Genomic DNA, 144,179 nt, shown 5'->3' with positions numbered 1-144,179 from the left:
TCCGTTTTCTGTGTCGCGGAAAATTTATTGTTTAAATATAAAACTGCTTAAGGAGCGGCCGAGTCTCGAACAATGGACCTCGTATCGGTAAAGCGAGGAGAGGCCGCTACGCTAACCTGTTCCAAGTTATGCTGTCGAATTCGGAAAGGCAAAAAGCATAGAAACGATAGCAATCGATGCTGTGGATAAACATGATCAAAATAAAGACATAGTTGGAATGATTTTCTTTCTCTCTTTTATTCTATCTACAGCAATATGGCGAGACCAGCCTATACAAGCAGAACAACGGACTTGGAATTGGGGAATTACGGTAAGTTATAATTAAAGACAGAGATAAAAAGAATTGATCTCTGAGCACGGTTTGTTTGCAAATGTCGTGATGATGACTTGCGGCGGTATAACACGGCGGTATAACCGGTCGCCTTATTGTTAATTTTGCACTTACAAACATGTAAACCATCTCAAAAGTTAGGTCTTTATATAGTAGGAAGCTTTCTTTGGCGAAGGCACCATGTCAACAATGCCTAAAAAAGCTGCTTTTTGCCTTGTAAAAGTACGTAATTTTTCGCCATTTGCTGCTGTTCCGTTTCTCCGATCAGCACCAGATAGATTGGTCTTCCTTTTACGCGCTATTAACCTGTGTTAACCAATCAAGGATCGTAATTGACAGTGACATCAGACGCGATAAATTCTTTTTATCTCTGTCTTTAATTATAGAAGACCTGTGTGGTATAGGCGGAGTTAGTATAGTAAACATCTCATCTGAGTACAAACACTCTGGTAACAATGAAGGGATAAGTGGCACAATTAGCATACATTTATGTTTATCTACATTAATATCTAATACACATTAACAGAAATATTGTTTTTAATGCTTTCATAACCCTATCATCCGGCATAAAAAAAATAGGCATATTTACGCCCAAACGACTTAAGCTAATCGTAGATCCACCCTTTGCGCTCATTTTAGTGATATAAAGTTCCAGCCCAGCACCCGGGAGAGGGCCGCTCATGAAAAAATGATCATATAGCCGGGGATACGTTTACAGTAAGATCCACAATTTTCATTTTGCTCTTGTAAAATTATTCCAAGAGATATCAACTTTTGATTTGGTTGTACATATTTGACCTTCTACCACGAAATGAGCGTAGTCGCAGTTGGTAGATTCGAAAGGCACTACTCCGTTGGTGGTCTTTGTTTCCTTCGTGAATGGTCCATTGTGGCCCAATTCACAAAGAACATACAGAAATACTTCTGACTTGTACGAACTCTTAAGCATGCTAAGTGTGCAGCAAACAAAAAAAATCAACTCAGTCAGCCAGGATGTCTCGAACCGAAACTACCTACGTGCGATCGCGAGCGCGACTTTATACTCATTTCGTTGTGGCAGGTCACATTTGGCCAACATGTGTCACTCTGTCATTTCCAATGTACAACACAAAATTGTCTAGGCCCTAAAATTGACCCCAATTTCTTTTACCGAACCCCGGCCGTACGTCGTACAACGACAACTATTCCGCTTATTTGATTTTTTTTTATTCGCTTCCTTTTCCTTTTCATTCTTCCTTTTGCTTTCTCAATAAACTCTTCTTGCTTTCTTTTTTTCCAAATTAGGTGTGGTATCAGAATGGGTAAGCTCGGGCAAAAAGCTTTCACCGGTTTATGGAGATCGCATTGAGATGAATCGTTGGCTAGGTGTCTACCAACACTGGGCGTTGTACATTGGAAATGATATTGTCGTCAATTTCACCGATGTTGAGAACCCCAGCGGCAAAAAGAAAGCGGATAAAGTGAAGATAATCCAGAGCGACATGTACAAAACAATCGCCACCTCATCAGCAAGAATCAACAACTCGGATGACGCGAAATACTTCAAGCCAGCAAATAGAGATGAGGTCAACAAACGAATCCAGAAATTCATGGATACCCGACCAGGTTACAACGTTAAAACCAATAATTGTGAGCATTTCGTGAACTACTGTCGGTATGAAGTGGCATTCAGCAAACAGGCCGATCCAACTACCTTCTATAATCCTAACAGCGGTGGTGGTACAATAAAACTTGAATACGCCGTAGTCTAAATGAGTTTCCTTTATTGCTGATAGTATAAATTTATTAAGCGATAGTATAAATTTATTAATCTCATAGTGTGCCTTGTAATAACATGAAATTACTCAGTAGAAAATGTTACAAATTTAATTATAAAATTATAATTATGCGTCAATTTTCACCTGAACTTGTTCAGAAAAGGACTACGTAGTAACTTTTTGTCCGTTTGTATGAGTATGTGCTAACTTTGGTTTACATTTCGTAAAACAGATGCCATTCCAAGAATCACTAGCCTACTCAAACCTGGTAGCATTGATTATTGGGTGGGCGAATACGGGTGACCTAAAGGATGTTTGGTCAAATAAGGTTTAAATATGTGAAAAAATAAATCATTTCCAAGGTTGGTCAAAATGCTTCTTTTGGGAAGGGTCAAGTGTGGTGTGTCAAATGATCATATTTTTATTTCAGAAGTTGGCTCGATTGGGCAAATACTTGCTGGAAATCAATTTGGAGGCGTAGGATATATGTTAGAAAAACATCAAAAAAGGTCATCCGAAGTCACTGGTCATCTGAGTTCAAATTGTTGCTCCAATTTAACTGGGAACTAAATATCATCGTGTATTGTTTTTGTTGATATTGTCAAAGATACTGTTAGAAAGAAAGGCATTGCTATTTTACAAGTTCATGGAAATTTGCTTTGGTTGTTTTTCTAACATATATCCTACGCTTCCAGCAAGTGAAGACCTGAGCGCAAGAAGACCGTAAGTCCACTTGGCCCCTCAACATGTATACACTAAAGTTACGTATATTTTCTTTGGGTTTTATAATGTTTAATACATGTTCCAGGGTGAAAACATCATGAAAGGTTGTGAAAGATTTGTTTTGGCCCCTGAACATGTATAAAACATTACCAAACTATACGAAACTATACGCAACTTTAGTGTATACATGTTGAGTGACCAGGTGGACTTACGGTCTTCTTGCGCTCAGGTATTCAAGTCATCATGGTACTATAATTTTGAATATTGTCAAAGATGTTTCAAGAAAGACTTGTATAGTAGGGGACCTACTAAAAGGGCTCTAAGAAGTTAGAACCAGACTCTGCAAATGTCCAGTAATGTTTGCTAGGCTTTTGTACCATTGGTGCTCTCTTGTTAATGATACCACTCTATATATTTTCTTACTCACCCTGTATACTCAGAGTTCGTATTCTTGAATGGTTTAGACATAGAAAATAGCAATAAGCTACCTACGAAAAAGATCTGGTTTGACACTCTTTGGCGAAATGATGTTGCAATATTATGTCGAATACTGCCATCCCAGACACAAAATATGATGAAAACGTTATAAAACATTTTACCCAAAAAGTTATACATTAAGTGTTTTAATTATATAAATGTTGAATTAGCAAATAATAGGAAAACATTGTAAAATAACCATTATCAAAAATTGTTAAAATAATGTTGTCAAAATGTTCTTATAATTTTTTCTGAAACCTTTTTGAAAACATTGTAAAATCTTGTTTGATAAGCTTTACTAGAGTCTAGTAAAAAACTAAAAAAGGGATGCTATGTACAATTTTTTCTTTTTTTTTTCTTTTTTAAAATAAAATGAAATGGTATATCATACTCACTTTTATAGTTATAATGATAATTAAAGTTTAAAACTTTTGATCTAAACCCAAGAAATTATTCCTGCCTCGTAATTTTCAGATGGCTCTCCATCATGTCAATCTTTCATCAGCGAGAGTGAGACTCTGATGTGTATCATAAGGTCGTGACCTTTTTGACCTTAGACTTGAGCACAGTCTCGTAGACTCCTGGAAGTTTGTACCTGCCCGAGACAGAACTCTCCTTAAAAACGGGATTTCTAGAACATAAAAGACCAAGTCCTTCGAAATTAGAAATTTCAAACCACATCCAAACAATGGGTCACCTGGGCATTTTGTGAACTTTGACCAGGTAATGATCGCGCGGAAAATAAGTTTGAAAGCCTCAGAAAGAATATTTTTGATATTTAGTCTGTTTGTCATTTAGCCTGAGAACCTAGGCATTTGTTGGATAACCTGTCAAATAACCTGGGTAAAACTGACAAATTTGTACCAAGTTTGGCGTTAACTCGTTACTGTGGAAAATGTACAAAATATGCCTCTCATGAATCTTCAAAATTGGTATAATTGTATTACCATAATCGAATACGAACATGTAGGATAGCATCTCTAGAAGTCTTTTCGCCTAAAAATTCCAATTTTGTTTCATTTAGAGTGACAAAATAACATGTGCGAAATAGTAGTCTGCGAGATCGTAAAATCAGGTAGAATTTTCTGTATTGATTCGAAAAGGAGTTGAAATAAGGTTTATAGTGTGGTGCATAATTCATTCGTTAGCAAGAAGAGATATAAAACTCACTTGTAGATAGTAAACAACTGAAACAGTTTCAAATATCTAGAGCAACTGTTCTCTTGGATAAAGGGGTACAGGTCAAAGAAGAAATTGCCATTGGTTGAATTTAAGAGGTTGCATGTCAGCAGCCAGCCAATCACTTGTGACAGTGGCCACATCATGACAGTTAACGACTTTATCCAAGAAAGCCATCACTTAAGGGAAGGGGTATGAACGTTTGGACAGTATTTATTGTGGGACATTAGAGCACATCAGACATATCGAATTGCATTCTGAATACGAAGAATGTCCTTCTGATATCAAATAATTTGGATTTTTTGAAATTCGCAATGTAATACACATTTTATGGCAAATCATTAAAATTTATATTTTTGATATTTAACAGTATTTATACTTAAAGTGTATGTAAGTGGGATGAAAAGTCGACGATCAATTGAAAATTTTGACCTTTCGTATTGAAGATATGGATTTTTTTCCCCAAAACACCAAAAACAAATAGGTCTTTTGGGAAAAAAATCCATATCTTCAATATAAAAGGTCAAAATTTTCAATTGATCGTCGGCTTTTCCTCCCAGCTGCATACACTTTAAGAATATATCATTAGATTTATAAAATTTATTTCGAGGATTTTTATATATCAAAAATTTGAAAAATATCAAATTTTAATAATTTGTCATAAAATTTGTATTATATCGTGAATTTCAAAAATTAAAAATTATTTGATATCAGAAAGACATGCTTCGTACTCAGAATGCAATTCGATACGTCTGATGTGCTCTCATGTCCCACAAAAAATACTGTCGAAACGCCATAAACGCTCATTCTAGATCCCTTAAGATCAAGATGCGTGATGCTTCAACCTACCTATTACGGGTGAATGGTAACCTTTGGGCATCATTTTGAAACAACTGCTGATTAAAACCTTAAAAGAAAACCTCATTTAATGTCAAAATTAATTTCAACGAATCATTGTCTTGCAATTAACGATGGTTGCACGGGTGACGCAGGGATCAGAAACAGAAAGGTGAAGGGCAAAAACTCCAATTAAATAAATCATGGTATAAAACATGTTGAAAAGTGCAACATTTTTGGTGCACCATTTAAAAAAAAATGATTATCTTTTACCAAGGCAATTGTGTTTGTAAATGGGAGGGATGAAAAACGATTCTTCTATGCCCAGATATTTTACATTTTCAATTCAACAACTCTTCCTATACCTTTGTACAGGAGCCAACCGTTGTTAATCCGTGATGAATCCACAGTTCAGTAGCGTATACGCGACCGTACGGTTACGCGTACGCGTTACGCATAAGCGCGTACAATTCGTCATGCCTGGAACATGCGTAAACATGAACTCTCTAATATGTTGGCGGTAGCAGCTAAATATTACCGCTTTATTCTATAGTTTTATTGCTGATATCAACAGAGAAATGCCGCGATATTTTTGTAAGGTTGAGTGGCAATGGCAAACGGACATTCCGAATGAATGAATCATGTGAATTAGACATCTTTACGCTTGTTTCGTTGTTGAAAGGGATTCAATCATGTTTCACCGATGTTCATTCTCTAAATCAACAACATGTACGTCAAGTTATACAAAGAAATATCATCTTGTGATAACATGTAATAAAATATTATTTATTTCTGATTCATTCAAAGAATTTCTTCTCATTCTCTCTGGTTCGTTGTAGGGGTCATGTTGTGAAATAGGTATACACCAATTTATGTTGGTCAGGGCTGCTAATAATTGGGACATCAGGAAGCTTCTTAAATATAACCAGAAAAAAAAACACACACTCACACAAACTTTCAGTAACACTAAAAAGAAAACAAACACATAACTTTCCTTATTTTATTTTATAATTCTTTTTCTTTTATGGTTTTCAGAAACAAATTCAAAGTAGATGTGAGTGTTATTATGTGACAGGAAAATCGTTTTGTGGGTGACTTTCCCCCTGCACATTATTTCTTGTAAACTTGTTTAAAAAATATCATTATATTTGCCCATCCACCACAAACTGGTCGTAAAGTCGGCATTTTCCATTTTGAGATACAATCAAAAACAGTATATGGATTTCTATGTAAAATATAGTAGGAATTTGACATTTGATGAACCAAAACTTCACTTCCAGATGTCCGATGAAGCTGGTTGAGGTGTCATTTTAAAGCTGAAAGTGCATTCTTTTAAAATCTGCAATAAACAGAAAATGATCTAGAGCCGACTTTACTACCACTTCGTGGTGGATGGTCACATATATGTACATATTTAAAAAACTAAGTACACTGTAAGAAGACGTCTAAGTATTTATCTTGGAGATGCCATAGACTGATAACTATTATTATTATTTATTATTATTATTATTATTATTATTATTATTATTATTATTATTATTATTATTATTATTATTAACACTACAAAATATTAACTACATAACAATTTTCGGTCATTTTTTGCAAAACAAAAATATGAACATGAAAGAGTTGTACAGATGAATCATATCCATGATCTCACACCCACAACGCATACATGTTGTCATCTACCGCATTTTTTATTTACATTTGCCGACATCCGCCTCATTCCGTCGCGTTGAGTCACATATCTAGTCCTTTTTACATCCTAATATTTCGAATCTCACTGCGCAATGGGTTCTAAATATGGTCAGACAAATAATGCGTACAATACGGGCAAATACTGGTTCCGGTAAAGTTGTGGTCACCTCGGTAGAGGAGTCAACGTTGCCAGGAAATTCCTGTAGGACAGAGAATGTAATTTCAGTGAAAATGTACATGGATGATCTGCATGTCCACGAGCATGATATTATACTCTGATCAGCTCTTAATAGGCGGGACTCATAACATCTTGGATTGATACAGAATGGCGTACACACAGCTAGGCGCAGCACCTACGCGAACTGCGCTTTGCGTTTTGCGTGAATGACGTGTGCTTTTGAGAATGTACGCGTGCGTAAAGTGGAACTTTATTGACTCGCGCAGTAACAAAAACCGAATAATTCCCGCCTATTAAGAGCTGATCATAGTATAGTTAATGTTTACTAAGGGTCGTTTTATCTTTTCAGTTTCCGTAAGTATATTGTTCAGATACGAAAACGCAAGGGATTCAGTAAGTTTACTGTAATCTGACTTCATTGTTAACGTTGAAGTACCAATCAGCTTATTTCAATAGGGGCGGATGCCTATGTCAATAAAAGCAGGAGAGACATGATTATGAAACACCGGTGTTAACATCGGTGTTTTTAATGGTCTAGCGCCCTCTCGTCTTTGACATTTTTAAATTGATCTACATTAGTTTGACAAAATGCATGCCAATCCGAATGACAAAGTCCACTTTTTTCTATAAAAACGTTGAAAATAAGCCCTTAAATCACAAAAGGTCCGCTTATGAGCCTGTCGCACCCCAATGCACTTGTGCAGGGCCACAGTGTCGCCCTTCCCTTGTATCAATGTCTATCTCCCTATTTTGCTTCCTCCTGCCCCCCCCCCATGATCAGTTTCCCCACTCCATCCGGGCCCTACTCTCTCCTCTCGAGTTCTTCTCTTTCTAGTCTTTCCGTCTCTCCCTCTCCTCTCTTTCTTCCTCACCCCCTCCCACTCTCACTTGTTCAGTCTCAAGTATCCCCCCCCCCCTCCCCCTCCCTTGCGAAATTTATCAGTATGATCTATGACTGAAAATAAGCTCTGCAAAAATAAACATTTAAAATAAACCCAAGTCTTGTATAGGCCCAACCAATTATCAGATTAGCTTGCCATTGCAACGAATGAATAGAATAAATTATCTTTGCTCCAATGCAATTCTTTTGTATTGCATTTCAATATAGAACGTGATTACCAAATCGTCACTTGTACGCGCCTCATTGGGAGATATTTGGCTATTTCAGACGCTCGTTTCATCGCCAATATGAAAGACGCCTAGGCGTAAGTGCATATACACCCAACACAAGTCAATTGAAGCCGTACAATTTACCGCGAATTTAGGACCGTAACATTTAGACTCTTCTTTTGTCTAGATTATCACCCAACCTCTCATCTCAAGGTTTTATGTCAAAAATTAACATAACTTACTGAAACGAAAACTGAAATTCACGAGCTTCAAATTATTAGTAACTAACAAAAGGCTAGAATAAAAGATTGGTCACACCTGGGAGGCTACCACTTCAGAATAACAATGACGTACAAAAACGGATACGGATACGGAAACAGAAACTGAAAAGATAAAACGACGGTATCTAAAGTCATTACTTACAATGGCAGTTCCATTTTGATCTTCAAGAAACACCTCGTTGGCACCAGTCATGCCAGTAGTCAGGAATGTTGACACTTTGAATGACGTCACAAAGTCACGGCCTATTCCAAGTACTCCATCTCCCTGCGTTATAACACCAGATACATAGGTCTGGTAACCTATTATTGATACAAGAAATTGAGAAAGTGTTTTAAGCTTTTGAGTACCTTTCTTTTCCTTTTTGCTTGTAGCTCAAGAACAGTACATCACAGCTAGGTCAAACTATACCTCCTTATTCTTGATGACAAGAGCTGTGCATTTGAGCATTTTTTTTAACCAGACTCCATGGCAAATGTTGTTGTTGTTGTTGGGGGTTTTTTTTTGGGGGGGGGGCATGGTGAACACCATGAATGTATTTTGAGCAAGATTGGTTTAGCACTAGTTACGTGCTCAGTACTGTACAATGCACCATTGGGGACATACTTTATAATGCATGTTTGGTTTTTTGAATTACTATTTTCAGTCCACGCTGAAACAAAGTGCTTCTTTTGTTGGGATTCTGGAGACAAGAAAGACTTTAGAAAATCTTCTTTTTTGGCACAAGCGGTCAAGATTCTGTGAAGGGATATTCTGGATGAAAAAACAGATGTTTTCCTTCATATGCTGTTAAGTGGAACTTGCATCGATGTCGCTATACGTCCCACAGTGTCGACGTCCTATACGATAAATATAAATTTAATACTCCGTTGGTGAGCGACGGGCGAGTGGTATTTCACCGAACGCAAGAAAAGGAGTTCTATCTGATTGGCTAGCAATCGATCGCTTAGGTCGCTTAGTAGTCAACTACAAACTCAAAACTGAGCAACGTATTCAATTCGATTGAAATCGATATTCTATTATTGGCGTAGATAAAGAGAGTGATAGTGTGTCAATAATGTACATTGTATTGCAGCTGGATTTTACATACATTCCTTTATATTATTATTTTCTCAAAGAGTTGAATATGATCACAATTTTTACCCAGGATTTCAAATTTTTTACCCGCAAATTGCAGTTAACCCTTTCACGCACCGTGTCCTCATATGAGGACGGATAATAAATGCACAATGAAAAATATATTAATACCCCCTCAACAATGTGCAATGTTGCATTACAATGTCAAGAGAGGGCAGTATACACTTTGAGCTTTTATAAATGCCTACAGGCTCTATTTACCCCCAGGCACATTTCTACAATTGGGATTTCACAGCCATGCGCTATTCTTTATGATCCCTAGATTCGGCCAAATTTTTTACCTGTTTTATGACGTAGGAAAGTGACTATAATTTTTTATTAGTATTTATAGATGTTATAGAACATAATGGAAACAACTATATTGTGACATATATTTTAGAATACTTGAAAATAGTGAAAAAACATGTGTCCTCAAATGAGGACACTGCGCCATTGCGGTGTCTTACTATAGCGCCCTCCCGTCCTCATAAGAGGACACTGTGCATTTACAGATGTAACATTTACCATTATGGTATAGGAAAGTACATACATATAGAATGAAATAGGCCTACTACAGAGTGGATGTAATAATGATTGTATTTCAACTTGAGGTGTTGAACTCTAATTAGGCTAGGAATAACATCTAGTTGAATTAAAATTCTAATTTACAAGTTGTAATTCATGAAATCTAATTCACAAGTTGTAATTCGTGAACTTCAATTCATTTGTATGCATGTACATGGTTGCAGACATGTCACTTGTTTCTGTTTTTTTGCCTGAATTCCTTATTTTGTAAAGTCCAATAATATTTCTACATCATTTTCAGCCCAAGTTGTTTACATTTTACCCCAATTTATCTATTATTTCAGAAAATGACTTAAGTCTTAAGTTTTTCTATGTAGATGTAGCATGTAAATATTTGTAAATATTGACGTCCTTGTTGCGCAGTGTCCTCAAATGAGGACATGTGCATAATTAATTAATGGAACACCGCCCAAAAAAAATTGACACTGGGTATGTTCTTGTAATCCCATTAGATGTAAAATAACACAATATAAAAATTTTTGTGAATTTAAAACTTAATTCGTGCATGAAAGGGTTAAACATATCCACAGCAAAATACCGGTCCTCACTAATTAGTGTATTTAATTTCCAGTTAGTGTATTTAAGATAAAACCTGACATCAAATAAAATTTTCCTGCAATAGAAATATCATATGGGATACTGATATGGTAGGCCGCAACCTCCACAACGTGGAGCTGCTACGCGTAGCTGACTTTTTGCTCCGTGGAGCCAAATTGACCAATCATGATCATGTTAGAGTTTTTCATTACTCGGAGGTAAAACTGACCAATTAAGTACGACTTACTCATTACGTGAAGCGAATTTATTCATTAAGAATTTGCCAGACGAGCGTCACGTAGTTGCAAGATATCCTCGGTCACGAAAGTTATGATTCAAAAAGTAGTTTATGAAAAGTACGAACTGACTTATTATTAAGATGGACATGCACTCATAAGAAACTCATACAGTATTGTACATAACTATATAGCTAGGCAGAGTGGTGGTAAACTATGCACACAGTTCTACGATCTGCAGTGTATCGCCGGGAGCTAATTTGTATAACTTGCGCGGTGTCCCTGGGGAATTCGACCTTCAGCAAACTGCAAACCAGTTCGGATTTACTTTATATACTAGTAGTAGGCCATACATACTGTAGTTACTGTCCGTTTTCCTATACACAATACTCAGTGCGCTCACCATTGACGCGTGACCTCTACAAATAGTGTATGTTAGAAGTATAGGCCATTGCCTAGTTGACGTCACTGTGTAAAAAATAACCGGCCAATATTTAAAGTATTCTCTGAAATTCTAGAAAATATAGTTTTGTAACATGTCCTAAATTTTTAGCTAATTTAGGTGTTTGGAAATATTGGTACTTTAGTGTTTTAGGAAGGATATGTAAACGACAGATAACACCAAAAAATATGAAGAAATTATTTCTAAACCGTGTTAAGTCATTAAGCTTCTCATTTTCAAGAACGCTGGTTAACAATAAGCAGACTATTGTCTCATTTCGTAAACAAAAGCCCACAGTATTGTTACCTTGCGTTCGCTTTATAATCGTTCACCCAACTGAAACTATAATACCAGCTCATTGCTCATTGCACAGGTAAAACAGACACAAGTGCAGTGTGTATTTAACCAGAGAAGATCTGATGTAACATAGTTGAGCTGTTTTCATTGAGTGTTATCTTGGTTTAATAGCTTTTAATGGGGTTTAAGTCCTTCAAAGGTCGTGGTGAATTCTACTGTAGACATGACTGCATCATGATTATTTTAAAGTCAACAACATTCAACAATATGATCACCGTGATAGTATGACAGTATCAGTACCGTGGGTGTCAGTGATCCTGGCCTGACAAACAAACAAACAAACACGCCACACATGACACATGCATGCAAGGTAACATTGACTATACACTAATCAAACAATGGTATTGATCCTGTACAACTGGTCGTGGTTTATTTACAATCGATTCATTTACAATCCCCATAGTAAACATTAATTTTGGCAAGAGTTTTCTCTCTCTGAAACGAGGATGCATCCACTGGCTCCGTGTAATGAAAAGATCTAACATGATTGGTCAATTTAGCTCCGCGAAGCGAAAAGTAAGCTACGCGTAGCAGCTCCACGTTGTGGCGGTTACGGCCAGCCATATACTGATCATGCGAAAATCGTAAAAACATAGAATAGAAACAGTGTGGCAGGCTCTCAAAATCTCAAATTGTATGCTTAGCCTAAGTCGCTCGGCCTATCTCGAATAAAATCACCATGCGTAGCTGTTGAAAAACGTGAGGATTCATCGTACTATCACGGCAATTTTTGACACGAAGATATAGGGTTGATGACGGTGTGCGTCCTGCTTCTTCACAGAAGATTGTTTTATCGCTGGCAGAAACCAATATGTACACCTCTGTATGCCAAAAAAATCAGCGAATCCCAGAGTGTGCCATGTCATCTGCGCACGGTTGTTTGATGTGACCATTTATTGTTTTTTTTCAAACAAAACATCATGTACAACCCAATTCTTAGGCTTAAACAGCTTGAAGCGGTATCATACTAATGTATACAGATGCTTTTGAGTCATTTTCAACTTTCATTTCCCCTGATTTACAACATTATTCACTTTTATAGCATTTTTTAAAGCTTTTTCGGATATAAAATGTATCTATTTATGACAAGATTGGTGGCGCTATTTAGATACTGAAAATTACTCTTTCAGGCTTTTAATAAAAATAATTCCTTTTATTTTTTGATGAAATATGTTTATAAAATTTCTTTGTTGCTTGTTTCACCTATTCCATCTGTTTAAATGGCAGTATTGATTACCTATCCCTTGCAAATTAGGAAATATGATTTATGATAAATAGCGCCATCTATAGTTTGCATTTTCTTAATAATTCTTAGCCAATTCTATATACATCAAACAACCGTGTGCGTCACCGACAGGCTCCATTATCTCTTATAATGGCTATGAAGGTGCATATGATATCAGGTAAGGAGAATTTTGTTGACATGCTGGCAGAACGAAGACTTAAACCAGAAGTCTGCTTTGTAATGGGTAAGGTTTGGCCCCACTCTTGTAAGGGCTGAAGAGCGGCAGCAACTGGCAAGTCAGGAGCAAAGCCAGTAGTAGTTTGCCTCAACTCAACATATTGGGTATAGGTTTTCTTCGTCAGAATGAACAGCTGTGCCTGATACTTGGTGCACATATCTAGTCCAGCAAATGTGAGATGCACTAATGAAGGACTATACTCTCCTATTGTTTATTCATAGCTGTGGTCCACCCACTGCATTCCAACCTTTCACCTAAAACTGACCACAACATCTTTTATGAGTGCATGGCCCCAAGCAAGACAAGGTACTTAACTTCAATAATGTCTGTATCTGGATACTTCCACTGCACACGCTTTACAAGTGTACACAGTAGCTGATCAGCTACCACGACGGGTGGCTGTCCTGAATTGAGTTACTCAATGGCGCGTTTGATGGGTCATTAATCATTATTTAGTGAAGCATATTGTAGTAAGTGGGAGCATGTAGGGCTTCGAAATTAATGAGGGAGGACCTGCATGAACACTGTACGTGGTAGGCAGCCCAAGAATTCCAGTCGTCACTAGTCAGCAGCGTTTCCAAATGATCATCTACATAATTCAACCACTGACAGCCATCTTGGAGGACCTGCTGCAGTGATCTAGATGCAGGTATTGGATGGCTGTAAATGTCATGCAGTGATGGAACATGAGTAATTTCATCCTTAGGCAAAGATACATCCACTGGGAGTGGTCGCACAGTCTTTTGGCACATGCTGATGCCAGTCCAATGCAAAACAGACTGCCATGACGCAGTTGTTGATGAGGGATTATTATCCATGCTGTCACTTCCGCCAGTCGTGAAAACTCCTTCAACACCTTCCCATTCCCAATGAGTAATGAGTTGGCAATGTCAAGGCTCAGTCTCGTTCTCCCGGCATACCAACAAGAGTCTCCTTTATACCCGTCATCATAATGTACCTTTATTGCCATCATAATGTACCTTTATTGCCATCATAAGAGATAATGTGGCCTCTATTTCACGCAGATAATGTGACACGCTATGGGGATTGCTGAGAGTATTCTTCTGAGGTATTTGAGAAAGAGTCTGAAAACATATGCTTTTTATCCAGCATAACCCTTCACAGAATCTTTATGCCAAAATTCGCATGTTAGGTGAGAGGTGAGATGATATCTTTCATCTCCTGACCACTTGAATGAGATCTTCATTAAACACCAGATCCCAACAACCAGATGGCCTTTGTATTTCCTGGATGTCAGGGATCAAATTGACCGTATCATGTGGAAGAGAGATACAAGATGCTTATCATAGAGATACAAGACGCTTATCATAGAGATACAAGACGCTTATCATAGAGTGTTGTTAATTTAGTTGTGGTCTTCAATGTATACATCCTTGAAATATGCCTTTCTATAAAGACTGCTAAATGCATGCAATGTGGGATTCATAAACCATGATTACCTATATCAGCTTGTATCCAAGTTTTTCCTCTCTGAAATCCAGCTGAATGCCATGAAGGGAGTCCAACATTCAGCCTTCCTTTTCTGGCTGCGTGATGAGAGTTATACTCTGATGATGCCTGAATATTCCCATCAGGTATGTCACCATTCTTCATTCCCAGATAATCAATGCAAACTGAATATTGAAACAGAAGCATTTTTACCAGAATGATTTAAAAAGCTTGGGTGAATACTCTAATGGACCTGGAGTTAAATACAATACCGTATTATATATTAACATTATATTGAAATTATCATACATTTGTAATTTAAATTTGACATGGAAATTCAGTTTTGATATCAGTCTTTAATAATTCAATAACAGAAAAGGGGGAACGATTGTTCCCTACAAAAGGAATATTATGTTCTTGTGCAGGATAGCCCCATTTGCGGGCGGGATTTGTGTTTATTTGTTGTCTCGTTTAATTGTAACACTTTGGGTTTGTAAACTGTTCTTTCTTTCTTATTAAGGCAATAGAAACAAATTACTTCGATCTTTCGATCGACCATCGATGCATGGTAGATCCTTATTATTTATAAAATCAATTAATTTACTATTGTTGTGATAAAATAAGTCATTTGTACTTGTAGTGATATTGGCCAATATAAATATTGCATTAATTCTGATTAATAAGCTGATAGTTCATTAATAACAAGCATCGAAGCAGCATCGACGGTCGATCCAAAGATCGAACAAATTTGTTTCTGGTGTCTCTATAGAGGATTCCAAATTCACGCATTCCTACACCTGATTAGCAGTCTTTAGTTGGGTAGCCGTCGGCTACAATGCACTCAAAATGTGAAATGATTCGGCCTTGATGGAAATTTTCAACTGCATTCAATCACCCGTTTTACACCTTCCGCGAAAACTCAGGTAGACAAAAGAAAGATTAAAGTTTACAACACAATACAGTTCCCTTCGACAAATCACACAGCTTGTCTATTCGCTGTTGAAATGACATAATAATCGGATTAACTACACGCGGTATCTATGCATTGATGTACTTGCAAACAAAAGGACTATGTATGAATAGATGCGACGGGATTACCTGCGGAATGATCTCCATTATATATATTATTAGCTATTATTCTAATAACCCTCCTCGTCCTTGCATCTTCTCTAGGTGTTAGGCGGATTTTATTTGCACAATTGGACGCTCAAAACACCAGGTTGGTGCTAGCGGCTACCCAAATATGTCCGACCAAATCCTGACCATGACTTGGCTTGTTGGATTCGTCTGTATTCAGTTTCCTCTTGTAGCGAGCAATCGTTCTCCATTGTATTTATATGTTCTTGTGCAGAATGCGTAGCCCTATTACATACTTAACTTTTATTATGCGGGGGAAACGATTAAGCATCAGTAATGATCTCCTATACTTGTGTATTTGCGTAATAGCTGTTTGTGTGTATTGTATACCTCGACTGCCTGTATATTCGTACCCAATTTTAACCACCGTTTATCAGTGAGAGCTGGTGGCCTAATGGATAAGGCGTCTGTCTAGTGATCGGAAGGTCGTGGGTTTGAATCCCATGCCGGCACATTCCCTTGCTTTTTTTTTCAAGTTGGGTTGTGTGCCGGTTGGGATTTGTGTTTATTTGTTGTCTTGTTTAATTGTAACACTTTGTGTTGGTAAACTGTTCTTTCTTTCTTATTAATTATATTCAGTTTCCTCTTGTAGCGAGCAATCGTTCCCCATTGTGTTTATATGTTCTTGTGCAGGATGCGTAGCCCCATTACCAAAGTAAATCAGATTGTTGGTGTATGAAAAGTGATATATTACATAACAAATTATATTGATAGTTTATAAGGTTTTGGAAACATTTTCAGTATTACGTTTAATATTACCGTTTATATTATTAGGTTAAAGGGCATATCTATTGCAAAAACAAGTTTAACTCCATTCGAAGAGAATAATTATTACATTACAAGTTGACACTCGTTGCAATTTTTTTATTCGTATTTCTCCTGAAACAAGACAAAATAAGTTGGCTCGTTTTCAGCGTTTGAAGGGAAATTGATTTCCAATGCTGTAGACTGATGACGTACATTATATGAAGATGCTCAGTGATGTATGCCTAATGCGCGACCTTGTACACGAGAAATTGGGAAGGGACAACAAAAGCCATGGAAATTGGTTATTTGCATAATAAATACAATAGTGATGTGTCATGCTCCAATTCTAAGCTCGTAAAATGATTGATCTATTTTTAGTCCAAGTATTTCTCATCAAGTTTATATACATATGAATAATGTAATATCACAATTTATTATAATAAAGGAGTGACCTGATTTTATCAATTATGTGTAGTTAGGTCAAAAACCTCAATTTGGCTAGTAACATTACGTTTGGGTTTTGGAAAGAACCTTCTGTTAAATCATGCATGACTCAATTACAAATCTCTACATCCCTTTCTTCTTGTCTATTGATATTTTGAATAGTGTTTATCTTTCCCTAATAGATAGCACCCTGGTCGATTCTTCCTGCATATCAATATGCTTCATTTACATTACATTACAGAGATCGGACACTAATCCCTACCATAACAAACCATGTAAAGGTGATATAACAGGTCTATATTACAGGATTAGATTAGTAAACTATGATCTATTTGCAAGTATTATAATATATTGATTGAGCAGGAAAGATGTGATACTATTTTTTTGTATAGTAGTCTAGTTGCCGGCGTGCGATATTTTTTTCCTAGTCAACATTTGCATCACATAATACATTTACATGATATAGGCCTATGAGGCTGGATTGAGCTGTGTTCAGTTTTATACGGCGGATTTATTGCCATAATTATTACCTCTTACTTAACAAAAGAAACAGAAAGATTCGAGCCAGGTATACCAACTTGGTGTGGGGAACAAAGACAAAGACAAGATAAAAACTAATGCAGTATGTAAACCAGAATGGTGTACATGCACTGTTACGTCTGCATTAGAAAAAATCCAAAACCACAGGGATGGTAGACAAAGTTAACAAAAATACAACCGACGTTTCGAGCAGAAAAACTGCTCTTCTTCAGGGACAGACAACAAAATATAAAAGCAAACAACGAAAACTACATACTGTAACTGTAGTTAAAAAACAATTTTGTAAAAATAAAATTCAAGTCAAAAACTGAAGGCAAGTTCAAATAGAACTCAGTAGCAAACAAAGCTCAGAGCAAAATAAGCACGTCTTACCTCTATGAAAGACGGTTCACTACCTAACAAAAGAAAAACAAATTTATTCCAATTAAAATTCTACCAGGGTTCGAACCCACAACCTTTTGATTAACAGTCGAGATCGAATACCACTACGCTGTGAGTGCTTCTGCCAGAAATGCGTTTGTTCATCATACTTATTGATTACGGAATAAATCGCAAACACACGATATATATATATATTACTTGTCTATTACTAATAAATACGTATATAATCTCCAATCTATGCGGTTCCTATGCAAATGTTGACTAGTAAATTAATATAGGCTGCCGGCGGCGTCAGGTATACCATGGAAGAAAGAGATGAGATACATAGAATGTTTTTTTTTTTATGATGATGACATGTATGATGCAAAGGTTTTGTGCGTTTGACAATTTGGGAGGGGTGGGGATGGGGGTTCAAAATGACCCCATAGGATTATAAAATCAAAATTTCAATTGCTCAAATACCTCTTTCAAATATATCAAATTATTTACATAAATAAACAAAAATAAATAAATAAATAAATAAATAAATAAATAAATAAATAAATAAATAAATAAATAAATAAATAAACGAAAAAAATTGAACAAATTGTAGCGTAGTATTAAAATCATAAATATAACCATTGCTGGCATGAGGACTCGAACCAACGATATTGACATTAGCAGTCTGATGCTCTACCATTGAGCTATGACAGGATCTAGTGATAAGGGTCGAATTTTTAGCTTATACAGTGTTGGTCAGTGTTTGTCCGCCTCGTGAAAGAAAGAAATATAAAATCTCAATTTTTAATTTAAATTTATTTGATAATTTTCTAACCTATATTTTCTTTAGAGCAGGGACAAATATTTCCCTTTTATCTAATTTGACCGCTATATAAGAATCTACTTCTTTTATTACTGATTTAATTCCACGATTTGTTCCATTAAGCAATATCAAAGATTAATGTCACACATCTCACAACAGATATTTAGTTGGCTTAGTGGTCTTCCACAGTGTTGTTTAACCTGGAGGTACCGAGATCGATTCCCACCTCTGCCTGCAATTTTTTTTAAAGACTGGGAAATAATAACCTGACATTCGCCGCTGACATTCGTACTTCAGAAGCGGAGTTATAACTTGTTAAACTTTGCTCCTTCCGTAAAAGGGTACATTATTTTGGCACTACATTATTTCTTTTTTTTTTCACATTGCTGGTATTAAATATCAAATGGTCATAATTGGCGGTCACTTCAAATCATCCCCAACTGAACTAGGTTCAGGAATTTCCTCTCATTGTTAATTGTTGGTTAACCCAAGGCGCGGTATTGGTTATTATCGCAATTAGCGCAATTTTGCTATTACTGTTATTAGCGTTATGTTAGTGTATAAGGCTATGGGAATTAGCGCTAATTACAGTGCTAATAGGAAAATGCGTTAATTGCGATAATAGCCAGAACATTTTTATCAGTAGCAAAGAATTAGCAAATCTTGCTATTAGCGCTATTATCGCTAATAACGAATAGTTAGCAGTATTTTGCTAGTTATGCTAATAAGAAAATACTAAGGAGACGCGCTATTAGCGCTAATAGCGCTAATAACGAATAGGTAGCAGTGTTTTTGCTAGTTATGCTAATAAGAAAATACTAAGGGGACGCGCTATTAGCGCTAATAGCGCTAATAACGAATAGTTAGCAGTGTTTTGCTAGTTATGCTAATAAGAAAATACTAAGGGACGCGCTATTAGCGCTAATAGCGCTAATAGCGCTAATAACGAATAGTTAGCAGTGTTTTGCTAGTTATGCTAATAAGAAAATACTAAGAACACGCGCTATTAGCGCTAATAGCGCTAATAACGAATAGTTAGCAGTATTGTGCTAGTTATGCTAATAAGAAAATACTAAGGAGACGCGCTATTAGCGCTAATAGCGCTAATAACGAATAGTTAGCAGTATTGTGCTAGTTATGCTAATAAGAAAATACTAAGGAGACGCGCTATTAGCGCTAATATCGCTAATAGCGCTAATAACGAATAGTTAGCAGTGTTTTGCTAGTTATGCTAATAAGAAAATACTAAGGGGACGCGCTATTAGCGCTAATAGCGCTAATAACGAATAGTTAGCAGTGTTTTGTTAGTTATGCTAATAAGAAAATACTAAGGGGTCGTGCTAATAGCGCTAATAACGAATAGGTAGCAGTGTTTTGCTAGTTATGCTAATAATAAAATACTAAGGGGACGCGCTATTAGCGCTAATAGCGCTAATAACGAATAGTTAGCAGTGTTTTGCTAGTTATGCTAATAAGGAAATACTAAGGTGACGCGCTATTAGCGCTAATAGCGCTAATAGCGCTAATAACGAATAGTTAGCAGTGTTTTTGCTAGTTATGCTAATAAGAAAATACTAAGGGGACGTGCTATTAGCGCTAATAGCGCTAATAGCGCTAATAACGAATAGTTAGCAGTGTTTTGCTAGTTATGCTAATAAGAAAATACTAAGGTGACGCGCTATAAGCTCTAATAGCGCTAATAACGAATAGGTAGCAGTGTTTTTGCTAGTTATGCTAATAAGAAAATACTAAGGTGACGCGCTATAAGCTCTAATAGCGCTAATAACGAATAGGTAGCAGTGTTTTTGCTAGTTATGCTAATAAGAAAATACTAAGGTGACGCGCTATAAGCTCTAATAGCGCTAATAGTGCGAATAACGAATAGTTAGCAGTGTTTTTGCTAGTTATGCTAATAAGAAAATACTAAGGAGACGCGCTATTAGCGCTAATAGCGATTAATGACACGTCATATGCAATTGTGCTAAATTTGAAAATATTCTAACTTTTGGGAAAGCGCGCTATTAGCGCTAATAGCGAGTAATAGCACGTCATATACAATTATGCTAAATATAAAAAAGATTCTAAGTCTACGGAAAGCGCGCTATAATAGCGAGTAATAGCACGTCATATGTAATTGTGCTAAATTTTACAAAAAATCAACTCTAGGGAAAGCGCGCTATTAGCGCTAATAGCGCTATTAGCGCTAATAGCCAGTAATAGCACGTCATATGCAATTGTGCTAAATTTATATTGGAACTCACTTGGAGTGTTTAGTTGTCGTATGGGAGTTTCCGGCCTCAGGCCTGTCGGCCCTACGGCCTTGGTGTTTTTTGTTGGTGGTGCGGACAGCGGTCACCATAACTTTCTTGCCCTGCGGTTCCCTTTTATATTGGAACTCACTTGGTGTGATTACTTGTCGTATGGGAGTCTCCGGCCTCGGGCCTGCCGGTCCCGCGGCTTTGATGTTTTTTGTTGATGGTGGGGACAGTGGTCACACTGGCTTTGTTGCCCTGCGGGCCCCTTTATATTGGAAGTCACTTGGAGTGTTTAGTTGTCGTATGGGAGTCTCCGGCATCAGGCCTGCCGGCCCTGCGGCCTTAATATTTTTGTTGATGGTGGGGACAGCGGTCACACTAGCTTTCTTGCCCTGCGGGGCCCTTTTTTATTGGAACTCACTTGTTGTGTTTAGTTGTCGTATGGGAGTCACCGGCCTCAGGCCTGCCGGCCCTGCGGCCTTGATGTTTTTGTTGATGTTGGGGACAGGGGTCACACTAAGTTTCTTGCCCTGCGGGGCCCATTTATTTTGGAACTCACTTGGAGTATTTAGTTGTCGTATGGGAGTCACCGGCCTCGGGCCTGCCGGCCCTGTGGCCTTGATGTTTTCTGCTGATGGTGGGGACAGCGGTCACACAAAATTTATTGCCCTGCGGGGCCCTTTTATATTGGAACTCACTTGGAGTGTTTAGTTGTCGTATGGGAGTCACCGGCCTCGGGCCTGCCGGCCCTGCGGCCTTGATGTTTTTGGCTGATGGTGGGGACAGCGGTCACACAAAATTTATTGCCCTGCGGGGCCCTTTTTATATTGGAACTCACTTGGAGTGTTTAGTTGTCGTATGGGAGTCACCGGCCTCAGGCCTGCCGGCCCTGCAGCCTTGATGTTTTTTGCTGATGGTGGGGACAGCGGTCACACTAGCGTTGTTGCCCTGCGGGCCCTTTTATATTGGAACTCACTTGGAGTGTTTAGTTGTCGTATGGGACTCACCGGCCTCGGGCCTGCCGGCCCTGCGGCATTGATGTTTTTTGCTGATGGTGGGGACAGCGGTCACACAAAATTTCTTTGCGGGGCCCTTTTATATTGGAACTCACTTGGAGTGTTAAGTTGTCGTATGGGAGTCACCGGCCTCAGGCCTGCCGGCCCTGCGGCCTTGATGTTTTTGTTGATGTTGGAGACAGGGGTCACACTAAGTTTCTTGCCCTGCGGGGCCCATTTATTTTGGAACTCACTTGGAGTGTTTAGTTGTCGTATGGGAGTCACCGGCCTCAGGCCTGCCGGCCCTGCGGCCTTGATGTTTTTGCTGATGGTGGGGACAGCGGTCACACAAAATGTATTGCCCTGCGGGGCCCTTTTATATTGGAACTCACCTGGAGTGTTTAGTTGTCGTATATTGGGGTCCAACTTGGAGTGTTTAGTCGTTGTATGGAAGTCTCCGGCCTCGACAGCCCGTCATCCAGTAGAGACAGCACGTCAACCTCAAGGTTACTCATTGCAGTGACGGACTGTCTCTACTGGATGACATTATTGGTACACCACACGCTAATAGCGCTAATAGCGCCCCTATGTAGAGAAAGTGTTAATTTTTAACAATTTTAATTACTTGCGCTACTACTTGCTATTAGCGCTAATAGCATATTCTGTGCTAATTCACGCTAACAGTGCTATTAGCGCTGGTAGCGCCATTTACTATGACTTTTAATATTTTGTTACTATAGCACAATTGCAAATGACACGCTATTCGGTGCTAATAACGCTATTAGCATTACTTGCGCTAGTACTTGCCATTAGCGCTAATAGCACATTGTGTGTTAATACACGTTATTAGCGCTATTAACGCTGATAGCGTACTTTTAATATTTTGTTACTATAGCACAATTGCAAATAACACGCTATTCGGTGTTAAAAACGCCATTGGCATTACTTGCACTAGTACTTGATATTAGCGCTAATAGCGCACATCACGCTAATGATCGCTATTAGCACTATTAGCGCTAATAGCGCTAATAGCGCCCTTATGTAGAGAAAGTGTTAATTTTTAACAATTTTGATTACTTGCGCTACTACTTGCTATTAGCGCTAATAGCATACTGTGTGCTAATTCACGCTAACAGTGCTATTAGCGCTGGTAGCGCCATTTACTAGTGACTTTTAAAATTTTGTTACTATAGCACAATTGCAAATGACACGCTATTCGGTGCTAATAACGCTATTAGCATTACTTGCGCTAGTACTTGCCATTAGCGCTAATAGCACATTGTGTGTTAATACACGTTATTAGCGTTATTAGCGCTATTAACGCTGATAGCGTACTTTTAATATTTTGTTACTATAGCACAATTGCAAATAACGCGCTATTCGGTGTTAAAAACGCCATTGGCATTACTTGCGCTAGTACTTGCTATTAGCGCTAATAGCATATTGTGTGCTAATACACGCTAATAGCGCTATTAGCGCTGGTAGCGCCATTTACTATGGCTCTTTTAATATTTTGTTACTATAGCACAATTGCAAATGACACGATATTCGGTGTTAATAACGCCATTAGCATTACTTGCGCTAGTATTGGATATTAGCGCTAATAGCATATTGTGTGTTAATACACGCTAATAGCGTTATTAGCGCTGGTAGCGCCATTTACTATGACTTTTGATATTTTCTTACTATAGCACAATTGCAAATGACACGCTAATTGGTGTTAATAACGCCATTATCATTACTTGCGCTAGTACTTGCTATTAGCGCTAATAGCATATTGTGTGCTAATACACGCTAATAGCGCTATTAGCGCTGGTAGCGCCATTTACTATGGCTCTTTTAATATTTTGTTACTATAGCACAATTGCAAATGACACGCTAATAGGTGTTAATAACGCCATTAACATTACCTGCGCGAGTACTTGCTATTAGCGCTAATAGCATATTGTGTGCTAATACACGATAATAGCGCTATTAGCGCTGGTAGCGCCATTTACTATAACTTTTAATATTTTATTACTATAGCACAATTGCAAATGACACGATAGTCGGTGTTAATAACGCCATTAGCATTACTTGCGCTAGTATTGGATATTAGCGCTAATAGCATATTGTGTGTTAATACACGCTAATAGCGTTATTAGCGCTGGTAGCGCCATTTACTATGACTTTTGATATTTTCTTACTATAGCACAATTGCAAATGACACGCTAATTGGTGTTAATAACGCCATTATCATTACTTGCGCTAGTACTTGCTATTAGCGCTAATAGCATATTGTGTGCTAATACACGATAATAGCGCTATTAGCGCTGGTAGCGCCATTTACTATGACTTTTAACATTTTGTTGCTATAGCACAATTACAAATGACACGCTATTCGGTGCTAATAACGCCATTAGCATTACTTGCGCTAGTACTTGCCATTAGCGCTAATAGCACATTGTGTGCTAATACACGTTATTAGCGTTATTAACGCTTTTCAATTAGCAAATAAATTAGCAAATTTCAAATAGCACGCAAGCGTTATTTGAATATTAGCACCTGTTAGCGTTCATCTGATAATTGCGGGCTATGACGCTAAATAGCGGTAATAGCACGGTTTTCATTCTTTCAGCGCTAATTAGCATTGTTAGCATCTTGGCGCGCTAACGCGCGCTAACGCGCTAAATGACCAATATCGCGCTTGGGTCGAATAAAGGACTATGATTACCTACGGGATTATCTCAAGGATATAATTCTGTTCTCCATCCTTTTCTTACATCTTCTCTGGTATGTGCTAGTGTCAATGGTTATTGTTAAAAGGCAATAAGGTGTGTAATTGCAATATTTCCTCTGAATAGGAAAGACTCTCTACATCGAGTTATGTATGCTGGTGGTTCGCAATACTGTTATTTAAGAGAAGGTATCTTCCAAATCCAAATCCAAATGAAGGTTTGACGATTGATTCGACTCTATGGACCATTTAGAGAAAAAAAATAGCCCCCATGTCCCTCGCGAAAATCCCGGCATTTTTCGCTAGAAGCCAAAATCCAAAAGCACCTATAATCATGCACAAAGACACTTTTTCGGATATGTCGAGTACAAGGATTCCGATTCTGACATTAGTTTGACATTACGGCATCATTTTCACCTAGAAATCCAAGATGGCGGCCGCCGGCGCCATCTTGAAAAAATAAGTTTTGAACCAGAGTACCTAAAATCGTGTTAAGTTTTGACCTAAAATCGTGTACAAAGACACTTTTTTTTTCATAAGTCGACCACAAGGATTTCGAATCTGACATTACTTTGACATTACGACCTCATTTTTACCCTGAAATCCAAGATGGCGGCCGCCGGCGCCATCTTGAAAAAATAGGTTTTGAACCAGAGTACCTAAAATCGTGTAAAAGACACTTTTTCCGGTAAGTCGACCCCAAGAAATCCAAATCTGACATTAATTTGACGTTATTTTTATAACATAATTTTTGCCCGGAAATCCAAGATGGCCCCCATTTGGTAGAGCGTAAATGTAATTTTTGAATGGGAGCACCTAGGATCATGAATTAACTCCATTTTTGTGGCTAATTATAAAATAGTAATGGATATGGAAGCATTATGTGTGTCATTTCAGCTTTATCTGCGGTTTACGTCCCTTATCTATGGATAATGATTTACGGCGTACAGCAATTCATTTTTTCCACGGACCACAAGACTATGGAATGACCTACCTCAAGACATCATTGACATCCCTACCCACAAGACCTTCAGAGACAGCTACTTGGACTACATTACTAAAGACAAGAATTAGACAACCACTCCTAGCGACCTCCTAGCAAAGCTCCCAAGAGGAAGATTCAGGAGGAAACCAGCAAAGTACAAAGTAAAGTACAAAGTACAAAGTACAACGTAAGGCACCTTATCTGGGGTTTAGATGCCTTATCTGGGGTTTACGCTCCTTATGTGATGGAAGGCGCCTTATCTTGGGGTTAGACTGCCTTATCTGGGCTTACGTCTCTTAGCTGGGGTTAAGGCGCCTTATATGGGGTTTAGATGCCTTATCTGGGGTTTAGACTGTGTTATCCTAGGTTTACGTCCCTCATCTGAAGTTAAGGCGCCTTATCTGGGGTTTAGATGCCTTATCTGGGGTTTGCGTTCCTTATCTGGGGTTTGCGTTCCTTATCTGGGGTTTAGACTGCCAGGTCTGGGGTTTACTTCTCTTATCTTAAGTTTATGTTCCTTATTTAGGGTTAAGGTGCCTTATTTGGGGTTGGGACTGCTTTATCTGAGGTGTACGTCCCTTATCTGGGGATACGGCGCTTTATCTAGGGTTTAGACTGCCATATCTGAGTTTAAGTCTCTTATCTGGGGTTAAGGCACCTTATCTTGGGTTTAGATGCCTTATCTGAGGTTTACGACCCGTATCTGGGGTTAATGACCCTTATCTAGAGTTAAGGCACCTTATGTGGGGTTTAGATTCCTTATCTGGGGTTTATGTTCCTTATTTAGGGTTAAGGCGCCTTATTTGGGGTTTGGACTGCTTTATCGGGGGTCTACATCCCTTATCTGGGGTTACGGCGCATTATCTGGGGTATAGATGCCTTATCTGGGTTTAGACTGCGATATGCTAAGGTTAAGGCATCTTAGCCACAGGTAAGGAACGTAAACCCAGGATAAGGCCGTCTAAACCACAGATAAGGCGCCTTATCCCTAGATAAGGGATGTAAACCCAAGATAAGGCAGTTTAACCCCCATATACGGGACATGAACCCCAGATAAGGCGGAAATGACACACTTGTGCTTCTGCTCTCATTCAAAAATCACATTTATGCTCTACCAAATGGGGGCCATCTTGGATTTCTGGGCAAAAATTATGTTATAACGTCAAATTAATGTCAGATTCGGATTTCTTGGGGTCGACTTACCGGAAAAAGTGTATTTGTACACGATTTTAGGTACTCTGGTTCAAAACTTATTTTTTCAAGATGGCGCCGGCGGCCACCATCTTAGATTTCTGGGTAAAAATGAGGCCGTAATGTCAAAGTAATGTCAAATTTGAAATCCTTGTAGTCGACTTATCCAAAAAAGTGTCGTTGTACCCGATTTTAGGTCCTCTGGTTCAAAACTAATTTTTTCAAGATGGTGCTGGCCACCATCTTGGATTTCTGGGTCATGCAGAGGTCAAAGTGTAGAAATGCATCTTATGGACATCTGTAAGGGGTACGGGTCTCATTCTTGGTGACAACAAACTTAATGATCAGGGGAACATTTTGGAACACTCTGCAGGGGTCAGGTCAAAGGTTAGCTGGGGTCAAATCTTATAATTTCATTTTCTAGATATCTGTAAAGGGGTATGGGGCTCATGACCAGGGGAACATTTTGCAGGGGTCAGGTCAAAGGTCATGCAAAGGTCAAATTTTCGAAATGCATTTTCTGGACATCTCAAACTCCGTGACAACAAACTTAATGATCAAGAGAACATTTTGGAACACTGTACAGGGGCAGGTCAAAGGTTATCTGGGGTCAAATCTTAGAATTTCATTTTCTGGACATCTGTAATAAGTACAGGGCTCAAACATGGTGACAACAAACCAGGGGAACATTAAGGAACATCATGCATGGGTCATGTCTAGGTCATCTGGGGTCAAATCTTAGAATCGTATTATCTGGACATCTGTAACTCGTATGGGGCTCAAACTCGGTGACAACAAACCTCATGACCAGGGGAACATTTTTGGAACATTTTGCAGCGGTTAGATACCGCCAACCGCCAAAAAATTCTGTCATTATTGGCTATAAATGAAAAGTAAATAAGATATTGACCTATGATTTGGAGGCTATCAGTTCGTATAATCATTGAGGAATGCGAAACAGATACTCTTTCGGATTCAGTTACCATGGTTACTAGTTAAAACTCACAATGTTCAAAAACAACATTGATCACTTTCCCTGCCTTTCTCTGCCGCCCCACCAAAGCATACCAAAAAAGTGTTAAGGGGTTACCCCCTTGAAAACTCATCAGTTTTGACAATATATGCTGCAAATTTTTTCTTTATATCCGCCCTCATTTTTTCCTTCCCTTTTCTTTCTCCATTCCCGATTTTTTTGTTTGCGCCCCTCTGCGTTTGCCGCGGTAGGCGACCGCCTAATTGTCGGAACTGTATACGCGCAATCTACTAATTGAGTTAATATAATAATTAAGTTAATATAGTTGTCTATAGAAAACAAGCAGACCTCGCCTATCTGCTAAATGTACAGGTTTGGTGGCCCTGAAAGAGCTGTTCACTGAAGACTGCCCCTTGTCAACAGAAAACATGTACATGTAACAGAAGAATACGGCTTACCAGGAACGGTTTAGTCACTCATGGACAGATTGATTGATTGATTGTATGCGCGAAGAGCGTATATATCACTCAATTGCGGACGTGATAAAGATTAGCGCTCTGTGATTAGTTGTTTGAAAATAGAGAGCGCCGCGTACGACGTGGTAAAGATTAGCGGCTCTGTGATTGGTTGTTTGAAAATAGAGAGCGCCACATACGGCTGATGTCTTTGCCGCCATTTCTATTGATAGTATAAGTTTCATAACTCTGATTTCCAACGCTTCACGTGTTGACAAGGGACATTCTTCAGTGAACGGCTCCTTTCAGAGCCACCAAACCTTTAAAAATAGCAGATAGGCGAGGTCGGCTTGTTTTCTGTAGACAAGGGGCAGTCTTTAGTAACGGGTCTTTTCAGAGCCACCAAAACCTTTAAAATTGGCAGATAAGCGAGATCTGCTTGTTCTCTGTTGACAAGGGACAGTCTTCAGTGAACGGCTCTTTTCAGAGCCATCAGTAGGCAAGGGGTGGCCTACATGTCTCATTCTTAGGTACTAGTACTTTGTCCTGAAGAAGTCAGAGCTACTCTTGACGAAAGCTTGACAGACTAAACTTGTCCGACGGCGAACCCGCTTAAAAACCCATTAATTGTTATGAATTCCCGTCTTAAAAGCCTATCCCACAATTTGAAATTTCACCCCCTGCATAAGCGGCCATTTTGGATTTATGCAAATTAGGCACTGTTCCACTACTATGTTCTTTTCCTTAATTTGATTTGATTGGCCCATTATCACTCACCCGGATGCAAATGTGTATGATCAATATATACTGTTCATCAAATGAAAGGCGTTCCTGTTCTATTAAGCATTGGACGTTAATTAATATATCAATGACAACGACGAATACGATGATGATGATGATGATGATGATGATGATGATGATGATGATGATGATGATGATGATGATGATGATGATGATGATGATGATGATATTCGCTTGTGAAACCTTTTGTAGTTTTTTTGTTCAACTTTTAAGCCAATTCGTCGTCCGTATTCCATAGTGGCGTATAGTGGGGCGCCGCGAATAAACAACTTTTCGAGAAAATCGGGTTTGAAGAAATGCCAATTTAAAATCGAGTTGTGTAAATCAGACATTCATTATATTTTGTAAATGATGTGAAATTTCTGTAGTAAACTAAATAGATTTTATTGTTATATATTTTTCAAAAGAAATAAATACATACTATTGCTGGCAAACTGAAAATAAAACTATACGTCACTATGGAAAACGAACAAAACGCAATACCCTAACCTAACGTTAACCGTACGCCACCTCGGTCGCCGTGTAATCCCTATGGCGTTACTTTTCGTCGTTCGTATTCCATAGTGGCGTATAGGTCCGATGCGTGTACGCCACTATGACATACGATGTTTTTCATTTTTGCCGATATTTCATAATTATAAAATGTGTATAAAAAGTGGCGTATGGTCGATACGCCACTATGGAATACAAAAATGTCAGTTTGTAACTATACGCCACATTTAATTAATTAATTACTAATTAATTAGCTAATTATGACTGATGAGACTTAGAAAAAATGAAAGAGAACATCATTAAAAACATATGTGCCAATTTTCAAAAAAATGACCAAAAATCACTATACGCCACTATGGAATACAGCCGATGAATTGCTGTTGCCTTATTGGAATTTTATTTTGAAATTTCGAGTATACGAATCTTCTTACTACAATACGTAGTGCGATCCAAGAGGTCATCAAGTATATCTTTTTCCCAGTTATGACCAGGGACAGGCGATTTGCGCGGAACTTTCTTTCCGCGCAATTCCGCGCAATTTAGGTATACATGATTTACACTGAAAAAAAAAAGTTCCGCGCAATTCCGCGCAATTTGCTATTTTTTTCCGCGCAAATCGCCTGTCCCTGGTTATGACGCATAGTGAGTGGATGTGGGTCATCTACAAACCACAGATCACCATCTTTATACTCCCTCCTTGGACAAGTTTGGGCATTCAAGAATACAGGTGCTACCATGCGTTGTTGACAAAGACATATTTCTGCAAAAGGAAGAGACCATCTCAACGCGCCGCGCCTTGATGGATCTGGTCTTTTTTCCAGCACGCAAAGGTGGCTCTCCACTATACCCAGATGAGCTGTAAATGAAGAAAATATTAATTCGAAACCAAAAACTTGAAGTGGATATCAGATACATCCCGTATAATAAATTACTGAGTTTGGCGAATTAGTAAGGCTAAATACTTTTTCAGTTTTATTTCGGAAAACGGACTTTAGCGATGCGAAGAACAAGGTGTTGATGTATATTATGATTCATCCAGTCGTAGAAACAGAGGTGAATTATAAATAAAATACTGGAATAACTTACTAATTTTGCGAATTTTCATCCAATCTCATTGGACTTCATCTGGCAACTGCAAAGATGGTCCGGTATTGATCGTAGTCGGAGACTGGTCACGTGTCAATCGGCAAGGAATGTTGACAATCGATGAATCCCAGGCGTGCGACAGTTGGAATCTCAGGCCCCCTCGTTTGTTGAGGGATGGCTTCTCCACTCGTTCCCAAATCGCTTCTCGAACTCCCCGCTCAAACCACCTCTCCTCACGGTCTAGAATGATAACATCCTCCGTATCAATTTGGTGTATGGAAGTTTTAGCATGAGCGTATATATCAGAATCCGGTTGCCAGTCAGTAGAACTAGGACGTCTATGTTGACCAAGACGAGCTTTAAGGGATTGTTTTGTTTCTCCTACATACGTTTCTGTGCAGTCCGAATCCCACACTTATAACCGTAGACAAGGTTGGACTGTTTGTCTCTGGGGGCTTATCTTTAACATGCACTAGTTTTCCGCGCAATATTTGTTTACCGGCTTAAACGCGGTTGTGATGCCGAAGAGTTTATAGATGTTCTTTACTCTTTCAGAGACACCAGCACAGTAGGGGATAGTTATCAGTGTTTTGTGAGTGGCTTGTTCAGAGTCTTCATTGGGGGTTACTGGGTCTCTGAAAGAGTAAAGAACATCTATAAACTCTTCGGCATCACAACCGCGTTTAAGCCGGTAAACAAATTGCGCGGAAAACTAGTGCATGTTAAAGATAAGCCCCCAGAGACAAACAGTCCAACCTTGTCTACGGTTATAAGTGTGGGGATTCGGACTGCACAGAAACGTATGTAGGAGAAACAAAGCAATCCCTTTTAGCTCGTCTTGGTCAACATAGACGTCCTAGTTCTACTGACTGGCAACCGGATTCTGCTATATACGCTCATGCCAAAACTTCCGGACACCAAATTGATACGGAGGATGTTATCATTCTAGACCGTGAGGAGAGGTGGTTTGAGCGGGGAGTTCAAGAAGCGATTTGGGAACGAGTGGAGAAGCCATCCTCAACAAACGAGGGGCCTGAGATTCCAACTGTCGCACGCCTGGGATTCATCGATTGTCAATATTCCTTGCCGATTGACACGTGACCAGTCTCCGACTACGATCAATATTGCCAGTTGAAGTCCAATGAGATTGGATGAAAATTCGCAAAATTAGTAAGTTATTCCAGTATTTTATTTATAATTCACCTCCTTCAATAAAAGGTCAAATTTTCTTTTTGTTTACGTTAACGAGGTCAAATTAAGTTAATTAGTTTCAAAAGCACTGAAATGGCCTTTCGGCCTAATTCACCACCAACTATTCACCTATTGAATTGCTGTTTAACATGAACACCCGCAGATCCTATGTCTGGTCTGATATTGGGTCACTCATACCACACAGTGTCATCGCCCCGATATCTCCATGGTAGAAATCGCCATGGTAGGTTGAATCCACAGCCACGAAAGGTCATTTTATTCCGACCTTATGAGACGCATATAATTAGCCAAGTGACCTGACTAAGGCTACTGACAATAGCCGGGGTAATTGATTTATCGCTGTGTGAGTAAGCTTGTATACGACATTGCGGTAAATGGTCATACTGCCTACACTGGAGTAGTGAGTGCAGAATATAGCCTGCGCGCTGTAGTCCATACAGGACCAACGCAATATAAAATTAGCGATTTTGGTCAGATTTTGAGTTCAAGACTCACGGCCGTTTCTCAAAGCGCAAACTAACGACTATCATATCTGTTCAACACGTATTTTCAAGTGTATGAGACCAGATCTGGTTTCTTGAGACGAAATCATTTACGGGAGATATTCATCATTTTCTAACCCGGTATTCGATGATTTCCGTCTGATATCAAAATCGTGCATAGCAATTCACGTGTATCGATCCCGTGTATTCATTTTAGTGTCTCTGCTGCACCAAATAATTATTAGCCAGGCGATGATGTCGGTGTGTACCATTACACAGGAGAAGCAATTAACATGTATTGTTTATTCAACTAATTTGTCAACATTAGCGTGTGTTCAGTGTTCAAAGGGTGACTGGTTTTTGGTTTTTTTCTATGAAGAACCAACAGTAGAGTGTTTGATTATTGAATTAGTTCAAGTGTTTAATGCTTTTGTGTTGAAGGACCAAGAATATCCAATTTCACTATTTTGAAGTCTCAAAAATCACCCAAATAAATCAGGGTTGCCAATCCGCGATTTGGTAGCCCAAATGGGCGACTTTTGAAGAATTTCCCCACTACTTTTGACAATTTCCTGTCCCATAGAAACAGATGGTTAAGAAAAAAAATGCTTTTTAGCAATATAGGTACAAGTCTCGTAAGGCTAAGCATTTTGATGTCTTGAAGTCTTACATTTATTCAAATAAATTAACAAGGCCTGTGCAATAATTGATTATGACTAAGACTCTTGAAAGCTCCAGAGGTTTGACACGGACCAGTACTTGCAATTCCAATCGCATCATCCGTTACACCATAAATTAGGTGTCGTGAGGACCCTCATTGATAGGAAAGATTCAATTGTTTCTGAGGAAACTGATCGCCAGAAAAAAATTCACATATAGAGCAAGCACTTAGTCAATGTGGCTATCCTCAGTGGTCAATGATGAAAGTTATCGAGGAAAAGATCTCCCAAAGCCAAAGAAACTAAAACCTAGCGACAGTAAAGACAAAAGCAAATGCCTCGTTGTGCTTCCATATGTAGAAAACATGGTTTCGCAACATCGTTAAAACCACATTCCACCATCCGCAAGGCTCTTGTACACCCAAAGGACAAGCGAGACCCGCTCCAGACAGCCGAGGCGGTTTATGAAATTCCGTGTAAGAGCTGCCCAAAAACATACATAGGAGAAACGGGTCGCCTTTTGTCTACGAGACTAAAAGAACATAATCGGAAGCAGATAAAGCTAGTGAGAAAACTTTCACCAGAGCACAGAGGAAGGCGTCAACCACAGAAATTAGGGGTTCATTCATATTTTCATGACTAAACGGTTGTTTATGCCCGAGGGGCCGCTTGCGGCCCGAGGGCATAAACAACCGTTTAGTCATGAAAATATATGAATGAACCCCGTTCATACATACCAGAACATTCTGTGATTCTTATTTCATCAAAATAATAACAAAAAATAACAATTAACATAAATAAAAACCACGAATTTCCTTCGTTTTTCCTACCCCGTGATCGCACATCCGGGCCACCGGGCATAAACGTTGTTTATGCCCGGCTCTCGACCAATCACGCGCGCCGTTATATAGCGCGTATGTATGAACTTACAAATCAGCCATAGCTGAACACACAGCAACTAATAATCACGTGATTGGGTGGGAGGAGGCCAAAGTCATCGACCAAGAGGCTAACAAAACAACCCGTTGGCTCAAAGAGGCCATCTGGATTAGGAGCAGAGGTAACACCACCATGAACAAGGACCAGGGGGCGTACAGACTTCATCGAATCTACGATCAGATCATCAATCGGCAAGCAACCCATGTGACGTCATCAAGATCAGTCACAAAGATTGCCGATAACAACTAGAAACACCATCACTCACCAAACCAGAGTGAACAAGATTCCTGATAGGAATCGAAATATTTCTAGTGAGTACCTAATTTTACTAATTTGGATCTGTACTGAGAACATTTGCTAACCAGAGCATGAATATTGATCAGAGTACTTTGCCCTATTCAATTTATCTGTTTAATGCACGCTGAAAGCATTTCCATCTACCATGAAACAGAAAACTAATAAAATAATTATTCTGACTACTATGAATAAAATACGACAGTGACAAAGTAATACATGCATTGTAAGATGTGCATCATTTAGCTACCCAGTTGCTATAGCATTAAATGTCTTCAAAGGCAGATTAATATAACTACACTCCTTCTGGTTGTTATTGCCAACAGCCGTGTTATGGTATTAGTCCATTGAAAAGTACATTTCTCTGTTCGATAGTGAGTGCAAAGCGCGGATTCGCTTGAGAAACAAATTTACCAAAGCAAATGAATATCGTCAACCTGCTACGCTAATTGCCTAAGTCATTTTTTGTAATTTTAAAAACAAAGTACAAAATATGATTCAAGCATGCATTTAAACATAATTTATTCACCAATCTTTGCACACGAACTTTCATTTTAAAAGCCAGATGAAAGCGAGGGATAAGGGAGTGGTGATAAGAGGGGAAGCGGAAGGGGATCGTAGGGGGAGGAGCGGGGAGAGAGTGAAGACAAAAAGAAAAAGAAAGAAAGATGTAAGGGAGAGCTGGAGAGACGAAGAAGGAGAGCGAGGGTGTGTAAAAAGTGTAGACCTAAAGTGTAGGCCTAAGAAAGAGTAAATGCCAAAAGGAAAGGAATAAATAAATAAATATATTAATATCTATTATACAGCCTGTCTCAAAAAAAAGTTGTGCAAGTGAAAAGCGCCCTCTTTGGCAATTAGAAAATACCGTTGTGACATGATGCTTACATCAACGTCAAGGGCGTTGTCTTAGCTCTCAAATGCCGTTTGTTCTGTAGTGATTTTGTTGACGTAGTGAAAAAGGGTACTTTAGGGGGAAGTGTTAGCTTTCGTTCGATATAAAATAGGGAACAATTGAGGTTTTGAAAAAACCAAAAAAACAATCACAGATTAGATCTCTTCAATAATATTGAAGAGAAATATTATTTTGTATTTATAGTCCTGCATCTATGGTCCCCAATATTGATCAATCAAATCAAATCGTGTATATGCCGCATAAATTTATATTCACAACTTGTATCTTCATCAATCCGGAACAAAAGGTATAGAAATCAATAGCGTACAATGTTGCTAACACTGCGGGTAAGGCGCCAAATTGTGCTAGTTCAGTTTATACCATAAGATCGTTTACCACGGCTTCACAGGCTCTTCATTTGAATATTTACTTTTAGATCCCTGGTTTAGATCCCGATTTTGGAATTGTTTGAAAGTATTATTGTCTTTAGAGTTGATGTAGCAACATACAAAAATAAGTATTAGATGGGTTATCAATAAATTTAGTGTCTTTCCGTTGGCTAAACATAGCTGACGCACACCGACACCGCCTGGCTAATAATTATTTGGTGCAGCAGAGACACTAAAATGAATACACGGGATCGATACACGTGAATTGCTATGCACGATTTTGATATCAGACGAAAATCTTCGGATACCGGGTTAGAAAATGATGAATATCTCCCGTAAATGAATTTTTCTCAAGAAAATGTGGTCTCATACACTTGAAAATACGTGTTGAACAGATATGATGGTCGCTAGAGTGCGCTTTGAAAATTGGCCGTGCGCTTTGAACTCAAAATCGGACCAAAACTCTAATTTTATATTGCGTTGGTCCTGTATGCTGCACTCACTACTAGGCAGTATAAAAGTCGATGACCATTGACCTCAATGGGGTATACAAGCTTATTCACGCACAACCAAGATCAATTACCCGGCTATTGTGAGTAGCCTTAGTCATGTCCCTCGACTAATTATTCGTCTCAAAGGTCTGAACCAAATGGCCAATCGTGGCTGTGGATTCAACCTACCATGGCGATTTCTGCCATGAAGATATAGGGTCGATGACACTGTGTGACGTAGGACATTTGGCTCGGACTGGGAGGTCAATTGTTGATTCGCCACGCCTTTGTGCTTCTTTTACTTCTTGTAAGGTATCGGCAACACTGACTGATTCAGATGAGTGCAACTGAAGTTTTCTTGCGGGGTTATCAACAGATGTTATCAACAGATAACATTATAGCAAGGCGAATATGGTAAATCTGTTGAAAACGACCTATTCAAGCACAGTTTTTTACTCAAGTGATCCTTAAAATATTTTTCAGATTTTATGTCATTAAATGAAAGAGCACAGTTATATTGTTCATAAACTAACTTCATTTCAATGAGCAATGACCAAAATTATTCTCTTTAACTTGGAAATCTTGTGCGGAACGTTGCTGGTTTCGCCTGTTTTGTCACATAGTTGTAAATTCAATGAACAATGACTTTGCTTAAAGAACGCTTACAAATTCATAATTATTAACGTTCTAATAACATTTAGATTTATAAAAAGGTCATGAATATGTTTTTTGAAATGCTTTATGTGGAAAAAATGCTACAACAATAATATTTAAAATGTTGTACGGTATTGTAAAATATTTTTGGCACATATGTTTGTAAAACATTTTGTCAAATTTAAATAACATTATTGTCGAATATTAGTTTATAGCAAATGTTCGCAAATATTTGAAAGTTATTAACACTAAAGTTAACCCTTTTTATACCCTTTTTATAACCCGATATATAAACGTTTCAATTTGCTTGGATGGTATTAAACTGCATTTTGTGACATTCTATCCGCCATCAGCTTTAATGTTTTCCAAGGTTCCTTTGACAGCGTTAACCATCGCGTATACGTGCGCGACGTCAAGCGTGTGCATTGGACCTTGTGCAAAATGATACGCGCTGGACGGGTAGCAGTACGCTTAATTTGTAAAAGGAAATCTGAATAACAGTATATAACATTTGATTTCTATATCTGTCTGAGAATGATAAAAATGAACAAAAGATGTAAACTTACCTGTGACGATGATGACCAAAAAGAAAGAAACGTCCAATTTCATTCTAATAATTTTTCGCATTTCATCCACTTGTACGTCGAAAATGTTCAGATTTTGATACAAATCTTCAGTATGAAATAACTAGTTGTATTGATCAAACTCCGACTACATAAACCGTAATATTCCTATGTTATACACTTGGTATCTAGTGGTAGGCTGCATCTGTAATCCAGGTGCCTAAAGTCGTGTTCACACGGTCGGACATAAGTAAGTTATTACCGGTAATAAGCGACTTATAACAGGTAATAGTAACTTATTACCTGTAGTAAGTGACTTAAGTCCGACCGTGTGAACACGACTTAAATGTAAAAACCGTGACGACCAATTGAACCATTCAGACATGGCACGTTTCTGTTTAATCATTCATGTATGTGACCGTACACCACGAATGAGCCGTAAATGTCCTAAATTGTTTTCTGAGTTATGTAAAATGTATATGAAGGTCGTATTCATAGGTACCTCAAGTTAGCACTAGTCAAACACCTTTTAAACCAATAAATAATCCTATTATTCTACCTATGTCTACCTATATTATGTCTATAGAATTCTTAAATATCTGTTTGTTTTGGCTAAATCCTGTTCAAGTGGTGGGTTACAGAGCATTGTATTTTGTCTAGGTATGTATAACCAACAATTAACAATGAGAGGACATCCCTGAACCTCGTTCACTAGTAGAAAATTTAAAATGAGAATTCTTTCAAAGCGATGAGAATTGGACAAAAGTATGAGAATTGAAAATGTTCTCATCCAAATGAATGAGAAATGTTAATTAACGTGTCAACCACCTGTCACATTGTATTAAATGAGGAATTTAAGTTTCAACCGTCATAACTACAATCAAGTGATAATTTGCTGGGATGCTTCCATAGTTTAATGACTCTCCCCGCTCCCCTTATTCAATGTTGTATAACAAATGCCGCATTTTTTGTGTCAGTTCCTGCAGAACTGACACCTTCTCCTACAGGTTTGACGATCACGTGACAATTCGAATCATCATATCGAAATATCACGTGATCTGTAAAAATATCAATATCGATATCAATACTATTCGTCAATTCAGCCCCAAACCAATTCGCCCACATGCTAATTCGAGAGGAAACAGAATATATTAAATAAGAAAGAATGGACTGTTTACCAACCCAAAGTGTTACAATTAAACAAGACAACAAATAAATACAAATCCCAACAGGCACACAACCCAACTTTTAAAAAAAAGCAAGGGAATATGCCGGCATGGGAATCGAACCCACGACCTTCCGATCTCAAGACGGACGCCTTATCCATTAGGCTACCAGCTCCCACTGATAAACGGTGGTTAAAACTGGGTCTAATGTAAAGCAGTCGAGGTATACAATACACACAAACAAAATTACGAAATCACACAAGTGAAGGAGATCATTACTGATGCTTAATCGTTTCCCCAGTATAATATAAGTAAAGTAGGTAATGGGGATACGCATCCTGCACAAGAACAAATAAACACAATAAACACAATTAAGATATAATCACTTTTTTGTACGTTGTGCACTTAACCCCCTTCATAGTGCAGTCACGTCCACGGCAAATTCACCGTGACCTTTCCAGCCATAAACCCGCTTATTGAAGATTAAATCGATATCCATTACATAGTAATCTATTGTCCAATGCAAATTTATTACCACCTGATAATATTAATCCAATGAGCGACCGAATTGTCCGCTACGGACGACTAATCCAATCGATAATGACGCTACTGACATGTACGAGCAGAGCTCCACTGATCGAGTTTTGGTGGTATTTTTCACTGAAAGGCAGCTGTTTGCTGTCATTTACTCATCAAGGCGGACCACCGTTATTATAAGGACTATGCCAATTATTTAAAGATTGACATGTAGAGAATAAGCCATATTTGATTGACAGAAAGTACTAAATGTGTACCTATGACGGTTTTATGACACCAATATTCCAAATATAACCAAGCCAGGGCTGCCCGGTGAAACAAAATGTGCATTGGAATAACACGGCGAGTTTGGATAGATGGTAGGATTTCTTTTTAATAAAAATGTATGTTCCCCCGTTATTAAAGCTTGTACCGGGTTGAAGATTCAGATATTTGGAAAAGAATAAGTAATTGAAACATAGAGCAAGTACTAAAATCATAGCTTTTATACTTTTTGATATATGATGCTAACTAGTCCAATATAGCTACAACACAACGCTACCAGTAGGGTTCAATTGCCTATTGTGAGTGCCCCTGTGTTGTGTGCATACATGTAGTTAACAATAACTGCATGATGTGTTTTTTTACTTCTGGATATCGTTTTTTATCGGGGGTCTACGTCCCTTATTTGGGGTTACGGCGCATTATCTGAGGTTTAGATGCCTTATCTGGGTTTGGACTGCGATATGCTAAGGTTAAGGCATCTTAGCCACAGGTAAGGAACGTAAACCCACGATAAGGCCGTCTAAACCACAGATAAGGCGCCTAGATATAAGGGATGTAAACCCAAGATAAGGCAGTTTAATCCCCATAGGGACATGAACCCCAGATACGGTGAAAATGACACACTTATGCTTCTGCTCTCATTCAAAAATCACATAATTTTACGCTCTACCAACTGGGGGCCATCTTGGATTTCTGGGCAAAATTATGTTATAACGTCAAATTAATGTCAGATTCGGATTTCTTGGGGTCGACTTACGGCATTTTTCGCTAGAGGCCAAAATCCAAAATGGCCGCCGCCACCATTTTGAAAATTTAAGTTCTGAACCAGAGCACCTATAATCATGCACAAAGACACTTTTTCGGATATGTCGAGTACAAGGATTCCGATTCTGACATTAGTTTGACATTACGGCATCATTTTCACTAGAAATCCAAGATGGTGGCCAGCACCATCTTGAAAAAATTAGTTTTGAACCAGAGGACCTAAAATCGTGTACAACGACACTGTTCCTTATTTAGGGTTAAGGCGCCTTATTTGGGGGTTGGGACTGCTTTATCTGAGGTGTACGTCCCTTATCTGGGGTTACGGCGCCTTATCTGGGGTTTAGACTGCCACACAGGCTGAGTTTACGTCTCTTATCTGGGGTTAAGGCGCCTTATCTTGGGTTTATATGCCTTATCTGAGGTTTACGACCCTTATCGGGGGTTAACGACCCGTATCTAGCGTTGAGGCACTTATGTGGGGTTTAGATGCCTTGGGGTTTATGTTCCTCATTTAGGGTCAAGGCGTCTTATTTGGGGTTTGGACTGCTTTATCGGGGGTCTACGTCCCTTATCTGGGGTTACGGCGCATTATCTGAGGTTTAGATGCCTTATCTGGGTTTAGACTGCGATATGCTAAGGTTAAGGCATCTTAGCCATAAGGTTAAGGCATCTTAGCCATAAGGTTAAGGCATCTTAGCCACAGGTAAGGAACGTAAACCCAGGATAAGGCCGTCTAAACCACAGATAAGGCGCCTTATCCCTATAGATAAGGGATGTAAACCCAAGATAAGGCAGTTTAATCCCCATATAAGGGACATGAACCCCAGATAAGTTGAAAATGACACACTTATGCTTCTGCTCTCATTCAAAAATCACATTTACGCTCTACCAACTGGGGGCCATCTTGGATTTCTGGGCAAAAATTATGTTATAACGTCAAATTAATGTCAGATTCGGATTTCTTGGGGTCGACTTACCGGAAAAAGTGTCTTTGTACACGATTTTATGTACTCTGGTGCAACTTATTTTTTTTCAAGATGGCGCCGGCGGCCACCATCTTGGATTTCTGGGTAAAAATGAGGTCGTAATGTCAAAGTAATGTCAAATTCGAAATCCTTGTGGTCGACTTATCCAAAAAGGTGTCTTTGTACACGATTTTAGGTCCTCTGGTTCAAAACTAATTTTTCAAGATGGTGCTGGCCACCATCTTGGATTTCTGGGTGAAAATGATGCCGTAATGTCAAACTAATGTCAGAATCGGAATCCTTGTACTCGACATATCCGAAAAAGTATCTTTGTGCATGAGTATGGGTTCTCTGGTTCAAAACTTAAATTTTCAAAATGGTGGCGGCGGCCATTTTGGATTTTGGCCTCTAGCAAAAAATGCCGGGATTTTCAGAGGAATGGCCTTTTGATCCGTGCTCGAAATAATGCGCGGCCTTGCGTCAAATACCCGTGAAAGTAGACGCGGACCCGCAAATTTCCTACGGTACGAAATGAATACATCGAAAAAATTACAGCCTATGTACATTGATGTGTCAGATTCCATCCCCTTAAATTTGCACCCAAAATGGTTTTAAAAAAATGCTCAAAAGTACAAAGAAGCTTATATTGGTGAACCGAACGCTCTTTGAAAACGCGGTTTTATGAACATAGGAGGCCTAGTAGTACAACATCTGAGGTCTCAAACCACATTCACATCGAGTCTCCTGGACATTTCGTGGACTTGGATGGTATCAAACAGCATTTTGTGACATTCTATTCGTCATCAACTATAATAATTTGATTTCTACATCTGTCTGAGAATAATAAGTGAACAAAATATGTAAACTTACCTGTAACGATAATGGCCAAAATGAAAGAAATATCCAAATCCATTCTAATAATTTTGCAGTTTATCCATTTACACAAATCTTAAATATTAAATAACTAGAAAATTGGATTGATCAAACTCGATATTCCTAGTAGTCATTCCGTTTTAGACACGAAGACATCAGTGGTATCTGCAACTGTAATCCATGTGCCTAAATGTGACAACCATGACGACAAATTGAACCATTGCTACGCACGTTTCTGTGTGATCACTCATGGGTGCTCCTATTTGGCCATTCCATTTAAAATACACACTACCCCTGTGGAAGATTTTGAAAATAAATGTCACAGGGAGCTACAGAGGGAGTGTTAATTTCAAATTGAATTAACACACCAGCTCCATTTGAAATTCACTCTCCCTCTGTGGAATATTCAGGGTGACTCTTTCTCAGAGGGTATATGATATTCAAATAGAGCTGCCAAATGTGCTCATTCCATTTGACATTCATACTACCCCTGTGACACATATTTCCAAATCTTCCACAGGGGGAGTGTGGAATGTGGATTTTACATGGAATAACTCATTAACAACATAAATATAATTATAACGATTCGTAGTAGGTCTACTCAACCGAGGTATAATTTATCCAGGGTTGTTATGTATCTTTTTCAATTCTAGATCTGGACGATACAAACAGGCATCATACTAATATACACATATATATTTTAGCTATTTTTAATGTTAATGTAGCTTTTCCTTTCTTCATCATTTTTTCATCCTTTTCTCCCTTTTTGTGGTAATTTTTATTCTATAAATGTATTATTATTTTGTGTGCAAATTGAGGGCGCTATTTACATACATTTTAAGTTTAATTTAGCCTAATAATATGAGTTATTCCTTTCATTTCATGATCAATTTTTTTTAGAAAATTGCCTTGCTATTTGTGACTCATCTTGCGATGTTTTAATTAGAGTCACGCGGTAGCCGTGACCAGCAAGTTTAAAAAAAAAAGACTGATAAAGAAGACTAATAACATATGCTCCCGCGAGACTATATTTACACCTAACATTAAAACACTTGACTTCTGTTGTTCGATGTTATTTTTCGCTGGGTACAAAATGTATCTAAAACCATGGTAAATGTTATTTACAGTCCCAGGTGTAATATCTTGACAACTCATTAATTCCAAAAGGGCCACCAATCCTATAGTCAATCATTGTTCGTAATAAACAAATATTTTTGCTTCCATTTCACGCGGTATTTCATAGCGAAAATTAGTTGCAAATCAAACTGATCCAGAATTTTTGGACACTGCTACAGGTCTACCTGGTTCTCACCTTCACACTACTTTTTCAGATTCACTTCCAAATATACCCTAGCAGTTTCTGAGATACCCTACATACAAATTCTGAGCCCCATTCGCCAAAAAATCAAATTTTTCACAATTCTTTTGTTCTTATCGGACGACGCATCCATTTATATAATAAATGCTGTATTTCGACACAGCAATTTTCAGCAGAGGCCCGTGGCCTAATGGTTAGGGCGTTTGACTCCAGATACGCTATCCCGAGTTCGAAACCCGGTGACCAACTGATTTTTTTTCCAATATTTTATTAAACAATTTATTGTCATTAATCAAGGATAACATAATTTTAAACATCCAGTGCTATTGTGATATTATTTTTTTATTAAAGCAATTTAAAAACACAGCATAGTGTGATACAACACCATCAAGGATCAAAAGAAATCTGAATAACACAAGAAACTGGATCAGGTATTTATAGGGTATACGACGTTACTCATTGTTATTCTCATTTAAATATATTTTGTCCTACCACGGACAAATTCGCATGATAATAGGAATGGTTGTTGAATCGATTTAGAGACCTGACTCTCTGTCATCTTCAGCTATCGTAGAACATGACAATTGTCATACCGTCCCGGTAGGTTGATTACAAACACTCTGTAGGTGTGGAAAAATTGTTCCGCTAGTATGGAAGGCCAGCAGGAAAAAAAATCCAAATAACATTTATCAAGCATATATAGTACGGAAGCGTCTATGTGACACAACTTGACAAGATAATTATCTTGCCATATCGACTTATTATCAGCATTATGTCAACATGACGATATAAAATATCTCGCCAAGACAATTGAACAAACAAGTCAACATGGCAAGATATATTATCATGCTAAGTCGACATACCAAAAATGGATGTCGTCTTCGCGAAATAAATTATTATGCCAAGTCAATTTAGCAACAAATTAATGTCAACATAGCAGGATATTTTGTCACGTCCAGTTGACTTAAAAAACAAACAATAAGTCAACATGGTAAGATAAATTATCATACCAAGTAATAGTAATTTTGACACCGTATAATTTAAATTATTGAAAAGCATCCTCGGATGTAGAGGAGGGCGGCCCGAAATTAAAGGGAAAATTAAAACCACAAATCTCAAAAGACCGCCGACAACCGCCGCTTAATATGGATATCCAACTAGATTGCCCCGCAGTGCTACAAAGAACCACAAACTGCGAAATTTGGATATCCAGCTAGATTGCCCCGCAGGACTCAGGAACCACAAATCTTGAAATATGGATATCCTACAAATTAAAACCACAAACCGCGAAAAACCGCCAACAACTGCCGCTCAATAGAAATATCCAACTAGATTGCCCCGCAGGGCTACAAAGAACCACAAACCGCGAAATTTGGATATCCAACTAGATTGCCCCGCAGGGCTATAAAGAACCACGCACCGCGAAATATGGATGTCCAACAAGTTTTAACTATAAATTAGCCCTCGATAGAGGGCAAGGCTTGAAGGATTAGGGAAATTATAACAACGAACCGCGAAAGTTACCTTAACAAACAATGTAAGTCAAAATGGTAAGATAAATTATCATACCAAGTAATAGTAATTTTTGACACCGTATAATTATTGAAAAGCATCCTCGGGATGTAGAGGAGGGGCGGCCCGAAACTTTAAAAAAAAAGGGAACATTAAAACCACAAATCTCAAAAGACCGCCGACAACCGCCGCTCAATAGGGATATCCAACTAGATTGCCCCGCAGGGCTACAAAGAACCACAAACCGCGAAATTTGGATATCCAGCTAGATTGCCCCGTAGGACTCAGGAACCACAAATCTTGAAATATGGATATCCTACAAATTAAACCCACAAACCGCGAAAAACCGCCAACAACTGCCACTCAATAGAAATATCCAACTAGATTGCCCCGCAGGGCTATAAAGAACCACACACCGCGAAAAATGGATGTCCAACAAGTTTTAACTATAAATTAGCCCTCGATAGAGGGCAAAGCATGAAGGATAAGGAAAATTATAACCACGAACCGCGAAAGACCTCCAACAACCGCCGTTCAACAGAGATATCCAACTAGATTGCCTGCAGGGCTACAAAGAACCACAAACGGCGAAATTTGGATATCCAACTAGATTGCCCCGCAGGGCTACAAAGAACCACACATCGCGAAATATGGATATCCAACAAGCTTAAACAATAAATTAGCCCCGATAGAGGACAGGGCTTGAAGAATAAAGGAATACCACAAACCGCGAAAGACCGCCAACAACCGCCGCTCAATAGAGATATCCAACTAGATTGCCTGCAGGGCTACAAAGAACCACAAACGGCGAAATTTGGATATCCAACTAGATTGCCTCAGGGCTACAAAGAACCACGTACATTTTATAGGTTTAGCTACATATACTCGTATTTTTTATTGTCATAAATCAAGGATAATATTATTCAAACTTCTATTTTTCGATTCGTCTTATGTAGTACTTCGTAACCGGATGACTTTTCAAGCTTGGAGCTACTCGGCTTCATTCATAAAAAGAAAGGAAATCTACCAAAAACGTTGACAACGTAAAGAAAGCAGCAAGTTTAAAAAGCCCCACCTCGGCTCACTTTTTGAAACTTGGTCCCATTTTGAACATCAAATACAGCGCGTCCAACGTTTTAATAATAGCATGACTGGCATTATATGCCTATTTGTTATTTATTTAATTCGATCATTAATCATGAAATTAATATTATAAAACAAAACATATATAGGATGTTGGCTTACCATGCAAGAGCAAGATTATAACCTTTCTGATCTTACAAATTAATATCGCATCGGCACATTAAAGACTCATAACACATATGGAAATGTTTGAAGTTGATAATATTATGATAAAGTTTAAATCAGTTCCAGGAAATCAGTACGTTTTACAAATGGGACCAAGTTTCAAAAAGTGAGCCGAGGTGGGGCTTTTTAAACTTGCTGCTTTCTTTACGTTGTCAACGTTTTTTGGTAGATATCATTATACAAGTGTGTTTTTAACACTATTTTGTGTTAAAAACATACACATCGCCATATTTTTTTTATCGTGTTTTAGTGTTATATTAGTGTTCATAAATTAACACCCTAATACCTTCACTGTACAAACAAGTGTTTATTAAGTGTTCAAGTGTTTATTAAGTGTTGCTCTGCTGTTTTTGCAGTGTAATGGCACAGACGCGGGGATGTAGTCAAAATACCGCACTCAGACGCTGGTGTTATTAAGATGCCTGCATGTATTACCTAATAAATATTTATGAGGAATAGTAATAATGAGTGATCTATTTAAGACTACTTCATTAGTGAGTGACATCTACCTGAGATGACTTATTTAATGAGTGTTATCTACGTAATATGACCTAATAGTTGGTATCTACCTAAGATGATTTATTAAATGAGTGCTATGTACTTAATGCGACTTGAGTCAGTGAGTGATATCTACCTAAGACTACTTCGTCAGTGAATGTTATCTACTTAAGGTTAATTCAATTAAATAAGTCACCTTATTATCACTTTAGATACCAACTATTAGTTTGATCATCTTACATATAGCAATTCAATTCAATTAAATAAGTCACCTTATTATCACTTTAGATACCAACTATTAGTTTGATCATCTTACATATAGCACCCATTAAATAAGTCATCTCAGGTAGATGTCACTCACTGATGAGGTCATCGTAAGGTTGGTCTGAACCCGGGGAATTATGGAAACTTTCGGGCCTCATAACTGCTAAATTGTTGGTCTAAAGAATATAAAAGTAGACATTTTTAGACTGGAAATGACTTGATAAGTTCATCTGTGAGGTCAAATTTGGTCCAAAATGCTCATTTTTGGCCCAAAATCCCAAAAAATCTACCTAAGATGACGTCATCGACGAATGCTATCTACATAAGATGACGTCATCGACGAATGCTATCTACATAAGATGACGTCATCGACGAATGCTATCTACATAAGATGACGTCATCGACGAATGCTATCTACATAAGATGACTTAATAAACAATTTATATCAAAATTGAATTCATCAAAAAGAAGTTGGAAAATTAATTGGTGATATAACAAAAACGCCAAGTGACCATGGTGGAATATTATATTTAAATGGAAAAGCGGAACTTGGAATTTGGAATTTGCTAGATGCGATCAACCAAAATCAGTCGGAAGTCGGATATATTGATTTTCAGATATAGCCAAACAAAGATAATAATTTCTTTTGTTGCATATTGTTTTGGAAACACCTCAACTGCTCAAATATTTGAATGGGTTTTTTTTTGCAAAATTGAATATACCCGACTTCAGACTGATTTTGCTTGATCACACCAAGTTGTGAGAAAGGCGATACACACAATTTTGAATGAATACAGCAAGAACACTTTATTTTTCACACATTTATTACCAAACTCGACCAACCAGTTTCTACAAACTACTATTCTACAGATATTCTGTTTTCGTAAATATTTATAAAGAATTAATGACGTACGTTATTCAACCGTAATACCGTCAAGATTCACCCAATGGCTCTCCCTCATACGTGTCATATGCAAATTACAAGAATTAAGGGAGGGCACTTTTAGTTTGTGCCTTGAATTCCAGTTATGTGAAGGAAGCCCATATGCGCCATTAGGCGAACCTTTACGGTATATCATTAGTATTGATTCTGCATGATACGACTCATGCTATTTAAAAAAATAGTTATTTTAGAGATGATTTTAACACAATAATTGTTTGAAATTAATAGGTCCACTAAAGACACAATATATATAAATTACACAGCACATTAACTAGATTATTCTAGAAATTCTAAAACACATTATTTTGATTAAATAAAATGAGCTGTCATACTTTTGAATGTCCAATTGCTTTAAAATCAAATTTGATAAAGAAATGCATCCAGTAGGCGGAGACAGAGAGACTTAACCCTGGTGGGCATAGACCTATACCGTTTAACAGTCAAATGTACCTCGATTATGGGGCAAAATATCATAACATTGTCCATTTTCCTAGTAAAGTCATTTTTAAAAGCTGGTCACAAGACTTTAGAGGACAATAATCCTGAAAGCATGATATTAATGTATACGCCACCGAGCATTCAGGACAAACGATGCACATCGTAAAATGTTTATCTCTGCCCCCACCACCACTACCCCATTCTCCTCGTTAACCCCTAATACCAGGCCCGTATCTAATACATTTTAGAAGCAATAATTACATCAGGGGTTGAGGACTGTGCATCAGTTATTTTGAGTGTATTGTGAAAATTCTAAACATTTTGCTTCGGAGCGAGGAATACCACTAGGGCGCAGCCCCGATGGAAATTCCGAGGTCCACAAAAATGTTAAAATAATCTCATTCATAAGCGGCACTTTGAATTATTAAAAACACAATTATTCATCTGTATCATAAATTTTCTTCTTTTAGACTTTAATTAAACATTAAAATTAAATTTTCACTGTGATTCCTGTGAAAAAGATAAAATAGCAGACGATGACACACTACTAACGATGTCCAAAAATATTGTTCGACCGTATAATACGACGCACGACGTGGCCATTAAAAAGTATTCATACACTCCTATATCAAAGCAGCCAATCAGAAAAGCGGTTAGAAAAGTACGTGGAGTGCAATGATTGTGTATAACGGCACTCCGTGTACTACACGCAGTGCTTTCGCGTCGCGTAGGATTGATTAATTTTACGGGCGGTTTGGTGCATTTATATTTGGTTCTATTTTCTAACATTTCAGTAGTAATTTTGTTATAAAATCAGCAAAAATCACGTGTGTTTTTTCACGTGTATGAATTACGTTAATAAATGCGTATTTGCTCGAGAAATTGTACAAAACAATGCACTTGTACTGAGATGTTGATGCGTCTATGTACTCCTCTTCGGGGCTTGTGCATTAGACGCATCAAGATCTTAGTACAAGTGCATTATTTTGTACAATTTCACTCCCAACAAGTGATACGATTTTATTAACCTATATAATTAATGTACTACGTCATCATGATCATGAGACATACGTGGTCATTATACGATTTCAATAACCTGCATTTGGGGCCGCGTGTTTACAAATAATAAATTATGATTGGATCATCATGTTCATTCATGAGGTTAGGAATAGAATATTCAAAACCAACATCTCATTGATATATGCACTAATAGAGATTTAAAGTACCATAAACCATACAAAGCGTCTTATACCTACTTCTACTAGAAATATGCTATGCCACTCATCATGTCAAAACAATTCGCAGTTGTCTTACAAAATGTAACAAAAGAAAGTCTTTAAAAGTTTACATCTCACACATTGATGTCATATGTTGAATATTAATTTTATCATTATATATAGATATTATAATTTTCTTTATTTCAGTTTTCATACGCATTTTCTTCATTATCTTTAAATGTGGGTTTCCGACAAGACAACGGCTGCGTTTCGATGTGATAGGTGCCACATTATATTGCATAATTGCAAAATGTGTTGGAAGCCTTAAGGGTGAAGTCATTATTGTTAAATCAGATAGTAGTGGCTTTCCATCTCAAATGCTGATGGAGTTTGGAATGTGTGCTGGATCCAAGACATCGTAGACCTCGTCATGCTTTTTGTCATGCTCAAGCTCCTTGTTACGTTTATCAATCTCGAGTGACAGTTCATAGAGACTCTCCTTGAACCTAGACAAGAATATAAGATAGCAGGGTCATTGGGCAAGTAAGGGTAGAGAAATTAAACCGTGAGATTAATTTCATTCAGAAAAATGATCAAAGTTGTTCCTCCAAAATATGTTTTCATTGGTTCACGGTGAGTTAACTGGTTTGCAAAAACGTACAACATATAGGCCATATAGTGGCAATATACATAAGTTTGGAAAAGAAACAAATGCCTAAACTGTTCACTTTGGCGGTAAAGCTCAGTTTTAGAATGTAACCTAACTACCTTGACCTATGCCGTTCACTCCAACTGGGGGTTGAGTGGTGGCATCCGCATCACAATGTCCCGCCAAACTGTTCTGTCATCTGCTGTATGGCTGGCGTTTACTATGGAGTTTTAGATTGGTTCTTTTGCAGTCAGCTAGCAAGCAGTCTCTCCACCTCTTTGGTGGTCTTCCTCTAGGTCTGACTCCCTGGATGTGACATTCAAAGGCCATCTTTGGAAGGCGTGAGGGAGGCATTCTCTGGACGTGGCCAAAATAATGCAGTCTCTTCCGGTTTATTCTGTCCAAGATGGAAAATTCAACACCCAGGGGTGCTACTACTTTTCTGGAAAATGGTCTGTACCCGCGACCCCCCCAAAAAAAACAACAACAACCTGGGGTCCATTTCACTCAATTTTACGAAGCTTCGTAAGTTTCAAAATCTGTGACGTCGTAATTTACGACGTATAGTTAGTTCCATGCCACTAACATGACTTAATTACGATCGGTACCCTTCGTAAGGAATAAGGATTTACTACATTCGTAAAGTTGCGTATAGTAAAAGGGTATACATTCGTAACTTATGAATGGTTTCTTGAGTTACGCATGGTTAAATGTTTAGTGAAAAACACCCCCGGTTGCGTGCTACCATAGCCATACATAGTACATACGTTTTGACATTGTCTGGTACTCCTCCGTCAGGAATGAATTGATACTGGATAGGAAAATTTCCCAGGTTGTTTTTGTCATCTTTGTCCACGGTAGCCTTGTTGCTCAATATCTTGGTCATATTCATAGTATCAAGGGTCTGCTGTTTAGTAGGTAAGGCCTGGAGAATGTCATCTGCTGTCCTTTGAACCTAAAAATATATATATACATGTATGACGTAGAAGTTGTCTGAGAGGTAAATTGATAGTGTGGAATATGGAGTATGTTTCTTCTGACATAGTGTTAAAGGCCCACGAGATTAACTAATTTGGAAGATATTATTGGTTATAAACACCGAAATGTCGAATAACATTGTACTTACAGTTATTTTTCATCTTCTTACCATGACCTTGATTAAAACGTATTTTATTTAATAATAACCCACAAAACGTTATGTAAAATGGCCCCGCAGGGCAAGAAAGCAAGGTGAATGCGTAAACTTAACTATCACTGCACTAATGTGCTGAATATTACCACTCTAAGACTTTTGTAAAGTGCTTCATATTATCACTTTAGTAGAGAGATTGGGTTGTCTTGCCATCACCTTGCTTTAACGTATTTTACTCAATAACTCCCAAAAACGTCATGTAAAATCAATCTGGCGAATTTGTGTGATTTGTGATAGGGAATTATACCAGAAATTACCAAAGATGTTTTTAAACAATCTGCAGCAAAACATTTTTTTTTAAATGCCATATTTTGACAACAAAGTTCATTTAAGACCTCGTTTTTGTTAATTTCGGCTATCCTTGTAACTATGTTGACTGAAAAACCCCATCTTTTATCACGAAATGTCACAACAGGACCCCATTTAGCATGTATCAATGCAGGACTCCATTTAGGCCCACTATTAGGACCTTTTTATTATTTGTCAATAAATATAACCTTTTAAGGATGGTCTTAACACTAGAATGATGGAAACTTTTGGGCCTCATAACTGCTAAATTGTTGGTCTAAAGAATATAGAAGTATATATTTTTAGAATGGCAAAGACTTGACGAATTCATCAATGAGGTCAAAATTTGGCTAAAATGCTAAATTTTGGAGAAAATCTTTAAACAAAAAAGCGAGGCCAGTCTGCTAAACCGGCCACCCTCACGTTCCCCCATGATTCATTTCCATACCTTCTGGTTATCTGGACCGAATCCAGCCTTGCTTCGTGGCGGATCTCCAAGGAGCAGAGCTGGGTAGTTGAGTGGGAACCCATAATTATCATACTGAAGGAAGTTAACAGCAGCATGTGCAGCGCTGCACGTGTAGATGGTACTTGTGATGGTGTCTATCACATGATCTAGCGTCTGGAAGTAAACCATCTGCCCATCAATCTCCTTGGGGTGCTCAAACGCTAAACCCTAGACACAAAAGTTAAGTTGGAAAAAAATAAAGTTACTATCAAATCAGTTAACCCATACACATTACAATATGTAAATATTTTAGACAAACAACATGATAGCACAAACCTTAGATGATAAACAAAATCCCAGTGAATGCTGTTTAGGTCGTCCGAAGATTTGAGCTTCCGGAAGCATGAGTTGTGTCTCAGTCCCGGTTTCAGCTAGTTTGTTTGTTTTTTTTTTTTTTTTGTTTGTTTTTTGGGGGGAGTGGGGGGTACGGTGTGTGGGTCCGTCAACCACTATGTAAGAATTCTGGTTAAACTGGTCTCATGAACAGCTCAAAATTTATTGCAACCAAACTAGGGTCATAGCTGCACCATGGGACCCTCCATGTCTACTTATAAGATAATAATAAAATAAATAAAGATTTATTCTCACAAGAACAGTTCAAATCCAATTGCAACCTGCCAACTTGGGTCATAGCTGCACCATGTGAAATTACATGCAATGGTGGAGTTCAATGTCAACACACTGAGGTCAAATGTTATTTAAGGTCAACTTGTTAAATAGATTGGAAAATAAAAATATAGTCTCACATCAGCATTCAAATCCAATCCAAGTCCAACTAAACTTGGTCATTGCGCGTTATGTGCGGTGTTCACAACCCAAATCATATCAACCGGATGTGGTACCGCTGTCCCTTTTTTTGATCACTATTATCTCAATTGAGTTATTTTTGTAAAAAAAAGCCAAGCAAAGAAGAAAAATACACTTTACCTTTATCCCGCATCCACTGTGTGCAGGATCAGCTGGGTTGGTAGGATCGTACAACATCTTACCCCATGCTTGTATTTCGTAATCGTCTCTAACATTGGCAGGATCTGAGGAAGTGAAGAAAAACTGGCAATTAATAAGGGGCGCACCATTAGATTTCCAGGGGGGGGCATGGGAGTTTTTTTGAAAAAAAAAACTTCGCCCACTAGTGAGACGAAAAAAAAAACTTCGTCCACTAGTGAGACGAAAAAATATTTTTTTTTGTATAAAGGTATACATTAAAATTGAAAAATAAATACTTCGCCCTCTACGGGGAGGCACTCAAAAATTAAAGTGACATGCATGTCCAGCAACATCTTTCAACATGCGTGTGGGTTTTTTTTGAGGGGGGTGGCCAAACCCTCAACAAACTGTATACGTATATTGCCCCCCAGAGGATGATTTAAGGAAGCCCCATCATGCACTACAAACGTGTTATCACCAGAGTTTCAACTGCCACTTCACTTTTCAAATCCCATTGAAATTCTGTGCAAAAGATGTTGTTTAAGAATTGTGCGTGTGTCATTATTACTTAGTCGATTTCAGATCTAAAGTGATGTATGCATGAAGGATAATTCACACCTTCTGTAGGTAACATAAAATGTGAAATCGACCAGCATTGTGAATGCGTTTTTATTGTAAATATATCAGTCCAAATTCAAATTTAACCATGGCCGTCAATCCAATGTGCGAGCAGTGTTGTCATGTTCACTCACACAGCTGTGCTAACCGCAAGTCAACACAGTGGCGTGGTGGGAAGTGCTTAAATCATCCTCTGATTGCCCCCCATATGCTATGAGTTCAGGTGCGACATGTGATATATTAAGAAGAATTCAAATATCACAGATATACTTTTGTAGGTCTTGTGGTTCTTGATTTATGCTGTAAAGAGAGCTGAAACAAAATCACTTTTGCAAAACGTACATCCTAACAACAATAAATCAAGCAAGTTTTCAAAGTATATGATTTGTAAAATGAACAAAACATCAAAGTGTAATATTACAATAATATATTGATTTAGATAACGATTTTTTTGGCTGCTTCGACCAAAAAGAAACGCCCCTTTTGTTAAAATTTAAAATCGATGTTTACCCTAAACGCGGAACAAGCGTTCCATGTTCTTTCATACAAACAAACACGCACTTCCCTTTATCTTTGGGTCACGCGTACAAATATATTGAGTGGCCCGCGCCACATTACAATATAAATTAAAAATATTGATGAATAATACACCGGACAGCATTTTGAAATAAATTTATTATATGTGAACTCTTTATATCTTGCCTCTATTATACGACTCTTCAACTTTCTCTGCTACATACGCCTTGATGATCTTATGGACACGAACAGCATCATCACGGAATGTGTACTTGGGCAAGTTTTCCACCTTCCTGTTCTTGATGTCGTTCTCAATATTGCCTTCCACGTGAAGACGCCAAGGTTCGACAGATCCTTGAAATCCTTCAAATTTGCGACGGATGATCTCTAGCATTCCTTCAACTCCGATGTTCATTTCAGTGTCCACCCAACCACCTTTGTTTAGCAGCAAGTCCCAAGCAATACTGAAATGAATAATAAATTAGGTCAATCCTTTAGCCACAGAGTTTGACATGAAATAGAAAAATAGGGACGCTGGCCCAAAAGTCTACGAGTCTGTTATTAGGTCAGAGGTCAAAAAGATCACAACCTGATACAGTCACTCACTCACTCACTGATGAAAGATGGAGTATCATCTTAAAATTGTGAGGTATGAATTAATTCCTTGTGTTTGGATCAAAAGTTTAAATCAAAATCATGTATTAAATATATTGAGATTTTGTGTCAGCACATATGTTTTGTGGTACATTAAAACATTAAAAGACGTTGTTAAAACACAGTTTGTGTGTACAATACTGATATTTACTTTACTGTACCTTTTTTCAAACCAAGTGAGGCCAAACATACACCTTTTTGCCCTTATTTAAAAACCGAAAAACCGGGTACTGACAAGAAGTGCCAAACTTTAAGAATTTAATTATTGAGACGTTTTATCTATTATATCACGAAGAGTTCGGTGCTTTACACCTGGACACTATGTGTGTATTGTAGAAACTAATTGAGTTATTGCCAACACACAGTGCTCCAGGAGCCCTATAACATTGTTGCTGGTGAGAGTCAGGGCATGTGTTAATGTTAGGGTTAGTGCACCAAGAGCACTCTGTGTTGACGGTAACTCTATATGACCATCTCTACCCAACCATAACTTGCCTGTTTACATTCATCAGATATCGGAAGTGTGGCGCCATGAGTCGATATAGTGGGTGGGAAATCGACACGGTTTGCTGTAAGGCGATGTATATGGTCTCCATAATGAGATGGGTGAAGCCCAGATGAGATGCGGACTCGTGGAATGAGGCATCGGCATTGTTGAACCACATCTTGGCGAGAAGCCAAGTGTAGGAGTCATCATCTGGGGTAAAGATCTAATACAAAGAATAAGATGATAAATATAAGTGACTCTAAGGCATCTCTGTCTGTCAGTAAACAAAGTTCGTTGTATCTGATCTAGAAAATGCACTTACTTTTGTACGTTTCAGCAAACACTGTTGCCTTTTTCAATACTTCAGCACTTGATGATTATTGATTGCTACTGGGGATTTCTTGATCCCAGTTTTATAAACTCATCGAACTTGAGTGTGAGATAATTGATACTGCCCTTCATCTCTATTCATGGTGGTACACCTGAAAACCTCTCTAATTTCTATAGCCACTTTTTATTTATCCAGCGAAGAAATTGGCCAATTTAATTTTTATCTTCAATTTATTTCATAGAAAAAAAGTGCTTTTCGGGATTGAAGTTAAAATCTTTGTAGTCTTTGAGACGTGCTATTTGGTCAAAAATATTTGTCATCTTACTGGATTGTCTCGTCCAGCAGAATGTGGGTGATCCTTCTTGAAGAGCTGAATGGCAACAGGCATCAGATCCTTGTCTTTATTCACATAGAAAAGAGCTATGGGTGCAGCAATCTGAAATGGCATCGAATAAATCATTAATATTGGGCTATTTCAGTTGAAATCCATACAACCTCTATGGAAGCTTTGACTTTTATCTTCAACACAGGGAGTGTGAATTTAAAATGGCGTTACCTGAATGTACATTGACATTCCAAAACCTACATCATTATAGAATGTCAAACTACAACGCAGGGCTACCTTTATTCGTTGCTAAATCAGCATCTCCCGCAGTGTGTGTGTACGTCTGTTGTTGGAGTTGTTTTTTGGTTTTTTTGAGGAGGTAGGTGTAGATCTCTTAAAAAATATAGGGTACCGGTCTTTATGAGTCAACCTTGACGCTTAATTTAATGCTGTGCATTTAACTTACAAATCCAGTCTTGCAAGGTACATCTGCCAAGGTGTTTGTGTAGTCTACCTTGTACAACAGCTCTTTCTCCACAGCCTCTTCCAATGTATTCTCTTCCATGTGAGGTTTGAGTAGATCATCTAAACTTCCCTCTACTCCGTCAGGTCGTCTCATTCTGATTTTTATAGAGAAGAAACAAGTGTTCTTCAGATTCGGTAAAAAGTAGTAAATATAATATAGGCAATAAGCAAAATTTCACCCACCCATGTTAGCTTTAATTTGCGCAGGTACAAGGTCACTAGCTTCCTTCCTTTTGGCAGTTTCATTTCGATTTTTAAAGGAAACCATGGTTGGCGTAATGATTTTTAGTGTGGTACGCACAGGCACAACGCCTAAACGTTGATCCATAAGCCGAAGCACACTTAACAGGCTGTCGCTGACCACTGCAGCCTACATTTAACAACGATTCTGGAACTTTGCTGACAAGAGGCGCACACCCGAGACATTACACAATTGACTTTCCCATCCAGGATCAGCTCCCCGAGTTTTGTACGGGTAATACAACGAGACAATTAGCAGAAAGTTCCTTCTCTAGGGGAATTTCATTTTTTTTCACTAGAGCGTACTAAACCACCGCCGGGGTTCGAACCTGCACCCTCTTGTTAACTTGACTGCTTTTAGAGAATAGAAAGTTTGTACACCTTTACTAAACCAAGCAACAAAACAAGGGTTCCAAATGGGATAAGACCTGGGAAGGGGTACGATCTGTTAAGGTTATCTTTGACTCTGAAGTGTCCAGGTTTTCCAGAAATATCATCTGGATATAATCCAACGGCTCATCGGTCAACCTTACAATACATAATCCTCCCGGGATATTTTTATAAACAGAGTTAACCCTATCCTATGATAAAGTTTACTTACGCGTCTTCAATATCTTTTGCTGACTCAACACGTGTTATGACAGTAGGATTAGTACCAGTGAGACGCTGGGTAGCAAATATCTTGTCCAACTCAGTTTGGTCAAATTGGCCTTCATTGTTTTCCGTTTTCAAAACCTTCATGTATGTATCAACACTCTGTCAGGAAAAAATAAAGAATACAGTTTCAGTTTAGTGACAGAAATTACAGCAAATACAAATGATTAAACGGAGACGTGTCGGAAACGTGGGTTGCATTTTCATGACAACTTACGTGTGAATGAGTAATTTGGCCAGATGTTTTCAAAATTGTTGAACAAATTTGTCTAACATTCTGGAAATATGGTCAAAGCTTTTCAACTTTTCAATTTGAGGTAAATAATTAAGCTTTAGGTATACCGCTGGGTCCAACCTTCTTAGAAAATTAATATAGAGCCATTGGTCCCCTTCTGGAGTGCACCTATACCTACCTATGAAATCAAACTTGAGTATCCCGGTACCCACTAATTTTACACCACCATTGATATTGACATTGAAGTTGACATTTTTGTTTCAAAAGAAAGGTAACATTTTTTTCTTATAACCTCATTAAAATTATATAACCTGATGTCGAGGCCCGACAAAGGCAAGTGTATGCACAAAACAAGTTAACCAGGTCTAGCGTTAGATCAGATTTAACTATAGAGGTTGGACTTAGGGAGGGATTCCTATAATCTTTTCTTTTCCTTCTTCACTCCTAGCCAAGTCCAAAAGTAACACTGTAGCCTTCTAATATCAAGCTACATGTTTTCGCCCTTGACAGGATCTACGATAATATAGAATCAGGTATGTAAATACCAAAAAAGTTCCACCTCCGTAGAACTAATCTCCTTAGTTAGACCAGATCTAAACATGTTTTGTGCATACGGACCAAAATGTTGGGTTTTTTCATGTGGCGTATAGACGAATCCAACGAGCCAAGTCATGGTCAGGATTTGGTCGGCCATAGTTGGGTACCCGCATGCACCAAACAGGTGTTGTGAGTACCCAATTGGGTGGATTAAACCCGCTTAAAATTCGATGTTAGATTCTTTTGTGTTGTAAACTGTCATCATTCTTTTGTCTACGTGTTACACGGGTGATAGAATGGACTTTATAATACCCTTCAAGGCCGCATCATCCCACATTTTAGGTGGGATAGTTGGGTACTCGACGCGGCTAATGGCTGCCATTGAGGAGCAGGAATGCGTGAAATTGGATTCGTCTATATACTTACCGGTGGTTTTTCAAAGGAAAGGCAGCACCTGTCGTAGATATTGTCAATGTCCGTCAAATGTCTCCATTTACGTGTAAATAGAGGCAGCAGGTATTGCTTGATCTTGTTCACAAATCCTTGCATCAAAAACACATTCTACAAAAATTGAAAGATATGTTAATATAATTGTGTTGCCCTGTTTGTGTAGCATAATTCTCTAACCTTTAATGAGGTCTCTGCACCCCACAGTTTGCGTTTAGCAGGCTAGTCAATCATCTGTCCATACTCCAGTTTAGTATAATTAGAATTTATTTAATTATTATACCTTTTAATGTTGCATCATACCATGTGTTTTACTAGGTAGGTCTATTATTCCAAATTTACTTATCTAATTTATTCATTTATTTCCGTGATCAAATAGTATACACCAATCGGACTAGGCCATTACTGTGGTGATTAATTTATACACTACATTTATGTAATTATATGCGTTATGTATTCTTGTATTATTAAAGGCAGTGTCTTATAAGACTTGGTATGCATTATTAAATTTGCATTTTTTGTAATATAACTTTTGTATTCATTTTGTATCAAAATTTAACTATTATTTTTCTCCATAAAATATTAATTGATTACTGTTGTGCTCATTTTGTATCAAAATGTAACTATTTTCTCTATAACAACATATTATTTGATCGATTTAATTGTAATATTACTGTATTTATATTAATATTGTGCAACATGTTTCTGTATTATTGATTTTAGTATATTGATTGCGCATGAGCGCGTAAAATTCGTCATGCCTGAAACGTATGCGTAAAAACATGAACTCTGTTATGTTGGCGGTAGCAGCTAAATATTCCCGCTTTATTCTTTAGTTTTATTGCCGATACCAACAGAAAAATACCGCGATCTTCTTGTAAGGTTGAGCAGCAATGACAAACGGGCATTCCAAATGAAAGAATCATGTGAATTAGAAATCTTTAGCTTGTTTCTTTGTTGAAAGGGGTACGTTCAATCATGTTTCACCGTTGTTCATCACCGATTAACAACTCGCGTCCGGCGCGTCTGCGTGGTTTACTTGGCTCGGGCAGCTTCAATCAGCCAACGGAAGCCAAACAGAGAAACATGAGTAAGAAGACCGCAATTCCCCAAGCAGGACACCAATGTCCTAAAAGTGTTAGGGACGAAATCAAAACTCGACCGGTGGTTGACCGGCGGTTACCGGCGTTTGAACCGCTTTCCATTGTTTAGAACAATAGAAACCAGTTCCAACCGGATGATTATGAGCTGGGCCAGTAAATTTATTATTATCAGTATACATTCTCACCGGCTCGGATGGCCAGTATAAAATACAAACCTCGTTTTTTGAAACGGAAAAACACACACAAATAAACAGACACTTACAAAGAAGTAACTCTTGCTGAACGTTTCCGAGGTTTGTAACACATTGGTCTGGAAGAAAGGAAATAAATACAAATTAACAACCATAAGATTTGTTATTGTAAACCACATTTGCTCTGTACACTTTGCATTTTCACAATTATGTTCACTTCCCAATTGACAAATATTTCAAAAGGTGTTTCCCATATCATATCCTGGATTCAAAGAGAGGTGGAAAGTTTTTCTTTTTGCTCTGTCTCATCCTTTGATCATTTACTTATATTTTCAGATATTTTACCTTTTTTTTGGTCAATTTTAGGGGAGAAAGAGAGGACATGCATTGCATTTGCTTCCACGTGAGTCAGTCACTGACCTTTGTGTACGACTTAATAAAATACTTTAATAAAATTGGTATTCACAAAGCTCATCTATAACGCCGAAAAGTAGACCGCCGATTACGAGCTGATCAAACTATATGCAACAAAATACGCTGTTGGGTTATAAGAATTTCAGCAATAGCACACAAATCATGCGCGTATTTTTTTTTGGGGGGGGGCTTTGGGGCGCCAGCCCTCCGGGGTAAAAGTAGGGGGCTGCCAAAACGACGGGGCGGCGGATGAAGATGGGGGCGGCAAAAAGAGGGGCGGCGGAAGAAGAAGGGGCGGCAAAAAGAATTATTAATGAATAAAGGGCGGAAAAATTTGAAAAAGTATAAAAAACTGGTACTATGGTAGGCCTACATTGCTTTTAGGGCGCTAGCGCCTAAAATCCCTTTTTTTTGCTCTTCACTTTTCAAAAAACCGAAAAAAAATTGGGTCAACCTTTTCGGGCTGTTGAGGAAGGGCAGCAATATTTAATTTTTTCAGCCCCCCCCTGGGGGTAGGAGCAACCGCGGTACGCCACTGCAAATTATTGACGAGGATTAAAAATTCAAAAAGCCTGGCCGGATCAGATTATGTCTCATAATTATTTATCTTACCATTGTTGGAATGCCTCCTGCAAAGGGCTGGGAAAAGTGGAAAAAGGCCCTGTTCATGAAAATCTCTTCATGGCGTCTCTCTGCATTCCTATCATCCAGTGGAAGCGTTGAATCTACAGCAGTAATGAGCTGAAAGAGATCAGATGGAAACGTAAGAAAACATATTTCATAGGCGTATAAACATTATGCCTCTTACAGGCCCATTCAATGATCCCAGCGAAAGTATTAAGTCATTTAAATTGTGTATATAAGTTGCATAAAAGTGAATGATAAGTCATTAAAATTATCATTAAAGATATCTTTGAAATGGAAAATTTGGCAAACAAATAAAACCATGAAAACATGAGTATTGACAAAAAGTTGAATCCGGCTCAATTCAAAATACATGTAAGCAGTTTCATGTAAAATATCCTTTTTAGCACATCTATGCTACCATCAAAGGTGCAAAAAACTGTGATGACTTTTACGATTTTTCGAATGAGAAAATCGCTGGAAGGTCTTCTGCACTGGGGTGGGGTGGGTGCTTCCAAAGCTTCCACCACTTACCTGGTGTCGCATGGTAACCCATCTACCCATTGGAAAAAGCGTCTTCTTTTTGGACTGCGCCTCTGTGCATGTAATCGTGTCCACAAACCAATTCAGGTTTGGATTGTTACCAGCACGATAGATCCATATCTCAATCTGATCGATTCTTTCAAAGGGCGCAGAGACATACAGAATATTCTTGGAACCTTTGAAGAAATATCGGCCACTATATGTGAAGATGTTAGACACATGGTTGGTGCTGCCATCTACATTCCATAGTCTGATGCAAACATTGCCCTTGCCGACTATATTTTGACCTCCATATTCACCAGTTACAATTTCTATCTGGAACTGGTGGTCTCCATCTGCAGACAAGGGCAATATCAAAATGTTTTATGTAAAAATGAAGGGGTTCAAAGACTGCAAAATTTTAATCTCTAGCTGGCAGTGTCCCACAGTGTCATCGCCCCGATATCTTCATGGCAGAAATCGCCATGGTATGTTGAATCCACGGCCACGTATGGCCATTTTGTTCCGACCTGTTTAATAGTTTTGAGACGCATAATGGGCCGCGAGGGACATCCGACTAAGGCTATTGACAATAGCCTTGTGACTGACCTCTGTGTGTGTGAGTGAGCATGGTATACGCCATGAGGTCATCGCTTTTAGACTGCCTCCACGAATGGACTGCGCTGCGCTATAGTTCGGCACATATAAAATCAGAATTTTTGTCAGTTTTAAGCTCAATACGCACGGTTCTTTCTCAATACGCAAGCTAACGACCATCATATCCTTTCAAAAAAATATGGCGTCTTTAGAATAAAAAAAAAATACGGGAGATATTCATCATATTTCTACCCCGGTATCCACATATTTATCGTCTGAATATCAAATCGTGCATAGCACATTGACGTGTACCGATCCCGTGTATTGATTTTAGTGTCTCTGCTGTACAATGTAATTATTAACCAGGCGATGTCGGTGTGTGTCCCCTAGGGGACACTTGATTGGCTCGGACATTTCCAAACTAAGGGTCTTTTGGCGAAAGATTTTTTGAAAGGTTTTGATGGCAGACTCACAAGTAGCGTCACTCTATAAATAATAGAAGATTACAATGGGCGTGACGTTATTTCGATTCACAAGAATCGTTCCTAGAATCCACAGTGACGTATTTTTTAACATAGTCCCACTGTGGAACCATGAAAAAAACCTTAGGGCCGCTACAGACTTCAAGTATTCGACGTAGAATTTTAGTCTTAGGTATTTATAATCAATCCCCATTCTATTTCCAGTAATATTTAAGTTCTAACGAATTTTTATCGATCAAGCATAACGGCCCTTAATGTACAGGGTGTCCCAGAATGATTTATACCGTGTTTGAACAAAATATCAAAAATATATAGTCAACACTTAATCTAATTTTAATAACTGCATTGCAATGCCACACATGTCTCCTACTTATTCTGTGACTTTCATGGAAATAGCTTGATTTGTTTTGGCGTGACATTGCTATTACTGAAAATGGACGAAAACTGCATGTGTGTAATTTACAGTGCAAAGTCATCATAACACATGGATCCTTTGGAGCCGCACTGTGCAACATATTGGAGAAATCCTACATTCTTTGATAGGAAATACACCAAATTTGGCACAGATGTAGAGCTCACAGTGCTAAATAATTCTTGATATGGGATTAAGTGAAACATTTCAATACGACATCAGATATTTAGGTTGCAAAACATACTTTTATGTGATTTTTACCCAAAAATGTCATTATTACAGAGGATATAACTTCATCAAGGATCCTCCGCAGTAAATTTTAATCTTCTTTGTTACGTAGCTGTGGGTTTGCCCATATACTGTGGACATAAACGCATGCTGTGACACTAAGGACGAACCTTCTCAGTTTTATGAAAAATCCATCTCTGCCGGCATTTCAAATGATGAAAATCACACACCTCAATAATTGTCTTCAAAACTGCCGCCAAAGAAAGAATAGTTTACTAGAAACGTCCAATTTTTAAAATCTAAAAAATCTGAGAAAGCTAAATATATGTAGAACTTTTAATGCAAAACAATATGACCAATAGAAATGCCGTTCTCGTTCATACCTAAAATTCCATCTTTCTCGGTATAAATCATTCTGGGACACCCTGTACAAGTATGGGACTTATTTATTTTAATAATTTTTTCAGCTTAACAACATTTTATCCAACCATTTGATCGTCTGATGATCGAGTACCCAATTATCGAAAGTAAGAGTATGCCGTAAAACTCAACGGTTGCCTTTCCAGCGGTCTATACTTTGAAATTTGTTTTTACTCTCTCCTGAAATGGGATTGAGCACTCTTTATTGCAAAGTTACTGTCTAATATCCCTGGTCTACCTGAAAAAATACTGTTAAATAAATAATTGGCATCCAAATTATTATTATATCCCGATATGGTTGGCCGAACAATATGAAATGGAACAATCGTACCCATTGCACTAAATGGGTCGATCCAGAGTGCAACAGAAAAGTTTACGGCACCCGACGTTCTACAGTTTTTGTTTTTGGAAAATTCGTAAAGAATTGAATATTCATCATCAAAATCGGTAAGTGGCAGTAGAAAACTTGTTGGGTCGTCTCATATTTAGCAACATATTTCTCATTTATAGATACTTTGTAAAATGTTAAATAAAAACACCATTTAAGTTAATTAAATACGCTTAATTAGAATTGGTTCAGATACATACACATGAAAATTATACGGATCATTGAATTTCAAATTCAATTGGTTCAGAGAAACTGTGTATTGACTTACCACTAAGGGTAGCCCACTGTCGCAACCCTGAATAAGGAAATAATTAATAACATAAGGTTTGGTTTACTTTATATCACATAACTGTAATGAAGATACTGGCAAACAAATGGCATGAAGAAATTAATCGGGGATTAAAAATAGTATCATGTTATGCCGAATGAATCATAGCCTACTGGTAATAAAATACTAAAAATTTTTAGAGAAAGTTTTTTGTTTTTATGCAATTAATGTAGTTACCAAATTCAGAGACTTGACACAAGTACCGTAAACGTTCGCCTAATGGCGCTTTTGGATTCTTAGAAATGTGAGAGCGCCATCCTTGTAAAATCTCAACAGCATTAAGGATACATGTATGTTAAATTGAGCAACCTGGACATAATGCCTCAGAAAAAAATATCGTGACATGACCCAATACTTTAGGTCACTAGGTTAGTTGCTAGAGCAGCAAATGTTTTGGGGTTTCTTCAGGTATTCTTTCTCAAAGTGCCATTGGACTTAATTTGTAAATCGATTCATACGTTATACCTAACTCATTTTGGTAATCTTTTTATAATATTGTAATTTCTTCATATTTTTTTTTAAATATTCTTCAGTTCAAAATTACACCCTTCTATTGTCTGACCCGTTAGCTCAGTCGGTAGAGGGTGCGCCTTGAATGGTGAATGGTACTTGTTCGAATCTTGGTTTCTGCCCCCATTTTTATGTGAAGAAGGGTCAAGAAATGTTTTTGGATTTTGTCCCCATTTTACGAACGAATATTGTGAATTTTTTAAAATTTAATTTTAATTTTCTTATTTTTTTTTAGATAAATAGGCACTGCGAACAAAAACCGCTGACAAAATTTGCTCCACCTGCTACCTATCAATGCGTGATATATTCCACTACATTTAACAGTTAAATGACCTTTGAAAAATAGAACGGCCGGACCTCAATGTTTCAAATTGTGTAACTACATTTACTTTATTCATTTATGCATTATAAATGATCAGCTATTTTTTCTTTTCATAAAAGGATCGAACCCAAGTAGATCAGACCATTGATCATATAACTGTCAGACCACGAAGTAGTTACGTAACTCCGTGATGGTATCGGAACCAAGCACTGTTTGTATGGCGATCATTACGATCACGCTATTTTGGTATGCTTTTTTGTGTACTGTTTCGATCGTGGTTCATTACTTAAGCGCGTGATCCCGTTGACATAGTAACATTACGTAACTTTGATACCGGGCTTCGATACTGAATAAGTTGTTGAGTGCACATAATATGGAAAGCCATTGGGGTATTGTGTGCCTTCCAAAGCGCCTTATAACATGTTCTCATTGTGTTGTGGAATCCTAGCCAGTATTCAATGATAGCTATAGAGGACTTGCGTTTATCGATTGGCTCCAAAAAAAGGATTTGAACCGGTTTCTTCCCCGTGGCGCAGTGCAGTCCATTCAATCAAATGTTGTCATCAACCTATTTGATTGTAGTGCATTTTGTTATGTGTGTGAGACGAACTGTCGCGGTAGATGCAATCATGCTTTTGTTGAATGCATTTGAGTAGTCCGCCATATTTACGGGATGATACGTCACAGCCTCTATTCAGTTGGTCGTTGTATGATTTTGTTCGTTCACTCATTCAAATTTTATTTATATCATTTGAAGACTGAGCCTATTATGATACATCCTCCGTGGAACAGTTTCAAACAAATATAGCTAGGGATTATTGGGGCAGAGGTTATCTTTTGAATCCTCTTAGAGGGCTATCATTTTTTTTGGAAGGGGGTCCCAAATTTACAAAAGGTAAAATTGCGCACCCCCTATTTCGGCAACAAAAATTTTATGATCCCAAACCCCAAAATTGTATTGAAATCAGTCTTTTGAATAAAATAACACACTTTCTGTGGTCATCGTGTGACTCCCTACATTTTGGTCATAAAACATTTTATGACACCCTCCTATTATTCTTTCCAAGACTTTATGACCCCCGTATATTTGGGACCCCTTCGAATAAAATGATATACCTCTTATGACCACTGATGCATAGGCAAGGACACTCGCGCGAATTGAAAGACTTGTCGCACGCGACAGTTCGTCTCACACACATAACAAATGCCTATACAATCAAATAGGTTCATTACAACATTTGATTGAATGGATTGAATTACTCTAAAATGAAACGATAAAAACAAAGAATCATGAAAAAAGACACATACAAGATAAAATAATAAAATTATATAAACAATGTTAAAGATAAAATCAAGAAAATAGAGAATAAATTTTCCTCAAATCAGAAAAAAAACATTGACAGACATCATAATCTGTCAGAAATTACTGCATGAGATTCGAACCATCAATCTTCTCCACAAGTTCTCTTTATCCTCGCACTATAGTCTAATGCTCTGCTCACTGGGCCACAACGTATCAGGTGAATTTTTACCGCATTATCATGAACAAGTTTGTTCGATCTTGTTCATAATTGTATGTGTCGATAGGTTTCACCCTTTAACTACACGTACCCTTAATGATCAGTGATAATAGTCGGCTTTTACAGGGATGGCGCTCTCTCATTTCCATGAACTCCATAGCGCCAGTAGGCGAACGTTTACGGTATAAGCATACAGAATCTTGAGTAGGCTATTGGTCAATTATATTGCCTGTAATCTTACATTGTATGTTTTTTTTAAATAATTGGTTTGAAACGGTAAGAGAAAACGTGTTTGTCAAATTTGAGTGCATTAGGCTGATATCATCCCACTTTGTACAAGTCTTTAGGCTTGAGTGTCAGGGCATACAAAAAACCACATGTATATCTTTAGCCCTTATTTCCAACAATTATTGCCCAGATATCAAAAAAAAAAAAATTTTCTGCAGTATAATTATAAATCAAACAAAAAATATCCTGGTCTAGCTGGGTCAATAACAAAAGAACGCTAAACAATATTCTATCAGATATGCTATGGCTATACTCTTAATGCCTCGATTAGCATAAAAAACCTGCACGTATACCATTTTAATCAATCAATTAATACTTCTCCAGGGGTGTGGCTATTCATACTCTACATCATACCAGCCTGACAGAACTTGCTTTTAAGGCAGCAAAATCGCGAGGAACAATATATTATTTTGGCATTTGAATGATTCTTTTAAAACAAAAACAAAATAATGATATATTGAGAAAAAAAGAGTATAAAATACTTACTTGAAATTCTGTTTCCCATCGTAAATCCCAAGCACCCGACGTACTCAACCAATTGGCAGGAGATTAATGAACATGCAACTGTGTGAAGCACTATGCGAGTACATAAATGTACACATACAGAATCCTACCCAGGATGGGAGGCCTGTGTACCATTGAGATCACATAATACTTAACGGGTACCCTCGTACATTTAGGCTGTCCCCATTTATAGAAACAAACAGCACTTTTTGTCCCACTTTATTAAACAATATTAGGCCGGGTTTCTTGCGAAATACAAACCTTCATACAGCCATCATAATCCTGTGGACAGATCTGCAGCCCCCACCTCATGAAACACTCTTTCATATCCAATGTGCAACAATATCAACACTTTCAAGTCTATGTTATTATCCTTAGAATTAATAGACTGTTTTTTTACGTTTCATGGCCCAGTTTACAGTTTTATCAAACAATTGTGTGCAATAAAATGCTTATCCCGTTTTTGGTCAAAATATTGTATTTTTTATCTATAATACCTCTTGTATTTGGGTATGAAAAATCCTCCTAAACTGTGATCATACCTGTACAATTATCATTATAACTACGAATACTGATACCCCATAGGTAGGCCTACATATTAAACGAAAAATATAATGTAGCATCACAGGAAATTAAGGGCACCAGCTGTGTAGCATGAACTTGATTGTGACGATCACTGCACATTTTAAATAGAATTCATTCATCATAATAATAATACAACATACAATGGACATAGGCATCGACTATTGAAATCTGCCCGGGAATCATCCAGCCCATTAATAATCAATATTAATGTAAATAATGCATAATTATAATAATATTTTATTACTATGACAAACTAGTTAACCCTCAAACATTTGGAGCATTTCACACCTATCAACATTTTCCCACGTTTTCTGCTTGGCTATAAACTATCACAATCTTGTGTTCCGGTTTGATCAAGAATTAAAAAAAAATTTGTAGCCAGCAAAAAAAAGGACTTAAGGGGGTGGTGCAATAATTATGTGTACCCCCGGGGTGGTGAATTATAGGAGGGGAGAGGCAAAGAGTTTTGGCAGGCCAAAGGGGGGGGGAGCAAGCATTTTTGGCAGGTCGAAGGGGGAGGGTCAAGCGATTTTTGGCAGGTCGAAAGGGGTGAAGCAATTTTTGGCACAGATATTTTTGGCCCCGGTTATATATTACGCCCTAAAATGGTACAATGTATAGGTAAATGTTAGGAACACGTTCAAATATGCAAAAGTTCCTGCTCGCTACACTCGCATTGTATGATAAGGCAATTTATGGTTTTAAATTCAAGTTTTCAAAAATCTTGCATTTGTACGGGGGAGGGCAAAGATATTTTGGCACATCAAAAAGGGGAAAGGTTTTTGTGCACGTCAACAAAAAAAGGGGGAGACTTTTGGCACGGCCAGGGGAGGGGCAAGCGATTTTGGCAGACCATTTTGAGAATTCACCACACCGAGAGGGGGACTGCTCTATAATCCGACGCTTCTATAATCCGAAGGTTCTTTAGTTCGAAGGTTCGCTAGTCCGAACATGTGTTCATAGCATTCGCTAGTCCGAATGTTAAAAGAGGTTCTCTAGTCCGAAAAAAATTAAAAAGAGGTTCTTTATTCCGACGGTTCTTTATTTCGAAGGTTCTATAGTCCGAATTTTAAAAAAGGTTCTCTAATCCGAATATTAAAATAGATTCTTTAATCCGAATTTTAAAAACGGTTCTCTAGTCCGAATATGAAAATAGGCTCTATAGTCCGAATTTTAAAAAGGGTTCTATAGTCCGAAATTGCAAAAGGGTTCTATAGTCCGAAACGGATACCGCGTTCTTTAGTCCGAATTAGTAACAAGAATTTGTCTTTAAAAAAGACAAGTTCACGGATCAGGTGTATAGTACATGTACTTTGAGCTACTTTGGTCTCACATTTAATATTCATATCTAACCTACTCTGCACTTATTCGACAATAAATAAGTGATATGAGCCCGGATATGAGGCTTAATAATGATACCTGCGTCTTGACTCTGGAAAACAATATTTTTTAAAAACCTCATTTTGCATTTAGTTTTTAAGCCCCCTCGGGAGCCACCTATAGGATCTCATTTTGCATTTAAGTTTTTATTGTGTTGCAAAGTAGCAAAACTTTCTTTATATGGCACAATTTGTGCCTGGAAAAGGCTATCCCCTCTTACAACCTATCGACAGGTCTGATTTCTATAATGAGGTGTCACCGGGTTTGCAAGAGATAATAATACCAAATCTAAACACCATGAAATTCACCACATCACGACCAAGCTCACATTGGGCACCCATTCCTTTTTTAAAGGAATTTTAATTAAGCTATCTATACAGGAAACAAATTTGGCTATATAGTATACGAAGAAAATTGCAAGAAGCCTTCATCACTAAAGTAAACACTGATTACACAGCCATTTGCTCTTGCTAGCTTTTGTCAGGGTCATGGTCTTGTTTTTATGAACTGAACACCAATATTATACAGGTTTATACACATGGGTTATCAGAGTCAATAAACATTCAATTAACTGTAGATAATGGACTTAGTTTTGTGCAATGTAATAATTTTCTGAAGTAAATCGCCTACTGCATAGTTTTCTATACAGATGATGTTTATTTTGTGATCAGGCCTGGCCATGACATGGTAACCAATCAGTTATGTGTATTGTCACCATGTGATGGCTATAAATAATTACAAACATGTTTATAAAAAGGCTAAAAATTCCTACATTTAACAGACTCTTCCCCGGCCAAGGGCTAAATAGTAAGTTGTCAGTGGGGCAAGATTAGATAAAGGCATACAAATTTAGGTATGAGATATTAGGAATTATTTCCTAGTCTCTTTAAGCACAAGGTTGGTGGGCTATATAGCTATTCAAGACACAGGGTATGTAAGGGATAAACTGTGCATATGAGATGTGGGTGCAAGTGGCATCATTTCACTGCCGTGAAAAAAGGCTCTATAGTCCGAATTTTGTATAACATTAACATTTACTGCGCCCTCTAGCTAGATAATGGAGTTTATGGTAAGTGACGCTATTTAGCCCCCCCATCATCAAAAACAAATTTGCGTACGCGTCTGATATCCCCAACTTACTATAAACAAAGATCCTAAAAATACGATATTTGCTCCAAAAATGTTGAGATATTTTTACACCATCAGAAACAAAAAGAAAAATAATGAATGGAACAAAAATATAAAGAAACCTGAAGAAGTACGAAAGAAAACACACAAAAAACAGAACAAAAGAAGGAAAGACACAATGAAAGAAAATAAATGAAAGAACAAATGAAACAACTGAATAAAGACTAAAAGGAAGTCCAAATGAAAGAACAATGAAAACAAAGATAACGAAGAAAATAATGAACATTACAGAAAGAACAAGGAAAAGAAAGAAAGAATGTAATAAAGATAGAACGAAAGAAATTTGAATATAGAACAAATAAAAATGAGAAAGGGATTTTAAGGAAAGAGCGAATGAAAAAAATATCGAACGAAATCAAGAATGAACAAATGAATGAAAGAACAAACTTGAAACTAAACGACGAACAAAAGAAGAACGATTGGAGAAAAGGACAAAGGTATATGAAAGAAAGAAAAAACAATGAAAGACAGAATGAAAACGAACATAAAAAAGGGACAAGCAATCCCAGGGCCAGCCGCCATCATTGCATGCATGTTACCCGCTCGCATCCCTGATAAAAGCCAGTCAGGATATGACACCCCCAATCGCAAGATAAAACCATACTTTAACTATTCTGTAAACTAATTTGTTTAAATGACTACATTAATGCCGCAGCATTTACATGAATCGAATACACCGTAGAATATCTTACAGTATATAATATTATAATAGAATGAACAAAAGATAAAAATGATGAAAATACCACCAGAATGAAGATAAACGTCAATGTATGCTACGTAAAATATCCAGAAAAAGCAACCATGTTGAACTTCAGCGGATTTGTATTTAACAATAATGATTTGACATTGAAACAAATGATGAAAATAAAATTCGGACTATAGAACCTGTTTACCAATTCGGACTAAAGAACACGGTATCCGTTTCGGACTATAGAACCCTTTTGCAATTTCGGACTATAGAACCTTTTTTTAAAATTCGGACTATAGAGCCTATTTTCATATTCGGACTATATAACCCTTTTTGAAATTCGGACTATAGAGCCTATTTTCATATTCGGACTAAAGAACCGTTTTTAAAATTCGGACTATAGAACCTTCGAAATAAAGAACCATCGGAATAAAGAACCTTCGTAATAAAGAACCGTCGGATTAAAGAACCTTCGGACTAAAGAACCGTCGGACTAAAGAACCGTCGGACTATAGAGCTTCCACCCCGGGAATACGGGGACTCACCACCCCTGACAGTACCTGAATAGATTATAAAGATACTGCTAAAAACAAGTAAGAAAAGAATATTATTATGAATAATAATAATAAAATATGAAAAATAATAATATTAAGAATATTATTATGAAAACATCTGTTTTACCCACAACTGAATGTCAATTTTAACCCACTCCATTCCACGCAAAGAATGAAAAATAAAAATAAAAACAAACCAAAAATTCCAGAAACTGAAATCCCCTGAAATTGTCAAACTCATGAACCTCAACTATTTTGTGACGTGCCATATCCAAAACAGACACTTTTGGGCAGGTTATCAATTTTGAGGCTTTTACATCTTAAATATAGAGATATTTTATTCCACAATGCAGTTTTCCCCAATGAAATCGGATATTCCTAAGCGAAGATATTGGAGTTCGTAAGTTATGGTATTATAAAATTGGAAATTGAGATATCGGCCTTTCAAAATATTATTGACAATGTTAAGAGTAGGAATGACCTTGAAAAATGTCTGAAAAAACACAAGATGCCAGTTATAGTCAGGCAATATTTCAAACATTATTAGCATCACAAATTGTGAAAAAAAAACATTGTGCATTAATGTGACATGGACGGAGGCTGCAGGCAGGTGTTTCGTGATGCAGAAATCCCAGGGTATTGAATGCGTTGTGAATAGACACGCTTTGTGAACGCTTTCATTGGCTTTGTGAGTCATTAATTGTGCACCATTAAAAATGAAAGTGCGTGTCGCATCTTTCTTTTCGGCACACCATAGGAAACAAAATAGCCATAAGCCCCTAGAAAATATTTAAAACTGAGATCTATTTTATGAAATTATGATATGATCCTGAATTCAATAATAATTATAAATTACATAAAAGCCACAATGAACGATGATCAAGACCTGTAATAATAACATTGGTTAAATTTATTCAAACCTGATATTTTGGTATTATTTGTAATGTTTTGCAGATAAATTTTGAATTAATGTCTTAACTACGACATTAAATTCCCCACAGAGCTCCACGTTAAACGGCCGCGATATATATCGGCATAGCCGTAAATCCGGGGTGAGGGGGATAAATAAATGATCACCCCTCCCCCCATTTTGACGCCTGTATGTGGGTTTTTGACAAAATTAACCTCCCTTTTACAAGTTTTAGCATAGTTGGGTTTTTTTTTGCCCGCTTCGCACGAATTCGCTCCATTTTTGAACCATAGTTCACCAGTTTCGCTTCAATATGGCAATAATTATGGTATTATGTGTCATAAAATAACCCTGTCGCCAAAAGGCGCTGAATTCAGTATATATTATTATAATTATATATGTGATGTGATCAAGCAAAATCAGTCGAAACTCGGAAATATTGATCTTGAGATATAGCCATATAAAGGAAATATTTCCTTTTGTTTCCTGTTGTTTTGGACAGTCTTTAATTGCTCATATCTTTGGAACTTGTCGTTCAATTGCAATGGGGTTTTCTGCAAAACCCAGCTTTGTAAATGCTTTTAACTATCTTGTAAAAAACTGAAAATTTTATATTTTTGAGTTCCGACTGATTTTGCTTGATCGCATCACATAATTTTATAATCAAGAAACATTTCGCAACTCAACTCGACCCATGTCAAAAAGAAATCTACACTATTGCTCAGTTGGGCTTTCATTAATTTAACCAAAGTGAATAAGAGTACTTGGATTTTACCGACATCACTGTTTCGGCTTATAATGGACTGAAAACCTTGTTGATACTTATTTACCAATATGATTCATCATCGTTTTGCTAATTAAATAATAACAAATTTTAAATTTGGTGGAAATTGTACATGATGGCTTTAAACAAATCAGGGAGGAAATCATCCACTACAATACGGTAACCAACCAGGTATGCAATGTGGGTTTGAAATCCTGGTTTGATACCACAAATGCTTCCTTTTGATTCAATTAACACATTTTGTTTCCTGCAACTTATTCTAAATGCCATTCAACTTGACTATGACCTTGGCCCATAATCCAAATTTAAAGTGAAACCAATTTATACAAAGACACAATCTGACATTTCACGTAACATTTTGTACGCACGACAGAGTGAAATCCACAAACAATCTCAATTTAATATACCAGTATAAGTGTAAAGTATTTGCCTTTGAGACGCTTGAGAGGAGAAGATAACTAAAGCTGAATTTATACTCCATCGCTGAGCGACGAGCGATTGGTATACCAATGAAATAGTGTGCTCTTCCCAACGCAACAGACGCTCTATGTCATTGGCTAAAAACCAATCGCTACCGGTCAGCGATGTAGTATTAATTGAGCTTACTACTCAACTCCAATAACAATTTTAACTCTCTTGTCGCAATCTATCTTGTCGTTTACTCGTTTGTGATAATTCATTTAGTTGGCCTACAAATTTTACACAAAGTAATACACGTGTATTGAGATGTTGATGCATCTAAGGCCAATTACAATTGATTCTTAGTTTCCTGTTTCCCGCCCGCGTCCAAAGTAGAGAATTGGAAAATATTTAATTATTTTATTTATATTTTGGATTTTCTCTTTAAAAATAATTTTTAATGACTACCATTTGCTACTTTCTGACTTTGATCATATCATCTATAATGATGAATAAACATAGAACCTAATTGTACCATTACTTATGTATAAAATCAAACATAGTAGTAAAATAATTAAATGCATGCTCCTTGTCAAAATGGCTTGATGTAGGTTGCGACCACTTATTTTAAAATAAAGAAAATAAAAGATAATTAATAATTAATAATTAAAAGTCGCCTCATCCCTGGTTTTCAACCATGAAACAGGAAACTAAGAATTAATTGTGAAGGGCCTAATGCACGAGCCCCACAGGGAAGAATGCATAGACATATCAAGGGCATCATTTGTACAGTTTCTCGAGCAACAAATAATGCACAGTTGAAAAATATTTTGTCATAACAAAATGTTTTTTATAACTTTTGGATAAAATTCTTATTACAAAATTTTCACTAAAATGACGGAAAACACGATCAAATATAAATGTTTTAACCCGCAAGGAAAACTAATCCGAGTACGCGACACGACCTTGCAGTTCCTAACAGAGTTCTTTGTTATGTCTTCTCTAAATCATGCTAAACGCTTACAAGATCTTAGCCTCAACCTTGATGATAGGCCTACTGTTATATCTGTATCGTCTACTGTGCGTAACATGGGTGTCATTTTTGACCAAAACATGACCTTGTCTCAGCATATCACCAGTTTGAGTCAATCCATTAACTGGCAAATTCGCAATATTTACAGGATTCGCAGATTCATAGATTTTGATACTTGTGCTAACATTGTTAGATCTCTCATCATCTCCCGTCTAGACTACTGCAATCTTCTGTTAAATGGTATCAAACAAAAAGATTTGAATCGTTTACAGAAGCTCCAAAACAAATGTGCCCGGCTGATTTACCAACAACCAAAATCTTGCCATATCACCCCTTTGTTCACTGACTTGCACTGGCTCCGCATTGAAGACCGCATCAAGTTCAAACTTCTCCTGTGTGTGTATAAGTCACTGAATGGACTCTGTCCCCAGTACATGAAAGACTGTCTGGTGGTGAAAAAAACCTCGTCTTGGGTCAATAACCACCCGTTCTTGTCACAACTTGAACCTTGAGGTCCCTACGACACATGTGCTGGAGACAGGGTCTTCTCAGTGGCTGGCCCCAGAGCTTGGAATAATCTCCCAAATCACATTCGTAATTCTCCAACAGTTGAAACCTTCAAATCTGCTCTCAAAACTCACCTGTTTCTTAGTTTTTCTTGTTTTTGGCTTCTTTGTTTTTATTTTTATTGCGCTTTGAATCCAGCGGTAAAGGTGCTATATAAGTGTTGGTTAATGTTAAAATACTGAATAACCACGTGTCTTCCTATCTGACAAATAGATTATGAATGGATGACTTCATCAATGGTCCTACCTGAAATGATTTTAATGTGAAGTTGATACTTCATCAATAGGCGCTATCTATTTCTTAATGCGTGATAGCTACTTAATATGGCTTCATCAATGCGTGCTATCATCAATTACTGTTCTCTACCTAAGATAACTAAATCAATGAGTTCTAGCAACATAAAATGACTTCTTCAGTGGTTGCAATCTTATATATATGACTTCATCGGTGAGTGCTATCTACAATGATTAAAAAAGGGTCAGGCGGTGGCGGATGCGATATCGCTATTTTTGACGTCGTCATTGGATTAACACATAATCATGAAATCTTCACAAACAATTCTAAATTTGTTATGTGGTGTCAAAGCAAAATTATCTTACTCTAAAACCGTTGGGGTACGACAATGTACCACACTGTAAGTATGTTGTTTTTCAATTTATAACTGCTAACCGTGTATTTTGAATGGGGCTGTCAGCCTTGTATTTTCGCCAGCCTCGAACGTCACGTGTCGCGTGTCCTATGCCGCCTGAAAAGGGTTGCAATCTAGCCTACTTACTATAACTTATATGTGCTATCTACCTGAGAAGATTTATTCAATGAGTGTTATCTACTTTAGGTAATTTTATCTATGAATGACATCTAAATTGAATATGACTTCATCAATAAGAAATTTTAAATTTATTTGTTGACATAGCAAAGAATGCAGTGGAGTGGAAAATTGGAAAAGAGGATCTTGGAATTTGATAAAGACATTGGAGGGTGGAGAAACACACAATTATTTTGTGAATGAATACAGCAAGAACACATTTACCACGTTTTTCTTTTTTATTTCCCATCTCAACTAATCAGTTCACACAAACTATCGTTCTACAGATATCCTTTTTTAAAGAAATTTATGTAAAAGAAATAAAACCGTTCATTTTGTTAATTATAAACCAACCATAATATACCTTGGTCCGTATGCACAAAACAAGTTAGACCAGGTATAACTTTATATCTGGTCTAGCTATGGAGATTAGTTCTATGGAGAAGAAACATTTTGGTATTTACATATCTTATTCTAATATAGATCCGGTTAAGGGCAAATACATATTAGATGGTGGCAGTTTAAACATTTTGACTTTGCTAGAAGTAACGGAGGAAAAGAAAAGAGTAAAAGAATCCTCCCTAATTCTAACCTCCATGTGCAACTTTTTATTTCGTATCTTCATCAGGTTTTGGAATACCGTTTCTTTAATTCTCAGCCAATTTCAACAAATAAGGTCTTAAATCATTTGTCTTTATTTAGGATATACAGGGGTGAACACAACTGGTACCTTAATTTTTTGGCTACTGTATATCATACCAGCCATGATCTGATATATCCATGTGTGCCCATGCAGCGTGGGAAAAACCGATAGGATGCATACAACATATATCATAAAAGTCAATACTATATAAAGACAATGTATTGCACTTTTAAACACTTATGTAAATGATTCATTCTATACATTATTGTATGTTTTAATTTGTATTTCTTTTAAATAACATACTATAAATATATGTATTATATATATACGATTTCGGGGTTTATTTAAGAGTTATTTTTTAAAAACTGTGTATTCAGTTCAAGTGTTTGGAAGAGAAAACAATGCATGTACCTTCACCGCTGTCGGCAAAATATACACTCCACATCGCAGTGCGATGCGATACCGCGATGCTATAAAAATTGAAATATGAACCAGAATTTTACTAGCTCGGCGCTGAAAATTCTCATCGCGCGGTGGAAATATCGGTCCGCGATGGAGTTAATTAGATTTTGATCAACTTTATCGCATATCGCGCTGCGATATAGCACGGTTGTGATTGGCTGCTGGAAAATCAAAGTCGGCAGAATGACCATTAAAGGATATGCAGACCCCACTTGCTTTAAAAACATCGCAGCATATCGTGCAATTGAAATGTACATTTTAAGTTCATCACGCGATGCTGCGATGCTTTACAAGCATCGCAAGTGGCATCGCGCTGTGGGTAAGCAGCGAAAGCGCGAGTGGAATGCTGAAGCTGCGATTTATGTTGATTTGACTAGATTTCTATCGAAATAGATCTCACTAGATTTTCCGAGTCAAATTTGACCCAAAATCATGTCTGGAATCAGGTCACATTTGACCCGGAAAATCTTGAGATCTTATTTCACTAGAAACCTATAGTCAAATCGACTGAAGTTTTAAGAGTGTACCGCTCTGGTTCCCCGAGTGTGTGGTGGTACCCAGCAGTTTCAACCCCTATACCTTAGACCCCTGAAATGTTTCTTTTTGTCTTTTGACATTTGGGCCGTATTAAATGTATATTTACTTCTTAGCTTTTGTGATTGGTGTTATTAAAATAAGAAAAGTAGGGGCCCGAACGCCAAGTCCAAGGGATGGAGGCTGCTCTCCCCTTGGCTACAGCATTGGTAGTAGTTTGCCATATTTGTCCTAACCATGAAGTACAATCCCGTGCGAAATGCTTGGGACAATTTGTTTATTTTACGCATCCCCGCTCCCCTTATTCAATGTTGAATGCTGAAAAATAGTAAAAAGTGCTTGCGCTCAATGTCTGCTCCAACATTGTTTCCAGGGGTGGAGGGGAGGGGTAGTAAGCAAGTATATAACGTGAGCTATGAAACGTATCATGTATTTTCAGCCTTATGTTCAATTCACAGGAATTTGATCTATAAAACATCTGTCCCAACGATTTTCGCACAAGATTGTAGGCTATTTGTATCTGATTTAGAGGTGGGCACTCATATAGTTTAATGTAGGAAGTTAATTTCTGGTAGAATGTTGGACTGCAATAATGGTGCATTTTTAGAGAGTGGTGTACGTGCAATATAAGGGACCGCTCATTATTTACAGGGGGGCGGGGAAAATGTAGGGGGGGGGCTATGTGATTTTCACTTTAACAAACAGGGGGGGTTATGTGATTTTATTTTTCCTGATGGGGGGTCAGGTGAAATTTAATATTAAATTATTCACTATGATTATGATTCACTACAATATTTACCTCATATTTGGCCATTTTAGCCACAAAAATGAAAATGTTTGCGCGCTTTGCGCCAATTTATTCCTACACCATATTTTGAGTTTAGCTTCAATATGGCAACATTTTTGTGCGCTTCGCACACATTTGTGTCATAAACTTATTCTCTCACCAAAAGGTGCTGGATTCACATAATACTTCAAGAAATTTGTCCAAACACCTCATGTCAAAAAGAAATCTACGCCACTGTTCATCAGCACATTAGCCACATGGCAGAGTGGCAAGTCAGTCCCCTCCCTGCTCAGACGACAGATGTATTGTGACAAAACTTATGATTTGCATCTTCCTTTTGGTCTATTTTAGACCCTAAATTAACCCCATTTTTTAGTACCAAAATGCCAAAATGCCGCTCGCTCTGCGCGCATTTATCTCAGAAAAACCATTCTGTGAGTAGATCTGCGAGACGTGCTAATTGTAAATTCTGGTGTTTTTTTCATCGTGAATTTGAACACAAATCTCAAAAATGAGAGTTATAATTCCATCCATTCTATAATGTAAATAATAAATATGAGTGCTAGGGCAGCTCCTCTGATGCTTGGAAAAAGCATAAAACGTATACTGGATCAAAATACTGGGACTAAATTAACCAAAAGTTGTGAAAGTCCTATATGCATCATCCTTTGGAATGATTTTAAGGCACATATTTTATTATTGTCCTCAATTTTGTTAATTTTAACTTTTTTTTTCGCGCGCTTCGAGCGCATTTGTCCAGGTAATGTTCTTTTAGTAGCAGATCAGTGGGACGATTTGGAAATTTTGCCCCCTGGCTCGGTGACTCTGATACATCTCTCTTCGAATTTTAGCATTGAAATAGCATATTTTCTGGGGACAGCTTGGAAAAAAACTTGGATTACAATTGTGGGGAGAGGGGTGTCTTCTATACGAAGAGCCAGAGGTGGCAATCATGTTGCCATGTCCAGGGGCCATCTAAAGGTGAACCGGCCATGGTATACCAGCAAAATGTATTTCTCGATGTGAGGTGGGGGGGGGGTTACGTATTTTTTGGTGGCAATAGGGGGGTTATGTAATTTTAGTTGCTGCTAATAGGGGTGGTTGTGTAACTTTATGAACTCAATTTTGAAATCCTCCCGGCCCCCCTCCCCTATAAATAATGAACGGTCCCTAACAATATATGACCCATATAGATATCAGAGTGTATTCATGAGAAATTTATGAGCCTAAAATGTTTATACGACTGATGTGATCCCTTGCATACATACTTCATGGTTATTTCACAAATAAAATTAAGTACAATGTACGTGAATTTTCATTGTTGTTGAATATTATTTGGTCCCTAGATGTGAAATTAGGTGATGTGGCTAAGTTCTATTGGGCTGTTCCAGTTGAAATACATACCCCCCATATGGAAGACATGACCTCAATCTTCCACACAGGGAGTGTGAATTTCAAATGGGTTTATCTAAATGGGTGACTCCATATGATTTTGAAATGAAATACTGGTACTGAAATCTAATCAATACAGCCACTGATTTAAAAGAAATATTGCACATCATTAATGTTGCGTAATGTAACGCTTCATAAAACTACAATAAATCAGGAGGCAAAGACGACGTGTACTATTCTGCCAAGATGGAGACTCCTCGAACCCGAAAGAGGGCGTGATTTATTATTACGTACCCAGGGGTATCAGATCCCGTAACATCCTTCCTTGAATAGAAATAGAAATAAATGTTATTTATTTCTTGACCATACATTGTACAGAATGTACACCTCAAATACTCTTTAGTAAGCAGGATTATGATACTGTCAAATTAGATAACTCAAAACTTTTCAACTAGTCAACTCAAAGTGTAGATGTACGTCGTAAGTTAGTCTGTTTATTGTAGTAAGTAAGTTACTCATTTGGAAGTAAACTTTAATTTGCATAGCGTACTGTATCAAATTTAAATTACAAGATGCCAGGTGACGCTGAAAATGAAGCTGACTCGACTACACCATTTACGGGAATGTCTATCCCAATCCCAAAATTGACTAATTCTACCGGTGATTTAAAAGGTAACTGGGAAAAGTTTCGGCAATTGTGGGATTCCTATGAAGTTCTTACTGGTCTTAAATCCAAGGGAGATCCAATTCGTGTCGCCACATTTATCCAGGCGATAGGCATAGAGTTTCTAGATACCCATATTAATTTGCCATACAATGAAGAGAATGATAAACATGTTCTGCATTTGAATATGGTATTTGTATATTCATGATATTCACAGTGGTTTAGATTAGACATTCATGATATTCATTTTGCATTGTTTGAACATGGACCTGATATTTTGTTCTACATTTGAACATACATATAATTATACTCAATATTGTCACCTTCGGGCTTTCTCCTGTATGTGTACTTAATTTAATGTTGTCGCGAGAGCAATCAAAGACGAGCATACAGTATCCCCCGGCAGTAGCGTAGCCAGCGGGGTGGCAGGTGGGGCAGACTGCCCCCTCGGACACCTAAAATGGGGACGAAGAAGCGGGAAAATGGGGACGAGAAGAAGGGGAGAAAGAGAGAAAGAAGGAAGGACTGGGGGAGAAAGCGAAGAGAAAGGGGGAGGTGAGGGAGAAAGAGAAGGGAAAGGGAAAGGAGAGGGGAAAGAAAAGGGAAAGGGTAGGAAGGGGTAGGAAATAGAACTGGGAAAGGGAGGAGAGGGAGAGTAAAAATAGGGACGATACTGACGTTTGCCACCCCTGACTGACAATGCTGTCTACGCGCCTGTCCCTGTTCTTATAAGTAGGACAAAATTCACACTCATGCATTCGCCGATACGCAATTCCATCAGTTCTCTAAAACATAGCCGTAGGCAATTAGGTACGACAGCTCGTCACCTCAACTTTCGGCCAATCGGCTTCTCACGGAAACTGACGAAGTTCGTTCAGAAAGAAAGCTTATATTTTACGGCCCGATGATCAGATGAAATCTTGCATTTTCACAGTCTTAACGACGTCCACGGCGACTGGACTCTTTTCAGTACGGGCGGGAGTCCTCCACAATGTCAGACATACTGCAGTTACTGTCCGTTTGCCTATACACAATCCACAGTGCTCTCACCATTGACGCGTGACCCTACAAATGATGTATGTTGGGAGAATGGACACTTGCCTAGTTAACATCACTGTGTGAAAAATAACCAGCCAATATTTTATTTATTCTCCAAAACTTCTAGCAAATATATTTCTCTAACATGACCTAAAATTACAGCTAGGTTAGATGTTCAGAAATGGTCGTACTTTTGTAAAATATGAGTGAGGGCAAGGCATAGCTAGCCAACTCCCCGTGTTATTTGAATGGAGATTTGACCGAAAATAATGGTATCGGACCGCTCACTTCTGAAGGATGCCACAAAAAAACCGGTAAAAGCTACATTTAAATTATTCTAAATAGGTTCTAGAAAATAAAGTTTTGTAACATGTCCTAAATTTTAGCTAATTTAGGTGTTTGGAGAGGTCGTACTTTTGTGTTTTAGGAAGGACATGTAAACGACAGATAACACCAAAAATATGAAGAAATTATTTCTAAACCGTGTTAAGTCAAAAATCATTATGTTGCTCATTTTCAAGAATGCTGGTTTACAAAAAGCACGACATTGTCTGATTTCGTGAACAAAGCCACACATAACATTGTTTCCTTTGTAATCGGTTACCCAACTGAAGCTATGAATACCAGCTTTATTGCGAAACTGTCATCTCATATAAATGATTTGAGGAAAAAAATCAATTAATTTGTTTGGAAACACCAAGATCTAGCTATGATGCATCTTGTGAATTGTGCCCGTTCTTTTGATAGTAACAGTTTAGACTTCCGAAAATAATCATTTGGTAATTAAAATTGTATTTTTAAAAAATGTAAAAATTTATTGCAAAAATGCATAAATTTGTAAATTGTAGGATGTTGCATGGTTTCGTAATTAATATAATTTGATAAATCATTTTCCCACGTCAGTTTTTTCAGTTAGCTCGCTCATTGATGACAGATCGGATTCCTGCACTTTGTCAGCGCATAAAATTTATTTCCCATCTGCTCTTGGATTTCTGTCAAATAATTTATATCACAGACAGACAGGCTCTCTTTTCCCATGGTAGCGTTCAAATTTAAATGCCTGCTAATTTATGCACCATGGCCTTGTTGACCCTGCGCCCGCGACCCTCGCTTGCTTGAGCATGCTGAGTGAGCCTACCGCGGGCGATATAAATCGGTGATTATTTACAAGTAGCACACCTGTATGCAAATGATGACATCATTGTGTCAACTTCAAGGTGTATGCACACATTATGTGTACACAACAAGACCCGGCTGACATTGCTATTCAGCATGGATAATGCCCATTGTAATCTTTTGTGTACATAGTTACCTGGTGTGCAAGGAACAGGTACCACTGTTATATTCAATTTATTATAATGAGCAAACTCAGTGAACAGCTCCATTGTCAAGGGTAAATTTGGTAAAAGGTTTATCAATTTCAAATATGATGTACTATTTATATTTTTATTTTGGTGTAATTATGTTTTAATCTTGTCATTCTTGTGCCTATTGAAGTGAATTTCCTGATTGATTACTTCCTGGATTACTTCCTGGATTACATTATCTTAAAATATTAGGTATGATACCAGTTGGTAAATGGTTCTAAAGATCTGTCAAACAGAATTTCATTTTCAAATGCAGGTAGGCCCAGAGTATATTCAAAATAATATTTCAAGCTGTGACAGTAAAAAATATGTGATTTCCTCGGTTCAAATTTAGGCCTAGATTTGGAGTAACTCGTAATGTCGTTTTAGATGAGTTTTGCAACTTATCAAGTACAGTTGAGTTCCAGGGGGGGTGGGGTAGGCCCTATACAAATTACCATACAGGGATTTTCCACAAACTCTATTTCCATGCATAAACATGGGTCCCCGCCATTTTCTGCCATATATCCATATATTTGTACTAGCAAAATACAATGACCAAATCTTTTGTAAAATTTTGGAATTTTTAGAAAATTAAAAACAATGAACAATGTTACACATCTGATCTAGCGCTATCACAAAACTAGTCAGTCAATCTTCTCTAAAATTGAAATTAAGGGGTACTACACCCTGTGGTAAACTTTGACTATTTTTGCATTTTTCTCAAAAATAATAACACACTGGTAAAAAAGTTATATATATTATTGGGGCAAGGAATCCAATTTACTACACTGAAATTTTAGTGACTCAAGACAAGCGGTTCAGTATATATGATAGGAAATGAGGTACATCCTAGCGGTACCTTATTTATTATCATAAATAACGAACCGCTTATCTTGGGTCACTGAAATTCCAGTGTAGTAATTGATTCCTTGCCTATAATATACATAACTTTTGTTACCAGTGTGTTATTAGTTTTGAGAAAAATGCAAAAATAGGCACAAATTTATCGAGGGTGTAGTACCCCTTAATAATACTCGGTCTATTAAAAAAATTAATGCAAAATCACACAATTTCATTTTAATCTTTCTAAATTCTAATGGTATTGGTATTTTAAGGCCATATAAAAATTGTTTTGGTTCTCGTCCCCTCCCTCCTCAATTTCTGGGATTTGTCTGATTTTTTTAAAGATTTTTCAAAATGTTTAGATTTTGAAATACTAAAGGAAAACTTTATAAATAAATAGGTTTATTAGAGAACATGGATCACTTCCAAGACTTTTTGTGGTACTCTAGGGGGTTTATTCCTCAGAGTTATTTAAAAAAAGGGGTCTCCTCCTTTCCTCAAGCACTGTTGGAAAAGATCAAAAACTACTAACAATGCTAATTTTACATTGAAAAACAAAACAAAAACAAAACCTATTGGGGGAGGGGGGAGGGGGGGGTCCATACAATCATCCCCCAATGTTGATGCCTGTATGTGGATTTCTGACCAAATTAACCTCATATTTGGCCATTTTAGCCCCCAAAGTACCATATTTTGTCAATTTAGCTTCAATATGGCAAAAAAATGTTGCACGCTTTGTGTGCAGTGGTACCACTTATTCTGTCGCCAAAAGATGTTTGATTCACTATACTTTTTTTCCAACCACATCCAGGGGTAGCATTAAGGCCTGAAAGTCTGGGGTTGTTTTCCCGTGTTTTTCACTCCCGAGCTTGCAGAAAATCCAAATACATGGGGTGAAAATTAAATCTCGGGGGTGAAAAATATTTTGCAGTGTAGTCAGGGGTAGGAGTAAGGTCCAAAAGTAGAGGGTCAGAGTTCACCCCCAACCTTGCACATATTCCCAATATAGAGGGTGAAAAATTGATATTTTTTAAATTTAGGGGGTCAGGTCATTCACCCCCGATCGGGGGTTAACGCTACCCTGACCACATCCCTCCAATGTCAAAGAAATCTACGCTACTGCTGGCGTGTAAGAATGAAACAGATCCATTTGAAGATTAACGAGAAAGGCAGGGGCATAGCCAGCTTTTTTGGTACTGGTCAGAGGGGAAAAATAAAATTTCGGGGGCACAAACGAAAAAATTACAGTTGCACCACACAATACATAGAGACTATATATGTCTTCAAGCTTCTTAAAAGGCTTTATTGGGACAATGTGTGTGTGTAGCGCGCGAAAATGTGGTATTTTACGCTATTTTCGCCCATTATCAGGATGGAAATGGCTTTATCTTTACAATGTGCGCGCACAAATTTTGTATTTTACACTATTTTGGCCCATGATCGGGCTGAATTTTGGTAGAAAAGGGGCTCCTTGCCCCTTTCCTTTTCGTTTGCCCTCCTGATTTTCTCTTTCATTTTTTGTCAGGGGGGGGGGCTGATTTTGAAAAAGTGGATTTTTTTCCAAAATTTGAACCGTTGACCAAAAAGGCATATGATCTCCAATTTTTTCCCTCGCTGTGCTTGCAAATGGGACCATTTGGGGGGGGGGTCTGCCCAGCCCCTGGTTACGGGCCTGGCCACTCCCAACAAATCAAAATAATTCTCCCCTCAGCCCTTGGGTCGAGGAAATGGATAATTCTTATTCTGCGCCCTGACTAAGGTAATGGTAAAGCCATGCAGTGCAGGGAGCACTCAAGGCAATCATGATCACCTCTGGTTAATATTGGGTGAAAGTTAATAGATCCCTGTGCTTTTATATAAGTATTTTATATAAAAAATGTTGATTGATGCATAGATAATCTAAATAATATGATCTATGATTGATGCATATTGTTCCTACTATTTTCAGATACCTTAGTAACCGTCTGGTACTTCAAGTCCCCCAACCCCCACAGTAATGCCTGGGCCAGCCTGACGTTAGCCTTCACACTAGGACCATCCATTGTTATGCAAATATTCAGTGCTAGCTGGTATGTAGCCGACGAAGATATGACAAAATGGAGGTGGATCATGCATTTGCTTCAACTTGCACCGCTACAGAGGTAAGTTCAAAGGTCATCATGCATGGGTACTGGGTACTTTAAAGAAAGGCTGGTGCCCGAGGAGTTTTGACTCTTTCCCACGTTCTCCTCTTACATTGCGCATTGTAGCAATTGTAACAATGCCAAATAGACTGGCAAAGTTCATGTTTAAGTTAATGCTAGTTTCAGGGGACTTAACATTGTTCAATTTGTCCAGGTTTCTTCCCCCAAGTACCAAAACACACCTAGTTTTCTGGGTAGTGGGTATTGATTTCACTATTGCCAAAATGGGCTGTTCCAGTTGAAATCCTTACACCCCTGACATGAGTCACATGACCTTAATTAATCTCCACACAGGGGGTGTGAAATTCAAATGGGGTTTAAACCTGAATGGGCGATTCCATTTGAAATCTACACCCCTTGTCTGAGAGATTAAAGGGGCAGTGAGAGATTTCACAGGAAAATTGAATGGGAACATTTCACTTTATTTTGATAAAAGGGATCCAGAGAAACCTACCGCAGTGGTAATTTCAAGAAAAAAACCAGTAAATAGTAAAATAAACGACATTTTGTGAGTGTTTCGTTTAGCGTGCCTGGATCTTGAGTTTTGTCTTCGCGTTGCATTATGGGATTGAGCCAAGGCAAATTTCGGTGTCGATTTGACAGCTGTGATGACAACTCGCGATACACGTAAACAAAGACATGTGGACCGTCGACCGGGTACATGGACATGTTTACAAATTACGCCGTACTAATTATATTCAGTTTCTTTTGAAAAGATAAATGATTTCATGTCAATATATTGTCCACTATCGTGTTTAATCTCTCACTATAAAATTAGAATAAGAACTGCTTTACATGAAGAACCATGCACGTAGGCCTACGTACATGAGCTTGTAAACATGGAAAAGGCAGTAAGCTTATAATTTCCCTCGGCTCAGTGCGTGACTATTACGTATACTTAGATACAGACTTTAAGGTACATATTTCGAGGTGCATAACAGACACCAAATTTGTGTCATAACAAACACCAAATTGGTGTCGATGACCTGACATGCATGCATTCTTTTGTGATGGTCTTTCAATTTGTACCGAGTGTCCTTGGCAGACTTGACTATGCTTCAGTGGTCATGAAAGGATTCAATAGATAACCTCTGCCCCACTAATCCCCAGCTATTGTCTGAAATTGCACCTCGGAAGATATATTATAACAACTCAGTCCCTCAAATGATAGTCATATAACGACCAAATGATAAATGACTGACTATCATTGAGGACTGAGTTCCGCAGTCTAACGTATACTATAGTCAGTGGCAGCACCAGGACATTTTTTCGGGATGGGGACTTGGGGGAAGGGAAATCAACCAATTTTGCATAAAGTTGCAGCAAAAATTGAAATGTGTGTGATTTGGGGGGGTCAAGTTGTCTAAAAAATGAGGGGGCAAGAAACATAGTGGGGGAATTTTCCCTTCCCCCTGTATCGCCACCACTGGGGATAGTAGATCAGTCCGCTAGTCATAAGGGGACTATCATTTTCTTCGGAAGGGGGTCCCAAATTTACACAAAGTCAGCATCAATAAAATTGCGACCCCCCTATTTCGGCAACAATGACCCATCCCTCCCCATCACCACCACCAATGCACCTTACCCCCGGCAGGCTAAAATTGTATTGAAATCGGTCTTTTTGAATAAAATAAATACACTATCTGTGGTCATCTTGTGACTTCCTACATTTTGGTCATCACAAATTTTATGACCCCCCATTTTTCTTTATGACCCCCCCCCCCCGTATATTTGGGACCCCCTTCCGAAGAAAATGACAGCCCCCTAATGCGGGGTCATACGATATCAGAAAACCCTAGAGAAAATCCAATCAAGATCATAGTAACCTATAACCGTAACTAGTTTCGTTTCTCAGCCGTCCCCCTCCCTCCCTGCCAGAAACGTAACAATGAAATGTTGAAAATTTTGACATAATAATAATAACACACACTTCAGACCGATGTTTTTGTACAAACGTAATCGAGTATTTTTACCCCCTCCCCCCTAAACGTTCGTTTATAGGACGTCATCGATCTTTTGGTTTGTTCCCTTATGCAAACCACAGATACTGATGCCAAAAATAATTGCTCTCTTGGACCACTCAAAGAGTTTGCCCTGATTTTGGCTGTTTTTCTCCAGTTTTTTCCTTCACATTGCCTGTTTGGAAAAATTAATTATCATTTCCCCTGATCCCCCTCCCTTGTGAATGGGCCCTGCATTGTTTATCAAGTACATATTATTATATGAACACTATGTGTTGATCCAGCATCCAGGATCAAACCACTGGTACAGGTGCAAACATATAAGAACATGGAAAGTGGACACAGTATTGAAGAAATTGAAGTCTTTTACGGAAATAAATTTAATTATTCTTTTATTTTCTTCTGCTCCTTTTCTTTAAAAAATATAACATTGTAAATTACAATAATGATACAAAAACTCCTCCTCACTTTTCCCAGAACATGGGATGTGAAATTAATTTTGAATTTTATGTGGCCTAAATAATTTTTCCCTACATACATGATTGAACCATTGTTTGTTTATATTAAACAATTTCTATTTAATGAAATTAAATTTTTACAGCAAATTCATTTTGGTTAACAATGTATTAGTGATAGAGGCTACATCCATGGTGTATACAGGGTTCAAAAAGAGGGAAGTTTCACATTTTGTACGGTTTCGGCTTACTTATGCCAAAAATTATTGCTTGCTTGTCCATAGATCACTTTTAGAAATGTTTTCCATACCTCTTCTTTTTCCAAGTACCTAAAGTAAAATGTGGAGTACCGTATAGTATAGTATAGTACAGTATAGTATAGTATAGTATAGTATAGTATAGTATAGTATAGTATAGTATAGTATAGTATACAAATATTAACTGTCGATGAGTGTGATGGTCGAAATATAGTCACGAGGTGAAAGATGGATTGTTCCATTCCACGAGCCGGAACGGCGAGTGGAATGGAACAATACATCTTTCACCGAGTGATTATATTTCGACCATTACAATTTTAAGACAGTTAATATTTGTTTTATATCACTCATGCATAAATTCTATTACTAAAATACTATTTAAGGTAGGAAATACATTTTTTCATCAACATAACACCATGTTTTGCCGTGATATATTTCACATTTTGGGATCCACCCATTACTAAATCGGCGAGTCCAAGAGTCGGCGCACGGCTTGGCGCAGGCGCACTACGCCAGAGCACATGATGGTAAAGACTATCACACGGAGAGGGTGATAGTAAAAATGGCAAATGGAAATCAACCAATGAACTGTCTAGAATTTCAGTATGAGTGATATAATATAGTATAGTATAGTATAGTATAGTATAGTATAGTATAGTATAGTATATAGTATAGTATTGTATAGTATCAAGGGCTTAGGCAGCCAACCATGTAGGGAATGTTTTACACACCCAAATTTGTAAATACACACCCAATTTTAGCCCACATGGCCTCTACTTTGTATAGTATAGTATAGTATAGTATAGTATAGTATAGTATAGTATAGTATAGTAAAGTCACACATTCGAGTACAGTTCCACCCCTACTTTTTTGACAAATTCCAGAAATTGTCCAAAAAATTTGATTTTTTTTTTTTTTTGGAGTGTCCCTGGACCAAAGAGCTAAATGCTAGGATCATTCATGGTTGACTTTGCAAAAAATTTAAAAAGTTACATTTTGTGTTTTCAATTCATATGCAAAGTTATAATTGTCACTTCAAAATGCATTGGATCTGTATCCATTTTGAAATCTGTCAATAGACTAATGCCATCATGATGAATAGGCCTACAAATAATAACTTTACATAATTATTATATTGAAGATACAAAATGTAGGCCTATGTATTTGTATAAAGTCATCCGAAAAATACAAATTAAAACTAAAAAATATTTTCAAAAAAAAAAAAAAAAAAAGACAAGCAAACAACTTTTTGTGACTGAAATAAATGTGGGTCTCAAAATTGATAACAAATTATTATTCTCTGCCTTACTCTATTGACACTGGTGTGCTTTATGTTCTTCTTGCTGTTTCTCTTTCCAAGCATACATGTCTTATGGAACTTTAAAAATGGAATCTGACAGTTTACCAAGAAAAACAGACTCTAAACAGAGTCTATGGAAAAACAAAGAGTTTATTTAAGGGGGTACTACACCTCTAGCCAATTTTTTGCTTATTTTTGCGTTTTTCTCAAAAATGATAGCGCATTGGTGACAAGTAAGATATGTATATAGGGGCAAGGACTACAACTACTGCACTGAAAATTCAGCAACTCAAGGCAAGTAGTTATTGATTTATTGATCAAAATTGGTTTTCCCTCATTTTTGACTGTAACTCCACAACTGTTGTCTGTGCTGAAAGAAAATTCCAGTGTAGCAGTTGTAGTCCTTGCCCCTATAATATACATATCTTACTCACCAATGCTCTATAATTTTGAGAAAAATGCAAAAATAGGCACAAAGATTGGGCAGGGGTGTAGTACCCCTTAATGTGCACTATATCAATAGAATTATTAAGAAAGACAGAAAAAAAATCATTTTTAATGCAAAATGACAACTTGCAGAGCCCCCTCCCGGACCCTGACCTAATGTTTTTCAGCCGGCACTTACAATGCTCCTCCTAGATCATCCTGCATCAAATAAACATGCCTTTAGGAATCTGCAACATCACCATAGTATAGCCCACCACCTCTATTTACAACGATTTACAATAAATTATAAACTTTCCATAATTTTAAAATTTATGAACACTGCTCGCGGGTTCCCGCCCAAGATTACATTACCCGGGCAGGAAATTCCCTGCCCAGGTACCCAAAATTTCAACAAAAAATTATTTTTCCAGTATAGCTAAATGCTGGGATCATTCATGGTTGACTTACAAAAAAAAAAAAAAAAATTTTATGCAAAGTGATTATTTGTGTTTATGTTATACGTTACTCTATTCCAATATTTAATACAAATTCAATGCATTTTGAAATCATTAATGGAGTATGAACAATTGAACATGAATACAAATTATCAATTTGCATATTAAAAACACAAACCCTTTTTTTTGTAAGTCAACCATGAATGATCCTAGCATTTATAAAAAAATAGCTCTACGTGTAGGTCCAGAGGCACTCTGAAACCGAAAAAGGAATAAAAGATTTGTTTAAAAATTTTGGGTACCATATTACCCGCCCGAAAAATTTATTACCTGAAAATCCCTGGCTTAAGGCAGTACTACACCCCTTGATAAATTTGTGACTATTTTTCTCAAAAAATAATAACACACTGGTATTAGTACTATATTAGTAACAAAATTTATATTATAGGGGCAAGGAATCCAGTTACTACACTGGAATTTCAGCGACTCTGGACAAACGGTACGTTATTTATGATAAGAAAAGAGGTATCGCTAGAATGTACAGGTTCTTAATGTAAATGAACCACTTGTCTTGAATCACTGAAATTTCAATGAAGTAATTGGATTCCTTGCCCCTATAATATACATAACTTTTGTTACCAATGCATAGCTATTTTTTGAGAAAAATGCAAAATTAGTCACAAAATTTATCAGGGGGTGTATAGTACCACCTTATTATGAACACCATTTACTACTTGTATATTACAGTATCAACTACATTATTACTATTAGTACATAACAATGCGATGACATTTCATCAACTTAGAATGTCAGTCAAAGGTCTCATTTCAGGTGTCACATCGCAAAAAAGAGCTATCGATCATGCGATGGCATTTCTTCTTGAATTGATTCCCTGCTGGCATGGCTGGCGATGGCGGTGCCCGTGGCAGCTGCCATCAAGTCATTTTCAGTTTATCGCCGTCCCATGACATGGAAGCTAGAGTTCTCGAGTAAATCATTCTTGAATGCTCCGTTGATTTTCCATGCTGTTCCCCCATTTTCATGTTTTCATCATGTACATTTGCACCCCATTCATGCCATTTGCTCCTATTTGCCCAGCATGTGAAGTAATGCTTAATGCTTTGATCACTACCGGTACTATATGTACTAATATGTACTATAATAGTTTTAGCACTGACTTGATGTACTTCACCATTCAGGCTCATCAGAATCTTTATCATGTCCTTCACCTACACAGGATCGGCTACATACATACATGGTACTAGTAGTCGATGAAATCATGAAATTGCAATACATATTGAACATGCATCCAATTGCTGACAGAGAGAAGAAGAGCATGCTGTCGAATTCTGCACTCGTAACACACAGGACACATATCGTCATCAAACTCATCATACGCAACGGAATAAATGTAAAGTTTTCCAACTTCAGTTGAGTCCTGAGAATGACTAAACTGAACCTTGAAGCTAAAGAAACGAATAGAACTTTACATATCGTCCTGGGTGTATCGCACCATGTACAACAATGTTTCATTGACCGACTCATGATGATGATCAACATCAACAACGTAACGTAAATGATATGGCTCATTCCCATGATGCAATGCACGCATTAACCTAAAATCAACGGGAATTTTATGTATAGATCTATACCGTTTATTAGAAAATCCTGAAATTTTACCCGAAAGACGCCGAATTTCGCTTAACTATTTCAGACTATGATTTGTATATGTATAACCATTGCGTACATGTAAAAAACCAGACTTTGAGCTAGTTTGACCGAAATTGAGGGCGTTCTGTGCGCGATATCTCTCAATGCCCCTTTAAGGTCGGGTCAAGACAGGTCTTCCATTCCGGCTTCAGGGTGTATGGGAATAATGTTCTGATTCCCAATGGTATTGGTTGTACAAATTATGTATGACTGCAATTCAATAATCATTTGAGTTCAAGTCACTAGGATCCACAACATGCTCATCTATCGAGGCACAATTCTTTAACCCCTATACATTTGTACATTTATTGAATGACCTTTGAAAATTTGGGTACAAAACTCATACTCTGCAACTTGAGGTCAAATTTTGCACTATGATTGTTTAATTGAGGTTATTGAACTATGCCAATGGGATGTGGCCATTGTGCTGGTGCATAGTGAGTTGTAGAGTGTACATTTTGGAAGTCATTCATTTTACAAATTGGGGTTTAAATATCCTGGCTGTGCACTGGCAGTTGGGTAAAGTACACACTAAAATCAATGGTTAGGATAAAAACAACAACAACAACAACAAACAAACAACAGAAACAAACAAAAAGAAAATCAAGATATCCCCATGCATTTTTTAAATTACCGTACCGTATTATTTTTTATTTATTTATTTCAAATTATGTTTTTTTATCCTTCGGACTTGCTGGTAGAAGTTTTATATTTCAAATTTAATCAAATTGTATTTTTAATTGATAAATCTGTTATAGCCTTTTAAAGGTATGTGATATAGAATTTTTAGGAAAACTAGATTGATTTGAATACTCTTAATTTCATCTTGTATATAATCACTCTTTGAGAAAAAATATTTTGAAGAGAAAAGTTGGTATCATCAGTAATCAGTATCTAATCTATCTATAATTTGAGTGATATGAACCAAATTTGCATAAAGTATTTTTTTCTTCAAATCATAATGCCCCCTAAAAACAATGGACAGAGAGAAAGAATGCAACGGATAAAAGCTACCTGGTACTTTGAAAGTAATACCAGCACTTATTTGCTTTACTTCCCCACAGATACATCAGAGTTTTTCGCACAGGCCTCATTGCAAGAAAATCTGACGACCCTCTGGATTTTCAGAGACTTCACCATCAGCAGAGTGATGTGAGCATGCTGCGTTTATTTGAGGCATTTTTAGAATCGGCTCCTCAGGTTGTACTACAACTCTACATTATGATGGCTACCGAAGATGAGAACACATTCACAGGTATGATATGAACTGATTGAACAGATATGACTCTATTTCACCTGTAGGAAGGATGGAAGGGGTGTAAATAAAACCCCAAACACCCACCACTTCGCTCACTTTATGTATAATCACTGCGCTTTTTTATTTTTATTTTTTATAAATGTTGACTTTTGATGTTTCAAGTCAACTTGAAAGTTTGGAATTTGTAAGTTATAAACACTTTACAAACGGTCCTCTCCATAGGCGCGTAGATCCCGGGGGATAGGGGATAAATTCCCCCCAATATTTTGCCAGGGGGATGGTCCATACAATCATCCCCCAATGTTTACGCCTGTGTGTGGGTTTCTGTCCAAATGAACCTCATATTTGGCCATTTTAGAGTCCAACAAAAGTGGCAATTTTTTCACGCTTTGCACGAGTGATGCACTCACCCTATGGTGACCCAAGTGGGACTCTGTTATAGGCATACTGTAGTTCATTGATTGGTGAATAACTGGGCCTTGGATTGGAAACACCCAGTGCAACCAGTGGGGCTTGGCCAGTTCATTTTTGTCCTGTAATCTACATGTGACCTAAACATAACTCTCCTGAAGATAAAGTAATGAGATGCTGTTTTCATTTGAACGTCATGAGAACATCAGGTGTTCGTGAGCTAAGCATCACTAGTCTGAGAAAGTTATGGACAGCTTTCATGGATCACTCTTGCTCCCCATAAAAGCTTTGATTCATTGGGCTATTCCAGATAAAACATGCACCCCCCCTATAGAGGGCAACGGAAATCCAGATTTTTTGGTGGTCTTTGGGGCTCGGAATTCCAGCCTATTCTACTTATGCTGTTCCAAATTCCAGCCTATTTTGCCTATGCTTGGCGCAAAATTTCCAGATTTTTCCACCGTTTTGTTAGTCTGAAGGCATAGAGGGTTTTGGAATTCCAGGTTTATTGTGTTTATCCTTGGTTGGATTTCCAGACTTTTTTGCCTCTGGTCAACAAAATTTCCAGATTTTTCCACCATTTTGTTAGTCTGAAGGCATAGAGGGTTTTGGAATTCCAGGTTTATTGTGTTTATCCTTGGTTGGATTTCCAGACTTTTTTGCCTCTGGTCAACAAAATAATCCACATTTTTGTCCATTGAGGTGCTGGAATTCCAGATCGTTTTATTAATAATTTGTCGGGATTTCAGGCCTTTTGTGCAATCAGGAATTCCATTCTCTTCCAGTTCAATGCAATTTGTCATTATGTATACGCATATGTATGTTGGGGGGGGGGGGTTCTCCCATCACCCACAAGTTGGTGGTGGGTACTAGTTATAATCATCATGATTGACAGCCCAAGTGATGACCATGACAACCAACTTTCTTGTTGAGTAAGTCCTAATTATTAATAGGAAAGAAAAAGAGCAAGGTACATCAACTTGACGGGAAACAAGTCGCAGGGTGGCGAATCAGACCCCTCCCCTGCTCAGTTGACAGATATGTTGTGACAAAATTTACAATTTGCATCTCCCTTTTGGTCTATTTTAGACCAAAATTAACCCTAGTTTGGCCCATTTAGTATTAAAATGCCAAATTGCCGCGCTTTGCGCGCAACTCGATAAAGCCATTCAGTGGCGTAGCCAGGGGCAGGGGGGACAGCTGCCCCCCCCCCTTTGAAAAGTCTTACCCCCCCCCCCCACCTGTGGGATGGGGTGGCCGCCCCGACATTTAAGACTTTTTTGTGTTTCTGACCAAATTGACATTATATTTTGCCATTTTAACCTAAAAGTGCCAATTTTTGCGGCTTAAGCGTGAATTTATTCCATTTTTGTACCATATTTCACCAGTTTAGCTTCAATATGCCAAATGTTTTTGCTCGCTTCACGCGCATTTGTAACATTAACTGATTTTGTCGCCAAAAGGTGCCCCCTTAAAATTTGTCTTTCCCCCCCCCCCCCCCCCCACTGAAAAAGTGCTGGCTACGCTACTGAAGCCATTCGAGTGACAATCATGTTGCCTTGCCCACAGGACCATCTAAAGGTAAATCCGGCCATATACCAGGTCATGATATGATAATTCACATTTTAGGCTATTCCAGTTGAAAGACATACACCCTGTATGGAATACATTACTTTAGTCTCTCACACAGGGGTGTAGATTTCAAATGAAGTCAACCCCCCCAAAAAAAAAAACGGTTGCCCTGAAAATAAGCTGTTTCTTTACTCAATGAAAGTTTAAACAGCTAGCAAGTGCACTACCTTAATGAAAACAAGTTCACAGAAAGCAAGCGCACTTCGCGAGGGTTTTATTTTCGCTGATTTCGCAAATGGAGTTCCATCCACGAAATTAACACCTCGCGAATATATATAATAATGTATTGCAAGTATAGGGCAAGACATAGCATCGCAAAAATAACAATTGCAAAAATGTCTCTGTAACTCCAAATCGCGAAAATAACTGTACGCGAAAATTACCACTTATTAACAGTAATTACCAGGAGCAGATGAGGTTCAACAAAAGTCAATACTATTACGTAATTGTTTGTTCATGGTACATTGCACACATAGAATAGACCCGGGAGAATAGATAGTGGCAGTGCACACACACACATGGATTGGTCATAAACCTCGCTTCCATCCATGCAGTACAAAATGTAGCCCTGTGTTATCTGTTTTCAAATTTACTTTTAGAATATTTTAGGATAGCAGATTTGGGTGCTACCGTAGCTGAGGGAAAATATTATTCTGTGTATTAAAGACAAATCAACCCATCGTGGCTTGGGGTTTTAATAACAGGTTTAATTTCAGGGATTGATTGATTTTCAATGATGGATACAAATTTTAAGTTTAGCATCAGTTTTTGTTAATATTTAGTTAAGTTTTATAAAATGTTGCAAAATTAATAAATTAAAAAAATAACTAATAGTATCAAAGGCCTTGAAAAAACCCTTCTCTGTGGGCCCAACCGACCTGGAATTTGTGTTTTTGAGAATTAAAAAAAACACGTTTATTTTGCTTAAATCATAGAAAATATGTTTGTGAAAAATTCACCAGTGATATTTTAGTGTAATTTCAAGATAGCCTCTCTCTGGAAAAACAAGTACAAAAACACCCAACCCTACTTGAAGTTGAAAGGTCCGCCCGTATAATAGGGTGGATTTTTAGTCTATTTTGTCGCCAAAATACTTTTAGATTAATAAATAACATGACACCAAAAACAGAAATTTTGACAATAATAGTTTTTTTCTGATCATGTAAATTTTGACCAAAGTATCAGCATATGATATAGCGAGATTACACATAAATATAAAATTTGAAAGAGGGACTCTAAATATACATTTAAAAATCCAAAAGCATAAATCAAGAAGTGCATATTATTATTAAAAATAATTTATATTTAAATGATGTTCCTCGCCTAAAAAATCCACATCATTCATCTGTTTCCCAATTTCAAAACAAGTTATATTTTAGAAGGAAAACAAAACATACATAGGCCTACAAGAAAAAACAAATCACATTTTGACCAAAAATCACCTTTTGACCAAAACCCTTTCCATACCAAACATCACATTCTTGACCAAAATCAAATTATTGACCAAAAATCACATTTTAGACCAAAAACTAAGTTTTTGACCCAAATCACGTTTTTTTAAAATCAAAAATCACATTTTAAGCCAAAATAGCACAATGTAAACCAAAAATCACAGCAAAATGGGAAATGATTTTGTAAAATTTTGCACAATACCGGAGTAAACGTGTTACTCAATCAAATTGAGTAAAATTGATCATGCTAGAAGGGTTGTGCCTAGCTTTTACCATCCAAAAGAGATTTTACTCAAGGTTGAGTATTTTAAGAGTGTACAATTGTGTTAATTTATTTTAATCGGTTTTTTTTATAATAAATGATGAATGATGAGTGATTTTTACTTTCAAGTGATGCAAATAAGACTAGGCCTATCTCAACTGGTTTAAATTCTATATATTTGTCATGTCACTATAAATGATAATTGATATAGGTCCCAAATTATTTTAGTTAATTAACACTAAGATTGCATATGTACACAGGCTTACTATGCACAATGCACATAATCAATTCACTGAATTTAGTCACAATAATTTGCTGGTTTGAGAAATTGGTTATTTTTGCTGACAAGGTTGCTTAATTCTACACCCTTGGTATTTGAATTATGATAAATTATGGGATATGTTATATGCTGGTACTTGTGAAAAATATTATGGAGACTGGAACATATACACAAAATAATATTTATAGAACAAATATAAATTATTGATCAAGTTTCAGCTTGTATGGATTTTGGTGATTTTGTCCTTAAAATTTCAGAATTCTGACCCATGACTGCAGAAATAAAAATTCCTCAAAACTTTTTTGTTCATTTTACTATTTGACGCATATTAAACCCAATAACATTTAAACTCTTGGGTGTGAAAAAAAAAAATCACCTGGACTGTTGATCTTGTGCCATGTCGGCCATGATTTTTGCCAAATTCTAAAAGCATGATTTCAGTGCCTCTGTTTGAAAAAAAAATAATTGATAATTGACTTATAAAGTGCCATTTCATAAGAAACCCCTTTTATTTGACACTTTCACAATGCATGTATAAAAAGGTAACTATGTACTTGTGTTAATTTTGCTCCTAAATTGGTAATTTTGGACTTTGTTATTTTATTCAGTTCCAATGACCGTCAGAATGGGACACTTTGAAAATTCATAATTCGAAAAGTTTTTGTCCGATTTTCATACTTCTGTTGATGAGTTCTATCCAGAAAACAATATGAAATTTTGATGGTCATCCTATAGTAATACCTGTGGGTTGCATTGTAGTAATGTAGGCCTATGCTACAAGTCACTCACATCTTCTATTTCAGATATTTCAAAACATGTACTAGCCGCAGTGGCGTAGGGGTTGGTACAATTTGTGACCCTACTATTTAATATTTTTTAATTAAAATTACCTACTGAATTCGTTGCGAAAATTTCACAAAACTTAAAAAATAAGTCAGTTCAGGTGGGGTATGAATAATGAAATCGGGTATGAGAAGTAGGGTCACAAACTGATTAATTAGCATATTATAAATTTGATGAGGAATTTAAATATTTATATGCCATTGGTTTTGTGTAGGGGATGGAGGAAACAAACTTTGATTGATAATGTCATTAAAATATTAAGATACCTTGCATCTCGTTTCTACTAGGCTTTATTTAATTTAACTCATTAAAATTATCATTAAAGTTTTGCTTTTGTAAAGCCTACAATGTTCTTTATAGCGCATCTAAAATTCTCCTGCATGCTGAGTGAACATAAAAAGGTTGAATAACACATGGAGATTAAAAAACGTAAGTAAACAAAATCAAACTAAACTGGTAATTTGCACAACTTTAACCACAGAGCAGTACAATGTGTAACAGAACAAGATCTTGTTCATGGTTGTTTGTTTAACCATGGATAAAGATAATTATGCTCTTCAAACACATTAAAGGTTCCATGACTTGGCAAACAAAGTTATACATACACTTGAGTTTATAATACCAGGAAAGTTGAGAAAGACTCAACTTTCCTGATAATACATGCAGTCTTCACAGTCACTCCAGGCTGTTTTGGATCGGGGGGGTCTGCTTGATCAGCAGAAGAGATATTTCTCCCATCTTCTGGTATTACAGTAAAGCTATCATTTGCTGCATATTTTGCTCAAATTTGTACTTCTTACATGATTGTTACCCGGGGATTGTAATTGCCCAATGCTATCTGAAATACCATGCCAAAGTAAAATTTAGAGTTTTTATAATAAAACTGGGATCCCACAAAGCTCCACAGTTAAGCGGCTAAGTCGGTTTTTTACTTTTTACCACATTATTTTCGCTTAGTTAAAACTGAGACTATTGGTGTACTAGTCTCAGGTTAAAATGATCAGAAGACCCCTTGACAGATAAAGTGTTACTAGTAGTAGATGTAATCATAGTAATTTTTGACAAAAAAGAAGAACAAAATTAAAATTTTACCAAAATCATACATTATTCTTTTATCATCAATCTCCAAAATAGGAAAGATAAGTGGTCTATCGTAAAACCAAATTTATCGAACATAATCAAAACAATAAAATAATTATTTGGCCAAACACTTGATTGTCCCTGCCCCTTTGAGGGATTCTGATTTTCGCCAGCTAAGAGCTGGCTATCTAATTCAGAGATCGTCTTTGTTTGCTAAAGAGATTACGGGGTACTAGCATTGGTTTGAATTACTTAGCGGAACTTTTTATGGTGAAACTATAATGTAAGACCTGTTATTCGATTTGTAAGAAAAAGAAAGTATGTTTTGCCGTTTCAACGAATGAAAACGAGTGAGAATTTCAAAAGTTATGGTTTGAAGGAAATATAACATTAAAAGTTATATGCCAGGCCTATAATAGTTTCCACAGCATATCAACGAAAGAAAATGATAGTATCCTTGTTATCAGGCGTTCTTAGATTTACATTTGCAGACCTCCTGGAGATCAGCACAGCATGAGATGTGAGTGTATTGATAACATGATTAAAACCTTTATGGACGTAAAAGTCAAAGTAAAACTATCCTATATCCTGTTGAGGTAAGTTTAAACTGGTCACACAACTTAAGAAAAAATTTGACTTACTCAAATTTATATCCTATATCCTGTATCGTTTTATGGATAAAAATGACTTAAAATGTCATTTTGAAATAATTGATATCTTAAACATCAGTTTTGTCTTTTCAACAGGAAAAATTCGGTGTAATTTCAGGGCCTATTTTTGATATGGGTACAATTCATATACATGTAGGCCTATTGAACAATATCAGTCTTTGTACATTTTATAATGTGCTATGTATAAATTGCGAATTAATATATAAATTGATATAAAACTAATGTGCATGTATAAGGCAAGTAAGATGGCAGTTTTAGCCAATTAACTAAAAACTGCAGTGTATTTCTTTATATTAATAATGAGCTAAGGGTAGCCTAAAAGACAGAAAAGACAAGGCAGAAAAGACAAAAAGACAGAACAATTTGGAGTAATTAATTAAAGAGTTGACAGGAAGTTATAGGAGTTAATGTTTGGTTTTTCTGTGTGCATGTTCTTATCATTGATGCCGGACATTTATGGTTTGGTGCAGGCGGCGAATGGCATGATAGAGCCGGCAGCTTGTGAAACCGCCCGGTCGTATGGCATTTTCCAAATACTCGGTCATTATCGAACCCCATGGTTTTAGCTTGTATTTATATTATTTATTAACATATAGTCCTATTTGTTTGTGAAATTTCAAGCGTTTTAAATTTTCAAAATAATCCCATTATTGGTGGGCTGTCATGGAACATGATGGATCATAAAAAGAGTGATCCTAAAAATGCCTTCCACCCAAACTAATTACAAGACCTCTTCTGCATTGAAGCTGGCTTCCCCTTTTAAAGGGAATTTTTATCTTCTTCTTTTATTTCTTGCATAAAAGTGGAAAATTTAAGTTAACATATTGGCAATATAATTTGCTTCCTCCTCTTAATGATCAATTTTGCATTGTAGAAAAAAATAAAAATAAAAAAGTTCTCCTCTTTTTAAAGTTTTTTTCTGTCAGTGTAGTTTTTAGCTGTGGGCCTACTATGGAGTGCAGCCTGTATAGTGTAGAGGTGTATTTTACTGACTTGCTTTTAATACTGACTTTCTAACCTTTTATAATTTTATAATATATAGTTACCCCTTTGGCTCTAAAATCATAATTGCAAGACTCTGAATTTGTAAATAGACCCTACCGAATACTGGCCACTCGTCCTTTATATTTAAATAAAAGTCTCCCCTCCATAAAGTACCAAGGGCAATTCGCAAAATAATACCATAACACATGTGATATGCTGAGGAAGCCTGATTACCTTTTTAAAATAGCTGAGTGGGAGGGTTTTCAATGAAATATTTTTTCACGTCAGTGAAATGATGCCATTTGCCCCCACATCTCATATGCACAGTTTATCCCTTACATATCCTGTGTCTTGAATAGCTATATAGCCCAACCCTGTGGTTAAGAGGCTAGGAAATAATTCCTAATATCTCATACCCTAGTTTGTATGCCTTTATCTAATCTTGCCCAACATGACAACTTACTATTTAGCCCTTAAACCCAGCAAAGAGTCTGCTCAGTGTAGGAATTTTGTATCCTTTTTTTTTTATAAATATGTTTGCAATTGGCTTATAGCCATCACATGCTGACAATACACATAACTGATTGGTTAATCAAACTAGCAGGTCATGGTCAGGCCTAATCACAAAGTAAACATATCATCTGTATAGAAAATTATGCAGCAGGCGACTTACTTCAGAAAAAGTTCAATATAACTACATTGCATAAAACTAAGTCCATTATCTATAGTTAATTGGTCAAATGTTCATTGACTCTTGTAATAACCCATGTGTAGGCCTATAAACCTGTATAATATTGGTGTTCATAAAAGCAGGACTATGAGACAAATATCCCTGACCCTGACAAAAGCTATAGCAAGAGCAAATGGCTGGGTAAATTGTTTACTTCAGTGATAAGGCATCTTGCATACATGTACAATTTTCATTTTATTTTATTTATTTTATTTATTTATTAGACTCTTCGTAGTTTATAGCCAAATTTGTTTCCTGTAGGTGGCTTAATAAAATTCCTTTAAAAAGGAATGGGCGCCCAATGTGAGCTTGGTCGTGATGTATTGAATTTCATGGTGTTTAAATTTGGTATTATTATCTCATGAAACCCGGTGACACCTCATTATAGAAATCAGACCTGTTGATAGGTTGTAAGAGGGAATAGCCTTTTCCAGGCACGAATTGGCCATATATAAAGAAAGTTTTGCTACTTTGCAACGCAATAAAAACCCTAAATGCAAAATGAGATCCTGTAGGTGGCTTCCGAGGTGGCTTAAAAAACTAAAAAAAAGAAACTTACAAAATTTAAAAAATATTGTTTTTCAGAGTCAAGACACATGTATATCATTATTAAGCCTCATATCACTTATTTATTGTCGAATAAGTGCAAATTCTTGTTTGTGTAAAAACTGAAGCATCATATGTGTAAAAGAATATTTGAATATTAACTGTACATCATATATAACGATTCGTGATACCCAATCATGCTTCAGTGGTTTAGGAAGCAGATAATTTTATTTTAATTTTATATATGCCAAAATATTTTCTGAATAATAAAAATTAACACGGAATTGATGGCGGAAATTTTATGTAAAATTTACGTAGGTCCCCACTAAAGATTACTGTTTCGTCTTTATGGGAATTTAATATTTTAATATCTGAAAGAACTTTGGGGACCTATGTGGACTACGAATCCAGGCTGACTAGGCTCCCTACCTTGCAGAGCATGTGCATGCACGAAATCAATTGTGTATGTATCATAGCCCCTCGTATTGTTTGTATGCGCCTGAGAATTCAACAATATTAATAATGGTAGCTCTACACATTAATGTTTTTAAGCAGATAAAATTCCAAAATATGGTACGTTTTCTGTCTTTGCTTGTCACGTGGTATGTTGAAGTAATGAAGTAATTGAAGTTGTGATTATATGTTCAAATTTTCAAGATGGCTCCAACAAGTCAGTTCAGTTGGCCGAGCGGTAAACATGGTAAAGGCGCTGGTAATATGCCGATACGATACTGTATACATGATAGCGGTGCAGCGTGGGTTCGAGCCCCACCTCTGCCGAACTAAATTTCCTTTTTTTTTTTTAAATTTCATATTATGAAATGCGCCTGGGAGAATTTATGTATGACGAAGAGTGGTGTGGGTCTATAGGTTCATCCCCTGCAATGGTGATCCCCAGCCCGACTTGGGTCTTCACTCTTCATTCTAGCTTGTGCGAAGATTTTGTTTTTAAAGGCCTATTTGTTTAAAACAGCATCACACTCACTCCCACAGCCCACACCCCCACACACAATAGTATAGACATATGATATCCCTATATCATTGATTAAATATTTTGAGCTCAAAATGTAGAAATATACACTTTGAGCTCATCTTATAATAATAGCTATACATGTAACAGGGCAAGGAAAGAAATAGGCAGGTAGGTGTCAATTATAAAAACCTTGAATATATTTACATAAACAAAGTCAAGTAAAACGCAAGTGTGGACAACTCAGCTTGGTCGTGTTTACTCAAGAAAACTCAAGAAACTTGCCAATTTTAGAAAAGAAGTTGCATTGCGTTCGAAACACTAGCATTTGTGAGTCAAGTGCAGTAAAACATGCAAGTTTCCCAATCCAAAACTTGCAAGTTCTTAAACTTGCATTTTGATTTTTACTAGGGTTAGTGGGGTCAATTTGTGGTCTGAAAGTGCAGTCGTGAACTTATTTTCCTTTCAAATAATAATCCCTCACTCAGACATCAGTATGATACCAGTGGTTATTTGTTTTGTTTTATCGAAGAAATGAGCACATGACACAGACAAGGTATTATTAATTGCACCATTCGATCCATGCAACATGTTTACCTAGATTTGGAAGATGTGCACTTTATTATTACTTTATTCATGTCGTATTTTATTCATACATGTCGTATGTATACGGACGTTGAAACTTTAAAAAGTAACAGTCCCCAACAAATTTAGATATGAGCTCTTTAATGTCCACTCCCCAATCAGGGAATTCCCTTTTAACAAAGGAGCACCTACGTAGTACAAGGTACTGCAGCAATTAGGCACCATAGGCGCGACAAGCTCGCACTCGTACTACTTGCTGTGGCTTCATGTATTTATCATGTAGCCTATTATAAATATATCTATTTCATTCAAATACAGGTATGTATTTAATATAAAAAACAACATTTGAGGCTTTAGGTATTTTAGTCTCAGCTCAAACCAAAGTAAGAAAGTTTGAATTCTTATGTACCGTAAACGTTCGCCTAATGGCGCACATGGGCTCCTTTGCCTTGGGGTAAATTTCATGTACAAAGAGAGAGCTACCTCCTCTAAAATCACAACAAGAATTAAGGGTATGCGCATGCCCTTATTTGCTGGTGGGATTTTTGTAGGAAGGCACTTTAAGTTTGTGTCTAAAATACCAGTTATATCATAGGGGCCCATAGCGCCATTAGGCGAACGTTCTACGGTATATCCATTGACAATACAAAAATATTCGAGTTGTAAAGTACCGGTACAAGGAAAAAAGATCTAGGCCTCAAGAAAGAAAGAACAGGAATAAATAAAGAATAATTAAGGACATAAAGAAAGAATTTTGCCCTAATGAATTTTTAGAAAGAGCTGAAGCAAGAAACTGAGTTTCACAATACAATCCTTTTATAGTTCGAAATGTGTGCTGCCGACAGAGTATGCGTCCCTTTGTGTGGTTCAGTTCATGGACTTAAGGTTATTCATTATTTTAAACTGTTGTGATTTGGTAGTTCACAGTATCTTACGAATGGTTGTGAGCTTTGGCAAAAACTGCATTGCTCAATTCATAGCGAGCGTGTAGGAGAGTTAAAATATCACAGATATACTTTTATAGGTGCTGCGGTTCTTGAGTTACGTTGTGAAGAGGGCTGAAACAACAACACTTTTGTAAAACGTACATAACTCATTAACAACAATAAATTAAGCAAGTTTGCAAAGCATACGATTTGTAGACTGAACTTTTGCAAAACATCAAGGTGTTACTTTTCAATAATATATTGATCTATATAACAAAAATAAATTTTTAGATTGCTTCGACCAACAATACCTCGTCAACCCTTAAAGACCTGATTTAACAAGAATGATAAAATTATGTTACGCCAATCAAACATTTTTTAGGCCTATTATAGAAACTAGTAGGCCTACATACCACATATTGTTATTGAAACCCGTAAGGAGAACAGCAACCCTTCACAAAAGAGATGCTTAATTTTAGTGGTTACCTAGGATACCAACACCAGTGACATGCGCAAAGGGGACAGGGGGATGTGCCCTTCCCCCCTTTTTTTGTGAAAAAAGTTCGGGGAAATAATGCACCCAATCGGAGGAAACTGGGGAATTAGTTATTAAATTTTAAAACAGTCAGAGAATCGAGACCCCTGAACCAGACTTTGAAAACCTGCGTACGTTACTGCCAAACACACGCCTTGGTGGTGGGCCTATATTATACATGTAAAACATCATAGATGACTTGGAATAAATGCAGATAAAGCAAATATAATGAAACCTTTAGAACAATAAACACCTATACAAGCCTAAAATAACTCTAAAAACCCTAACATGGAATTCCAGACTTTTTGGTAGTCAATTGAAAAATTCCAACTTATTTGTGTAATTTTAGATACCCTCTATAGAGGGCGATGGAATTCCAGATTTTTGTTGTTAAGTCAATTGAAAATTCCAACTTTTTTTTTGATAATTTTTAAAAACCCTCTATACCCCTCCATGGAATTCCAGACTTTTTTGCTAGTCAATTGAAAAATTCCAACTTTTTATTTGAGTATTTTTAGAAACCCTCTATAGAGGGCGATGGAATTCCAGATTTTTTTGGTAAGTCAATTGAAAATTCCAACTTTTTTTTGACAATTTGTAAAAACCCTCTATACCCTCCATGGATTTCCAGATTTTACATGCACTAAACAGGGCCGGAAATCCAGGTTTTTTCGTCAAGTATGCTTTGGAATTCCAGACATTTTAGAAAAAAATAATTTTGCCCTCTATAGGGGGGGTGCATGTTTTATCTGGAATAGCCCATTGCAGAATGAAAATTCAGGAATAAACAATATGAGGACTAAAGATATGCCTTGACTTAACGTATGTTTGATGTGATTTGTTTCAGGCATATCAGCCAGTGTGTCACTATTCTCCCTGTGTTGGGCGATGGTGGCCTACAGCAAGAATCATCGGAAAGTGAGGAACGACAAGAACGCGATGTCCATTCCAGGCTTACTCCTGCAGACCATCTGGCGTATTGGCATGATCTCATCCAGGGTGATGGCTTTGGTGCTGTTTGCATCTTTCACACAAGTGTACATATTTGTTTTTGCAGGTAAGGCATTCACTATGGACCACAATGGCCTCATTCCAATGGCATAGTTCAATAACTTGAGTTTTTGTACCCAAAGGTCATTCAGTAAATGTACAAATGTATTGGGGGTAAAGAACTGTGCCCCTGATAGATGAGCATTTTGTGGATCCTAGTGATTAGATGTGGGTCAATTAGGCTGTTCCAGTTGAAATCCATACACCCCCTATGGAAGACATGACCTTAAATCTTCCACACAAGGAGTGTGAATTTCAGTTGGGGTCACCTGTATGGGTGACTCCATCTCCATTTTCAATCTGTACTCACTCCCTGTGTGGGAGATTAAGGTCATGTCTTCCATGGGGGGGGGGGGGGTTCAACTGGCATAGCCTATTTCACAAAGACACAAAAGCACAATGACTAAATAATGCCCACAACTTGTGATCATATTGTTTAGTATGTGTATACTATGGGCAATGATACATATTGCAAGGGCCTCAATTTCGTGCCCGGGGGGGGTTCTCAAGTTTGGTTGTGGTAGGGGTGTGCCGCTGAGAATTTGAAAGTGGACCGATAACTATACCAATTTTTCAAGAAATTTGGACCCATTGATATCCCAAAAGTCAAAATTTTCGGCCTTAGTTTTTACAAATTTTTCCAAAATTTTTGGCAAAATTTCAAAAAGGACCCATTCATATACCAAAATTGGCTTAGAAAAAGGGGTCATTGATATACCAAAAGGCTGAAAATGCTACCCATGTTTGCGGCACATCCCCATACATATGGTCATTTGCACTGAGTACCCCCCTGGGATTTCGTGTCAGTATGTGACAATCAAAAAACATTGAGTCGCTTTACTTTACTGATGGACCTAAAAGGGCTTTTGAGTGCTAACTTATCCTATACATATGCAAAATTTAAACCTTTTCTATCTTAAGTCAATGGACCTGAAGGACATAAGGTGTATTATTCAATAAGACTATTTGTTTTCACAAACATTTGAGATAAAAATAATGGAACTGTCTCTTTACTCCATTAATCCAATCTACTTTTTACTTTTCAGCAATCCATTGGTTCTGTATGACCATCTGGGTCTACATCCAGAACACAGACTTCTGCGACTCGTGGGTCGAAGAGCGCATCTTCAACGGGGTCATAGGTGTCATCTACATCTTCTGCTTTTTCAACCTCAAGGAAGGCAACTCCCGCTTCCGTGTGACCCTCTTCTACGCCATCATGTTTGGGGAGAATGTGATACTCATAACAGTGTGGTATAAATACAGAGATACAGAGATGATTGAGAGCTGGTATGACCCTGTAGGATTCGGCATTGTTTTTGGAGGCTTTGCTATTGGTAAGCATACATTTTTGTGAGCATATCCACTTATAGAGGCCCTGCATGAAATTATTGATTGGCTCCAAAAAAAGGATTTGAGCCTGTGTCCTTCACCGTAGTTATGGTGGAGTGCAGTCCATTCAATCAAATGTTGTCATCAACCTATTTGATCGTAGTGCAGGGTTATGTGTGTGAGACGAACTGTCACGGTAGATTGCAATCATGCTTTTGTTGAATGCATTTGAGTAGTCCGCCATATTTACGGGATGATACGTCACATGCAAGGCCTCTCTTCAGTACAAATAAGCTGGAAAGATGGTGATTTGACTGGTGATTTCAAGATATTGCTAAAAGAGGAAGCCCCACCATAGCAGTTCTTCTGGGGTGAACCAAACCTGCCTGGTTATCAAATTAATCAGTGATGAGGTTATCTCAGATTTTGACAGGTGCTAATATGCAATAACATTAAAACATCAATTAGCACCTGTAAAATTCAGAGATAACCTTGTCACTGATTAATTTGATAACCAGGCAAGATTGGTCCACCCCAGACAGAAGAACTGTTCTGGCGGGGCTTCCTCTTTAAAGGGACCATTGAGAGAAAAACATATTTGGTATCAAAATAAAGCTAATAACATATAGAATCCATTTCTAAAATGATAAACGCAATTTTCCTTTATTTTACCCCCCAAATCAGCAAATAAAGACAAAGCGCCCAATGTCGCGTCGTTCCGCCCAATTCATACGTGCAGAGACACGTGGCAACCCCTGTGACGTCAAAGTGGTTATCCTTTCCGCTGCATGGCAACACTGCATACTGCATAGTCCAGACTTGGTCCTAAACCAACGCATGAACGTGTTTACAGCAATGAACTTTTATGTGCCTTTTAAGCTCTTTTAGGCCTAACAAGTATATTAATAAAAATTCTCTTTAAAAGGGAAAGCCAGCTTCAATGCAGAAGAGGTCTTGTAATTAGTTTGGGTGGAAGGCATTTTAGGATCACTCTTTTTATGATCCATCATGTTTCATGACAGTCCACCAAACCAGACCGGTGGTCGCATTGCATTTTCATCGTCAACCGTGTAATTGAATGGGATTATTTTGAAAATTTAAAACGCTTGAAATTTCACAAACAAATAGGCCTAGCCTATGATATGTTAATAAATAATATAAATACAAGCTAAAACCGTTGGGGTTCGATAATGAACCCCACAAAACTAACCAAGTATATGGAAAATGCCATACGGCCAAGGCGATTTCACAAGTTGCCGGCTCTATCATGCCATTCGCCGTCTGCACCAAACAATCAATGATGAGAACATGCACACAGAAACAGCAAACCAAACATTAACTCCTATAACTTCCTGTCAACTCTTTAATTAATTACTCCAAATTGTTCTGTCTTTTTGTCTTTTCTGCCTTTTAGGCTACCCTTAGCTCATTATTAATATAAAGAGATACACTGCAGTTTTGAGTTAATTGGCTAAAAACTGCCGTCCAACTTGCCTTATACATGCACATGATTAATTTTTATATCATGCTGCATGGCAACACTGCATACTGCATAGTCCAGACTTGGTCCTAAACCAACGCATGAACGTGTTTACAGCAATGAACTTTTATGTGCCTTTTAAGCTCTTTTAGGCCTAACAAGTATATTAATAAAAATTCTCTTTAAAAGGGAAAGCCAGCTTCAATGCAGAAGAGGTCTTGTAATTAGTTTGGGTGGAAGGCATTTTTAGGATCACTCTTTTTTATGATCCATCATGTTTCATGACAGTCCACCAAACCAGACCGGTGGTCGCATTGCATTTTCATCGTCAACCGTGTAATTGAATGGGATTATTTTGAAAATTTAAAACGCTTGAAATTTCACAAACAAATAGGCCTAGCCTATGATATGTTAATAAATAATATAAATACAAGCTAAAACCGTTGGGGTTCGATAATGAACCCCACAAAACTAACCAAGTATATGGAAAATGCCATACGGCCGGGCGATTTCACAAGTTGCCGGCTCTATCATGCCATTCGCCGTCTGCACCAAACAATCAATGATGAGAACATGCACACAGAAACAGCAAACCAAACATTAACTCCTATAACTTCCTGTCAACTCTTTAATTAATTACTCCAAATTGTTCTGTCTTTTTGTCTTTTCTGCCTTTTAGGCTACCCTTAGCTCATTATTAATATAAAGAGATACACTGCAGTTTTGAGTTAATTGGCTAAAAACTGCCGTCCAACTTGCCTTATACATGCACATGATTAATTTTTATATTAATTCACAATTTACACATAGCTGATTATAAAATGTAAAGACTGATATTGTTCAATAGGCCTACATGTATATAAATTATACCCATATCAAAAATAGGCCCTGAAATCACATCGAATTTTTCCCGTTGAAAAGACAAAAATGACATAAATGACATTTTGAGTCATTTTTGTCCATAAAACGATACAGGATATAGGATATTTTTACTTTGACTTTTACGTCCATAAAGGTTTTAATCATGTTATCAATACACTCACATCTCATGCTGTGCTATCTCCAAATCCAAATTGGAGGTCTGCAAATGTAAATCTAAGAACGCCTGATAACAAGGATACTATCATTTTCTTTCGTTGATATGCTGTGGAAACTATTATAGGCCTGGCATATAACTTTTAATGTCATATTTCCTTCAAACCATAACTTTTGAAATTCTCACTCGTTTTCATTCGTTGAAACGGCAAAACATACTTTCTTTTTCTTACAAATCGAATAACAGGTCTTACATATATTTTCACCATAAAAAGTTCCGCTAAGTAATTCAAACCAATGCTAGTGCCCCGTAATCTCTTTAGCAAACAAAGACGATCTCCGAATTAGATAGCCAGCTCTTAGCTGGCGAAAAGGATATTATAATATAAATTACAAAGCTACAATGACTTCTATGATAGGCCTATATATAAATTCTAGCTAGGCCTACAAAACTGGCCAACAACGGGGAAACATCCCGGGGGAAACATAAGTAGGCCTAAGTTATATAGGCCTAGGCCTTCATATTGACAAAGTCAAAGCTGCCAGTGCTAGCTGCTCGGCGTTTGTAAGAGAGTATCATTTGTTTTGACTGAGGCATTCTGATATAGCAACTCTTTATTTATATTTCTGAAATATCTGGTGAGGATAGGAAAGAGAAGACAATGATGTTTCGGGTTAGCCCATGACATGCGACTTAATTTCTTTAGGCCTAATTAGCCTACTTCCCGGGCGTGCGGCCTAGGTTAGGCCGTATAAAATTAATATTTTGGTTCTCGTCCAGAGGCTTTACATGAATTGATGAGGGAGGGAGGTGTTTTTTTTCAGTGTAAAATCAGCATTGTCTGCAGTTTTCGGTCTTTTCCAACAGTGCTCGAGGAAACAATGACAGACTTTTTTTTTCAAATGTGAGATTCTGAGGATAAACCCCTACCACAAAAAGACTTGGAAGTGGTCCTTGTTCTCTAATAAACTTATTTATAGGCCTATGTATGAAAAATTCATCAATCATTCCAAAGTCTAAAATAATTGAAAAATCTAAAAAAAAAAAAAAAAAAAATCTGACAAATCCCAGAAATTGAGGAGGGAGGGGACGAGAACCAAAACATTAATTTTATACGGCCTTAACCGCCAGGCCTAAAACGCAAGCCGATCCTGACTCCGAAGTTTGGAAGCTGAATTGCGAGTGATTAAAGTGTGTTGCTTGTTTCTAAACGGTCGCTCCGTGTAGAGACACACTTATGGGACCAGGTTCAAAACAAAAGTCAGGCTCAGGAGAGTGAGTTGGCGCGGTTGTTTCCTCGCCTTGCACCACTACTGAGGTCCCGGGATCAACTTCAAGCCCCTGGCGCGCGGCCCAAAGACATGAAAGACTCATGTGAACTTGGTTTATCTCGATCCCGCAGGTTTTTCTTCAGGATCTCCAGTTTCCTCCTGCTTCTCAAAAATCGGTGATTAGTTGTTTGGTTATCAAAACTTCCTTCACCCAATGAAATTTGGGGAGCTGAAAAGATAATTGGTGGATGTTACAATCCAAGTGCGGCTAGATTTGCGACAGGTTCGGCAGCATCCAGCCTAGATGATGCGATCTGATTGTGATAAGTACCATGGCAGCGAAATTACAGTGCTTTGAACCCTCCGAGATCTGGGAAAAGGCGTTATTATATAAAAGCCGAAATTTATTTTTATTTATTTTTAAAAGCCTATGAAAAATGAGAAACAAATTTGAAGATAAAGAACCACGAGAGGAACATATAAAGGCCACTCCAAACAAGCATATGAACAATATTTACTGTCAGCCTTTAGTTTACGTTATGGAAATGCTTATAGGCCTAATCCAATTTCAACTCCCACTGATACTGTACTTGAAAGTGCAAAGTGTCCGAGCGTTTTATCAAAGGTACAAAGTTTATGATGATTAGGTAAATCTTGTAAAATACAGCGCGCCTGGCTGGATATTTCGTTTTTAGAAATGACTGACATCAATTTCGCATAGCTAGGCCTACCCCGGTCCTAACCATCCATGGATTCAAATAAGTGTAGGCCTATAATATTTCCCATTTGATGTTTGTAGCATATAGGCTTTTTGAAGGCCTATGTATGTTTATAGGCTCTCCTCGTAATTTATTTCAAGAACAGCTTGCATGTCATGTTCTTCTGAAATTCTTCATATGCCGTTCAGCTACTGCCCCAGTGCCAACGGCTCAAATAATATTGGCAAGTCTCCCGTATAACACATGGTAGGCCTATAGGGGAATAAATTTGCAAAATAAAAGGGCCTAGGCCTACTTTTGAAAGCACTTAAGCACTCCTTTATTGCCATCATAATGTACCTTTATTGCCATCATAAGAGATAATGTGGCCTCTATTTCACGCAGATAATGTGACACGCTATGGGGATTGCTGAGAGTATTCTTCTGAGGTATTTGAGAAAGAGTCTGAAAACATATGCTTTTTATCCAGCATAACCCTTCACAGAATCTTTATGCCAAAATTCGCATGTTAGGTGAGAGGTGAGATGATATCTTTCATCTCCTGACCACTTGAATGAGATCTTCATTAAACACCAGATCCCAACAACCAGATGGCCTTTGTATTTCCTGGATGTCAGGGATCAAATTGACCGTATCATGTGGAAGAGAGATACAAGATGCTTATCATAGAGATACAAGACGCTTATCATAGAGATACAAGACGCTTATCATAGAGTGTTGTTAATTTAGTTGTGGTCTTCAATGTATACATCCTTGAAATATGCCTTTCTATAAAGACTGCTAAATGCATGCAATGTGGGATTCATAAACCATGATTACCTATATCAGCTTGTATCCAAGTTTTTCTCTCTGAAATCCAGCTGAATGCCATGAAGGGAGTCCAACATTCAGCCTTCCTTTTCTGGCTGCGTGATGAGAGTTATACTCTGATGATGCCTGAATATTCCCATCAGGTATGTCACCATTCTTCATTCCCAGATAATCAATGCAAACTGGAATATTGAAACAGAAGCATTTTTACCAGAATGATTTAAAAAGCTTGGGTGAATACTCTAATGGACCTGGAGTTAAATACAATACCGTATTATATATTAACATTATATTGAAATTATCATACATTTGTAATTTAAATTTGACATGGAAATTCAGTTTTGATATCAGTCTTTAATAATTCAATAACAGAAAAGGGGGAACGATTGTTCCTACAAAAGGAATATTATGTTCTTGTGCAGGATAGCCCCATTTGCGGGCGGGATTTGTGTTTATTTGTTGTCTCGTTTAATTGTAACACTTTGGGTTTGTAAACTGTTCTTTCTTTCTTATTAAGGCAATAGAAACAAATTACTTCGATCTTTCGATCGACCATCGATGCATGGTGGATCCTTATTATTTATAAAATCAATTAATTTACTATTGTTGTGATAAAATAAGTCATTTGTACTTGTAGTGATATTGGCCAATATAAATATTGCATTAATTCTGATTAATAAGCTGATAGTTCATTAATAACAAGCATCGAAGCAGCATCGACGGTCGATCCAAAGATCGAACAAATTTGTTTCTGGTGTCTCTATAGAGGATTCCAAATTCACGCATTCCTACACCTGATTAGCAGTCTTTAGTTGGGTAGCCGTCGGCTACAATGCACTCAAAATGTGAAATGATTCGGCCTTGATGGAAATTTTCAACTGCATTCAATCACCCGTTTTACACCTTCCGCGAAAACTCAGGTAGACAAAAGAAAGATTAAAGTTTACAACACAATACAGTTCCCTTCGACAAAACACACAGCTGGTCTATTCGCTGTTGAAATGACATAATAATCGGATTAACTACACGCGGTATCTATGCATTGATGTACTTGCAAACAAAAGGACTATGTATGAATAGATGCGACGGGATTACCTGCGGAATGATCTCCATTATATATATTATTAGCTATTATTCTAATAACCCTCCTCGTCCTTGCATCTTCTCTAGGTGTTAGGCGGATTTTATTTGCACAATTGGACGCTCAAAACACCAGGTTGGTGCTAGCGGCTACCCAAATATGTCCGACCAAATCCTGACCATGACTTGGCTTGTTGGATTCGTCTGTATTCAGTTTCCTCTTGTAGCGAGCAATCGTTCTCCATTGTATTTATATGTTCTTGTGCAGAATGCGTAGCCCTATTACATACTTAACTTTTATTATGCGGGGGAAACGATTAAGCATCAGTAATGATCTCCTATACTTGTGTATTTGCGTAATAGCTGTTTGTGTGTATTGTATACCTCGACTGCCTGTATATTCGTACCCAATTTTAACCACCGTTTATCAGTGAGAGCTGGTGGCCTAATGGATAAGGCGTCTGTCTAGTGATCGGAAGGTCGTGGGTTTGAATCCCATGCCGGCACATTCCCTTGCTTTTTTTTCAAGTTGGGTTGTGTGCCGGACGGGATTTGTGTTTATTTGTTGTCTTGTTTAATTGTAACACTTTGTGTTGGTAAACTGTTCTTTCTTTCTTATTAATTATATTCAGTTTCCTCTTGTAGCGAGCAATCGTTCCCCATTGTGTTTATATGTTCTTGTGCAGGATGCGTAGCCCCATTACCAAAGTAAATCAGATTGTTGGTGTATGAAAAGTGATATATTACATAACAAATTATATTGATAGTTTATAAGGTTTTGGAAACATTTTCAGTATTACGTTTAATATTACCGTTTATATTATTAGGTTAAAGGGCATATCTATTGCAAAAACAAGTTTAACTCCATTCGAAGAGAATAATTATTACATTACAAGTTGACACTCGTTGCAATTTTTTTATTCGTATTTCTCCTGAAACAAGACAAAATAAGTTGGCTCGTTTTCAGCGTTTGAAGGGAAATTGATTTCCAATGCTGTAGACTGATGACGTACATTATATGAAGATGCTCAGTGATGTATGCCTAATGCGCGACCTTGTACACGAGAAATTGGGAAGGGACAACAAAAGCCATGGAAATTGGTTATTTGCATAATAAATACAATAGTGATGTGTCATGCTCCAATTCTAAGCTCGTAAAATGATTGATCTATTTTTAGTCCAAGTATTTCTCATCAAGTTTATATACATATGAATAATGTAATATCACAATTTATTATAATAAAGGAGTGACCTGATTTTATCAATTATGTGTAGTTAGGTCAAAAACCTCAATTTGGCTAGTAACATTACGTTTGGGTTTTGGAAAGAACCTTCTGTTAAATCATGCATGACTCAATTACAAATCTCTACATCCCTTTCTTCTTGTCTATTGATATTTTGAATAGTGTTTATCTTTCCTAATAGATAGCACCCTGGTCGATTCTTCCTGCATATCAATATGCTTCATTTACATTACATTACAGAGATCGGACACTAATCCCTACCATAACAAACCATGTAAAGGTGATATAACAGGTCTATATTACAGGATTAGATTAGTAAACTATGATCTATTTGCAAGTATTATAATATATTGATTGAGCAGGAAAGATGTGATACTATTTTTTTGTATAGTAGTCTAGTTGCCGGCGTGCGATATTTTTTTTCCTGGTCAACATTTGCATCACATAATACATTTACATGATATAGGCCTATGAGGCTGGATTGAGCTGTGTTCAGTTTTATACGGCGGATTTATTGCCATAATTATTACCTCTTACTTAACAAAAGAAACAGAAAGATTCGAGCCAGGTATACCAACTTGGTGTGGGGAACAAAGACAAAGACAAGATAAAAACTAATGCAGTATGTAAACCAGAATGGTGTACATGCACTGTTACGTCTGCATTAGAAAATATCCAAACCCACAGGGATGGTAGACAAAGTTAACAAAAATACAACCGACGTTTCGAGCAGAAAAACTGCTCTTCTTCAGGGACAGACAACAAAATATAAAAGCAAACAACGAAAACTACATACTGTAACTGTAGTTAAAAAACAATTTTGTAAAAATAAAATTCAAGTCAAAAACTGAAGGCAAGTTCAAATAGAACTCAGTAGCAAACAAAGCTCAGAGCAAAATAAGCACGTCTTACCTCTATGAAAGACGGTTCACTACCTAACAAAAGAAAAACAAATTTATTCCAATTAAAATTCTACCAGGGTTCGAACCCACAACCTTTTGATTAACAGTCGAGATCGAATACCACTACGCTGTGAGTGCTTCTGCCAGAAATGCGTTTGTTCATCATACTTATTGATTACGGAATAAATCGCAAACACACGATATATATATATATTACTTGTCTATTACTAATAAATACGTATATAATCTCCAATCTATGCGGTTCCTATGCAAATGTTGACTAGTAAATTAATATAGGCTGCCGGCGGCGTCAGGTATACCATGGAAGAAAGAGATGAGATACATAGAATGTTTTTTTTTTTTTATGATGATGACATGTATGATGCAAAGGTTTTGTGCGTTTGGCAATTTGGGAGGGTGGGGATGGGGTTCAAAATGACCCCATAGGATTATAAAATCAAAATTTCAATTGCTCAAATACCTCTTTCAAAGATATCAAATTATTTACATAAATAAACAAAAATAAATAAATAAATAAATAAATAAATAAATAAATAAATAAATAAATAAATAAACGAAAAAAAAATTGAACAAATTGTAGCGTAGTATTAAAATCATAAATATAACCATTGCTGGCATGAGGACTCGAACCAACGATATTGACATTAGCAGTCTGATGCTCTACCATTGAGCTATGACAGGATCTAGTGATAAGGGTCGAATTTTAGCTTATACAGTGTTGGTCAGTGTTTGTCCGCCTCGTGAAAGAAAGAAATATAAAATCTCAATTTTTAATTTAAATTTATTTGATAATTTTCTAACCTATATTTTCTTTAGAGCAGGGACAAATATTTCCCCTTTATCTAATTTGACCGCTATATAAGAATCTACTTCTTTTATTACTGATTTAATTCCACGATTTGTTCCATTAAGCAATATCAAAGATTAATGTCACACATCTCACAACAGATATTTAGTTGGCTTAGTGGTCTTCCACAGTGTTGTTTAACCTGGAGGTACCGAGATCGATTCCCACCTCTGCCTGCAATTTTTTTTTTAAAGACTGGGAAATAATAACCTGACATTCGCCGCTGACATTCGTACTTCAGAAGCGGAGTTATAACTTGTTAAACTTTGCTCCTTCCGTAAAAGGGTACATTATTTTGGCACTACATTATTTCTTTTTTTTTTTTCACATTGCTGGTATTAAATATCAAATGGTCATAATTGGCGGTCACTTCAAATCATCCCCAACTGAACTAGGTTCAGGAATTTCCTCTCATTGTTAATTGTTGGTTAACCCAAGGCGCGGTATTGGTTATTATCGCAATTAGCGCAATTTTGCTATTACTGTTATTAGCGTTATGTTAGTGTATAAGGCTATGGGAATTAGCGCTAATTACAGTGCTAATAGGAAAATGCGTTAATTGCGATAATAGCCAGAACATTTTTTATCAGTAGCAAAGAATTAGCAAATCTTGCTATTAGCGCTATTATCGCTAATAACGAATAGTTAGCAGTATTTTGCTAGTTATGCTAATAAGAAAATACTAAGGAGACGCGCTATTAGCGCTAATAGCGCTAATAACGAATAGGTAGCAGTGTTTTTGCTAGTTATGCTAATAAGAAAATACTAAGGGACGCGCTATTAGCGCTAATAGCGCTAATAACGAATAGTTAGCAGTGTTTTGCTAGTTATGCTAATAAGAAAATACTAAGGGGACGCGCTATTAGCGCTAATAGCGCTAATAGCGCTAATAACGAATAGTTAGCAGTGTTTTGCTAGTTATGCTAATAAGAAAATACTAAGAACACGCGCTATTAGCGCTAATAGCGCTAATAACGAATAGTTAGCAGTATTGTGCTAGTTATGCTAATAAGAAAATACTAAGGAGACGCGCTATTAGCGCTAATAGCGCTAATAACGAATAGTTAGCAGTATTGTGCTAGTTATGCTAATAAGAAAATACTAAGGAGACGCGCTATTAGCGCTAATATCGCTAATAGCGCTAATAACGAATAGTTAGCAGTGTTTTGCTAGTTATGCTAATAAGAAAATACTAAGGGGACGCGCTATTAGCGCTAATAGCGCTAATAACGAATAGTTAGCAGTGTTTTTGTTAGTTATGCTAATAAGAAAATACTAAGGGGACGTGCTAATAGCGCTAATAACGAATAGTTAGCAGTGTTTTGCTAGTTATGCTAATAATAAAATACTAAGGGGACGCGCTATTAGCGCTAATAGCGCTAATAACGAATAGTTAGCAGTGTTTTTGCTAGTTATGCTAATAAGGAAATACTAAGGTGACGCGCTATTAGCGCTAATAGCGCTAATAGCGCTAATAACGAATAGTTAGCAGTGTTTTTGCTAGTTATGCTAATAAGAAAATACTAAGGGGACGTGCTATTAGCGCTAATAGCGCTAATAACGAATAGTTAGCAGTGTTTTGCTAGTTATGCTAATAAGAAAATACTAAGGTGACGCGCTATAAGCTCTAATAGCGCTAATAACGAATAGGTAGCAGTGTTTTTGCTAGTTATGCTAATAAGAAAATACTAAGGTGACGCGCTATAAGCTCTAATAGCGCTAATAACGAATAGGTAGCAGTGTTTTTGCTAGTTATGCTAATAAGAAAATACTAAGGTGACGCGCTATAAGCTCTAATAGCGCTAATAGTGCGAATAACGAATAGTTAGCAGTGTTTTTGCTAGTTATGCTAATAAGAAAATACTAAGGAGACGCGCTATTAGCGCTAATAGCGATTAATGACACGTCATATGCAATTGTGCTAAATTTGAAAATATTCTAACTTTTGGGAAAGCGCGCTATTAGCGCTAATAGCGAGTAATAGCACGTCATATACAATTATGCTAAATTTTAAAAAGATTCTAAGTCTACGGAAAGCGCGCTATAATAGCGAGTAATAGCACGTCATATGTAATTGTGCTAAATTTAAAAAAAATTAACTCTAGGGAAAGCGCGCTATTAGCGCTAATAGCGCTATTAGCGCTAATAGCCAGTAATAGCACGTCATATGCAATTGTGCTAAATTTATATTGGAACTCACTTGGAGTGTTTAGTTGTCGTATGGGAGTTTCCGGCCTCAGGCCTGTCGGCCCTACGGCCTTGGTGTTTTTTGTTGGTGGTGCGGACAGCGGTCACCATAACTATCTTGCCCTGCGGTTCCCTTTTATATTGGAACTCACTTGGTGTGATTACTTGTCGTATGGGAGTCTCCGGCCTCGGGCCTGCCGGTCCCGCGGCTTTGATGTTTTTTGTTGATGGTGGGGACAGTGGTCACACTGGCTTTGTTGCCCTGCGGGCCCCTTTATATTGGAAGTCACTTGGAGTGTTTAGTTGTCGTATGGGAGTCTCCGGCATCAGGCCTGCCGGCCCTGCGGCCTTAATATTTTTGTTGATGGTGGGGACAGCGGTCACACTAGCTTTCTTGCCCTGCGGGGCCCTTTTTTATTGGAACTCACTTGTTGTGTTTAGTTGTCGTATGGAGTCACCGGCCTCAGGCCTGCCGGCCCTGCGGCCTTGATGTTTTTGTTGATGTTGGGGACAGGGGTCACACTAAGTTTCTTGCCCTGCAGGGGCCCATTTATTTTGGAACTCACTTGGAGTATTTAGTTGTCGTATGGGAGTCACCGGCCTCGGGCCTGCCGGCCCTGTGGCCTTGATGTTTTCTGCTGATGGTGGGGACAGCGGTCACACAAAATTTATTGCCCTGCGGGGCCCTTTTATATTGGAACTCACTTGGAGTGTTTAGTTGTCGTATGGGAGTCACCGGCCTCAGGCCTGCCGGCCCTGCGGCCTTGATGTTTTGGCTGATGGTGGGGACAGCGGTCACACAAAATTTATTGCCCTGCGGGGCCCTTTTATATTGGAACTCACTTGGAGTGTTTAGTTGTCGTATGGGAGTCACCGGCCTCAGGCCTGCCGGCCCTGCGGCCTTGATGTTTTTTGCTGATGGTGGGGACAGCGGTCACACAAAATTTCTTGCCCTGCGGGCCCTTTTATATTGGAACTCACTTGGAGTGTTTAGTTGTCGTATGGGACTCACCGGCCTCGGGCCTGCCGGCCCTGCGGCATTGATGTTTTTTGTTGATGTTGGGGACAGCGGTCACACAAAATTTCTTGCCCTGCGGGCCCTTTTATATTGGAACTCACTTGGAGTGTTAAGTTGTCGTATGGGAGTCCTCGGCCTCGGGCCCGCCGGCCCTGCGGCCTTGATGTTTTTTGTTGATGTTGGAGACAGGGGTCACACTAAGTTTCTTGCCCTGCGGGGCCCATTTATTTTGGAACTCACTTGGAGTGTTTAGTTGTCGTATGGGAGTCACCGGCCTCAGGCCTGCCGGCCCTGCGGCCTTGATATTTTTGCTGATGGTGGGGACAGCGGTCACACAAAATGTATTGCCCTGCGGGGCCCTTTTATATTGGAACTCACCTGGAGTGTTTAGTTGTCGTATATTGGGGTCCAACTTGGAGTGTTTAGTCGTTGTATGGAAGTCTCCGGCCTCGACAGCCCGTCATCCAGTAGAGACAGCACGTCAACCTCAAGGTTACTCATTGCAGTGACGGACTGTCTCTACTGGATGACATTATTGGTACACCACACGCTATTAGCGCTAATAGCGCACATCACGCTAATGTGCGCTATTAGCGCTATTAGCGCTAATAGCGCTAATAGCGCCCCTATGTAGAGAAAGTGTTAATTTTTAACAATTTTAATTACTTGCGCTACTACTTGCTATTAGCGCTAATAGCATATTCTGTGCTAATTCACGCTAACAGTGCTATTAGCGCTGGTAGCGCCATTACTATGACTTTTAATATTTTGTTACTATAGCACAATTGCAAATGACACGCTATTCGGTGCTAATAACGCTATTAGCATTACTTGCGCTAGTACTTGCCATTAGCGCTAATAGCACATTGTGTGTTAATACACGTTATTAGCGCTATTAACGCTGATAGCGTACTTTTAATATTTTGTTACTATAGCACAATTGCAAATAACACGCTATTCGGTGTTAAAAACGCCATTGGCATTACTTGCACTAGTACTTGATATTAGCGCTAATAGCGCACATCACGCTAATGATCGCTATTAGCACTATTAGCGCTAATAGCGCTAATAGCGCCCTTATGTAGAGAAAGTGTTAATTTTTAACAATTTTGATTACTTGCGCTACTACTTGCTATTAGCGCTAATAGCATACTGTGTGCTAATTCACGCTAACAGTGCTATTAGCGCTGGTAGCGCCATTTACTAGTGACTTTTAAAATTTTGTTACTATAGCACAATTGCAAATGACACGCTATTCGGTGCTAATAACGCTATTAGCATTACTTGCGCTAGTACTTGCCATTAGCGCTAATAGCACATTGTGTGTTAATACACGTTATTAGCGTTATTAGCGCTATTAACGCTGATAGCGTACTTTTAATATTTTGTTACTATAGCACAATTGCAAATAACGCGCTATTCGGTGTTAAAAACGCCATTGGCATTACTTGCGCTAGTACTTGCTATTAGCGCTAATAGCATATTGTGTGCTAATACACGCTAATAGCGCTATTAGCGCTGGTAGCGCCATTTACTATGGCTCTTTTAATATTTTGTTACTATAGCACAATTGCAAATGACACGATATTCGGTGTTAATAACGCCATTAGCATTACTTGCGCTAGTATTGGATATTAGCGCTAATAGCATATTGTGTGTTAATACACGCTAATAGCGTTATTAGCGCTGGTAGCGCCATTTACTATGACTTTTGATATTTTCTTACTATAGCACAATTGCAAATGACACGCTAATTGGTGTTAATAACGCCATTATCATTACTTGCGCTAGTACTTGCTATTAGCGCTAATAGCATATTGTGTGCTAATACACGCTAATAGCGCTATTAGCGCTGGTAGCGCCATTTACTATGGCTCTTTTAATATTTTGTTACTATAGCACAATTGCAAATGACACGCTAATAGGTGTTAATAACGCCATTAACATTACCTGCGCGAGTACTTGCTATTAGCGCTAATAGCATATTGTGTGCTAATACACGATAATAGCGCTATTAGCGCTGGTAGCGCCATTTACTATAACTTTTAATATTTTATTACTATAGCACAATTGCAAATGACACGATAGTCGGTGTTAATAACGCCATTAGCATTACTTGCGCTAGTATTGGATATTAGCGCTAATAGCATATTGTGTGTTAATACACGCTAATAGCGTTATTAGCGCTGGTAGCGCCATTTACTATGACTTTTGATATTTTCTTACTATAGCACAATTGCAAATGACACGCTAATTGGTGTTAATAACGCCATTATCATTACTTGCGCTAGTACTTGCTATTAGCGCTAATAGCATATTGTGTGCTAATACACGATAATAGCGCTATTAGCGCTGGTAGCGCCATTTACTATGACTTTTAACATTTTGTTGCTATAGCACAATTACAAATGACACGCTATTCGGTGCTAATAACGCCATTAGCATTACTTGCGCTAGTACTTGCCATTAGCGCTAATAGCACATTGTGTGCTAATACACGTTATTAGCGTTATTAACGCTTTTCAATTAGCAAATAAATTAGCAAATTTCAAATAGCACGCAAGCGTTATTTGAATATTAGCACCTGTTAGCGTTCATCTGATAATTGCGGGCTATGACGCTAAATAGCGGTAATAGCACGGTTTTCATTCTTTCAGCGCTAATTAGCATTGTTAGCATCTTGGCGCGCTAACGCGCGCTAACGCGCTAAATGACCAATATCGCGCTTGGGTCGAATAAAGGACTATGATTACCTACGGGATTATCTCAAGGATATAATTCTGTTCTCCATCCTTTTCTTACATCTTCTCTGGTATGTGCTAGTGTCAATGGTTATTGTTAAAAGGCAATAAGGTGTGTAATTGCAATATTTCCTCTGAATAGGAAAGACTCTCTACATCGAGTTATGTATGCTGGTGGTTCGCAATACTGTTATTTAAGAGAAGGTATCTTCCAAATCCAAATCCAAATGAAGGTTTGACGATTGATTCGACTCTATGGACCATTTAGAGAAAAAAAATAGCCCCCATGTCCCTCGCGAAAATCCCGGCATTTTTCGCTAGAAGCCAAAATCCAAAAGCACCTATAATCATGCACAAAGACACTTTTTCGGATATGTCGAGTACAAGGATTCCGATTCTGACATTAGTTTGACATTACGGCATCATTTTCACCTAGAAATCCAAGATGGCGGCCGCCGGCGCCATCTTGAAAAAATAAGTTTTGAACCAGAGTACCTAAAATCGTGTTAAGTTTTGACCTAAAATCGTGTACAAAGACACTTTTTTTTGCATAAGTCGACCACAAGGATTTCGAATCTGACATTACTTTGACATTACGACCTCATTTTTACCCTGAAATCCAAGATGGCGGCCGCCGGCGCCATCTTGAAAAAATAGGTTTTGAACCAGAGTACCTAAAATCGTGTAAAAAGACACTTTTTCCGGTAAGTCGACCCCAAGAAATCCAAATCTGACATTAATTTGACGTTATTTTTATAACATAATTTTTGCCCGGAAATCCAAGATGGCCCCCATTTGGTAGAGCGTAAATGTAATTTTTGAATGGGAGCACCTAGGATCATGAATTAACTCCATTTTTGTGGCTAATTATAAAATAGTAATGGATATGGAAGCATTATGTGTGTCATTTCAGCTTTATCTGCGGTTTACGTCCCTTATCTATGGATAATGATTTACGGCGTACAGCAATTCATTTTTTCCACGGACCACAAGACTATGGAATGACCTACCTCAAGACATCATTGACATCCCTACCCACAAGACCTTCAGAGACAGCTACTTGGACTACATTACTAAAGACAAGAATTAGACAACCACTCCTAGCGACCTCCTAGCAAAGCTCCCAAGAGGAAGATTCAGGAGGAAACCAGCAAAGTACAAAGTAAAGTACAAAGTACAAAGTACAACGTAAGGCACCTTATCTGGGGTTTAGATGCCTTATCTGGGGTTTACGCTCCTTATGTGATGGAAGGCGCCTTATCTTGGGGTTAGACTGCCTTATCTGGGCTTACGTCTCTTAGCTGGGGTTAAGGCGCCTTATATGGGGTTTAGATGCCTTATCTGGGGTTTAGACTGTGTTATCCTAGGTTTACGTCCCTCATCTGAAGTTAAGGCGCCTTATCTGGGGTTTAGATGCCTTATCTGGGGTTTGCGTTCCTTATCTGGGGTTTGCGTTCCTTATCTGGGGTTTAGACTGCCAGGTCTGGGGTTTACTTCTCTTATCTTAAGTTTATGTTCCTTATTTAGGGTTAAGGTGCCTTATTTGGGGTTGGGACTGCTTTATCTGAGGTGTACGTCCCTTATCTGGGGATACGGCGCTTTATCTAGGGTTTAGACTGCCATATCTGAGTTTAAGTCTCTTATCTGGGGTTAAGGCACCTTATCTTGGGTTTAGATGCCTTATCTGAGGTTTACGACCCGTATCTGGGGTTAATGACCCTTATCTAGAGTTAAGGCACCTTATGTGGGGTTTAGATTCCTTATCTGGGGTTTATGTTCCTTATTTAGGGTTAAGGCGCCTTATTTGGGGTTTGGACTGCTTTATCGGGGGTCTACATCCCTTATCTGGGGTTACGGCGCATTATCTGGGGTATAGATGCCTTATCTGGGTTTAGACTGCGATATGCTAAGGTTAAGGCATCTTAGCCACAGGTAAGGAACGTAAACCCAGGATAAGGCCGTCTAAACCACAGATAAGGCGCCTTATCCTAGATAAGGGATGTAAACAAGATAAGGCAGTTTAACCCCATATACGGGACATGAACCCCAGATAAGGCGGAAATGACACACTTGTGCTTCTGCTCTCATTCAAAAATCACATTTATGCTCTACCAAATGGGGCCATCTTGGATTTCTGGGCAAAATTATGTTATAACGTCAAATTAATGTCAGATTCGGATTTCTTGGGGTCGACTTACCGGAAAAAGTGTATTTGTACACGATTTTAGGTACTCTGGTTCAAAACTTATTTTTTCAAGATGGCGCCGGCGGCCACCATCTTAGATTTCTGGGTAAAAATGAGGCCGTAATGTCAAAGTAATGTCAAATTTGAAATCCTTGTAGTCGACTTATCCAAAAAAAGTGTCGTTGTACCCGATTTTAGGTCCTCTGGTTCAAAACTAATTTTTTCAAGATGGTGCTGGCCACCATCTTGGATTTCTGGGTCATGCAGAGGTCAAAGTGTAGAAATGCATCTTATGGACATCTGTAAGGGGTACGGGACTCATTCTTGGTGACAACAAACTTAATGATCAGGGGAACATTTTGGAACACTCTGCAGGGGTCAGGTCAAAGGTTAGCTGGGGTCAAATCTTATAATTTCATTTTCTAGATATCTGTAAAGGGGTATGGGGCTCATGACCAGGGGAACATTTTGCAGGGGTCAGGTCAAAGGTCATGCAAAGGTCAAATTTTCGAAATGCATTTTCTGGACATCTCAAACTCCGTGACAACAAACTTAATGATCAAGAGAACATTTTGGAACACTGTACAGGGGCAGGTCAAAGGTTATCTGGGGTCAAATCTTAGAATTTCATTTTCTGGACATCTGTAATAAGTACAGGGCTCAAACATGGTGACAACAAACCAGGGGAACATTAAGGAACATCATGCATGGGTCATGTCTAGGTCATCTGGGGTCAAATCTTAGAATCGTATTATCTGGACATCTGTAACTCGTATGGGGCTCAAACTCGGTGACAACAAACCTCATGACCAGGGGAACATTTTTGGAACATTTTGCAGCGGTTAGATACCGCCAACCGCCAAAAAATTCTGTCATTATTGGCTATAAATGAAAAGTAAATAAGATATTGACCTATGATTTGGAGGCTATCAGTTCGTATAATCATTGAGGAATGCGAAACAGATACTCTTTCGGATTCAGTTACCATGGTTACTAGTTAAAACTCACAATGTTCAAAAACAACATTGATCACTTTCCCTGCCTTTCTCTGCCGCCCCACCAAAGCATACCAAAAAAGTGTTACGGGGTTACCCCTTGAAAACTCATCAGTTTTGACAATATATGCTGCAAATTTTTTCTTTATATCCGCCCTCATTTTTTCCTTCCCTTTTCTTTCTCCATTCCCGATTTTTTTGTTTGCGCCCCTCTGCGTTTGCCGCGGTAGGCGACCGCCTAATTGTCGGAACTGTATACGCGCAATCTACTAATTGAGTTAATATAATAATTAAGTTAATATAGTTGTCTATAGAAAACAAGCAGACCTCGCCTATCTGCTAAATGTACAGGTTTGGTGGCCCTGAAAGAGCTGTTCACTGAAGACTGCCCCTTGTCAACAGAAAACATGTACATGTAACAGAAGAATACGGCTTACCAGGAACGGTTTAGTCACTCATGGACAGATTGATTGATTGATTGTATGCGCGAAGAGCGTATATATCACTCAATTGCGGACGTGATAAAGATTAGCGCTCTGTGATTAGTTGTTTGAAAATAGAGAGCGCCGCGTACGACGTGGTAAAGATTAGCGGCTCTGTGATTGGTTGTTTGAAAATAGAGAGCGCCACATACGGCTGATGTCTTTGCCGCCATTTCTATTGATAGTATAAGTTTCATAACTCTGATTTCCAACGCTTCACGTGTTGACAAGGGACATTCTTCAGTGAACGGCTCCTTTCAGAGCCACCAAACCTTTAAAAATAGCAGATAGGCGAGGTCGGCTTGTTTTCTGTAGACAAGGGGCAGTCTTTAGTAACGGGTCTTTTCAGAGCCACCAAAACCTTTAAAATTGGCAGATAAGCGAGATCTGCTTGTTCTCTGTTGACAAGGGACAGTCTTCAGTGAACGGCTCTTTTCAGAGCCATCAGTAGGCAAAGGGTGGCCTACATGTCTCATTCTTAGGTACTAGTACTGTCCTGAAGAAGTCAGAGCTACTCTTGACGAAAGCTTGACAGACTAAACTTGTCCGACGGCGAACCCGCTTAAAAACCCATTAATTGTTATGAATTCCCGTCTTAAAAGCCTATCCCACAATTTGAAATTTCACCCCCTGCATAAGCGGCCATTTTGGATTTATGCAAATTAGGCACTGTTCCACTACTATGTTCTTTTCCTTAATTTGATTTGATTGGCCCATTATCACTCACCCGGATGCAAATGTGTATGATCAATATATACTGTTCATCAAATGAAAGGCGTTCCTGTTCTATTAAGCATTGGACGTTAATTAATATATCAATGACAACGACGAATACGATGATGATGATGATGATGATGATGATGATGATGATGATGATGATGATGATGATGATGATGATGATGATGATGATGATGATGATATTCGCTTGTGAAACCTTTTGTATTTTTTTTGTTTTACTTTTAAGCCAATTCGTCGTCCGTATTCCATAGTGGCGTATAGTGGGGCGCCGCGAATAAACAACTTTTCGAGAAAATCGGGTTTGAAGAAATGCCAATTTAAAATCGAGTTGTGTAAATCAGACATTCATTATATTTTGTAAATGATGTGAAATTTCTGTAGTAAACTAAATAGATTTTATTGTTATATATTTTTCAAAAGAAATAAATACATACTATTGCTGGCAAACTGAAAATAAAACTATACGTCACTATGGAAAACGAACAAAACGCAATACCCTAACCTAACGTTAACCGTATGCCACCTCGGTCGCCGTGTAATCCCTATGGCGTTACTTTTCGTCGTTCGTATTCCATAGTGGCGTATAGGTCCGATGCGTGTACGCCACTATGACATACGATGTTTTTCATTTTGCCGATATTTCATAATTATAAAATGTGTATAAAAAGTGGCGTATGGTCGATACGCCACTATGGAATACAAAAATGTCAGTTTGTAACTATACGCCACATTTAATTAATTAATTACTAATTAATTAGCTAATTATGACTGATGAGACTTAGAAAAAATGAAAGAGAACATCATTAAAAACATATGTGCCAATTTTCAAAAAAATGACCAAAAATCACTATACGCCACTATGGAATACAGCCGATGAATTGCTGTTGCCTTATTGGAATTTTATTTTTGAAATTTCGAGTATACGAATCTTCTTACTACAATACGTAGTGCGATCCAAGAGGTCATCAAGTATATCTTTTTCCCAGTTATGACCAGGGACAGGCGATTTGCGCGGAACTTTCTTTCCGCGCAATTCCGCGCAATTTAGGTATACATGATTTGAACAAAAAAAAAAAATTCCGCGCAATTTGCTATTTTTTTCCGCGCAAATCGCCTGTCCCTGGTTATGACGCATAGTGAGTGGATGTGGGTCATCTACAAACCACAGATCACCATCTTTATACTCCCTCCTTGGACAAGTTTGGGCATTCAAGAATACAGGTGCTACCATGCGTTGTTGACAAAGACATATTTCTGCAAAGGAAGAGACCATCTCAACGCGCCGCGCCTTGATGGATCTGGTCTTTTTCCAGCACGCAAAGGTGGCTCTCCACTATACCCAGATGAGCTGTAAATGAAGAAAATATTAATTCGAAACCAAAAACTTGAAGTGGATATCAGATACATCCCGTATAATAAATTACTGAGTTTGGCGAATTAGTAAGGCTAAATACTTTTTCAGTTTTATTTCGGAAAACGGACTTTAGCGATGCGAAGAACAAGGTGTTGATGTATATTATGATTCATCCAGTCGTAGAAACAGAGGTGAATTATAAATAAAATACTGGAATAACTTACTAATTTTGCGAATTTTCATCCAATCTCATTGGACTTCATCTGGCAACTGCAAAGATGGTCCGGTATTGATCGTAGTCGGAGACTGGTCACGTGTCAATCGGCAAGGAATGTTGACAATCGATGAATCCCAGGCGTGCGACAGTTGGAATCTCAGGCCCCCTCGTTTGTTGAGGGATGGCTTCTCCACTCGTTCCCAAATCGCTTCTCGAACTCCCCGCTCAAACCACCTCTCCTCACGGTCTAGAATGATAACATCCTCCGTATCAATTTGGTGTATGGAAGTTTTAGCATGAGCGTATATATCAGAATCCGGTTGCCAGTCAGTAGAACTAGGACGTCTATGTTGACCAAGACGAGCTTTAAGGGATTGTTTTGTTTCTCCTACATACGTTTCTGTGCAGTCCGAATCCCCACACTTATAACCGTAGACAAGGTTGGACTGTTTGTCTCTGGGGGGCTTATCTTTAACATGCACTAGTTTTCCGCGCAATATTTGTTTACCGGCTTAAACGCGGTTGTGATGCCGAAGAGTTTATAGATGTTCTTTACTCTTTCAGAGACACCAGCACAGTAGGGGATAGTTATCAGTGTTTTGTGAGTGGCTTGTTCAGAGTCTTCATTGGGGGTTACTGGGTCTCTGAAAGAGTAAAGAACATCTATAAACTCTTCGGCATCACAACCGCGTTTAAGCCGGTAAACAAATTGCGCGGAAAACTAGTGCATGTTAAAGATAAGCCCCCAGAGACAAACAGTCCAACCTTGTCTACGGTTATAAGTGTGGGGATTCGGACTGCACAGAAACGTATGTAGGAGAAACAAAGCAATCCCTTTTAGCTCGTCTTGGTCAACATAGACGTCCTAGTTCTACTGACTGGCAACCGGATTCTGCTATATACGCTCATGCCAAAACTTCCGGACACCAAATTGATACGGAGGATGTTATCATTCTAGACCGTGAGGAGAGGTGGTTTGAGCGGGGAGTTCAAGAAGCGATTTGGGAACGAGTGGAGAAGCCATCCCTCAACAAACGAGGGGGCCTGAGATTCCAACTGTCGCACGCCTGGGATTCATCGATTGTCAATATTCCTTGCCGATTGACACGTGACCAGTCTCCGACTACGATCAATATTGCCAGTTGAAGTCCAATGAGATTGGATGAAAATTCGCAAAATTAGTAAGTTATTCCAGTATTTTATTTATAATTCACCTCCTTCAATAAAAGGTCAAATTTTCTTTTTGTTTACGTTAACGAGGTCAAATTAAGTTAATTAGTTTCAAAAGCACTGAAATGGCCTTTCGGCCTAATTCACCACCAACTATTCACCTATTGAATTGCTGTTTAACATGAACACCCGCAGATCCTATGTCTGGTCTGATATTGGGTCACTCATACCACACAGTGTCATCGCCCCGATATCTCCATGGTAGAAATCGCCATGGTAGGTTGAATCCACAGCCACGAAAGGTCATTTTATTCCGACCTTATGAGACGCATATAATTAGCCAAGTGACCTGACTAAGGCTACTGACAATAGCCGGGGTAATTGATTTATCGCTGTGTGAGTAAGCTTGTATACGACATTGCGGTAAATGGTCATACTGCCTACACTGGAGTAGTGAGTGCAGAATATAGCCTGCGCGCTGTAGTCCATACAGGACCAACGCAATATAAAATTAGCGATTTTGGTCAGATTTTGAGTTCAAGACTCACGGCCGTTTCTCAAAGCGCAAACTAACGACTATCATATCTGTTCAACACGTATTTTCAAGTGTATGAGACCAGATCTGGTTTCTTGAGACGAAATCATTTACGGGAGATATTCATCATTTTCTAACCCGGTATTCGATGATTTCCGTCTGATATCAAAATCGTGCATAGCAATTCACGTGTATCGATCCCGTGTATTCATTTTAGTGTCTCTGCTGCACCAAATAATTATTAGCCAGGCGATGTCGGTGTGTACCATTACACAGGAGAAGCAATTAACATGTATTGTTTATTCAACTAATTTGTCAACATTAGCGTGTGTTCAGTGTTCAAAGGGTGACTGGTTTTTGGTTTTTTTCTATGAAGAACCAACAGTAGAGTGTTTGATTATTGAATTAGTTCAAGTGTTTAATGCTTTTGTGTTGAAGGACCAAGAATATCCAATTTCACTATTTTGAAGTCTCAAAAATCACCCAAATAAATCAGGGTTGCCAATCCGCGATTTGGTAGCCCAAATGGGCGACTTTTGAAGAATTTCCCCACGACTTTTGACAATTTCCTGTCCCATAGAAACAGATGGTTAAGAAAAAAAATGCTTTTTAGCAATATAGGTACAAGTCTCGTAAGGCTAAGCATTTTGATGTCTTGAAGTCTTACATTTATTCAAATAAATTAACAAGGCCTGTGCAATAATTGATTATGACTAAGACTCTTGGAAAGCTCCAGAGGTTTGACACGGACCAGTACTTGCAATTCCAATCGCATCATCCGTTACACCATAAATTAGGTGTCGTGAGGACCCTCATTGATAGGAAAGATTCAATTGTTTCTGAGGAAACTGATCGCCAGAAAAAAATTCACATATAGAGCAAGCACTTAGTCAATGTGGCTATCCTCAGTGGTCAATGATGAAAGTTATCGAGGAAAAGATCTCCCAAAGCCAAAGAAACCAAAACCTAGCGACAGTAAAGACAAAAGCAAATGCCTTGTTGTGCTTCCATATGTAGAGGGCCTATCTGAACGGATATCAAGAATTATTTTCAAAAAACATGGTTTCGCAACATCGTTAAAACCACATTCCACCATCCGCAAGGCTCTTGTACACCCAAAGGACAAGCGAGACCCGCTCCAGACAGCCGAGGCGGTTTATGAAATTCCGTGTAAGAGCTGCCCAAAAACATACATTGGAGAAACGGGTCGCCTTTTGTCTACGAGACTAAAAGAACATAAATCGGAAGCAGATAAAGCTAGTGAGAAAACTTTCACCAGAGCACAGAGGAAGGCGTCAACCACAGAAACTTACAAATCAGCCATAGCTGAACACACAGTAACTAATAATCACGTGATTGGGTGGGAGGAGGCCAAAGTCATCGACCAAGCGGCTAACAAAACAACCCGTTGGCTCAAAGAGGCCATCTGGATTAGGAGCAGAGGTAACACCACCATGAACAAGGACGAGGGGGCGTACAGACTTGATCGAATCTACGATCAGATCATCAATCGGCAAGCAACCCATGTGACGTCATCAAGATCAGTCACAAAGATTGCCGATAACAACTAGAAACACCATCACTCACCAAACCAGAGTGAACAAGATTCCTGATAGGAATCGAAATATTTCTAGTGAGTACCTAATTTTACTAATTTGGATCTGTACTGAGAACATTTGCTAACCAGAGCATGAATATTGATCAGAGTACTTTGCCCTATTCAATAATCTGTTTAATGCATGCTGAAAGCATTTCCATCTACCATGAAATAGAAAACTAATAAAATAATTATTCTAACTGCTATGAATAAAATACGACTTGTGACAAAGTAATACATGCATTGTAAGACGTGCATCATTTAGCTACCCAGTTGCTATAGCATTAAATGTCTTCAAAGGCAGATTAATATAACTACACTCCTTCCGGTTGTTATTGCCAACAGCCGTGTTATGGTATTAGTCCATTGAAAAGTACATTTCCCTGTTCGATAGTGAGCGCAAAGCGCGGATTCGCTTGAGAAACAAATTTACCAAAACAAATGAATATCGTCAACCTGCTACGCGAATTGCTAAGTCATTTTTTGTAATTTTAAAAACAAAGTACAAAATATGATTCAAGCATGCATTTAAACATAATTTATTCACCAATCTTTGCACACGAACTTTCATTTTAAAAGCCAGATGAAAGCGAGGGTGTGAAGAAGGGAGTGGTGATAAGAGGGGAAGCGGAAGGGGATCGTAGGGGGAGGAGAGGGGAGAGAGTGAAGACAAAAAGAAAAAGAAAGAAAGATGTAAGGGAGAGTTGGAGAGACGAAGAAGGAGAGCGGAAGGAGGGCCAGATGAGTGCAACTGAAGTTTTCTTGCGGGGTTATATATATGTGAACCGTACATCATAAATATAGATCAGAGTTTTTGTTTACACTACATGGTTGAGTGCATATAGCAACATGAGCTGTGTGAGCTTCTAGCTGGTGACTAGCGGAAAAAAGGCATCTGTGATTGTTTTTTGGGTTTTTTCAAAACCTCAATTGTTCCCTATTTTATATCGAACAAAAGCTAACACTTCCCCCTAAAGTACCTTTTTTCATTACGTCAACAGATAACATTATAGCAAGGCGAATATGGTAAATCTGTTGAAAACGACCTATTCAAGCACAATTTTTTACTCAAGTGATCCTTAAAATATGTTTCAGATTTTATGTCATTAAATGAAAGAGCACAGTTATATTGTCCATAAACTAACTTCATTTCAATGAGCAATGACCAAAATTATTCTCTTTAACTTGGAAATCTTGTGCGAAACGTTACTAGTTTCGCCTGTTTTGTCACGTGGTTGTAAATTCAATGAACAATGACTTTGCTTAAAGAACGCTTACAAATTCATAATTATTAACGTTCTAATAACATTTAGATTTATAAAAAGGTCATGAATATGTTTTTTGAAATGCTTTATGTGGAAAAAATGCTACAACAATAATATTTAAAATGTTGTACGGTATTGTAAAATATTTTTGGCACGTATGTTTGTAAAACATTTTGTCAAATTTAAATAACATTATTGTCGAATATTAGTTTATAGCAAATGTTCGCAAATATTTGAAAGTTATTAACACTAAAGTTAACCCTTTTTATACCCTTTTTATAACCCGACATATAAACGTTTCAATTTGCTTGGATGGTATTAAACTGCATTTTCTGACATTCTATCCGCCATCAGCTTTAATGTTTTCCAAGGTTCCTTTGACAGCGTTAACCATCGCGTATGTACGTGCGCGACGTCAAGCGTGTGCATTGGACCTTGTGCAAAATGATACGCGCTGGACGGGTAGCAGTACGCTTAATTTGTAAAAGGAAATCTGAATAACAGTATATAACATTTGATTTATACATCTGTCTGAGAATGATAAAAATGAACAAAAGATGTAAACTTACCTGTGACGATGATGACCAAAAAGAAAGAAACGTCCAATTTCATTCTAATAATTTTGCGCATTTCATCCACTTGTACGTCGAAAATTGTCAGATTTTGATACAAATCTTCAGTATGAAATAACTTTATAGAAAGTTGTATTGATCAAACTCCGACTACATAAACCGTAATATTCCTATATGTCATTCCATAACTGACACCAGTAATATGTTATACACTTGGTATCTAGTGATAGGCTACATCTGTAATCCAGGTGCCTAAAGTCGTGTTCACACGGTCGGACATAAGTAAGTTATTACCGGTAATAAGCGACTTATAACAGGTAATAGTAACTTATTACCTGTAGTAAGTGACTTAAGTCCGACCGTGTGAACACGACTTAAATGTAAAAACCGTGACGACCAATTGAACCATTCAGACATGGCACGTTTCTGTTTAATGATTCATGTATGTGACCGTACACCACGAATGAGCCGTAAATGTCCTAAATTGTTTTCTGAGTTATGTAAAATGTGCATGAAGGTCGTATTCATAGGTACCTCAAGTTAGTGCTACATGAATCGCATTTTGATAGCACTAGTCAAACACCTTTTAAACCAATAAATAATCCTATTATTCTACCTATGTCTATAGAATTCTTAAATATCTGTTTGTTTTGGCTAAATCCTGTTCAAGTGGTGGGTTACAGAGCATTGTATTTTGTCTAGGTATGTATAACCAACAATTAACAATGAGAGGACATCCCTGAACCTCGTTCACTAGTAGAAAATTTAAAATGAGAATTCTTTTAAAGCGATGAGAATTGGACAAAAGTATGAGAATTGAAAATGTTCTCATCCAAATGAATGAGAAATGTTAATTAACGTGTCAGCCACCTGTCACATTGTATTAAATGAGGAATTTAAGTTTCAACCGTCATAACTACAATCAAGTGATAATTTGCTGGGATGCTTCCATAGTTTAATGACTCTCCCCACTCCCCTTATTCAATGTTGTATAACAAATGCCGCATTTTTGTGTCAGTTCCTGCAGAACTGACACCTTCTCCTAGGTTTGACGATCACGTGACAATTCGAATCATCATATCGAAATATCACGTGATCTGTAAGAATATCAATATCGATATCAATACTATTCGTCAATTCAGCCCCAAACCAATTCGCCCACATGCTAATTCGAACCCTGTATATTGATGTACAAAAAAAGTTTAACTGTTTCGTGATTTTCTCCATAACCGTTGTTTTTACACCAAATCTGTATATTTAGATGCCTTGATGTCTTGCATTCGGTCACAAACCAATTCGTTGTACTTTGTGCACTTAACCCTCTATCTTTTAAACCAAATATCCTAAAGAGTCGTGTGTTATGTTGAACTTTTCCTCAGGTCATAAAGAACAACAAAAGTCAGCGTTCGCGTATCTGTACGTAGCCGCAGTTTGTGGCCCTCACAACACGGGCTTCCGGTGAGCTGCCGGTCCTAGGAAATGGAATATTACTGATAAATATATAAAGATGCCAAAATCAGTAAACCAGTTTAAGTTACAAACAGTGTGAGTTACAAATAAAGAAAAGTCTAATAAAAAATTACATCTAATATTTAGGCATTATTTAATGACCTCGCCCATCCCCACCCATCTCCACCCCAACTATCAATTTCTACGGTGAACTGTGGAATGTCTATATGAAATGTTATAAATATTTATATTGGTTCTTTCTTTGCATGTTCTTCTCCTCTTTCTTTTTTCTTTTATTTGTTAACTTTGTGTAATTGTATGTTGTAACTTAAGGCAGAGTAAGGGGGTGCTCGCTTCAGGCCTTTGGGCCTTTTGAGCATCTCCTCATTCAAATGTCGTGTCTTTTATATATATTTTGTATGTCGATTTGAATGAAAATAAAATGATGATGTATGATGATGATGATGTACATTATTTCCTACAGAGTCGTGAGATATGTCAAAATTTTGAATGAAAGAAAAGTTTAACCAATTTCTCACGACTTACTTGTTTAGCTGTGGTGGCCTGCGGCCGACATCCATCGACCTTCGGTGCCAACTGATGTTACTGGGAAGTTGGAGGGGTCACATGTCAAAATTTTCCCTTGGTCATAAGGAACAAAAAAAAAGTCAGTGGTCGCATATCTGTAGGATCATTGGTTAATAAGATATAGTCACTTTTTTAATTTTAACCAAATATCCTAGAGAGTCGTGCCATATGTCAAAAAGGAACAGAAAAGTCAGTGGTCGCATATCTGTAGGATCATCGGTTAATGAGATATAGTCAGAAAGAATGAACTGTTTACCAACCCATAGTGTTACAATTAAACAATACAACAAATAAATACAAATCCCAACCGGCACACAACCCAACTTGAAAAAAAAAAGCAAGGGAATATGCCGGCACGGGAATCGAACATACGACCTTCCGATCTCTAGACGGACGCCTTATCCATTAAGCTACCAGCTCCCACTGATACACGGTGGTTAAAACTGGGTCTAATGTAAAGCAGTCGAGGTATACAATACACACCAACAAATATTACGAAATCACACAAGTGAAGGAGATCATTACTGATGCTTAATCGTTCCCCAGTATAATATAAGTAAAGTAGGTAATATGGGATACGCATCCTGCACAAGAACAAATAAACACAATGGGGAACGATTCCCATATCAAAAAATGAGACCTTTTCGGATAACTTCCCGAAAGTCACCGGGTAGACACCGGCAAATTTCACATGCAAATTAGATAGGTAGCGGGTGACTACCCGATAAATTTTTGGGAAACAATAGTGGATACCTTTCAGGTAATAGGCCTAGGTACCGGATGACTACCCGATGACTGTTTTGGGAAACTAGCGGGTAACCACCCGATGACTTTTTTGGGGAACCAGCGGATAACTACCCGATAACTTTTCGGGGACCTAGCGGATAACTTTTGGTGACGATATACCTGGTGACCTCTTTGGAGACTTCCTGTTGACCTTTTGGGAGTATATGCACAAATTTATTAGGCAATTTAGCTTATTATTTTGAATTGTATAGTTTTTGGAGAAATACAACTTTGCAGTCATGGCAGTTGAGCTTGTGCTATCTTGCTATAAGAAACTTGAAAGTGTACAGTGTAATTCACTAGTAGAAAAATTGTAATGAGAATTCTTTCAAAACGATGAGAATTGGACAAAAGTATAAGAATTGAAATGTTCTCATCCAAATGAATGAGAAATACTAATTAGCGTGTCAACCACCCCGGGCAACCACCTGTCACATTGTTTTAAATGAGGAAAGTTAAGTTTCAACCGTCATTCTGACGTTCTGTATTCTGTATATAGCTACAATCAAGTGCAAATTTGCTGTGACACATCTACGGTTCAATGACCCCCCCCCCCCCCGCCCCCTTATTCAATGTTGTATACCAAACACCGCATTTTTTTAAATGTGCTATATCATGTATATCTTTGCTCCAACATTGGTTGGTGGGGGAGGGAGGGGATTCAAAATAGGCTGAAAATTATATAAAATAAAATATCCTATGGCGAACTTCATATGGACGTTTTTATTTAAACGAGGTTGCGAAATCTGCATATGCAGTTATTAGGCCTTTGCATTTCTATAATAACATATATAAAAAACACACCAAAATTGAACATGTTGAAGAAAACCCAAGCATTGATACATGCAAATAGAAAATCAATCAATCAAGATTTATTCATTTAATATTTCATATAAATACATTTTAATAATTATGCAGAAGAAGTGTAAAGTGAAGAAAAAAAGAAACAAAAATAAAGAAAGAAAGAAAGAAAGAAAGAAAGAAAGAAAGAAAGAAAGAAAGAAAGAAAGAAAGAAAGAATTGAGATTCACCAAAAGACCCGCTCACCTTCCAATCCGCTCATAGATCTTTGATATAAATATATACCAATATTGCAGTTGTATGAATTGAATAAATAAGTTGAGATAAAAAAAGGTTTTTAAACATATCTTATAGAAGAGAAAAGGAAAAGTAATAATAATAAAAAATAGCACTACAGAAGATTCGAACCCATGCCCCTCAATAATAAAGCCTATAGTTTACAAGTCAGATCCTCTAACGCTGCAACACGAGGAACTCTATGAACATTTGATCGATTTGTAATGTATATTAAGTTATTCAATGTACGTATGGCCCGTGGCGTAATACAAAACTGAACTGAAACGTCTCAAATAGACATAATTGTATCGGTTTACTACGAATATATTTGTTGGCAATGTATTTAGGGTTAAGAAAATAAACTTGGAATTTTGATTCGTGCACTTTTCTCACGGTGGACACAATTTAAATAAAGAAAATTACATTAATTTCTTTTAACACTGTTTGTGTCGACCGTTCGGCCATCAACCTGTTATTCTTATTATAAATAACTCTGCACGACTGACAACGGCCCTACTGCAGTGTTGTGGTTTCGTTAATGCCTTGCGATCACGAGGTCTAGAGTTCGAGTCCAATTGTCGTCGATTTTCTTTGCTTTAAAATTTTGTTCTTTATCCCTTTTTAAAATTTCGGATGACACCTACGACGGCGCAGTTTATCGATTTAAATTTGTTTTTAAAAATTATAATCAATAATGAAATCAGTGATATTATAAATTAAAATTAGCAAAGCCTCAAGATACTGGTTATGGCTTCTTTAGATTTTACATTCACCTATTTGGACACAATTAACGCAATGTAGGTGTTTTGCATCAAAACAAAGTAATCATAATAATTCCTTATGAGAAAATTGAAGTTTACATTAATTTCAGTGTCAAACGACCATCTGTGACAGAATGTTGACAGGTGAATTAGTATTTCTCATTCATTTGGATGAGAAAATTTCAATTCTCATAGTTTTGTCCAATTCTCATCGCTTTGAAAGAATTCTCATTTTACAATTTCCACTAGTGATTGTAGTTATTGTACAAAAATATTCTTCTAATTTAAATTTAAATTAATGTACAACCAAATTGATATCAGCATATAAAGTTTATAAACATGTATACAGTACCTAAGTGTGATCACATCACTGACACAGCCTATAATTTCTATATCAAATATTATAATTTATTTACAACAAATAGCTTAACATAAAGCTTATCAGTTAATTGACACATTAGCTGATGATTAGTAATTTAATTGACATTAATTTACTGTCAAAATCATGTATGATTTACTAGAAAAGATATAAACTAAACATTCAAATGTGTCATATATTAGGTACATTGTGTATAAAACTGCATCAATACAAATCATTTCATACAAATTTTCCTACCTGCATTGTCATATGAAATCAAGCATTCAATGCTTTATAATTCCTACAGCATGTTCCAGATTAATTAGTAAACATCTTGTAATGTCCTACATGTAAATCCATACATTTTGGACCACAAATAACTTGAATATTCTGCACAAATATATTCCAACTGCCAACAGCTAGCTACTCCATTTTGAATTCAAACAGTGACCTTAATTTGACCATATACCCACCCACACATTCTTAAGATGCCTATTTTCAAGGTCAAATTAAAAGCGGATAACCACCGGGTAAATCCTGCAAAGAATATAAGTTTCTGGGAACCTTCTGGGTAACTCATTTGAAATATTTGAGTTTTTGGGAGACTTCCGGATGTCTACCCGAAAACTTTTGGATAACTTAATTAGGTATCCGCAAGGTATCCGCAAGGTATCCGCTAGCGGGCACTTTCGGATAACTCTGGAAAAGGTACCCGAAAGGTTTCTGATAACCACCGAATGGTCATCGGGTCGTCACCGGGAAACTTCTCTCTTTGCTATAGAGGCCTTGCATGTGACGTATCATCCCGTAAATATGGCGGACTACTCAAATGCATTCAACAAAAGCATGATTGCAATCTACCGTGACAGTTCGTCTCACACACATAACCCTGCACTACGATCAAATAGGTTGATGACAACATTTCATTGAATGGACTGCACTCCGCCATAACTACGGTGAAGGACACCGGTTCAAATCCTTTGTTTGGAGCCAATCGATAAAATGATGCAGGGCCTCTATGGGTTGCTCGCTACGAGAGGAAACAGAATATATTAAATAAGAAAGAATGAACTGTTTACCACCCCAAAATGTTGCAATTAAACAAGACAACAAATAAATACAAATCCCAACCGGCGCACAACCCAACTTGAAAAAAAAAAGCAAGGGAATATGCCGGCATGGGAATCGAACCCACGACCTTCCGATCTCTAGACGGACGCCTTATCCATTAGGCTACCAGCTCCCACTGTTAAACTGTAAAACTGGGTCTAATGTAAAGCAGTCGAGGTATACAATACACACAAACAAATATTACGAAATCACACAAGTGAAGGAGATCATTACTGATGCTTAATCGTTCCCCAGTATAATATAAGTAAAGTAGGTAATGGGGATACGCATCCTGCACATAACAAATAAACACAATTAAGATATAATCACTTTTTTTGTACGTTGTGCACTTAACCCCCTTCATAGTGCAGTCACGTCCACGGCAAATTCACCGTGACCTTTCCAGCCATAAACCCGCTTATTGAAGATTAAATCGATATGCAGTACTAAACCATTACATAGTAATCTATTGTCCAATGCAAATTTATTACCACCTGATAATATTAATCCAATGAGCGACCGAATTGTTCGCTACGGACGACTAATCCAATCGATAATGGGCTATTCCAGAAATTAAAGGCACACCCCCTAAAGAAGACATGGGATTCCCAAAAATTTTCACCATTTTTTGCTCTGGGAATTCCCAAAAAAAGTGGCCATTATTCTCACAACCCTAAAGAAGACATGGGAATTCCCAAGAAAAAGATGTCTTTTTAGGCTTGGGAATTCCCAAAAATTTTGGCAAAAATTTGCCTGTCTTCTTTAGGGTCACTGGGAATTCCCGATTTTTTAAGCATTTTTTTTCTCAAAATGGGAATTCCCATTTTTTTTGGATAAAATTTTGGTCTGGGAATTCCCAAACATTTATGGTAAAAATGTGCATGTCTTCTTTAGTCCCCTTTTCCCTTTTTAGGAGTGCAAATTTTACCCCAAAAGTGGTTGTCATTACTCTGGGAACCCTAAAGAAGACATGGGAATTCCCAAGAAAAAGACCCATTTTTAGATGTGAAAATTCTACATACCGGTCATTGTTTTATATTTCTTAAAACCCTAAAGAAGACAAGGGAATTCCCAAGAAAAAGTCCCCTTTTTTTAGGAGTGGGGATTCCCTCCAAAAGGGTCATTATTCTCAAAAGCTTAATAAGACATGGGAATTCCTAAGAAAAAAGAAAAAAAGAGCCCTTTTTATTTGGAGAGGGAATTCCCCCCCCCCTCCCGGGTCATTATTCTTAAAAATTCTTAAAACCCTAAAGAAGACACAACAATTCCGAAGAAAAAGACCACTTGTTTCTTTTTAGGAGTGGGCATTCCGTAAAGTGGATTCTCTAGAATTCCCAATAAAAAGACTTTTTTTTATTTTTTTGTTTTTCTTTGAAACTATTCTTGCAAATGTCATATAGGGTGGAAAAGTTAAGATTTGGTTCAAAAAGTACACAATTTTGTTCTTCTCTTATTTACCCCCTCAAAACTTCTTGTATTAAAACCAACGTGCTAAGAACATTGTACATGAGTAATGTTGCCTTGCTGAGATACAGCACAGATCCTGGAAATCAGGATCTGTGGATACAGTGTGTTCAAAAATCATACGGAATTTTAATATTTTTTTATGACTTGCTCAATCAAAACTATGAGCCATTTTCTAATCAAACCATCTTCATGGTATGTAAGATTTTGGAATTCCAACCAAATTTATCATTGTGTGAGCACATGTCCAACTGGACAAATATCCACATTGACATCAAAATTGCTGATGTAGACACGGTTTATAGCCTATGTAAAAGTATGTCATACTAGTATGGGGCAGTATAGGCCTATAATGCAGCAAATCTTTCTTGTCTATGTAGGCCTAATCCACAAAACAGCCTAATATCTCTAGTTATATTAAATTGCTGGTGAATCTTCCAATTAAACCTCATTATGTAGCTGAGTATAAGGTTTTAATAGCTATAGTCAGTAAGTGTTTTAATAGCCAGTATCTCAGTACCAATGCATACCTTCTGAGTAGTGACTGTCCTTTAATAATATCGCCCAAATACTAACCCTAACAATGGCCCTAACCCTAAACAAAATCCTAACCCTAACACTGATGCCTAACCCTAATTAAACCATAATCCTAATCCTGATGAGGGAGTGTCAATTTTCAAGTAGGGGTAAAATAGTCCAAAAACAGGGTACTTTCAAAGAATCTTTAGACAACGTGGGACTATAATTTCAAAACATTTTGCTGGGTTTATTTTTAGTAAAACTTACCCCTAGAAATGGAGTAAAAATAACCCTACAGAATTGATGTTGGAGTTTGAAGCTCCCCCCCCCCCCCCACTCTTGCCTCTCCTGCCATGCAATGAATAAGTTTGATAGTCGCGGAAGAGCAACCTAATTGGTATCATTTAGAGGCCTGCCACCAATGTCCACCATGATCACAGACAAATGTAAGCAGTTGCTACTTTCTTGTTTCGAAGCAAGGCAATTAAATAATATTAGGAGGGAGCATGCTCATCTCTTATACTTTCTCTTGCCTGATCCTGAACCTGGGTCCCCTCGCTCTCTTTCCAGTCATTCTTGTCCATTTCCTTCCAGCGTGCTTAATGACTGGACTTTTTGGCCACCTCTATAGACATTCCTGAATAGTGCAACATGTGGTCTTTCTGTCTTGTTGGTGGTTGTCCTAATTGTCTCAAGACATTGAAGTCATTCTGGTATAGGCTTGGAATGGGAGTTGATGTACTATTTGGGGGGTAATCTAACGATAAGCCCAAACCATATCAATAGCTCCTATTCATCAAGCCAAATGCGTTCTTCGTACCCCCCCCACCCCATACACACACAAACACAACCAAGGCAAAGGCCAAGACAAAGAATGTCTTTCTGATATCAAATAATTTTAATTTTCACATTGTCTTCATAATATTAGATTGCCAATGATATGATGTTGTCCACGCAATATATGACCTTTAATTTAATGATATGATGAGAACAAAATATTTCAGAATTTGCAGGCAGGTACATTTTTTCTTCAATTGAAGAACTGAAAAAAAAACCCACTGCTGTCATTTCAACAGGACTTGTGTTGTCTGCCATATTTCTCTATTTTAGGCGTGGTATGGCTCTGAAGTGCCAAGACAAATCTTGGAAACTTGAAAAACTAATTTTCCATAATCTGTGGGGTACTGTTGACATTTTGTGGAAAGCGTTTAAGCTTTAGCAACCCCATGCAGTGCTAGCGCTGGGACAGGCATCTGCTATCTACTGAAGATAGCAACATTCACAGAATTAGTCAATTCTGATTTGTTTGTCTGCTTCTGT

The 144,179-nt window shown here is 37.7% G+C and overlaps 4 protein-coding genes across 4 annotated transcripts in view; 2 read left to right on the top strand and 2 right to left on the bottom strand.

Annotated features, from left to right (window-relative positions):
- Window positions 1–4,205, top strand: part of LOC140138811 (phospholipase A and acyltransferase 2-like) — a 7,734-nt gene extending 3,529 nt beyond the window's left edge. The window contains exons 2-3 of the mRNA XM_072160583.1: window positions 252–310; window positions 1,616–4,205. Coding sequence (XP_072016684.1) covers window positions 256–310; window positions 1,616–2,082 — 522 coding nt within the window. The 5' untranslated portion in view covers window positions 252–255 and the 3' untranslated portion in view covers window positions 2,083–4,205. The remainder of the gene's footprint in view (window positions 1–251; window positions 311–1,615) is intronic.
- Window positions 4,206–6,887: 2,682 nt separating this feature from the next.
- On the bottom strand, window positions 6,888–37,436 carry LOC140139511 (lactadherin-like). The gene is made up of 4 exons (XM_072161238.1): window positions 37,333–37,436; window positions 14,766–14,939; window positions 8,714–8,871; window positions 6,888–7,202 (listed from the first exon to the last, which is right to left on the bottom strand). Exons 1-4 carry the CDS (start codon window positions 37,391–37,393, stop codon window positions 7,053–7,055), a joined length of 543 nt encoding a protein of 180 aa, XP_072017339.1. The 5' UTR covers window positions 37,394–37,436; the 3' UTR covers window positions 6,888–7,052.
- A 10,169-nt stretch (window positions 37,437–47,605) lies between these two features.
- On the bottom strand, window positions 47,606–67,686 carry LOC140138810 (polyunsaturated fatty acid lipoxygenase ALOX15B-like). The gene is made up of 15 exons (XM_072160582.1): window positions 67,366–67,686; window positions 64,180–64,206; window positions 61,397–61,740; window positions 60,851–60,979; window positions 59,896–59,943; window positions 58,510–58,644; window positions 57,259–57,413; window positions 56,359–56,512; window positions 55,893–56,003; window positions 55,245–55,459; window positions 54,282–54,559; window positions 52,962–53,065; window positions 51,975–52,202; window positions 50,814–51,001; window positions 47,606–49,903 (listed from the first exon to the last, which is right to left on the bottom strand). Exons 1-15 carry the CDS (start codon window positions 67,382–67,384, stop codon window positions 49,771–49,773), a joined length of 2,268 nt encoding a protein of 755 aa, XP_072016683.1. The 5' UTR covers window positions 67,385–67,686; the 3' UTR covers window positions 47,606–49,770.
- Window positions 67,687–81,240: 13,554 nt separating this feature from the next.
- On the top strand, window positions 81,241–108,306 carry LOC140139223 (XK-related protein 6-like). Its single transcript, XM_072161003.1, has 5 exons — window positions 81,241–81,367; window positions 85,937–86,129; window positions 93,800–93,990; window positions 106,747–106,956; window positions 107,996–108,306. Exons 1-5 carry the CDS (start codon window positions 81,241–81,243, stop codon window positions 108,304–108,306), a joined length of 1,032 nt encoding a protein of 343 aa, XP_072017104.1.
- Window positions 108,307–144,179: the final 35,873 nt, after the last annotated feature.

The sequence above is a fragment of the Amphiura filiformis genome, chromosome 18 (assembly GCF_039555335.1).
Source record: "Amphiura filiformis chromosome 18, Afil_fr2py, whole genome shotgun sequence".
Classification (NCBI taxonomy): Eukaryota; Metazoa; Echinodermata; class Ophiuroidea; order Amphilepidida; family Amphiuridae; genus Amphiura; species Amphiura filiformis.
The sequence above is the reverse complement of the archived record's forward strand: the minus strand, read 5'-3'. Positions and strand labels throughout refer to the sequence as shown.

Excerpts from the sequence above, each read along its gene's own strand:
- LOC140139511 (XM_072161238.1), bottom strand. The coding sequence starts at position 37,393 with ATGCGAAAAATTATTAGAATGAAATTGGACGTTTCTTTCTTTTTGGTC. Across the intron at positions 14,940-37,332 it reads TTTGGTCATCATCGTCACAG|TTTGCATTGATTATCTGGGA; the intron begins GTAAGTTTACAT and ends TTCAATATTCAG. Across the intron at positions 8,872-14,765 it reads TTGGATACAAGCTGATATAG|GTTACCAGACCTATGTATCT; the intron begins GTAATCATGGTT and ends TATCAATAATAG.
- LOC140138810 (XM_072160582.1), bottom strand. Across the intron at positions 58,645-59,895 it reads TCAGCAAGAGTTACTTCTTT|AATGTGTTTTTGATGCAAGG; the intron begins GTAAGTGTCTGT and ends CAATTTTTGTAG. Across the intron at positions 56,004-56,358 it reads TACCTTGCAAGACTGGATTT|ATTGCTGCACCCATAGCTCT; the intron begins GTAAGTTAAATG and ends ATGCCATTTCAG.
- LOC140139223 (XM_072161003.1), top strand. The coding sequence starts at position 81,241 with ATGGGGACGAGAAGAAGGGGAGAAAGAGAGAAAGAAGGAAGGACTGGG. Across the intron at positions 81,368-85,936 it reads GGGGAAAGAAAAGGGAAAGG|ATACCTTAGTAACCGTCTGG; the intron begins GTAGGAAGGGGT and ends TACTATTTTCAG. Across the intron at positions 106,957-107,995 it reads GTACATATTTGTTTTTGCAG|CAATCCATTGGTTCTGTATG; the intron begins GTAAGGCATTCA and ends TTTACTTTTCAG.